Genomic DNA, 144,179 nt, shown 5'->3' on the forward strand with positions numbered 1-144,179 from the left:
GGTGGATGCAATGAATAAATTTTATTTGTGAGGGGAGTGATAAATCATGTATCTTCTGTTTTTCACCCACAATCTCTCCTCTTAGGTGCTAAAATGTTTTCATTGTGGCTAAGAATTGTTAAGAAACCAAACTGATTAACCCCTTAGCACATCAAGTAGCTTCATTTGTCTGGTAAAAGGCGTCAAAAATCGTGGCACAATATGACTGAGAAAGTGGAACTGCAGTTTTAGCAGATTTAATTATTTACATTCTTGAATTATTCTTGTTTCAGAATCACAGTCAGAGTTGTAGTAGAGACCAATTTTCTCCTACTGATGTTGAGAAGTCCCTTAGTCTGCAGTTATAGGGGGCTTATCTTTGGAGTTAAATACTATTCAAAGACAATTGTAACCAGAACTTCAGCAAAAACTGTTTCACATGGCTTTATTAGTATTAAGTAACTGGTTGGTTACCAGCCAAAAACAGTAATTGCTAAAACCCCAATTCTACACCAGCCTCTGAGTTTCCAGAATACAAACTGACTCTGACTTTCCCTGCAAAAACAAGTCTGCTTCTAAATTCCCAAAGGATAAATTTTGACCTTGGTCTCACCAAGAGTCCACCTAGAGTAACTTTTCTGGTAGTGAGAACAGCTTTTTACCTGAGGGTTATTCTCAGACAATTCATAGTGTAAATGTATGACAACTGCACTCACTTGTGGAGTGTAGATAAAAAAAGAATAAACTCCCAACTTATCTTGGGATCCAGACAGCTGCAAGCCTGGAAGGTGATTAACAAGTCTTGTGTCGCAGGGCTCTCTAGCCCTGTCCACACTTGTTGGTTGGTTGGTTGGTTTTTTGAACCAGACCCCTAAACTCAGACATTTGCTCTTACTCAGAAGAACATAGTCTAAACAGACTCATTCCTATGTCCTGCCTAGGCACTGCTGTAATTTAGTAAGATGGTACAAGGGCTGCCATGGGTTCCTCTCCCTTGGGCAAACAGACCACACCTGACACAGACAGGCAGCAGCATGGGTTCATCTCTGAACACATCAGCCCTGGGCATATACACTGAAAAAATGCTGGAGTAAGTAGTGTCAATACCAGTCACCTTAGGCATGGTTAAAGTGTTTGCTTGAATAGTAAAAGATTTGTGTTTTAAGTCATTTTCCAGTCTACAGTGCTCAAATCATGGCTGCTGTCAGCCCAAGGGAATTCCCTATCCTTCAGGCTGCTAACTAGTCTTCACCTTTTTCTTTTGAATCAGCTCCTCTGAAGGACATATATGCACATACAAATTTCAAATCAAAACATGTTTTTGCCAATACTAGAGTAGATTATTTCCTCTTACATTCTGCAGTGAAGCTAACTAAAGTTGTGGTGACACTTTTTGGCCTGAGATAAAAAATTCTTTCCTTAAGGATGGACTTCACAAATTTTTGTAAATACAGGTAATGGAATCAGCAAAAAAAGGGGAAATTATTTTTTTCTCCTTCTTATGTAGGTCAAATCATGTCAGCAACAAATAACCTACTTCTACCTTGACAATCCAACCGTAGGTAGTTTGAAGATTATTGTGTACTGAACTGGAATCTGAAAGAGGAATTGTGAATGAGCTTCACACTTCATCAGCATAATTGGCAAGAAGTTATTTGTAGTTCAAATAAAAACATACAATTGCTAAAAGAAGAAGCTCAAATGGTACTACAGAAAATAAGCAAGATTATCAGTCAATCACAATTTCCAAGAAATAATGTTTGTGAGGAAGTGCTGGCTGAAAATGTATTTATGTCTAATATCCTTTTGTCTTATTAAATTGTGTTCTATTTACAGCACATCATAGTGGGAAAACTGGGGATTTCTGGAGACTCCAAAATCCAGAGATTTGAATCTTTATTCCTTCATTCCTTTTCATGACACAAAGACAGAACAAAGAAGGAGGAGGCAACTTTCATCACGACCTTGCCACTCTGGTCCAGTAGTGGCCCTGAAAGATATTGCTGTTCTTATGGGTGTCGAGGGACCTATGAGAAATGAGCTAAATTTCATCAAAGTTCCCAGTGGAAAGCATCTGTATTACAGATACTGCTAGGAACTAATTGGTTTCCATGACTAATGAAATTCATATGGAAATATTGATCAAAATACTCCCCTTAGGTTTGAAAGTGTGTAAAATAAAGTTATTTAATATAAATATATCTAATATTTTTATATTGATTCCTAATAAGTTTAAAACATAAAAATCGAAGGGATAGATGTATATGAGCAACCTGGTCTAGTTGAACAGGTCCTTGCTCATTGCTGGGATGTTGGACCAAGTGACCTTTAAAGGTCTCTTCCAACCCAGATTATACTGTGGTTCTTGGTAAACCAAAAAACTTTTCAAAACTGGTTTTCTCTTCTCTTATTAGTTTACTTAATCACTGTATCTGCCGAGACACATGGAAAATCTCTTATTCACAAAAACAGCAAGGTAATAAAACTCCTGATGTTGAAAAGGGCTATTCACATGCCAGAAGATATGAATGTTTATAGATGCTTTATTAGGCTGTGACCTGAATTATTATTGTCACTTTTAAGATTGCAACTGGCCAGCATAAAAGCTATGTGTGCACAAAGGGTTCAGAATGAGCCATCAGAGGGAGCAAAAAATAAACATGGCTTGCCTAGTTTTCTGTAGCTTCCCATTTCACATCCTCCACACACTTTAACTAATGGAATGATCAGCCAGAAATTTTAGAAAGGCAGAAATCAATTCTGCAATCAGAAAGCTCCCCAAATCAAGCCTAAAGGGGAATTCTCAACGTCCCTGCAGATCCTGGTAATTGTGCTGAAAACAGATAAAAGTTGCAGAACTGCCATGGGAAAAGCCCCTGGTACTGACATACTCCCAGAAATCCCAGGAGTGCATTCAGCTCCAAATGCCCTCTCTTTAGTTACCCTGTCATTCTTGGTCCACAGCACCCCTCCCCGCTCCTCCTCCCCCCAAAAAATAAATGGCAGTAGCCTTGCATGTTCTAAGCTTCAAAAGATCATTTGTGTCTAAACAGCATTAAAAGAATTATTTGCACATTTCAAGGAATGCCAAAACAGAAGGGTTTTTTTCCCTCACACTTTGGGCAAAAGGCATATGTACTCTGTTATTCCCTCCAGGACCCTCTCAACGATTCCAGCACCTCTCTGTGAGACTAATTAGAAGAGAAACAGAGAGGAAGCTAGTGTAAGATCAGAAATTCAAGCCTGACTCAGAGAGCTCATTTTTTTCATTCCCATTCCTAATGCAAAGGTGGGACAAAGCAGGCAGTAAAGCTCTGCTCATACTCCCAACACTGTGTTTGTGTCTCCTTTGGTGCCAAAGCACACAGCAGTGCTCGCAGAGGCCACGTGCTGAACTTCCCACCATGGAGAGCCAGCTGTCGAGCTCCTGGCTGAGCCCCCCTTGGCCAGGGTGGTCAAGCAGCACCTCAGACCCCACAGCCCCATGCTCAGTTCCCAACACTGGACAGTGAGTCCAGGCTGCAGAAGAAAGAGAGGAGTGTGCAATAGTAATATAGTTCCTCAGACCAATTGCATTTCTTTATAGTCTTCCTCCACCCCAGCATCCTCGTGGGCTGTTAGAGTCTCCCTGGAGAATGAATTTTAATTTTAAAAAAGCCTCCAGTGGATAATATGAGTATAACTCTTCCCAGAGGAGCTGCTGCACTTGCAGCGATAATATCCATCCTGAAGGCTGAAATCACTGACAAGTTGAGCTAGGTGCTCTCTTTTGGCATGAGCTGCCCATCAACCCAACGCCACTGTCTCCTGTCCAGTGTGATCAGTATCTGTGGAGCTGCCCTCGGGACTGCAAAGGTAGTTGAGAAGTTTAGAAGTCACTTAGCTGAGATAAGCTGCTAATTTAATTGACTCATTCCAAGTAAACTAAGCCTATTGTGGGAAAGAGATTTTAAAGAGCAACCAGGAATTTCTGGGTTCCCACCAAAATGGTGCTGCATGAGTGCACTGAAAGACCCACTGAGGGGAAGACAGGTTGAAGGGAAAACTCTCCTTGCTTTTCCTAGGTTTTGAATCCAGTCTTTTCTAGGGCTTGAGTGCAATAATTCTCCTGTAAGTCTCCAGTACAGGATGCATTTCTGTGAAATAATGTTTTAACAGCAAATTTTATGGCAAAGAAATTGGAACACACTAGTTCATCTACAGAAAAACTTTTCATGGAGTTTATCTGAGCATCAGCAAACTTCTGCCAGAAAATGTTTTCCAGCAGCAGGATAAAATTTCTGGTCAAACTGGAAAAAAGATGTTGGCTCTGCACTTGTAGTGAGGACACCAAGAATTGTGCAAAACTCCAGGTTCCAGACCTGCTCTGTCTGACTCAGGAAAAACACGAGCACTTAAAAGAGCCTTAGAGTTGAATTTTTCACAAGTGTCTCCAGGAATTGAGAGCCTCTGCTTGCCTCTCTGAAAATGCTTCAATCTCTATAAAAAAAGCTGACTATTGAGAAATGTGAAATACTCCTTGAACTGGCACAGGAGCCACAGTCATGTGGCTCTCAGCCAGTAACCTGGGACCACACACGGATGAAGGTGAGCTTCTCCCAGGCAGTTACAGTGCCCAAAACATCTTTCACAGAAGAAAAAGTGTTTCTTTTTCCCAGAAGAAAAAAAACTTGAAAAGTTTTTGTTGCTTCCAGAACAGAACAGCAAGCTCCTTTGATCTGCAGAGGTCTTTTAGGCCAAGGAAGAAAACCAAGGAGTGAGAAGGTTTCCCTTCTCACCTCCTGCTCCACCAGGAGGTTCTTCTTCTTGGCATGCTTGCATCTTCTTTCCATGCTCTTTTCACTTCTGTGCTTCTCCTTCTTGCTGTTTGATGTTTTCATCAGCTCTAACGCACAGTAGGTGAAGGATGAGCATCACCACTTCCCCTGGGCTACCACTGGCCAGGCCTGATGGAGAAAGGAGCCCTCTGGCATCCTGACCCTCTGCCACAGCTCTGTCCATCTCCAGGGGACCAGAGCTGAGCAGCACCCTCATCCACCCTGCCCCAGGTCTTCCCCTCAGCCTCGGTTCACACTGTTCTCTCAGGCACAGTGTATCTCCTGTTTATCACACAGGTACAAGGAATCTGAAGGAAAAGTGATGTTAAAATGTTGCTGCAATGTAGAAATCACTGGTGTTAAACTAGAACTATTGCCTGAAGAGGTACCAGCATGTAGGATTGACCTTGTTCTCACTGCTAAGGCAGGCAAATGTTAAGTCAGTACTCCTTTAGTTGAACAGTAGTCAGGTTCATTGTTCACCACATACAGGCTGGTGAACTTTTGTAAATAGGCAAAATTGAAACACTAAAAAAGTCATTTTAAATGGAGAAAAGGGTGAAAATTAATAATGCTTGTCTGTCTATGCTCAAGTTTTTAAAGCACACTTCTTCCTCTATCACAAATTCTGAATTCTCAAAACGCTCATTTTGCCTCTGCCTATTTTTTTTCTTCCAAATCATTGCCAGTTTTCTCTCCCACCCCCTCACCACAGGGGCTCTGCATGTGAGGACACTGTGCCATCAGGCCAGTTTATTTGACTGTCCTTAGTGCTATGTCAATTCTGAGAGCAGGCAGAAGTTTTCAGATAGAAAGTGTCACCATCAGAAAATGTAGAAAAACAGTTCATGTAGATGACAGAACTCAAGTCTTTCAAAACCGCCTTCTTATCTGTTAGGAGACACCAAGCCTTTGTACTCAACTATGATTTCTGCAAGATTTCCATTTCTTTAAATGAAATATTTCTATTCTTACTCAAACTCTTCATAATTTCCAAAAAGTGGGAAACACTCAGAGTCCCTCTTTCTATGCTCCAAACCAACTTAGTTATTTTTCCAGATCATGGAATTTCTTGAGGATGGCAAACAGTCAGAGCAAATCTGAACAGCTAATTACCCCTTCCCTGCTTCATCATCAGTCACAGTCAAAAGTCATGTCTCTGTCCAGGGAATTGAATCTCTCAATGCTGCATTAAATCCATGGAGACAGTCTGGAGAATCATAAGCTCTTAAAACTCTAAAAAAACCCATTTAAATTCAGACAGATACAGCTTTAGGATGGGGATTCTCAGATGTGGAGCTCCCTGTAGTTTCACATACTCATTGGAACAATGCCAACCTATGAGCCAGCAGAAAACCTATTTTGTAGTTACTGCATCTCTAGATGATTATCTGAAGGAAGGCCAATTAGCAAAATAAAGTTTAATTCTTAATTCAAACGCAGAAAGGTCTGCACTTTGAGAAGAGCTGGGTTGTTCTTAGCAAGAGTCTGGAAATATAGTTTTTATTTTAGATGTTCCTCATATCACTTCACTAGTTGCAAAACGATATTAGTAAGAATCAGTTCTAGAATGAGAACACTTCATTTTTATTAGTCAGTATAAATGATCTTCTTAGTACCCTGCTTCTGACAGATCCTGCCTTTTCAGCTAACAAGCACCAAAACCTGTCTCACTGGCAATGAGCAATAATGTCCTGAATAATTGCAGGAACTCATTTATCATTAAAATGTCATATCTCAAAATCAGCTGCCATATCTCTTGGCATGAAGAAATAATTGTATTATATTTAACCCCTCAACAACTCAGCTATCGAAGTCATTCCCAAATTATATGTTCCCTTCTCCTAGGTTTTCATTAGACTGACAAATATCTGTGTCACTGTGGGAGCTACAGGTTCCTCGGAACAAGCAGTCTTCCTTGCAATGTTATTGCCAGCTGATGGCAGAAGCAGGATGAGTGATTTGTTTGCTTTGTGAGGCTGGCTTTCATTGTCCTGAATTCAACACTAACATCCTGCTAATCCTGCATTTTAATCTGCAGACACTAATGCACCCCTTTCTAGATCTCCTCACTGAAGTAGCAAAGGCTTAGAAGGGCTAACAATAATTTCTCCATCTGTAGGGTTCAAAAAAACCCTACAAGGATTAAAATCTTTGCTGTGGATAGGTTCTAAATTATGTATTTCTCTGGACATTACTAGGAGTTCTGCTTTACTTGAAGTGCTATGATCCAAAGTCAGAAAAAGATTAAAGGAATAATTTCCTTCTTGATCCATTATTGCATGTTTTGTTCCTTTTTTTCTTATGTTTCTACTCTGTTTATGTACTAAAAATGTTTTATTCATGGATCCTTGCATAATTTTCCATGACCATGGCATAAGACATTCAAATGCCTTGACGTTTTAAATATACATCTCATTTTATAGTTTAGGATTATACAGGCCATAACTGCCCTGTGTTCTTTTATTCTGATGGTATGACACCAAAACAATTACAAGTACAAATTCAAATTTTGAAGCATAATACTAACTTTCCTGTGACAAAATATCCAGATGGAAGACTGGGCTGGTTACTCTATGGGGCTCTTTTTGGGAATGACTTTTGCTCAGAGTTTTTCACTTTTCTATCTTCCATATCCACAAAGTTAAAAGACAGAAGTGAGAGGGGAGGAGGAGAAAATACTGGAAACTCATACCAAAATTTTCAAGGGATTGTAATACTTCTCATTGACAGCTTTTTCATCACAATGCTAATTTTGATCAATATAAAAGTTAATTGTGCCTGGATAAGAATTTCCAGTGCAGTTGGAATGGCACAGGATTCTTCTAAAGCACTCCTGCAAATGTACAGTCATAGCATGCAATAAACCCTCTAATTAGTTCTGGTACAACATTGCTCTTTATTCCAGTTTACTGGTAAAGTTAAGGGATGGTGTGTGCTTGTGTTGAATACATTAAACACTTTTTTCTGATCAGATTCTATGCACATTTCACAGAGGAAAATACATCTGCTTCATCAGTGGTATAAAATGGGTATTTCCTCAGGGGTGTGTAAAGTGTATATAAATCTCTGCATCTGCCTGAGATTTGCATAGATGCTGGAACATAGGTCACTTGTGCACTTAGTTTTCTTTGTGATCTGGGACTAATGCTGGTTAGCTCTCAATGCTGCAGTGAGATCACAGACATTTTTTTGCTTACATGTGTAGAGCTTTATTATGTTATGCATAAGGCTCTGTGCTGCATTCCTGCTTTTTAGATATTTAGAATAAAAAGCTTCCTTTATATGGTTTTGGTGTTCATGCACCCAATTAGTTTAATGTTTTATGTTAAATTAATAATTCACATATTTTGTCCATCAATTACTCATAAATATTTGCCACACAAAAGCACCCTTTTGTATAGCCTATTGTCTCACATTAATTCACTTTTTTCTCAAGGAATTCCCCTGCAGCAATCCCCACTGTAAGCCATTAGCTGTGCACATCTGCCCACTCTAATGACCACTCCAGTGTACACATACCTGACTGCCATCTAATTTAGACATCACCCATAGGACACTAACACTAATGTCTCCTGGGCCAGCTAAGTCCTGGATTATTGACTAGCTACAGTTATCACTTCATTTGGTCTTTGGAGGTGAACCAAGTGCACCTGAGGTCATAAATAGGTCAAATGATTATACAGCTTGTGAAGGATTCAAGTACTTTTGTTACCCTAACAAGAACAAAAATATAGTTTCTAATTTGTTTTGACAGGGGATCCAATTGCTTTGCCTTTATGCAATGTCCCCTTTGTGTAGCTATGAAAATGCAGCCAATTAGGCATAAAATTCTTTTTTCCGTATGAGCAGCAAGTTAAACAAATTGATGCCATTTAAAATTAACATGGAAAAAAAAGAAAGAAAATTGGTAGCATCAAATATCCAATAATCAATCTTTTATTTTATAAAGAAAAGAAAAAGGAAGAAATTAGGGCTGCTATTTCTAATTACAGTAGCGAATAGAGATGTGATAAACAATGAAGGTTATGATTGCTGCCTATAAATATGTTGTGGGGAGGTAAACACACGGAGAAGAAAGAGCTATTTAAGCTAAAGGAAAATGGTGGCATGAGAACAGATGGGTATAAATTGTTCCTGAACACGTAAAATTGGATTTAGAAGAACATTTTGAGCCATTAGAAGAAAGGGTTCCTAATATTAGAGTGGGGGGGGGGGGAATTGCATAATTGGGGTAAATTGAAGCTTATTAAATACATTCTATAACCTGTTTTCATCTGAAAGCAAGGAATTGCATACAGTAATCAAGGATTTCCTGTTCAATCTAAGACTGTGTTTGCACACTAGGCCAAATTCAGATCTGTTGCAAGAAGCACAGCTCAAGCAATATTTGTACCACTGCACATTTTTACATTGAAAGCAAATCCACTTCTCTCTAGAAAAGGAAGAAACCACCTTCTTCCCAAACCCAATAGACAAACTGGAGTTAACACTGGTTCTCAGTTTGGCCCAGTGTGGAACAGATTCAAATGTTCATGTTTGTAATCAAAGCTGTCCAGTACAGAACCTTTTGGGGTAAATACTCAGTTGTAGAAAGTAAATGTGGGAGAGCAGAAAATTCTGGGGTTTCTCCTTCTGTGCATACTTATGTGCATGTTAACCCACAGGAAAGACTGATATAGTGAGGACCACATTAGAGTTCAGCCTGGATTTTGACAGCTATAGATTTATGAAAGAAGATAAAATATGTGCTTAAGAATAAATTTATTTTTGTTCGAAAATGCAGTGGTTGGACACACAAACAAATGTGAGTTCTCATACAAATCAGCAAATCTACTCAAGAGCTGAGTGTGCTTGATCCTAGACATCTCAAAGCCCATTGCCTTCAATGTGAGCTTGGCATTTACAAACAATGTTTATAAATGGATCCATGCCAAGATGCCTGCATTAAAAAATGTGAGTGCATGCTGCATTATAACATTTTGATAGCAAAGTATAAAGGTAAAAGAAAAGTAATGTACCAACTCTTCTGTCCATTTTTGCTTCAGGGTAAGAGGCAGATAAATGGTTTTCTTCAACCAACTTTCTACAAAATCCTGTACTACAGCAGAAAAGGTCAATGCAACAAAACCAGGTGCTTTCCTTTCAAATTATGCTACTTTCACCTAATGTTATCAACTATTGTATGGAGCATTGTGTAAAGTCCTGGGAAAGAATAGTCATTTATCCACATTTCTTTCTTAGGTGTTTTTCATTGCATAAAAAATCATCAGTGATCTGCCCCTCACCTGCCTTTGATGCCAGGTGAAAGTTGGTGACTGCTGAATTATCAGCACAAGAGGGGATGGAGGAGGCAGCTGTTCCTTGGGAGAGCTGGCTGAGTTGTGGTAAGACATTCAGGAGCCACTCCAAAGGGGAACCTCCCTTGTTCTCATCACACACAAGTATCACAATAAATGGGGAGTGATGCAACTTAAAAAAAGAGTCATAATGTTGTTACAAACAGCAGCAGGATCCCCAGAGTACCACTGCAGCTCAGAGAACTGTTCTGGGAATTGCTTTGCTATTAGTACTAAAAGTTAAGCAGTCTCACTAGATGTGGCTAACAGTTTTTAAACTGTCAAAGTGTTTCATATACAGTATCTCTGTTTCCCAATTCCATTTTCTCATTAACAAAGCCAGAAAAAAATACTATATTAATTTGTTCTCCTTCATCTTTTTTTTTTCTTCTAATTACACTTTCTCCCCTCCCCTTGCCTGTATACATCAAAAAATGTCACCACCTGCAGGGGAGAGATCTGTGCAAGCCTTGGCTGAAGGATCAGGAGCAGTGTTGGAGCAAGCACTGACTCATTCTTTTTCCTACACAACGAAGCACAAGAGATTGAAACCTGTCCCTTGAACACAGAAACACTGGTTTGGCCCAATGCAATGGTTCCACATCCCTAACAATTTGCACTGGTTTTGGCTGGAGGCTGGTGTGGGGCAGTGTTTTGGATAGGGGATGAAAAGCGTTGACAACACAGGGATGTTTTAGCTATGGCAGAGTGGGGCTTACACAGAGGCTGGGCCCTTCCTGCTTCTCACCCTACCTCACCAGTGAGGAGCATGGGGATGCACAAGGGGCAGGGAGGGGATACAGCTGGGAGAGCTGTCCCCAGCTGACCAGAGAAAATTCCAAACCATATAGAATCATGGTCAGCAATAAAACTGGGCAGAGGTGGAGGTTGGTGGAGACTGATGTTGCTCTGGGCACCAACCAGTTTGTGGTGAGAAATTGTTTGCTTTTGCATAATTTGTGTTTCTTTTGGGGAGAGAGGGGGAGGGTCCTTTCCTCTTTGTTGTTTTTTACTTCCTTTGTTTTATTGTGGGGGCGGGGTGTTGTTATATATTATTTAACTGCCTTTGTCTCAATCCACAAGTTTTCTCACTTTACCCTTCTGATTCTCCCCTACATCCCACGGAGTGGGGGAGTGATTAAGCAGCTGTGTGTTGTTTTGCTGTCTACTGGGGTTAAGCCACAGAACCATCCCAGGGCTTTGCTCCTTGCTGGTGCCCTGCTTTCTCCCCAGCCATGCTCTGCTACTGCTGAGTGCAACAGCCTCAGCAACGTGAACCATTACAGGGGAAACACTGGAACCTCCAGCAGCTCCTGCTTTCCCACCCAGCTGCAGCAGCAGATGTGCTTAGGCTGGTCACACACTTTTGCACATTTTTTGCACTCAGGCTCCAGGCTTGATAAGGCTTTTGTTAACACCAAGGTGAAATGAGGATAATGCCCCTACATCAGTGTTTTCTCTTATCTTCCTTTCTTCTCCTCAACCACAAAAATGACTGCTCTCCAGACACTACTTTGTCACTCAGCATTTTACAGGGGAAGAGAGGTGGAAGAAATTGTTACTATTTTACAATTATTTTTACAATATACTAAGCACGTGCAAGGTGAAAGGCTGAGCAATGACAACAGAACAGATGCAGCTGCCGCCTGCACCTCACATCCCTTTTTCAGCCTATCCTCACACAGCCTGTTGGTTTGACTTCCAAAAAAATCCCACTTAAATATCTATGAACTAAAAAACCTTTCATTTGCCCAGAAAAGAAAGCTCATGTGCACTACACAATGCTGAATGTAATTTGATTCCACCAACTTGAGAGGTTTGCTGCTCTGCACAGACACCTGTGCGATGAACCAGCCGCCTCTCCCTCGCTGAAATGTACACACAATGTGCACCTGCAAATCCCCATCTCTCCTTTCAGGAAGAAATGCGTAACATTAAAATGTAGGCATATTCCAGTTTTTTAGAAAGAACTCAAATCCAAAAACTGAACTAATGTCTTTGGTGCTATTTCACTGTTAGTCCGATTCTTAAGAGGGACAACATGAGCTCCAGTTTGCACTAACTGGGTAAATGATCTTAACAAGAGTGATGTCTGTGCATTCAAAACTGGATTTCATGCAAACTATAGTCACTGAGGGCAGCCAGGCACTGGATGGTTTGATGGCTGTTTCATTGATTCAGCCATTTTTTATCTGGTAAGTAAATCAGGAGTAGTTCCACATGACATTATTAGTTCTCTAAGCATCCTGTTAATTTCTCTGCTTTGCTGTCCTGTGAGTGCTCAGCCCTCCTCTCCACTCAAAAAATAAATGTCTGGAGAACAGATAAATTGTGTTGTTTGTGTGGACTGGCAGAGGATCCAGGGACCACAGCAGAAGTGCTCTCTGCCATCTTCATCTGCACAGGAGGGCATTTCTTTCCTCAGCATGCACAGGGGTGTGCCCTACAGCAGCCCCCCTTCAGGAGCAGATGCAAGCCAAGGCTTTTGCTCTGTCCCCCATAGCTGCTGGGGAAGCACAGACAGCCCTGTTTAAGCCCCTGCCTCCAGATCTGCCATCTTCCCCTCTTCTTGCTCCTGCCTGCTGGGGCCTCTCGCTGCAGGAAAAAGGAGAGAAAAGGAGAAGGGTCACAAAGGACATCTTCAGGGAATGAGACAACCCTGCTAGCGTGCCTCAGCCGGAGCTGAGCTCTCTTTCCCATCCCATGTCTGGGCAGTCAGTAGTCATTCACTTCCACTTACAGTCACTGTACACGACTTCTGCTGCCCTGCCTCTGGCTATGGTTAGCCAAGTTCTCGTTCTTTAGGCAAAATATGTGACAGAATGCATTAGATTTCAATAGAAAAGCCTCTTGATGGAGTTCATTGCGAAACTTCAAAAAGTTTTTGGACAAAGAGTCATGCAACCAAAAAAATGACCTCTTATAGCACAGAATATCCTCAATTTACCATTGGTTTTGGAAATACTTTTTAGATCTGGTATTTTCAGATCTTTCAAGAAAAATACATGGTTTATTTTATTTTCTGTTTATGTCCCAGTTTAATTTAAAGAGAGTATTACAACCATACTGCTGCTTTGATATGCTAAGTACTATCAGCTCAGCAGTGCAAAATTGTTTAAAGAAGCATTCTTATATACATAAGAGTACAATATTTTAATAGTATTTAGTTCAATTGACAGCAAAAACTAAATCTAAGATTGTAATACTATTAGATTCATAAATCTGCACGTGTCATGCTCTAAATTCCAACTCAGTGTGTTGAATTCTGCACATTCAGGATTTTATAAGACCTAAAACCAGAGCATTTTAATATTCGGATTTTGATATCATAAGGAAGGCAACTGATTTAATAAATGTCCTAGAGTTTATTCTTTCTTGCAAAAAGAAAAACCTGGAGTAACCTGAAATTAGTTTCATCATCCAGAACTTTCAGTGCAACCAAAAGCAGAATGTACCTAGTTCTGCATATTACCTTGTCTCATGATTTATGTTTTTTTAGCATTTTTGTACTGTTCTGTTTTGCAAACATTTGGGTTTTAATTTTTCTCTTTGGTAACACAATTGTTGAAAGAAATTTGAATAACACAACTGTTGAACTTTCTTTTTCCATTACTATTGCTGATATCTGCACTCCACCAAAAGGAACAACTTTAATCAAGGAGAAATAAGCAGAAAGTTAATTTTCCTTTTCCCCACAAAAGTAACAATAATATTTATGAACAGGAGAAGATTGCTGGGAACTAAAACCCTGACTTCCTTCCCTTGTGTGAGAACTACAAAACTCTTCAGCTGTGATTAATGAGAGGTCCAGGTCAGAGCTTGTAGTGATGACAACAGGTTAGGGAACAATAAGAGAATGTTCTTACGAAGTACAGAAGTATTTCTTACAGTGTATTTCCCAAGCTGCACACACCACATTTAATAAACAGCTTATCTAAGTAAGAATGCTTCAGGAAATGTTGCCTTTTTGAGGGCAAGAACACCAGGTATCTTCACACAACCTCACACTGTATTTGTTCAACATCATTACACCTTCGCCATGAAATTTAACTTTCCTCTGTCCCACCGAGCACTCTCCTGAAATTATCCACATTCTTCTCTTCACATCACTTGCCATTCTCAATAATCCAGTCCCCAAGGTCCAATTAGCTGCCTGTGGCTCAGGTCCTGTCCACAGGTGTTTCCCATCCAACATACTGTATCTTTCCTTAGACAAGACAGAGATGGAAGTTCAAGCAGCAAACACCATCCAAACAGTGAGAATTTTCTCTCTCTATGTTTCTTACTGGGTCATGTAATGTTTAGGAGGTAAAAGATTTCTCTGGTGTCTAGACTATCCTAAAGCACGGTGACAACCAAAGAGACTTGTGTACAGAACAGATACATACCCTGCTAATTCCCTTAATGGTTTTTGATATTGACAATTTGTCATACATTTAAGGTATTTTTAACAAAGAAATAAATATAAATAATGTTCCTGCACAACAAAGTTCTTGTTTTGTCTGCATTTAAGTTAGTTGTTACAGTTTTGTTCACCTTTGGACAAGGAAGTCACTAACACAAAAGTCTTTATTTGCTTGTCTATGAACAGTAGCTTAAAGAGATTAACTTCTGGTTTTGGCAACAAAATCCTGAAATAGGCCAGAATTACAAAGCAACCTATGGGTTGTTTTTTATTCTAGTTAAATAATACCCTAATGGAATTTCATTCAGACCTATGGGTGTAGAATAGCCACTCTTTTTTCCCCCCTTGTTTTGTCCTTCCACCTGCTAACCCTCAGCCATGATAACTCCCCTTTACAGCTCATGTATTATTAAAATACAACTCTGTCATTCCAAGTGTATTTCCCATTCCAAACAGATGCTTCTAGTTTTAGTGATTTGACTGATAAGACCAACTGGCTGTATTTCTTCTCCCCATTCTCCTTTTAGTCACAAGGAGTATTTGGAAAAGCTGGACAATTCTAAATAATTTTGATAGCCAAATCCCCCGCCTATATCACTGCTCGATCTCTTTAAGCTCTTATATACATCCTCTCTTATCTAGTTTGCACTTAAGCAAACTCAGCAATGCTTCCCAAAACGACACTATAATGATTCCCATTACCTTAATAAAAACCCTTCCTTTCTGTAATTTTGTGAGGTCTCTGAATCCCTTCAAAAATCCAGACTGAGATTTCATTTGCTTCATTTTCCAGTGCCAGAGCCACATTTTGAATTGTTCATGTTTTTTCCCCTTTAATTTTTCCTGTTCCTTTTTCACTTCTACCTCTGTTTCTGCTTTCAAAATCAAATCATACAAGACTGAGATTATGTGAGTAGTCAAGACAGATTGCACTTGTATCAGCATTATTTTATTAGAGAAAACAGGTAAGTACCCAGGTTCTTTCCCTCATCACATCTTTTAAGCATGACCTAATCAGGACTCATCAGATGCACCAGAGCTACTGTCTAAAGGCTGTACCAGCTGTACTAGCTAATAACAAATATCACTGCAGTCACAGTCACCTGTTTGGTGTTCAGGCTCAGGAGACAAGAAATGGGTGAATTCTACATTGCTCCAGTTAGAGCAAGGTGGGATCTGTTAATTAGCACTTGTTCTGATGGGCAGTGTTGACGTCTCCCAGGTTTAAATCTGGAATAGTGTCACTACCAGATTTTCCAAGCAGTCATACTGAGCTTAGCTTCATTCTTGAACTCTTAGTCACTGACAGCCTTCCAATTACCAGTCTCTCCTGCAGCTCTCTGCCACTCAGTAAGTTGTCCCTCCTCCCAGTTTTTCCCTTACTGACAATTTTCAGACCATCACCATCACATCTATCACTCTGAACAAATCTACTTCTCTCTTGAATCCATCTGTGAATTTTGCTAACAGTACTCACTGAAAAAAGTTATATAGCAATAAACTTTGTGATCTTAAATAGTTCTCGATATGTACAAAAACAATACATCAGTCCCATCTGGACTGTGCAGATGCCTAGACCACTCAACACTTACCTTCCAGCCAGACTATAACCTTTTTCATTCCTGGCATACTCATTTTATTTCCCACCTTTGTAACACTTCACTTCAGGTCTCCTGTGTATGATGTATTCTTTATAACTCTTGCAGATATAACCTTTGTGCAGCAGCTAAACTTGTTTCTTAAAATCACCCTGATCTGCAATTGAAACATGTTTATTTTCACAGCAAAACTTAGTCACTCCAAAATGGTTTCAAGTCTCCAGCTTCAGAACTACAATAAAAACCCCTTAATTATCTGTTTTCTTCCACACTGTTACCTGAAAGTCTGCAAGTTTAAAATTACATTGAATTCATTCATACTTAATGTCCTACAAATACCTGTAAGATTATTCCAGGTGCAGTCTGCAAAAAAAAGATCTGCAGAGTGGTACCATTTATTAACCTCTGTTTACTGATTCAGCAACAGCAGTAAGTGTTCAGATTCTTACTTCCTATATTGAAATAAATTAATAGATTTACTCTCATCTCCACCACTTTAACACAAATCACAAAGCCTGACCTGAGTATGTAGCATCTCAAGAGAATCAATAACACTGAAAAAAACAGAAGATGAGCTGGCTTTTCTCCAAGAGGAAAGTTAAGTGCCAAAAGAACAGGCAATAATACCAGTATTAACATGTTTATTGCTTTTTTTTTTTTTTTTTTTTTTTTTTTTTTTTTTTTTTTTTTTAATTCTCAACTCTGCCCAGGATCTGCTGGATGTAGCTAAGGAAAAGCTGCTGCACAGAATCAGGTTCGATTCCATGACTCTGGATCTACTTCTCCACTTCTAGTTCCAGTACTGTTAAAAAGACACTTTTGGGCCACTCAGATTTTATATTTGCTGGCCTAAAAATCTAAAGGAAAATCTGCTCTTAAAGGACAACCCCGCACAGAAAAGCCTCTTTAGGCATAGCAGACCCCCATAACTCTGCAGACACTGGAAACAAAGAGCATGGTAAAACTAATTAGAAGCCAGACTGGTCCAACTCCTCAGCAGAAGCGGTTGTATGTCTCTAGAGCACAATCTCTGCTGACTAACACAGCAAGCCATGCTACACTTACTTAAAATTATATTAACAAAACCATTCATTTTTTTAATTTGTTCTGTATCATCAAAAAATACTATTATACTTATATTCTCTTTTATTCAGAAACTGTGTTCACAGCTTCTGAAAATGTGCTGTTATTTCATCCTCGTACAGTTTTACTCATAATGTAATAAAGCAAGGAGAGACTTTTGAAGACTCTGTAATGGTTTGAAAAAGGAACCTTTGTATTTAAAATTCTAATTATGCCATTAGATTAGACCATTCCAGTAGACCTATTATTACCTACTGTGCACACAGCATAAAACTGTATTTCAGCTTAAAAACAAAACTATCAAATTCAGATAAAAAACAACTGCCTGTGAGATTGGGACTACTTTTAATCACAGACATTATGAAAGCAATAAGACTTGAGACAATAAACCAGTCTGTCAGCCATCCAGCTCCTCTTTTCTCCTGGACATCCCAGCAGGAGTACTAGTTAGGCAACTCTGGTTAGCATAAGACTTTGCAGGCAATGATGTAAGATGATATAATGTTCAGGGGTATGTGACAACAATAAGTTTCAGTTATCCAGAATATGGATTTGAACATATCTGCAAACAAAGTCCTTTATAATCCTTTAATTCTCTAAGGTACCTACACCCTCAGCCACTTTTAACACAAGTGTGTACTTTCACCACCTAAAGTTAGTTTAGCACCATATATCCAGTGGAAAGAAACAAGCCCTTCAAGGGGGTGATTTCTAAAGAGCAACATATGAGTTATACAAGGTCACAAGAGGAAGTATTTAGACTTTAAATGCTGTACTCCAGGCCAAAGTTGCAACTATTCAACAAAAGCTCTTACAAAAGGTAGATTGCCTTTGGTGATTTGTACCCTGTGTTGTTGCTCAGTGAAGGCAGTGCGGAAATTTTGCATCCATTAAAGGCAATAAAATTTCCCTACAGCACCAACAGCCTTTTACTTGGTTAGCTCTGAAACAGCTCATGGTTAGAAAGTTATGCAGCCCTAAAATCTGAAAGCTAGGGCTCAAGACAGAAGCCATGTATCAATTACTACTGTGTACAATTCAATAAAACAGCAGGAGAACACATCTTTGTAAATATTTTTCCAGATAATAATAGAAAATCTTTACAAGTGATTCCAAACCTTTTCATGCTTAAATGGTATAAATCTGAAGTAACTCCACTGGAATTCATGTTGTTCCAGGGCTGTAAAATCTGTATCTGTGATCAGAGACTCAAATTTATTAATTTTTGGCATACGTACCAACTTTTCTTTATGTATCTGACTAATCTGCTAGGTGTAATTTAACCAAGAGAATAAGCATTATTTGAATTTATAGGCTAAATGATTGCGTGTACTGGGAAATACTTCTAGCAGGTGCACTTTCATCTGAAGCAGATTTAGTTGGAGCATCATTGCTAAGATTGTTGGCACCTGGCTCTTTATTGTAGAACAATCTAGTAAGAGTTATGGCAAAAGAACAAATTGGTGATGGAGCAGACAATGTGCATTAGACTCTGGGTATCTGTAAACCCAACACATCCAGCTGCATTCTAGGCATTAAAGAGTTATATATACCCACTGGAAGTGTACATGGTTCTGGCAGAAGTTCAAGAATCTCTGAACTTATATAATCCCCAGAAGATTTGTTTAATAACCAAAGTGGATGAAAATAGGGTTAGTATATCAGCCATTTTTTTATAACAAGGCTTCTTTAAGCAATGAAACTGAATTTTCACTCTGAAAACCTTAAATTATCTTCCAAAGACAAAGCTTGCAGAAAAGCCACACTGGAACAATCTCAGGGAAAAAAAATGGTTTAAAAGGCAAAACAAAAAGTTAATGAGTTAAACAAAGAGAATACATAGTCATGGATATAATATCAAAGGTATTTGAGAAGAGGCATAACCCCAAGAGTTATTCAGGGACTTTGAAACTGATAGCAGACAGAAGAGAATTAAATACAACACAATACAATAGGCAATTTTTGCATCCAATAATTAATAAGTAGTTTTTTGGTATAAACTGTCCCTTTGCAGTACATCAGTTGAAATGAACACATTCTGTGCTGAAAACTCATGACACCTTCAATATCTTTATTTCACAGAAGTTAGAAGAACTGAGCAGCACAGGTTCTGATATTAATTACAATCCTTTGTCTTTGTATTATTCCAGACACTTAAGTGGCTTTGAGAACAGAATCAGCCTTTGTTGTCAAAATGGTAAATCTGCATAGCAGGCACTACACACCTGATACAGAGACAGATTAATTTCACAAAATACCTCCATAACTCTAAGCACTGTTTTGTAGCAGATCTCACCAATCTCTTACTTAAACATCCTGGGAGGCTTGGGGGCATGGCAGTGGTCACCTGCAGGGATCTAAGTGGATTCAGCTCCTTTGAGTTCAAAGTGTTCACTGCTTCTTTCTTCTGGATCTTTTGACTTTGTTCCCATGTTTGTTTTTGAGGCTTGCTTTAGTGTTGCTTTTCCTCTCTCAGCTGTTACACTACTTTCTCTGTCTTTCTAGGGACATTTTCCCCCAGTTTCCTGTTCTGTTCCTTGTGTCACATATGCAGCACACAACAGCACCTATGCTTGACTTTGCAAGAGAAAAATTCTCAAGAAAAATGTTATTACACTAACTGCAACCCATGTCAGCTACCATCTGTTTGACCCACCTTCCTTGAAGACCCTCCTTTAATAAATGAGGCTATTATCAGCACCAAGGCCTGGCATGGCAGGTGTCTATGGCATTTCGGGCTCACTGGGAGGTGCCCAGTAATGCAGCCAATACTTCTTGGTGGCCCAGATGGAGGCATTCAAGACTCCAGCAACTGTGGGTGACCGACCAGCCAAAGAAAACCATACCATTGATATTCTTCATTCTTCTAATTCATTCCAGTATCTACCACTGGGGTACACTATCAAGGCCACTCTGGCTGCTTCCATGGCATTTCTGATAGTTATTGAAAATCTGTGTGTTTTAATATTTCCTTCACATCAGACAATTTCATATCAGTTGCATTTGGGATTATATTTTGATGCTGGGTACAGTATTTAATGACTAATCCACCAGAAAACACAGGTGGTTTATGCAAAAAAAGCATTCAATAACTGCTACATTTGAGTCAGTAAACACAGTTTGATTGGAGATGTCATTAATTAAAGTAGATTCACACGTTGTTCTGAAACATACACAACTTTTTCACACACATCCTTTTCATACATGCGCTAATGCTGTTTTCTTATACTTCTGCAGAGTGATCTTAAAATGACACACCAGGCAATCATTAAACTGAGAACTTGATCCTGGATAAAAGTGAATAGTTTCCATCAAGTCTGTGCTTGCCACTCTTTATCCATAGCTGAATCCAACACAATCCTTCTGATCTCAGTGGGAAGGACAATCTCCATCTCAGCGCATCTGCTGCAAGTGCTGTTTGCAACCAAGAACAAGAGACTTTAGTTTGTGTTTTTGTTTTTACTTTCTATCCTTTCAGTACTTTCAATAACATTAGATCTTTTCATTTGTGGGTTGATTTTTTTTTTCCAGACAGGCAACACATCTCCTATGAATCACTGTTCCAGTACTGTGGCTTGGCTTCTGTTCAGTTAGGAGAACTTAGAGATCTTGTACAACACTGTAGGGACCCCAGCATTCATGCTACTGATCTGCCTGAGTTCCCTGTTTCCTGCTCCTCTCAGTGCCATGGCCAACAAGTAGGATCAGCCAGACTTCATATATGAAGCAGCTGTGTTCAGGGTAGACAGAAAAGATGTGTCATGTAGCCTGAGTGTTAAATACTGGACAAGTTTAAGCACACTTTTAAAAAATTTATTTTCATATTTCCAGTATCTTTTCATGCAGCCTTTATACCTTGACCAATATGTGCTACTCTTTATCTGTTTTTCATTTAAATATGTCCTGAATTCCAACTCTTTTGTTAGACTGTCTTTTCAACTGGGAATGATTACCTTTCCTGCCAAACTTCTCATAGATATGTTAGTTTTGTCAGGTATACATGTACCAGGAACCAGGGGAAACCCTCAAATCACGAATTTGAAAGTACTTGCACTCAAACAAGGCCAGAGATGGTGCGATAGTTATCATTTTCTCTGTCCCAGTCAGGCTACATTTTGATTTTTCTGCAAAATGAAAGTCAAATCCTCAGCTTTATGATCTTTTCCATGCATTTGAATTTGAAAAATAGAACATGGCCTTTCTGGCCTTTCTTCCCCTTTTTAGATTTAGCTGGTGAGGCTGGCCTACTTGACACTTCTAAGAAGTCTCATTCCTGAAGTCTCATCCCCTGAAGTGTCAGCATGTGTTTTTTTTCCTTTGACTCTCTGTTACTCAGTCTCCAATATTTCATTCTGCCAGGTGCAACATGCATGCTACTTTATCCATCTTTTGAACATTTGCTTCTAATGTATGCTCGGCTACCTGGTGGTGTGTAGCTGACACTGTCTTTAACATGCCTTGAATCCATCTGTCTGTTGGACCATATGGTTGTAATTTATTTGGCAGCCACGTTCCTAATCACAAATGGAGCATCCTCAAGACTCTTCTATTCCAGGAGATGCAGTAGTTCCTCATTCCAGCATTAGGATTATTGGGAGATTCATTTCTCAGACATTTGCTGCTTTACGACCTCTTTCAGAGCCATCCTCAGCATTCAGCAGTTCTCCCTGGGGATGTCCAGCAATGCAAAGCCTTTGTGCAAACGCTAATGCCAGACATAATAATTTATAATTTTTCCTGTGACATACAGGCCCAAGTCATAGCCAGCTTCTGTCAGAGAAACATCTGTCCTTTCGTTGTCTGAGCAGCTGTGCTGGCTCTCTTCCTGTATGTTGGAAATACTTCAGTCAATTGGTGAAAATATTATAATTTTGGGATAAGAAGGGTCCATTTCACAACCTGCTCTATAGTCTAGACATCCTATTCTGAGTTTATTATTTTTGCATGTAACTGGTGGTCATGAATGTTATATCCCTAACAGACATCACTACATCTTCACTTATCTTAGACCATCAGGCACCACTTCATAATCTCCTCGAGGTTTTATTCATTCCTGAATTTCCCTGAGGGTTAGCACATGTTAACAACCTGATTTGTGTTGAGGCACTGTCAAGTTTCTATCTAAGTCGATATACTTGTGACACCATACCACTTTCCATCCCAAACTATCCCACTAAATCGGAGAGGGTTAGATCTGGTGTTTGCAGTACTATCTTGCCAAAACTCTCTCTGTCCTTCCTTGAGATGATAGAGCAGACCATCTCTTGAAGACTTACAGTCTCGAATGCTGGAGCTGAAGGAGATGTGCTATTTGCTGACTGCACACCCTTTTCCTGCAGAGCAAGAGCTGTTGCCTCACTGCACAATCTGAAACAGGATCCTAGCAGTGGCTGATCCACCGAGGTGTCTTTTAATGCTGCCATCTGTCAATCTGAACATAAATTAACAGCAACTTTTCCTGGATCATTTTGCTAATACTTACAGTCTCCATCACACACCCCACGTGAGGTGTTTCCCCTCTATTGTAATCTGGGCCACCTACAAACCAACCAAAATACCCAATTTCTTGGCTTTGTCACTTTTACAGTACCATCCAAAAGGAGTCGTTTCTGTGGTTTCAGTTTGGGCAGGAAGCCCTCATAGCCTTACATTGCTTTTTCTTCATCTATTAACAAACCAAAGATAGAGACAGTGATGGAGACAGATCCTGACCTCCTCCACTTTGTTTAGCTGAGGCAGTGGCCACCTAGTTATCCCAGGGTCTGATGTGACTCTTACAAGCCTTTCCTGACAGCAGATGTATCACCAGGTGTGTCACATGCCTCTTTGCATGCCATAACTCACTGGGTGGGAGGCATATAGATTTGAAGTGCAAATTGCTAACTTCCCATTATTTCCAATCTATTTTATAGTAATGTATGAGGAGATAAGTGCTCCTGTTTCAAAACAAAGTTATCTTGGCACTTTCACCTTCCTTGTGTTCAGAGAAGAAAACAGTGATCCTTCAAACCCCTAGTCCTCCTGAGAGCCTATCTTTCTCATTTCACTTAACTTTCAAGCCCACCCAAAAATGCCAAATCTGATGCCAGAGTGATAAATGTGGGTAGTGGGTAATCAAGAGCTGAGGAAAAAAAAGTCCATCCTCTAACAAGCTTTACTGGAACATATGCAACTATGCAGAGCTAAGCAGTGACATGTAGCCTCTGTTAATAAACTCTCACCAGTCTGTTGGCCAGATGTCCTGTGAGTCATGAGACTGGAGATGCTCTACAGCAGAGATCATGCAGATTCAACTCCTTAAAGTTCAAAGCATTCACAAGTTCAAAGCATCCACAACTCCACTGTTCTGTTCACCTTTTACAATTTTTTCCAGTTCTTTCTTTAAAGCTGGTAATTCCTCATCTTACCTCAGCAGTCACTTTTCCTCTCTGAGCTGTTGCATTCCTTTTTTTATCTTTCCAAGGAGGCTTTTTTCTTTGCTTTCCTTATCTCCTGTTTTGCTTATGGAGTCTTAGATAATGCAATGCCAACAGCTACTCTTGTTTCTGAGGAGAGAGGGAGAGGGAGGAGGGAGGGTTCAACCATAAAACGATTATGTCAGTTGTTACTTGTGCTGGCTACAGACTACCTGGCCTGCAGTCTACTGACTTAAAAGAAATTATAGATTATTTTAAATTTAGCTTTTAATTGTTTAAATCTAGCCGCACTAACTCATCACTAATAATTCTTTACTTCTTCAGTATTTCAACAGGTATCAATGCCTTTTAAAATCCAAGCAAATGGTGGCTATGAATTCTGCTTATCTGTTTTTATGTCCAAGTATTTAAAATATTCTTGCTCTACAGATGCAAGATTTTCCCTTATATAACTGTCATTCATGCTGTGTCATATCATGTCATCTGGATGCTTTATAACTATTTCTAGCTATTTCATCCAGTTTAACTACTATAAGTTTTATTGACTTTTCTAGGATCATCCCCAAATTTGCTACTATTCTCTTTCATAGTGTGGTGGTTTTAATCAGTTGCAGTTTGAATCCAGGTCATGTGTTATTGCAGGAAGCTTTAATTATATCCTCATTACCGGGTGTCTTGGCATTTCCTGGGTGCTCCCCCAGAGTCCTGGAGGTATTTTACCAGTGTCTTTAAAAAATTTTTCCTTGTCATCATTCCATCATCACCTGACACAAGTAAGATCAGTGTGGTGAACTCCCTGACACCTTCTGAAGAGGGAACCTATACAAAGAAATTATTCAGGTTTTTGGTGACCTGTGCATCTGTCATAATCATTTGTTATTCTTCAAAAGCTGGCAAAAACCATCACTTCCTTTATGGGTTTGCTGTTCTTGATATACTTAAAAGTTTCTTGTTGTTTGTGCTAATGTCTCCATAGAGTGATTCACAATATCCCATTTAATTAGGAGAAAAAAATGAGACTTTAATTTGTATGTACTCCAGACAACACAAGGAAACAATTCAGATATGTAAACTTATGTTAAAAAATATATGGGGGAAAAGGGAACATGATTAGAAACAGTTGGCATGGATTTACCAAAGGCAAATTCTGCCTAACATGATAGCTTTGTATGGTGAAATTATTGGCACAGTGGGCAAGAAGAAAGCAGTAGGATAATCTATACAACTTTACCAACATCTTCCTCTTAACAGTCATCTGTGGCCAAGTTGGTGAGATATTGGCTGGAAAAGCAGATGATGAAGAGAAAACAGTCTGGATCACCAGGCTAAAAGGGTTGTGATTGGTGGTACAAAGCCCAGTCAGCAGCTCATTACCAGTGCCATCACTCAGAGATTGATACTGGGACCAATACTCTCATGAAAGACCCAGTAGATGCTCAGTAATGTAGAGATGATCAAACTGAGCAGAGCAGTTAATATGCTGCAGGTAGAGCTGCTATGCAGAGACTTCAACATCTTTGAGAAATGGGCTGGCAGAAATCTTATAAAGCGCATAGAAGCAAAATGCCAAATCTTTCAATGTAGATGTAACAATACTAAGCAATAGTATAATCTGGGTAAATAAAGAAAGTGGTAAAAAAATTTAAGTTTTGCCAAAAAGGGCTTTGACGTTTTGGTAAGCAGTACAATGAACACAAACAACATGTTAGTCTGTTCTAACAGGAGTGTAGCCAGCAGATTGAATCAAGTGGTTCTTCCTCTGTTTGGCACTAATAAGTCTGGAGGACTATGTCCAGGAGGTGTAACCAGTCCAAGAAAAACACGGACATAGTGAGCAAGGCCAGTAAAGGGCAGTCAATATGGTCAGGGCTGGAGCACAAGAGATGTGAGAACAGGATGAGAAACCTGACTTCAATCTGCCTGGACAAAGGCAGACTGGAGCATTTTACTGCTATCTTCAGCTACCTGATGGGAGAGTACAAAGGAGATGCAGAAACTCTCTTCCCAGAGGTGAACAGAGAGGTAGAAGACACAAGTTGGAACATACAAAATTCCCATTAAATATTAGGATAACCTCTTCTACCTCTTCTACTACAAGGGCTGTCAAATACTGGACCCTGAGGGTTTATGGATTCTCCATCTTTGGAGCTGTTCAAAACTTTACTAGATAGACATTGCTAAATAAGTTGATCCATTTCAGCATCCTTCAAGACTTCTTTCCAACCTCCGCCTGTAAATATTATACATCCACCTTGGTAAGTCCCAGGCTGCTTCCACTTTCTCTGAGAATTTTCTTTGCAATCAAAAGTTCCTAAATGACTCCTATTCCTGCAACATGAATTTTTTTGCATTGACAGTTGTGCTAGAAATAAACTGGAAGGGCTGAGAGGGTGCACCCCATTAATAGGAATCAACAACTTCTGTGAATCAGATGATTTCTCTGAGTCAGAAGCTGGGCACTTAGCAGCAGCTGGTTGTTATACATAGCACCTATATATATATGGTACCTAAGGTAAAGATGGTTCAGGTATGTCTTCTCTAAAACAATCATATCTCATAGCTGATATTTAAGCTTAACCTGCATTCTCTCCCATTATTAGTAATCAGTAGAGGATTAGTAGAGATAATCCACTCTCAGGGGAGTGAGATAGTGACACAGTTTTTGGAGTCCTCCTTCCCACAGATCAGATCACATTCAGATCTCCTCTTGTCATTTGAAATTTTTCTCTCAGGCAGCCCAGCATGACTGCTGAGTGACTGAATTTCCACTTTTGTAACTGAGAACATTGACTGTTGTGTTCCATCCATTCTCCCTCTACTTTTATGAGAGGAGACAGCAACACTATGTAGCCCCTATTATTTACACAAGTTGGGCTGGGGGGTTTTTCTCCAGAATAAATTATATTAACACAACACCTTTTAATTCAGCTACACTTTTGAAGTGAAAGAAGTAGATTTGCCATTTATACTTAGACTTCTGCATTGTCCAAAATAAAACAACCAAAAAAAAAAAAAAAAATTCCTCAAGTCCCCTTTAAGTTAACATTACAATTAACTAAAAAATTGTCTCCTGACCTGAAGAAGGGACAGGAGTTATCCAAATAGAGTAAACAAGTAGCTTTCTCTGCAGTGGAGCCAACAACACCCAGTTGGTTTACATCTCAAGGGGGAAGCCTTCCACTGGGATTCTTTGATGTCTTTTAAAGACAGCAGACTTCCCTTTGGCAAAGTCCTTAAAAGGGTTTCTTTCCACTACACGGATTTCTATTTTTTCACAGAATGTTTAAGAACACAGTGACTGTAAGAATTCTATCCCTTCATTAAATTTTGTAGAAATTGGTAAGACAAACATTAAGGCACTAAGGTAGCTGTATTCATATGCCTTCACAAACATAATTCACACACATGTATAGTCCCATTACCACATTAAGTCTTATTTCCTTAAGCAAGCAAAATAAAGATATCTTCACAGAAAAATGCAAAAAAAAGCCCCAAGAATAACATTCATCCTCAGTACTTTCATTATAAAGGTTTTTTTCAAGCAATAATTTAAGAGCAATTATTAATATTTAATTAGAGCAGTCCACCCACCAACTAATATCAGAGATGGCTCACAACTATAGTATAAAACTCCAGGAAAAAAAAAAATAAAGAAGAAAAACAAGGCAAATAACCACCTTTTATTTATGTTATTCATACTCTTCCAATTATGAAAATCCATTTCAGGGATGATGATCCCAGCAGGATTACAAAGGGTCTGTGTCAACAATTCCAGCTGTACCAGCTCTCCCCAGCAAACACATAGAGTCTCAATTAAGGAATGTTCCTTACAATCACCCCCACTTGCAGCTCCCCACCTGGCTGAAGAGGACTTCAGGTAGTACTCTCCTCCTCTACCTCCATGGCAACAAAGGATAGGCCACGGCACCACCTGTGCCTGCTATCAAACTCATACTTCTATCTCTGCCCTCAAGGCAAGTATTAAAAATAGCTGGAAACATTGACAGCTCTAAGTCAAAAATTCATGGGAGCTTTCTTAAGATGGCTGTGTTTTCACTCAGTAATTTCCAGTCTTCTCTGTACCTGTGCAAATAAGCATCCCATCACACCCAGCCACCACCACATCTTCCCCACCCCCTGCTTGCTGCCCCGACCTTTTTCTGCTGGTACCGCGGGACCACCCACCTTAGTCAGTGGGGACTGTGGGTAGTGACATCCATGTGAACCAGACTTACTGCTGCTGAAAGGTCAGCTCCTTCTCTGTGTGAAATGCAAGAAGCTGAAGGTCCTGATGCCCATTCCAGTAGTAAAACTTAAACTGATGTACAAACCAATACAGGGGAATTACTGCAAATATGTACTGTGTCAGATCCACTTAAACCCAGGTTGCATCTCTTTGTTTGTGCTGATATCTATCAATCCAACCCAAGATTCAGTCAATGTGAAAGTATATTTGCAGGTAGATTTCCACAGTTAGACTTAAAACTGGCTTGGTTAAACTCAGGTAGGTTTTGAGCCTAGAACAGGCATAAATTACTAGTATGATCTTTTCAACTGCCAGAGTAAAAAAATTATATATTCTAAAGAGTACTAATCATCTGAAAGAATTCTAAAATTATTCTAAGTGAAAATTATCATCTCTATGGGAGATAAAAGTTATAGAGGCAAGCTTCATTAAAATGCATAATTAGGTACAGGAAATACAAAAGACTGATCATAAAGCAGCACAAACTAAAGCCCTGAACTACTGAAAGTATTCCTGAAGGATTATCCCAGAGTCTTAAAAAGGTGTTTTGGATTTGATCAAGAGATTTTAAACCCGTGAAGAAAATGAGTAAAATTTAGGCTGAAGTTATGCCAATAGGAGCTTGGTAACTTAAGTGTTGTGAGAAATGTTCCACATTTATAATATACAGGGAAATTAGCACCCTGGCATTCATGCTGAAAGAAGTATATATCAAATTTAACTTATATTTATCTGTTTTTCTATAATTTCACAGCATGAAGGTTTCTCTCCAACCTTCCTTCTATCCACCAGCTCCCTCCCCCTCAAGTCAATACCAAAATTTCACAAAATCACTGAATGATCAGACAGGAAAGGACCACAGTGGGTCATCTGGTCCAACCTCCCTGTTCAAGCAGGGCCAACCCAGAGCACATGGCACAGGATTGTGTCCGAATGGTTCTTGAGTATCTCTGGTGAGGGAGACTCCACAGCCTCTCTGGGTAACCTGTTCCAATCCTCAGTCACCTGCACAGTAAAGTTCTTCCTCATATTCAGGTGGAATTTCCAGTGCATCATTTTCTTCCCACTGACTCTTGTCCTAGTGCTCAGCACCACTGAGAAGAGCCTGGTCCATCCTCTTGACACCCTCCCTTCAGAGACTGACAGACATTGATGAGGTCCCCTCACAGTCATCTCTGAACAGGCCCAGCTCCCTCAGCCTTTCCTCATATGAGCAATGCTCCAGTCCCCTCATGATCTCTGTAGCCCTCCTCTGGACCCACTCCAGCAGCTCCATGTACTGTGGAGAACTGGGCACAGCACTCCAGATGTGGCCTCACTTGGGCTGAGTAGAGGGGCAGGGTCACCTCTGTGGACCTGCTGGCAATGGTCTTCCTAGTGCACCCCAGGATACCTTTGGCCTTATTGGCCACAAGGGCACTGCTGGCTTATGGATGCTTATTGTCCTCCAGGACCTTCTCTACAGAGCTGCTTCCAGCAGGTCAGCCCCTATCCTGTACTGGTGCAGGTTACTCCTCCCCAGGTGCAGGACCCTGCCTTCACCTTTGTTGAATTTCAGATGGTTCTCTGAACCATTCATTCTCCAGCCTGCCGAGGTCATTCTGAAGGGCTGCACAGCATCTGGGGTATCGGCCGCTCCTCCCAGCTTTGTGTTGTCAGGGAACTTGCTGAGGAGGCCTCTGCCCCTTCACCCAAGTTAGTGGTGAATAGGTAAGAACTACTTTTATAAAACTACTATTTGACTAGTTTGAATTTATTAATTTCATTTCCCAGATTAACTTCTGCAGGACATTTCCATAAGGAAAGGTTTCTTCTTAAGCAGCTAAACTCAATTCCTTACTGTTGTCTGTGTGTCACAGAAGCAAAAGTCACTGCATGACTCTTAAGAGTTCCCAGTAGTGCATGGAGAGCAATATGGGCCAACACCAAGTTACCCACAGGGTGCTCTTCTCTTGAGGCTGTGCCAGGATGCTCTGCACATATTTGCATCACCCCAGTGACACAGCAGCTTTTTACTTTCCCTGGACTACACATACATATTGTACTCCAAAGTAGACTTCACTGAGTGCCATTTTGCCATCAGCTTCTCATCCACATGCACCTCAACCAGGACCAAGGTTACCTCCAGGTAGGACTGCAACAGCAGCATTTGGTTGGTCAGTGGTCCTGGGACTCACAATATTCTCATAAAATGTTGCACTGTCTCTGTCACAGCCCGTAAATCCTTGCAAAGCACATGCACATGTGCACTGAGCTCTGAGAGTACACGCTTGGATGTTACAGGACTGCCTCTTCACAGTGTTACACTGCATAGAGAGATGCTGTATTTTTTTTCCTTATACTCAGCCAAGAGGTCTTCACTCTTCCAGTTGTTTAATATTCTGTCTTAATGAGAATATTTCTATTTTTCACTAAAAGTGAGCAATTTCAACCTGCTGCAGAGTTATCCTTTTCTATTACATACATATATTAGCTCTAATTTGCAAATATATATAAAAATTCTTTGGGGATGAAAATCGTGCTTATCTTAAACTACACCATACACTCCACATACAATATTTTTCTAAGAATTGGTGTGTACTTCCCTACCCATCATTTATTAATAGGCTTGCCATCTGTATTCATCTTTAAATTCCACCAATTAATATTCTCAAGCCTGGAAACACTGTGGGTACAGCTTTCATAATATGTAAAATCTGATATGCAATTCATTTTACACTGAGGAATTTAACCCAATACCAAAGAGATTGTAAAAACAGATTTGTTGCAAAGACTTAAAATAAATTGATTTAGTTGGATGAGACAACTTTCACAGGCATTCATTTAAACACTAAACTTCACTAGCTGCACAGAGTTAACAAATGTGCTACAAAGCTCTTCAACTCCCACACAAGCTGACTCACACATGATAACAAAACTATTAGTTCTTGAAAGAACTCTATATTTTTCTTTATTGTTCTAATGACTTCCCCAGTTCTGAGGGACACAATTTCAGAAGTGTACACTATAAAGAAAGTGATGTTTGGAGATGGATGGGTGACCAGGTTATAAATGAAAGAAAATAGCCATGAGGACAAGTACTTTATGTCACCACCTCAGCTGCAAAATTCATCCAAAACTCAGTAATTTATCCAGCTGTATCCATTATTCTTCCCACCAGCTAGCAGCCCATCCAAAGCAAGCTCAACCATTGCTGTTCAGTTCCTTCTTTTCACTGGATCCCTCTCATGTCATCCTTTTTTTGTTGCTGTCATTTCATAACTTGTGCCACATGTCTTCAGTTGATTTGCCCACACTACTCATTTGTGGGTCTAAGTGCCATTTCATGTGACTCACACGCTCTCTTATAATACTTTTTCATCTCTATTCCTCTAGAGTGAATGAGCTTTTTTTTCTGATGGATCCATACAGACTTGTCAAATGTGCATCTGAAGCAAATGGTTCATAAATGTCAAATTTCTATCAGATATGTCTTTGTTTTAATTTTAACTTGTTTCTATTTTTATTGATATTCTCAAAAACAGGCCTTACAGTTATTTCTAGGAACATTATTTCTTTGCTTTGTGTAATTCATCTGAATGTATTTTTACTAAAAGCAGTGACTTGTAAAGCAGGTAACACAAATGCGGGCTTGTGTTTTCTTTCTATTTTTGTCTGAATTGGGTCCAAATATAGATAAGTAATGAAAACAAAATAACAAAATCCCTGAGTGTTCTTGCCTTTTAGGCTGTGTCCAAGCTGGGGCACCTTGGAGCACTTCCAGTCTCCCTGGGCTGGAGATATGCACTCCAGAAATTTGGACTTGGGCAAAAGGCAGGCACACACACCAGCTCCTTCACCCTGACATCGCTTGTTTTCCCTGGAGTGAAAGCCAGAACACATGAGTCAGAGCTACCCATGACCTCAGCCTCCAGGGGACTGTGACTGCAGGGATGCTGCTCTACCACATACACCAATTCATTTACACTAGAAAATTTACATTAGAAAAATAAACAAAATTATTGGACCATATGAGATATTCCCCCTTGTCCTACCTCTACATGCTCTTGTTAAAAGTCCTTCTCTGTCTTTCTTGTAGGCTTCCTTCACGTACTAGAAGGCTGGGATTAAGTTAACTTAAAGCTGTCACTTATCCAGGCTGAAAAAAATCCCAATTCTCTCAGCCTTTCCTCACAGGAGAGGTGCTGCATCCCTCCAATCATCTTGGTGGCCTCCTCTGGACTTGCTCCAGCAGATTGATGTCTTTCCTGTGCTGGGACCCGGAGGTGGGTGCAGCACTCCAGGTGAGGTCTCACCAGCACAGAGTAGAGGGGCAGAATCCCCTTCCTCAATCTCATGCACACAGCTCTTCTGCTGCAGCCCAGGACACGTTTGCCTTTCTAGGCTGCAAAAGCACATTACCAGGTACATCCAACCTCTCACCCACCAGCAACCCCAAGTCCTTCTCAGCAGGCCTGCTCTCCATCTGTTCATCCCCAGAACCTTGCCCTTAGTCTTGTTAAACTTCATGAGATTCCCATAGGCCCACTTCTAGATCTTGTCCAGGTCCCTCTGGATGGCATCGCCTCCTTCAGGTGTGTCAACTGCACCACACAACTTGGTCATCTGCAAATTTGCTGAGGCTATACTCAGTCTCTTTGTCAATGTCATTAATAATGATATTAAATAACACTTTTCCTAATATGGTCTCCTGAGGGTCCCCACTGGTATCTACTGGAATTTGAGCTGTTGATCACTACCCCTTGTATGCATCTCTTCAATCACTTCCTCATTCACCAAATGGTCTACCCACCAAAACCATCCCTCTGCAATTTAGAGAGAAGGATGTTGTGGGGGCACTGTGTCAATGGTTTTACAGAAGTCCAGATAAATGACATCTGTAACCCTCCCCTTGACCACTGATGTACTCATCCCATCATAGAAGGCCAGTAGTTTGATCAGGCAGGACTTCCCTTGGTGAAGCTTTGCTGGATGTCTTGACTCACCTCCCTGTTCTCCATGTGCCTTAGAACAGCTTCTAGGAAGATCTGTTCCATGAAAATTTATTACTGTGAGTGTGGTAAGCCTGACCAGAGAAGCTGTGGATGTGCCATCCCTCAAAGTGTTGAAGGCCAGGTTTGGGGGCTCTGGGCAACCTGGTCTAGAGGAAGGTGTCCCTGCCCATGTCAGGGGAGGTTGCAACTAGATGATCTTTAAGGTCCCTTCTAACCCAAACCATTCCAGGATTCTTTGATTCTATGGATTAAGTCTTGTACAGGTATCTCAACCAGAAAGTCAGGAACATAAAAAGCAGAACAGAACAAAAATTATTATAATAAAAAGCCTGTTGTTTTCATGAAAGGAAGGACAAAGAAACTGCCCAAGTAAACGTTTGAGGGAAACTATAAGAGAGAGGAGTGGAAAGGGGGCTCCAGGAAAGAGCTGGGCGGAGGAAACCAAGTGCCAGTCACGTACAGAAAGAGCTGATGATGTGCCTGAAATGTGTAAAGATGGAAAGGATGGATGCAAGAGAAGATTGAGTGTCTAAATTTAGATTAAGATTAAATTTGAGTTTAGATAGTGATGTGAATTGCTCAAGTCTGGGTATGGGGAAATTACAGGAGGGGAAGGAGGGAATGCAGTAGGTTTTTTGATCCATCCTGCCATCAAGAATGGGAATTCCTGGCTCAGTCTTGAAGAGGATGAAGAGAAACAAACAAAAGTCTATGCTGATCTGTACATTGATATGTAGAAATAAGATTAACTGCAGCTACCACTTGATCTATTGATTAGATGCCACAAAATGATGAACTGCAAGCTAATGGCAAGCTATTACCCAATTCAGTCTAGGAGCAGTGGAGTAAATCAATACATAGCAGATATCTGACTTTTATTGCTGGTTTGCAGGGAGGAAAACCTGTAAGTTGCTACATTCTTTTAGGTATGTACAATGCAGGTATGCACTTTAGGAACTATATTTGGCTCTTAGATTTCATAGGACAATTAAATGCTTTTTTCTTCAGTGGGCTGACTGCACCATCATTAATTCTGTCTTAATGCCAGAATTATCACTCACTTCATTGTTCAAGCTACAAAATGGATTTCTACCTCAGAAGTAAAAGGAAGAAAGTCTCTACATGATGCAGATAATATCTGGAACTTTACCATTACTGGAAAAGCCAGCTTAAGTCAACTGGGGAATTCTCATAAAAATTCTGGAGAATGTGGCTTTCATCCTGTCCCTTATACAGAGATGAGACCTTCCTGCCCTTTAAACTTAATGAATTTTGACAATGTTTATGATATTATTTCTAGAAGGTGGAAGAAGAATATTTTGCAAATGTCACTTTGAATATTTGGAGGTTTATAGCACTCTCAAGTTGAAAACCCAAATTGTAGGATCAGCAATATCAGTGACCAGATGTCATATACTTCAATGCTGGGGATGAGTATGATATTAGTGTCTCTCCAGATTTAAAAACTCCTTGAGATGAGTTTTATAAAAGTTTTTAAAAGGAAGCTATCAGTTCAAAATGCTATTGCTTCAAATTAACACATTTCTTTGAAATAAACAATGGAAAAACATGGACACACTGCAGCAAGACCAATTAAGAGCCATCAGTATGGTTGGAAGCTGGTATAAAGACAGGATGAGAAACCTGAATTTGTTCCACCTGCAGGAAGAAGGCTCAGTGGAGCATCATACTGCTGTCTTCAGCTACCTGATGGAAGAGTACTGAGAAGATGGAGTCACTCTCTTCTCAGAGGTGCACAGTGATGCAAGCAAAGGCAACAGACACAAGCTGAAACATGCGAATTTTCCATTAAAGATTAGAAAAATCTCTTTCACTGCAAGGGTGGTCAAGCAGTGGACCAGGGAGCCCTGAGAAGTTATGGATCCTCTGTATTTGGAGCTGTTCACAATTTGTGTCTATGGCTCTAAGTCATTTGATCTAATTGGACCTGATGTCCACAAACTAATATATTTTGAGCCTGCTGACACTGTGTACACAGACTTCTGTAGCAGCTAAATCCAGCAATTCCCTGTCTTTGAAGTAAGAGTATTGTTTCATGTTTTAAACCAGTCCCCTACCGGCTTCACCAAGCTCCCTATATAACTTACATCAAGAAATTTCTTTAAAAGCCATGTTTGTTTAAAAGCTGTGTTCAGCTTATCCAATATCTCCACAATTTCCAAAAGCTAATCACACTGCAACCCCAACCTTCTTGTCTCCTGTTTTAAGTGTATCAGCCTTTATAGTTTCTCCTCACAAAGAAACTGCTCCATCCTCTTAATCATCTTATCTATCTTTGTACCTTCTCTGTCCTTGACATGCAGAGGCCAAAATGGCATTCAGAAACCCCCGCCTTATTCTGGATACCCTTTCTGATTATTTCCAACATTCTGTCAGCTATATTTGCTGCTTCACATCAATAAAAAATTCTATTTTGTTTAGTGATGAAATTAAAAATTATTATCCCATCATGCCATGCATTAGTCTTTCTGAGCTACTCAGTGAGCTCATTTATTTACCTCAGCCTCAGTCATAAATTCATAGGATGGTTTGGATTGGAAAGGACCTTAAAGATCACTTAGTTCCAACCCTTCTGCCATGTGCAGGGACACCTTCCACTAGATCAGGTTACTCAGAGCTCCATCCAGCCTGGCCTTGAACACCTCCAGGAATGGGGCAACCAGAACTTTTCTGGGCAACCTGTTTCAGTGCCTCACCACCCTCACAGTAAAGAATTTCTTCTTAATATCTAATGTAAAACTACCCTCTTTCAATTTTGATACCATCACATAGTGTCACATTTTGAATAAGTTTACAGGTTTCTCATGACAATGAGCATGTCTTCTATTTTATTATGATGTGCCCATAATACTCTTGAGCATCCTGCAGGCCTGATAGGCAGGAATAAGAATAGCAGGTATAGTATTAAATGTGAATCACTGCACTTTGGGGCTAATAACAAGAAAATTTGTTACCAGTTGGTTTACTAATACCCAGAGATTAAAAAAATAGGTTTTTTTAATTGATTACATGGTTGATCCTAAGCAAAGTGTCAACACTGGAGGTGATTTTGCCATGACAAGTCATGCAATTTAGGATTAACTGCGTAATGCAAAAAGAGGATTGTCATTACTGCCATTGGCAGTACTGTCAACAGTAAATTCTAACTGAATGCTGTTCATCAGCTTGGTGACCAATTTCCACAAAAAAAAAAAAAAAAGGGGAGGGGGGAAATGCTGGAATGATCTAAAGAATTGTTGGTGGGGGGGCGGTGGGGCTGGGGGGAGGAGGAAGAATCAAAGAGCTCAGGTTATTAATCCAGCAAAAGAAAGACTCACATGAGATACAATTTCTTTCTAGGAATATAAAAGGAGCAACATCAGACTGGAAAGAGCTATATAAATCAAAGCAAAACACCAACACAAATGGCCATGAATAAATTTACATTAGAAATTGAAGACCAGAACCAGAAGAAAGAGGGCACTGTGTTGCTAAAGGAGGATTTAATGTTCAGTCAGTTATTAAAAATTGCTCAGTCTCTCCTAGATTGTGCAGACTTACTTGAATGGTTCCCAAGAGCAGCCACCTTTTCCAGCTGGGGACAGCCTAGCACCTTGTCCCTCTATCATACCAACCAAAATTTTACACTGTTTAGCAGCCAAACAGGTTTCTGCTGGAGGTACTGGTCTCAAAAAGAGGCCTCAGCAAATAATAAACCTCTAAAATCCCAGAAACTAGATAGTGAGTGGGAAAGCACTCCAATAAAAGATTACACAAAGATACAAAAGATTCAAACCAAGATGGATAATTTTAGCTTTAGGGCAATAGATCTGTTCAATCTATTGCAATCATGCAAAGTTGCTGTTGTCTGTATCTGCCCTGAACTTGTTCCTTCCTTTCTGTCTGTGAAAGCAATGCTAAGGAATTCTATTCAGCAACAGATCTGTTTGGTCTCAGCTGGAGAACTTTGTTTAACTGCTTCTTAATAGCACTTGAGAGGGTTTAGAGAGAAGGCATGTGCGCACACATGCAGAAACACAGTGTCAGGAAGTATCCTCTTGTGAAAGGACAGGAGCAGTAAGCCTGCCCACCCCCGGGAGAGCCTCTGACATCTGCTCACAGATGCTGACAACCAGGAGGCCATGAAGAGAGAAGCTCTCACACGGCGATACGACTCAGGTTCTTCCTTCCGAGGAAATGAGACTGTGAACTGTAGACTATACCTTCTCAGGGAGTTGAGAGGCCATTTACACAGGAAGCATACAAGATCTGGTTCTGGCAGCTCACAAATTAAAATAAAAGGTAGAGTCCTGCCTTTCTGTTATTTATTTTCATATTGCCTGCAAAGTTCATTTTTCACTCAAATAGTTCACAGGTCAAATATGGAGAGGAGCATGAAGTATGAACTATCCCTTCACTCGGGCCAAAGTGCTTATTCTGGAAACCAAGGAGGGTCTTTAAATGTTACTTTTGTTCCTTAACAGTTCCTGATCATGTTAGAAGAAGTAACACTGGCATTTACTGGGGAAACCAGCAATTTATTTGATCCATTTTGCTCTTCTTGTTAACAATCATTGCAGCAAAATAATTTCCACTGCAAATACGGCCTCATAATTTTTTCAGCCCTTGGCCTGGTTTATTGCTACATACAGCAATCCTACAGAAATGTGGAGAAGCAAATATTAGCCTAGCATACCAATTAAAGTCTATGAAGTGTAAACATAAATAGATCAATCCAGATTCGATAGCCCTATCCTCAACTTTTTGTTTGTTCAGTATTGCTCCATTCATCCACTTCAACAAAAGATTCCAGACAGTATGACAAATCATGATTATAGACAGGCTAAGTGCTTCAATTGCCTCTTTCCCCATGGTCTGAGCAGGAAATGATGATCACTCTCCTACAAGAGTTCACAACAATTTTTCTTATTGAGAAATAAAATGGGTTTTTGGAGAACGTGCAAATGTTCCTGTGGATCAGATAATTCTGCCCCTTGGCAACTTTTCAAAAGTTACCAATATCAGGCAGAAAGTCAAAGAGTTATGAACTGGATGAGGGCAAGCCCTCCCAGGGAAGGAAGAGAAAAGCTTGAGGATGCATGTATGTGCCCTACAGGGAAGCTTTCAGATCAAGATCCTTTCTGATTCATTTCTGGTGTCAGCTCAGTGTAAGTTAATGATCACTTTGATTTTTCAAAAGAAGCCAAAATTTCTCTCAACTGATTACTAAAGCTGCACAGAGCATATTATTAACCACATAAAGGCCTGATTCTGTCACTAGTAGCAACCAGGCTTGCTGCTCTACCTGCATCTCATAAAAGCCGTGGGGGTTTCCTGCAAACTTAAAAGCCTGTTACAGACACCGCATCTCAGAGGACCTGTGTGCCTCAGTAGGATGCCCAGTCTCCAGGGAGACAAGCTAAGGTGTGGGGTCTCTGGTCGCACCTTCTCACTGCTGCAAAACTGTGACTGACACCGGTGATACGCCAGAAACTCAATGAAAAGCAAAATGTCAACTTTCAATTTCAAAGTTATCCTTCACCCTGTTGCCTTCAAAAGAGTTCCCGGGAGCTGGATGTATTTCCCTGAATGCTTTCTACTGTAATTTCAACCATCAGCCTTCTTTTGCTACCCAGCATGCCTGCCCTGTACTTCACTCAGGCGATGCAAAGCCAGCGGCTGCCCATGAGGTCTTGACTTCAATTTGTGCCAGCACAGGCAACTTGTAACTAGTGAGAACAACATTCACAGCTGTGCCTCTCCTCTGGAAGGTGCAACACTCTGAGGCCTAGCCAGGGACCTTGAAGGAACCAAGAGGACCCCCACAGGCTGCTGGACAAAGCTGGACACAGCTGGACAAAGCTCTCCTGCTGCATCCCTGGCCAGCTGGGGCTGCAGCCTTGTGCCTAACAGCTTAATGAACATCCTCACAAAGGTGGCGACTGATTGTGCATGGAGCAGAAGGAAAAAAGGAGTAACAGGTGACTCCTTGACTGAAAAGCAACTGGTGGCAGTTTCCCAGCCTTGCACAGTACATGGCTCACCAAGGACCAAGCTGCTTACTGGAACTCTCCAATTCCTCCAGACCTCTACATCCAGCCAAGACTTTAACCTCTCTTTCCTATTCAAGCCCCTTGCTCCATTACAGCCCAGCTCACAAGCACTTCATTGCATCTTCTCATTGAAGTCGCTTTCCATCCACAAAGAAAGATACCTGTAAATGGTCATAGAGCTGCAATTTCAAAATAAAATACACTGTGCCCCCACCAAACTAAGTGTGGTGATGAAACAAGCAGTAACTTTAATTCAATACCTGAGTAAAAATATCAAGCTCCTACTCAGAGAGCACAAGGTTGACAGAAGAGAAAATCCTGTTTAGTTCTGTTTGCATTTTCTCTAGCAGAAGTGTAGAACCAGTGCAACAAGTGTAATTAACTATAATTTAATTATTCAGGCAAGTGTACTCTCTACTTTTATGTGCTATTACCCTGAAATAAGTTATTGAATTTGTAGAAGGAAAAACAAGAACTTGTGAACAGAGATACTAAAAAAAGACACCCAACCAAATAAACCAGTTTTAGCTCTTTTAAAATATAAGGAATAATACTGTACCTTAAACAAATTATTATAAAAATATGGTTATTTTTAGCATATCATTCACTTTCCCATTAAGTATGCATTCCTGTTACTATGAAATAAAAGGTTAAATTAAAAATAAATGATAAAATGTAATTTTATGATTTAAATTATATTTAACATTTGTAATATCATTCACTCTCTTTTGGTTTTCTAATCATTTCTTAAACCTCCTTGCATATAAAACCAAAATAAATTTAATTGAAGTTCACCTTTAGCACAATCAGTCTTCAGCAAATTTCTGCAAATCGTCCAAGTATGCTTGCACCAGGAATGTATCCTTCTGCTGCCACACTAGAGATAAGAAGGGACTTTCTAACTTCCAAAAGAAAACCAAACACTCAACTGAATCCCTCAGACATGCTAGTCTTCCAACCATGCTTCTAATTTACTAAATTACCAGCATTTTTTTCACCATCACTTTCCATTTTTCTCCTCTTTTTCCATGAAGCATGCTTTATGTGCAAATGCCTATGGCCAAAAATTGTCACAAGCTTTTTGTGGCAATTCACCATTCAATTATCAAATTATGTTTTAAGCTTCAGCACACACAAACCCAAACTGTTTTAATTTTAAAAGTGTATCCATAGAAATCTTCTAGCACAGTGTAAACTGTCACTGGAAATATCTCAGTGTTTTCTATATTTTCATTTTCATGATAGAATATAAAATTGCAGTTGTGCAGTTCATACCTAACAGTAATTTATATGAGATAAAGAACATTTTAAGTTTCTTTCAAATGAACAATATATAATTAACCACCTTGTAGGGACATGCTTCATTATTTTCTCATCTTCAAGGCTGGCAACATTAAATCTCCCTTGTAATTTTTAAGCTCTTTGACAGACAGGATGCAGTGTCTACACACAACCTCAAGAAGAAATAATAAGGTAGCTATTACATTTATTCATGTATTATACAGCACAGGAACTATACAATTAGTTGAAAACAAATAACTTTTCCATTTTTCATTAAGTTGTATACACTCTCTTTCAGCATTATCTGTTACAAATGATACAATATCATGATGATGCATTATCAGAGTTCAAAGCTGGAGTCTCTTAGAGCTGGAGACACTAGTAATGGGGTATTATTAATGTCTTGAAAATAATCATGCATATGGTGGATGATTCTGCTTTAAACTGTGGAGCTAAAAACAGTTATGGGAAACATTTTGATATTTTCATTATTTGAGTCCAAAATAAACACATGCCCATTTCAAAAGTCTTCATTTTCTCAAATGAAAAAAGGTTATAATATATTGCTAACAAACACAGTATCTTCTGTCATTTTATCAAAGAGAACCTTAGAAAACAACACTAATTTGCCATTGTCATTAGTAAAGCTTTGGAGGTGAGCATAAATTCTATTGTGCATTTCTTGTTCATTCTTAAGGAATTTTATTTTTATAGATGTTAGAAAAAAACTTCTGTGTGTTTTATTTGAAGCCATGCTGAAACTTTTCAGACCTGCTTTTGCCTTGTATCTAGCAATCCACTATGATTAACTGCAAAATTTTGCATAAGCTACAGCAAGTCTGAAGAGGCACATTCCATTACTGTCTTCACTGAAGCAAGCATCCCATTTCTCCTCTCCACCTGGAACGTGTTAAGGGCTGAACATTCTGTATCACAGCAAGAAAGTGACTTGCCAAAGTGCTCCCTAGCTGGCAGCTATGCAGCCAGGATGACAAACTCCACGGGAAGAACATGACCTCAAGGTGGCCAGGCCCAGTCAAAACAGCCCTTGGTACTACATTTCCAAGCCTTGTGGCAAGCACTAACCGAACCTCTGCAGAGAACATCCCTACTCACAAAGCCATTTGCACACCTTTCAGGGGTATTCTTAAGTGCCAGTGTCTGATCTAAATTTAAAACTGCAGAGAGGCCAGGGTTAATTCAATTTTTAAAGGAGAAAAATGATCAATGATTTATCTTTTTTTCTGTGTGAACTTTACTGCAACCTTGGCTAGAGACACAAGGAAAATATTTTATGAAATTATTTTTAGGGTATGGCATTTTCTTCTTAGCTTTGAGTTTAGGTATTGCCAAAAGATTTAGTTTCCTTCGGCTGCCTTGATCTCTGAAAGAAAGTCTAAGCAACAGTTGCCCTACTTAGTGCTACTTTTCAAATCAACTTTTACCTTACTCATATAACAAACCAGAGACTGTTATACTGAGGAAGCTGTAGAAAAAATGTGGCATGAATTCTTCATCCAATATCACCATCTCTAGGAGAATTTGAAATGAAAACTGGCACACCATTTAAAATAAAGTTATTTTCAATATAATTAAGAAAAATAATCTCCATTTTCAATTGCCTTCTGATTAAGTTAAAGGGCTTACTTTTGTGTGTGTGTGTGTGTGTGTATGAAACTTCAGCATGTACTGGGATGAGTTTATTGCAGTTCTTGTTACTTTACAGACTGCCTTCACAGTGAGATATTGGATGGATTTTTAGGAAATTCAGAGCAGCAACAAAGGTTTATTTTGTTTATTTCATTGCTGTCAGTCTGATGTGGTTTGGAGTGTTTTATTGGCTTGTAAAGGTGGTCATGTTTATTAAAGTGAAAGGACCAAAATCCTGCTTCTTGTCAGCTTTGTGCAAAAAAAAAGGGAACTGTTCATAACCATTTCTCTGTAGGAAAAATAAGCCATCTCATGTGCAAAGAAGGGAGCCTGTTGCAGGGAACTCCAGGTGAGCTGCCCTGTGCACAGTGCACTGCTGTGCAGAGACACCAGCTCACATCCATCAGCCCACAGCCAGCAAACACTGTGCCTGCATGGCTCTCAGAGCCAGCATCAACCTCCCCATCCCTTACTGCACCTGCAGCTCCAAGGGCAGCACACAGCCCTGTTGTCTCTTGTGCCCACAGCATATTTATGCCCTCATATAAGTTAAGATGTATACTAAGAAGGTATTGACAGCTCTAAGCTAAGTCTCAACTTTTCTTTTGTTATCTCAGTCCTTAACTTCCTGACCACTTTGTGTTTGAGCTTGTGCCTGTCAAGCTGGCTTACTTGTCTTCTTCTGTATCAAAATGAAAGCATGGCTAGTTTAAAAGGGCTGACAACAAAATCCTCTAGTCTAAATGAAAGAAAGCAAAGCAAAACAAAAACCCTACCTCAGCACAATCATCTCTCTACAGCATGAGAAAGAAAAAAGTGACAGCAATCTGCAGATGTTTAAATTATTTTTATTGATTCTCATTGATGTCCTTGCTGAAATGTGAACAAAAGATTGAGTCATTTACTGAGGTCTATTCAAGACTTTTCTGATAGCTTAACCAATAATAACTGTATAAAAAACTCAGCTGGGTGGAGGCAGAGATCCTAAAGGGTATCTTTATAATAAGGGAAGAGCTCACAGAGCTGCCACAGGGCAGTATACTCACCCTTGAATGCACCAGCTGCATTTCTGCACAGAGGTTGAAGGGTAGAGTACCAGCATGGGCATCAACTCTGCTGGTTCTGCCCTGCTAACAGTGTATTGGGTTTGCAGGGAGCCAGAGACCTACAGAGGCACCTTCTATGAGAAGCTGCTAAAAGCTTCCTCTTTGTCCAGCAGAGCCAATCCCTGGTAGCTCCAAAGGTGCACATGCCACTGGCCAAGGCTGGGCCAATTAGAAATGGTGGTAACACCTCTGCAATAACATGTTGAAGAAGAAAAAAACCCCAAAATTATTGCATGGTTGTAATTGAGGCCAGAGAAGAGCGGGATGAAAACACGTGAGAGGAGCAACTCTGCAGACACCAAGGTTGCTGAAGATGGAAGGGGAGGAGATGCTCCAGGCACTGGGGGTCAGATTCCCCTGCAGACCATAGGGAAGACCACGGTGAAGCTGTGCCCCTGCAGCCCATGGAGGTCCAGGGAGGTGCAGACATCCACCTGCAACCCATGGAGAAGACCCACGCCAGAGAGTGTGGATGCCTGGAGGAGGCTGTGATGCTGTGGGAGCGTGGAGAGAGAAGCCTACACTGGAGCAGCCTGTCCTTGAAAGACTGCACCCCTTGGGATAGTGACCCACACTGCAGAAGTTTGAGGGGGACTGCTGCCCATGGGATGCAGCAGCTTGCAGAGAGCTGTTGTTCATTAGATGGAGCCACATAAGAGAAGTTCATGGAGAACTGTCTCCCATGGGAGGGACCCCACGGTGGAGCAGGGGGAGGGCTCCTCTCCCTCAGCAGCAGGAGAAAACACAGATGATGAAGTGACCAGAACCCCCATTCCCTGTCTCCCTGCACTGCTGTGGGGAGGAGACACAGCTGGTAAAGAGGGAGGAGATGAGTGGAAGGTGGTTTTAAGATCTTATTTTACTTCCCATTATCCTGCTCTGATTTTTTTAGTAGTAAATTCAATTAATATCTCTAATTCAAGCCTGTTTTGCCTGTGCTGGTATTTGGTGAGTGATCTCTTCCAGTCCTTATCTCAGCTCATGAATCCTTTGTTATATTTTCTCTCCCCTGTCCAGCTGTGGAGGGGAGCAGTAGAGAGGTTTTGGTGGGTGCCTGGAGTCTGGCCAGCATCAACCCACTACATAAGGGAAAGGCAGATATGGAAATTTATTGGGTTTAGTAGTAAGTTATGATTTGACTAGCACAAGGAACTTATTTGTTGAATTATCTTTAAATCATCACATTTCAGAATAGAACCACACTTTAAATATGGGAAATGTTATTTGCTGTATATGTATTATGTTATTAAGCATAATTAAAGTTGAAAGCCATGAACCACACTCAAAGCTACTGCAAGGCTATAGAGCATTTCTGTGGCTAACAAAATAAAGTACCATATGCTGGAGAAGTCAGCAGGCAAGAAATAATACACTTAGTTGCCTAAACTACAGTATGCTGTGGGCCAGTATCTGTGCAAATATTTCAGAAATGAGTAATGAATAACTATTCTATTCTAAGAAACAAGTATGTGACTGCTAACAACATCATTTCTAGATATACAAACTGCCAAAAGCTAAAACTAAACTTTGGAGAAAAAACCCTCTCTTTTTATGGGTGCAAAATTCTACAGTGCTCTGTTTGAGGCATCTCAAAGATATATCTAGCTAAAGTATTTCACCTCTTGACTTTTCTAGAAGCCTTGCTGTGATTTTTTCAGGCACTAAGTCACACAGAATATTCTATGTTTCCTTTGTACCCTCAGAAGTAGACAACAAAAGCTTTTTTTTCCTTTATGCTATGTTTTATTCATAACCATTGAAAAGAAAAATCGAAACTCTGGTGTGAGTCACTCTTTAGATTTTTCTATTAGAAAATTGAATCAGAACTGTAAATGGTTTCAGACACAGATACCCAAGACCAGCATTAGAAACAGAGCAAAAAGTAATGCAGACCTGGAAAAGGCAGTTCCAGTACAATGTTTTAAAAGGCAACTGAAAAAAGAGACCTGATTTGCACAAGGATTGCCACCGGAATCATTCACTAGTGAAAGAAGTAAGGGCTATCTCTGAGACAAAAAGTAATAGCTGCAGGTTTCACTGGACTCCAGAAGAGAAGTGGTTTACTACACACATCCTCCTGCCACAGCTCTGGACTCTGAGCACCCTCAAGGGAACCAACTCTCCCTAGAAAGGTCGCCACTAGCAAGAGTGGAGCAACCACAATCCATGGTGGCTCTCCCCCAACCAGAACCATCTGATTGAGTGCTCTGGGATGTTCCACAGCTGAAAGAAAGTTTCTCCATCTCTACTGGAACAATCCCCTTTCTTGACTTGCACAGCACTGAAATGATGACAGTCAGTCTGATTCTGTTGCACTGCCATTTCTGATATCTGATACTTGGTAAAAATGCCCTCTAGGCTAGAGGATATACAACCCATGATCCCAGCCAACAACACAGAGTTTGCATTAGCAGAATGTACTGAAGTGTAGCTGCCTTCAGTCTTCTACATTCATAGGTAGTCATGAGGAATAAATCACACCTTAGAGAAGCTCAACAATTTCATCATCTTATATCTGGAGCCAGGTTGTCCCCTAGGTATGGAGAGCACGAAACTTCAGCTCATTCTAAGCAAAGAGACAAAGAGATAGTCAAAACAGGCTCTCTAAAGAATTTGCTATCTGACCTGCTCCCATTCTTCTAGCTCTGCACAAATTCAACTAATGAAATTTTGAAAAGGAACGGTGTATTTTTTTCGGGGGGGATGGGGGGAGGGGAGGAAGAGGAAGGGATCCTGGGGGCTACAAAGTTAGAACAGCTTCTGTGGAGATAGATCACTGACTGAGAAAAATATAGTAGTCATGAGATGTTTAGCCAATTCATCACCATTTAGATTACACCACATTGGTATAAGCTTTTGTGAACATACCAGGGCTGTGATAAGGAGGGCTATAGGAAAACCCATGCTATGTAAACCTATGTAAATAAAAGTGAAATACATTTAAAATAAATCTTTTACTTACAATGCTTTTTCTTTCTTTTGATTGTATTAAGCAATACTTGTGAATTTACCAGTGGTGGGGTTCTTTCCCAAAAGAAGGGGCACTCCCCCACTGTTCTCTACCATGTGTGGATAGAGCAAAAAATTCATTCACATTCCTTTAAATACCACAGAACAAAACAGATAAAAAACCCCAATGAGCTCATATTTATATAAATACTATTACATTTGTGTCATGTACTTTTTATACCCAATGATCTGTAGCCTTAGAATATTAATAAAAACCATAATATTTGCATCCATAGTCTATAGTTTAAAAAACTAACAATTGATAACAGGGGTCCAATGCATTTTATGCACACTATTTATCCACTGAAAAAGTGGGGGTGGGAAGAAAGCAAGGAAAGCACCAGGGTCCTGATCCTGCTCCCATCAATGACAGTGGGAAGTTTTCCTATTGACTACAAGATGCTGGATTGTGCCTTTGGTTTTGCTGGCAGAACTGTGTGTGCCTTTATTTCTCTTGTGGCTAAAACACAGTCATTTGCTGCCCTCTAGAAGCAGACTGACACATACACTTTAGTTTACTTCAATACAGGCCTTCTCGTAATTTTAAAAAGGCACCTAACAACAATTATAAGCAATGTCAAGACTAGAGGGATCTGAGGAACTATGAACTATTGAGAATTTTGAAGTGTTCTCTAAATTTAGCTATTTGATAACATCATCAGTTATTCTGTTTGAAACATGGAACTGTGTCATGTATTGCTCCTGGGATTATCAGACTTTCAAGAAAAAATTAATTCAAATTATTGCTTTAGTCTGCTTAATAAAACTGAAAATTAACAGAATACAAACATGAGTGCTTTATTTAAAGCCCAAGCCTCACCACATTGATACAGGACACTGAGAGGAATGGGAGATTTATCAGGTTAGGATGAAAGAACCACAAAATAATTCAGTGAGTTTCAATTGATAGTTAAATCTTTTATTGCCTCCAAAAGTAGTAGCAATCTCATCTAGTAATAATGATTATTTATCAAGTGCTTAGAAATTTTTTTCAATTTTATTTTCATTTTATTAGTAGGGGATAAAAAAGGCTAAAAAACACTGGGAAGTGACTGATTTCCACAAACTCCCCAATGAATGAAAATCACAAATGAAATTTATTTTAAAGTAAAAAAAAAAAAAAAAAAAAAAAGAGATAACCCCCAAACCTTCTAACTTCACCTCCAGGAAGTTAAAGAACCTAAGCATGAAATCAATCAATGACTAGCACTCAAATGTGAAGATACCAGTCAATTATCATTGTGTAATGCAATTAGATTACAATTGTTTTCTTGGATTTTTATTTATCTTATTATTAACAGTTTTCTTGGATTTTTATTTATTTATTTATTTATTGCTTCACTTCCATCACAAGTGGATTTTTTGTGTGAAAAATGTAAAAGTAGAAATATTGTTCTATTTCCAGTTCACAATCAGCCAAATGCCATTAAGTTCTATCTCACACCATGCTCATTGCTATATTATATTCTCTGAAGTGACAAAGGACTTGCAGACCAAGTCTTGAACAGCTGAAAAGTTCTTGATTCTCCTTACACCTGACTATCAGAAAAATTGCCCACTTCAGGATATATGCACCAGCCAAAAATCAATTTATAATTAGCAGGCATTTAAAAAAATATGTCTTAGAATCACCAAACTGTTTACATTGGAAATGACTTTTCCAACCTGTCAAGTCCAACCACTTATCCTGTGTTTGCTTCTCTTCTCAGTACTCTGACAACAAATACAAGCAGGACAGGCTTGCGACTTTAAATCTGAAGTTAGGTACTCATAAGATTCAAACTGAATGTGACTGTTGTGCTATATGCCATTTCAGAGACAGACAAAGACCTTCAAATTAAGATTTTGGCAGGTGAAATATATTTCTGATGTCTCATTTAAATGTCAAAAGTTAGGTAAAGTGAATCTGTAGTTGCTTATATCTGCTAATAAACATTCTTTAGTAATGCCAATGTTTCATGCTTTCCAGAATGAGTCTGAATATTTTCCCTTTGAAGTGTAAATCAAAGATTCAAGAAGTCTTTCTAAGTACATCCTCCCCTTAACCTATGCTATTTTTGCTTCTAATTGACTTGTCTAAAATGAAACATTATTTTAAACTCAGGTAAGGTAAGCAGCAAGGTCAAGACCAAGGATCCAAGAGCTTAAACATGTTTTCTGTGAATAAAAAATAGTTGAACAGTCTTCCAAAGAAGGGCAGTGAGATACAGTTTAATCACTTTGATTATTTGAGTCAACTGCAAAGTCAATAAATGTGTATACTCCCACACTAAAATACAAACAGAGAGAAGGTCATGCATGTCAGGCCCTGACCAATCCAGGCCAGTGTAAGGATAACTATTTCAAACACCCTTAAGGAGTGAATGTCAAGCCAGGTACTCCCAAAGTTTTCTCATATTGCTGGCTGTGGAGTTTTCAGCTAAATAAAGTATGGTGTGGATGCCACCAAGTGGTAGCTGTTATCACATACCAGTGTCTTCAGCATGGCCTTGCTCTAGGCTAACACTTCAGCTGCAGAAAATATTCCTGGTACAGGCATTTGCCAGGAATAGAATATGACTACTGCAAAAAGAGGAAAAGAATTCTCTAAGGAAAAAAATTTGATTCCTACTGCTAATGACAGAACTGTCACGGACTTAAATGAAACCAACTTCCTTTTGAAATCTTGTAAAATATTTATAATCTTCTGAGAGCAAATTAAAGGTTGATCAAAAGACCAGATCTGCAGTTCAGATCTGCACAGAGATCCCAAGATCTACCTGGAAGAGATCCTGTGTGTTACTGATTCTTTGGGTATATGGTTCTTTGGTACTGTTAAATGTCATTAGGGCCATGAGACAAACCCATTTATTGCTTAATTGTCTAATCACTACCCTATTTTTGTCAGTTGCAAATTGTTCTCTCTCAGACAAAGTATAAGCATAGTGCTGGGAATAATTTCCTCCAGGGAATGATCACAAAAGCCAGTTGGCTGAAACTGCTCTGGGCTTGCCATGTCCATTTGCCCTGCAATTAGCTCCCTGCATTCTCTACCATCCTTCAACATTATTGCGGCAAGGCTTGCAAATATCTCATAAACCACATCTCAGGACATGTATAGCCTCAGTTCCATGCCATAAGAGCACTCACAAGGGCCATTTCATGCCTTTGCATTATTTCAGCCACAGTGGCTCGGCAAGAGGCCCACAGGATCCATCGAGGCACACAGCACAGAGGTGGGCAGCCTCTACCCCTGCTGAGCCAGGAATTGCAGAAAGGGTGTAAGACAACCCCTGCCACTTGTTGGGATTTCTAGGAAGAAGTTGCTTATGTAAGAAGCAATTTAGAAACACGCCCTGTCTGTGACCTCATTCTTGGAGAGCATTATAGACATCCTTCAGGAACTCTGCCACGACTACCAGCATAAGTCTGATGCAGAAGACATGAAGAACCTTCCATCAAAGGCACTGCACCTGGTACATGTTGGAGATTCCTGGTTCAAATACGTGAGCTCCATCCATATCATCACTCTTCCAAGCTCACTCAGTTCAGTTGTGAAGTACCTAGGAGAAATTCCCTGCCTGCTGAATGGGGCAATCAAATAACTCTCTGCTCTACTTTTCAAGCAGCCAAGTGACTTGCCACCAGTTTTATAGTTTAATAAATACCAAATTGAAAGTGAATAACTCTGACTTGCTTGTTCTTGTTGACTCACTCATTTCAATAATAAAGTATGTCTGGAAAAAAAACTATTTACTAATTAAAATTATGTACTATGTTAATAATAACAGTGTCTATTTAATTAATGTGTTTATTAACACAGTTATCTGAAAACAAAAGGCAGATTAGATTGCTTCTGGCACTAGCCTGAGGGGAATGGCAAAGCAGCCTGGCTCCACTGCCTACCTTCATCAATCAGAGCCCTGGAAAGCTGAACAGGCTGTGACAGTGCTACTGCCACTGAAAAAAGGGGAGACTACTGCAGAAAGAATAGCAGACCCGCTACCCAAAACTGCTTTTCCTTATCTAAGTTCAAATAAATACTTTGCTTTTTACTAAAGATCTCCATGGAGATGTGTAGTAATAGTCTCTTTCTGAAAGTCCCCTCTGCCCTGTCTTTCCAAGAACAGAAGCAGACTGGCACAGACCCTTTGTCTTCAGCAATGTTCACAATGTACCCACACAGCTCAGGAACCATGAGGAGGCTTCAGGTGAAGCATTCTGACAGCCTAATCTTGGATTTCTACAGTGCAACTAACAAAAACTGGAGCACCATTTGCTGATACTAATGAATAAGAACATTCAGAATCACGTAGACGGTGAATCCAAAAAACAGATGTTTTCCAATTCCTTCCCTGGAATACAAATCAGTACTCACCAAACATTACTGAGATCATGGTCTGCATCACAACAAATATGATTACCTGAAATAGAGTATCAAACATCATAAACCAGGGTCAAAAAAGAACATCTTCATCTGTCCATATTTGAGCAGTAGCTCTTAATGATAAACCAGAAACAACATGGATTAGTCAAGCTGGGGAAGCAAGCCAAGGACTCAGGGTCCTACTACATAAATAAGAGTTTGGGAGAAACAAGTCTGAAAGTTTGCATGGTAGAAAAAAGTGGCAGTAACACTGAACAAAACCTTACTGTCTGACAAATCACTGAAAGCGAGACACAAAAAAAAAACAACTTGTACAGCAGCATGTTCCAGACATATTTTGCATTTCACCTTTGAACTTAGTTTGCATAAAGAGAAGCACAGGAGCAGAAATATTTACACAGAGGTAAACAAGGAACTCAAGTAAACAAAAGAACTCCTCTTTGTTTATAAAAAAATAACACCTTAAAAAACATAAGTGCCTGTGCTGAACAAAGACCCTGCTGGCCCAGCATCCTGCCTCTGACAGTGGCTAAAGCTCTATTGCAGACGTAAGAAAACAACAGGCAAATGCATAAATCATCAAGAGGCTGCTATGCTTTCACCAACACTGACAAAATGGATGACAGAAGGTTATACCGGCCTGCGGGTATTAGCCTGAGGAAACAATGTTTTACTGCTTTTCTAATTATGTTGACAATTTTTTCTCTAACAAACTAACTGATTTTTAATTAAGATATCTGAAACTTGGTATTGGAAGCTTGTGCATCAGAGAAGGATGTTTCCCAAAAGCTGCCTCTTGTTCCTGAGAAAACACAGAGCTAGGAATAAGAGGTGGACTAGCTACCGCATTAAGTAAGGGAGCTGAAGTGAAATAGCACAAGAGAAAAATGGTTACAGAAGGAGAAAACACTTGAAATTATCAAATCTAAACAATGCCAAATCCACTAGGAGCTAAACCTCTCTGCTAAAATAATGTTGTTTTACATTCAAGGTCTACAATGATTGCCTTTTAATACATATAATAACACTTGATAGCATAGGCAAACAGGAAAATGGAACGTTATATAAAAAGTTTAAAGACTGCAAAAAAATATTCTAAAGTTATAAACACACTGTGAGAAAAGAAGTAGTAACATGAATATATAGGCAGGTCATCATCTACATACAGACTTAATCAACCACAGTGCACAGATGAACCTCTGGACCTGTATGGATCACTCTGTAATTACTATACCATATAAATTAACATCAGTTAGCAAGAACAAAAGTTGACTAAATATTCTGTTGATATTTTACATATATATAGAACATACTCATTGGTGAAATTCCAACAGAGAAATATGGTTTTACCTTACTAAAGGCTAAGGCATTCCCTAAATATGATGGAAGAAATTCTATCCCAATTAGTTTTTCTGAAGTTTCCATAGACTTATGCATACCCTGTTTATTCTATGCAGTAATGACAGGCAATTCTTCACTGCTGCTGAACACTGCTGGAGTTACTACTGTTGTTCAATAAACCAGTACAGAGAATTTACTCAAGCTGATTTAAGTCAGGAGGAGTCTGTTGCTTATCCTCTGGAGGAATATTGGAAAACACTGTCAACTGGATATTTCAGAGCTTTCTTATCTGCAGAATTTGTCATTTATAAGATGTCATCATCTTTAGTATGTTATTCTGGAAACTTACTTAGAGGTAATGAGCAGGAAATTTGGCATAACTTTCAACATAATTCTCCATAATTATTTCTAAATCATCGCACAAAAATATTTTTCCACTCCATGATTTATGCAGCTTGTGCTCTTGTACACTCTGATGACTCAAAATTTCAACAGGCCCTCATGACATTATTTTCAACTTTCTCTGTGCAGCTGGAGCTGGTGGGCCGTATATTCCAGGACTATCTACAGCATCATATTAAGAACTATTAAGTCAAACCATGTGTGAAATCAGCATATATAAATTAAGTTTTTTAATGTCTATGCCAAGTACCATACTTCAGGACTGAAGCAGAATTAGTTTGCAATAACTGAAGATGAGCTGTGATTCCTCTTTCATGTCTTACTCCAATGACAAGTACTTCTTGAACTTTAATCACAAGTAACTTTTCCTTATTTTCAGTCTTTTAGCCTTTCATTGAGTGGCAGTTTCTGTTTCTCATTGACCCATAATTTGAAGCAAATCAAATTAATCAAATCTTTTTACTGTTTGTACAGTACCTCATATAGCACCATTCTGCTGTTTATTTAGAATTTCTGGGTATTCTGGAACTTGCTTTGCTTGACCATTCCTGGGTGATTAAGTCCAAACATGCCCTAAGTAGTAGAATAGATGTTTTCAACTTTCAGAACTCTTAAAATTTGTGACTGGGAGGTTCTGTTGGAGTACAGGTCCTTGTGAAGAGACAAGAATACCTTAGGAGACCAGGAGATGGTCCAAAGAACTTTTCAAGGGCAATGACTTGTAATTAAGAGTAGGATGCTATGTGAGCACAAAAATTGTGAGAAAAAAAAATTAACAGGATAAGCCTTGCCCTGGTATGTCAGTTGTCTGCATATAGGATAAAGTGCTTAGATGTAAATGGAGTTAGGTGAAGGAAGGAATAAAATGGAATGGTATGTCTGAGAAAGTGTGCCACATAAACAATATGCAGGCAGCAGAAATTACATAACTGAAGGAGAATTTGGGGGAAAAAATCTCCCTCAAAAAATCCATCCAGAAATGGATTGTACTGCACCCTGATAACAAGCAGTGTGATACACTCAAGAGAGGGGTGATAGAGTTGTAATTCAGTGGTAGTTGTGTGTAATGAGTAAGATCCAAGAGTGATAAACTTGGACCTTGCTACAGTGCGGAGAACTACAGGATTACACAGTAATAATAGTGATGTCATTATTAGGCAGGTCATTAGATTATTAATTTCATTAATTTTAATCATTATTAGGCAGGTCATTAGATTATTAATTGTGGGAAGATTCAACAATAAACATTGAAGCCTCATTGATATGCAGTTGAGAATTTAAGACTTCTAAGTAACAGCTGCCCTCTCACCCTTGCATCCTGTGAAAGACATTTTCCATTTACATATATTAGTCTACCAAGTCCTTAAAGGCTGCAAACCTTTGGAGTGAGTTTTACCACTGGTTTCACAAACTTGCCTTAAAAAAAAATTGGCAACATTTTGTTTTAGCTTAAGTTGATCCAAACCACTAATTAAATCCTCATTATTGGAAGAATATTTTGCTTTGTGTGAATTAAAGTTTTCATTGAAGTGATCTGAATTATCTACTTTCAAGAGAAAAATCAAGAAGAAAAGTTAAAAAAACAAATTTTAACGAAATCAGTTTCTATTCACTTGCTCATGTAAGCCTATCAAGTTCTTTTCATACATATGTGGTAGTAGGACTCACCTTCTCCCTGGCTGACACATGGGGACAACCAACCTTTCACAACTCAAGGAGGGAATGGGAAGAGGCAGAAGCCCTCAGTCCACAGACAGGGTCCCCAGCCAACAGCGCAGTGACATTTCTACACCATGACCTCCATCCAAGGAGAATTCCCTGGTCTGAGTGCCCCTCACCACTCTCTCCCACAGCAGTCACTATTTTCAGACTGAATGTCCCTGAGTGATCCTTTGACCCTCAGATCTTCTAGGTACCCTTGCGTGAGAAGCCTCTTTGTTTGTGTTTGTGTATGTGTGTGTGTGTGTGTGTGCACGCACATGTACAGTTTTATGTAGTAACATAATCTCAATGGATACACCAAACCTGTTACCTGCTAAATGCCACGGGAGCATCACCGTTACCCACCTTGTTCATTACTTTTGGCCATTGGTTTTAGTTGGAAATTAAAGTTTGTTATCTGCATGAAGTTGTTGCTGTGTACCTCTGTGCCAGCATGCTGACAGTTGTCCGAGTCCTTAGCTCTCATGGACCACTGTAATACCAGAGGGGTTTGTGTTGGACACAGCATAATTCCCACTCTCCTCCTTTAGAGTCTTTTCTGCATTAGTCTCAATACAACATGTGCAGGGACTCTGACAGGATCATGGCCACACAGTCCTGAAGCCACATTCCCAATACATTACTACTACAGAGAGGGGGTTAGGGGGGTGTTTTATGTTTTCAGTTTTGTTTGGTTTTGTTTTCTTCTTCTTTTCTTTGAGATCTTTTCTGGTGCTCCATGGGATTTTTCCCAAGGCTGCCCAACCTCAACAGCTCTTCCTTAGGTGAAGACACATTAGCCTTTTTGGCCTTTTTGATTTTTTTTTTTTTTTTGGGGGGGGGGTAATGGAAGAGGCTTGAGCTTTCAGGCTTTCTGCTCCTGTACCAGCCCAGGCCTTGACACAACCCCTGCCCTTGGGTGGGCTCATGTGTGGAGAGCACCAGTCACTGCTTGTGTCCTCCAGGGATCAGTATTGGTCCTGGTCCTAGTCAGTATCTCTATTGATGATCTGGATGAGGGAATCAAATGCACCCTTAATAAATTTGCGGATGGCAGCAAGTTGGGCAGGAGTGTTGAAAGGATCTGCAGAGGGACCTGGACAGGCTGGATCAATAGGGCAAGTCTGACTGTATGAGGTTCAACAAGGCGAAATGCCAGGTCCTGCACTCGGGTCACAACAATGCCCTGCAGTGCTACAGGCTGGGGGAAGAGGGGCTGAAAAGCTGCACCGTGGGAATGGAGCTCGGGGGCTGGTTGCCAGTGGCTGAATATGAGCCAGCATGTGCCCAGCTGACCAAGAAAGCCAATGGATCCTGGCCTGTATCAGCAATAGTGTGGCCAGCAGGACCAGGGCAGTGATTTTCTCTCTGTACTCAGCCACACCTCGAGTGCTGTGTCCAGTTCTGGGCCCCATGCCACAGGAAGGACATTGAGGAGCTGGAGCGTATCCAGAGAAGGGCAACAGAACTGGGGAAGGGTCTGGAGCACAAGTCCTGTGAGGAGCGGCTGAGGGAGCCGGGGGTGTTTATCCCGGAGCGAAAAGGAGCTCACGGGGGCCTTGTCGCTCTGGACAGCTCCCTGAAAGGAGGCTGTAGCCAGGCAAGGGTCGGCCTCTCCTACCGGCTAACAAATGACAGGACAAGAAGACATAGTCTTAAGCTGCGCCAGAGGAGGTTTATGTTGGACATAAGGAGGAATTTTTTCACAGAAGGGGTGATTAGACACTGGAACGGGCTGCCCAGGGAAGTGGCGGAGTAACCGTCCCTGGAAGTGTTTAAGGACGGACCGGACGCAGCACTCAGTGCCATGTTCCGGCTGGCACGGTGGTGTTCGGTCAGAGGTTGGACTCGATGATCTCAGCGCTTCTTTCCAGCCGTACTGATTCTGCTTTTCTGGGATTGTGCGCTCGCCCCGCGGCGCCTCCAGTCCCGCGGCCCGTCCCGCAGGCCGAGGGGCGGGGCCGGGTGTCCATGGAAACCGAGCGCACGCGGAGCGCCGCCCTCCTTCCCTGCTTCCCGCCGGCCGCCGCCGCCATCGCCACCATGATGCTGCTGGGCCGCGGGCTGGACGCCAGGTACGGGGCCGCGGAGGGCCGGGGCAGCCCCGGGCTGCTGCGGGGGAGGAGGCCCTGCTTCCAGCAGCGTGCCCGGGGGTGGTGCGGGGCTCGGGGAGCGATGCGGGCCCGGTCCTTCTTAGCGCATCTGCCTCCCTAGGAGATGGGGCCGCCTCTGCTTTCCTCCGGTAAAGGCCGCAAAACTTTTCCAGGCCTAGTGTGCTATGCAGAGATGGGGTAAAGATGTGCTGCCGATATTTATTTGGACCTCTCGCGAGTAATTCTGTGGACAGTTCTAAGCGGTCGCGATAATGAGGGGGGAATAAAAACTTTTATACCCCCGCATAAGAAAACGTAGTATTTCGCGTCTCAAAATTAAATACTAGTTGCATGAGTGTACTGTAAGGTCTGAATTGTAAAGTGGGTGATTATGTCTTCCTCCTGGAGAGAAACACTTTCTGACATGAAGATCTTTCAAGGAAATAGGAAGTATATACCTTTTACTGAAGATTTTAACTGCTAATGCAATTTTGAAAAATAGCTTTATTAGTACTTAATGAAATTCTTAGTTGCCTACTCACCTGGTGAAACCGTCCCTATTCAAGTGGTTCTGTGCTCCATCATGTCCTGGAGGACTGAATAACTTCCATGGGGTTTTTTTTAGCCTTAATGGAATCTCTTTTGAACAGTCTTCCAGAGAGTTTGCCATGAAGCAACCCAACTGGATTTTTGCCTAAGGCAGAACTTTGGCATGAAATACTTTTCCTGAAGTAAAGATGTTCCTCATTTGACTTGATTGTATTGTTTAGTCTCAAAGTAGCACATTTTTTTGCTTATCATGTATCCTGATACAAAGTCAGTATTTAAATATTAATCAGCAGTATTGCGATAGCTTACAGATATGAAGGAAGTTTTTGTTTCTGTCCCTGCCAAAATAGTGGTAGGAGTGAATTCTCTTGCAGAGAATTCTGTCATTTCACATCAATAACTTTGTGTTAGACCATAGAGAGTTCTTAGGACCCAGTATCTGGCAGGCAGTGTTAGCTGAATTGTCTTACAGCTGATGCACTCTGATCAACTATGGGCATGAGTTCACATGACCATCAAATAATATGGGAATATGAAAGCAAAATACAAAGTGAAATTTGTGAGTTATTGGAATGACTTATCTAAATCATTAATAATGAAACATACAGGCATTGGATCAAATAAATTAATTAGATTTATGTAGTTTAAAAGAAAGTAATTTATTAGTGTGATGAATGTCCTTCCAGTGGTATTACAGTTTTCACCTCTGGTGTCCATTCACCTTTCTTCTTTAATTCTTGGTGGTATTTATCCTCTGTAGTGCAGTTTGCAATTTAAAGAACATTTAATATCTTTAGCTGTTTGTCCTCTACTGCCTAATTTCTCCAGCCATTGCCTTGCCTGTTTAGATTGCAGGCTGTTGTAGGAAGGGGTGGTCTTGCAGAAGTCTTGTTTGAGACTGCAGGTGTTATCACTGTGTTAGTAACTAATGCCATTAGTAATAGCAAGCTTTTGCTCAAATGCAGGAGGAAAACTTCCAAGCAGATTTGTGATTTGGGTTTTTGTCTACTGGATCTTTAAGTGTAAATCTGCTTTTTTGTTTCTTTGTTATGCATTCATAAATAAGCACGTATTACATCAGTTACAGCATTCTCTTTTTCAGAATAAATTTCTGCTTTGCACTAAAATGAGATATCCAAATTATTAGTAGTATAATTATATAGTTTTTCTTCTATATGTGTTGTAAACATTTCTGCCTGTCTTATTTTTCTTCGGTATCCAGGGACAATCAGACTAGACAAATGCAAGATGCTGTTTCAAATGTGGAAAAACATTTTGGTGAATTGTGCCAAATATTTGCTGGATATGTACGTAAAACTGCCAGACTACGAGACAAAGCAGATCTTCTAGTAAATGAAATATATGCATATGCAGCTACAGAGACACCAAACTTAAAAGTTGGACTGAAAAACTTTGCAGATGAATTCTCCAGACTTCAAGATTATCGCCAGGCAGAGGTACAAAATTAAAGCTGTACATGTTGTGTTTGCCATCTGAACTTTTCAGTTACTTATCTGTGATTAAAAGGGAAATCATATACTCTGCAATCAGAAGAGAAACAGGAGAAAACACGTCTAAATATATTAATGTCTGAGCAGGGTAGGCTGCCAAAGCAGTCATCATTTACACTCCTAATCACTTCAGGGAAAACTGCCTAAAATTAGTACTGTTGAAGTCAGGAAAACTATCCATATGAACACTTGAAGTATTTGAGAAAGAGCATATTTTTTTTAATTGGACTTACACTTTAGATTATGATTTATGGTTAATAAAGTGTTCTTTTTAGTTGTGTGACTTGAGTTGTCTAGCAGCAGCTGAGGCAAAATCAGTCATTTTCCTTTTGCTGAGCATTATCAGAAATAGTATTGAAGAGGTACTGTCAGGGAGCACTGTAGATTTCATAAGTTTGTACTTCAACATTAAAAGTACAAACTTGATTTGGACCATATGTGACTATATAATCACGTTTCTGTTAGATGAGTGAGAGTGTTAAGGTGTTTATGCCACTTACGCATTTATGTGTGGTGCCAGTAAAACTGTAACATACGATGCAGAATTCCAAATACTGAGGTTAAATAAAAATTCATTTACATGTACTCAAACTAGTTTTTGGAGTATATATCTATTCTTTTAGTAGAACATAGAAAATTCCCATTTATAGTTTTGAACAGCTAAGACCCACTGTAATTCTAAAAAGAGACTGAAGTAGACATTCTTTATGTCTTCAGATAGGACTTTTTTTATTTTGGAGAGCATTGCAAGTCATCTTTTCATAATAACAAAGTGGAAAAAGAAAACCTTTTAAAAGTAGTTAATATGGGAAGCGGAGAGTTTGAAATACAAGGAATATGTGTGGATCTTTAACAATCTATTTAGGGAGGGTTTTTTAAGAAGTAATAAGAAACCTTAGGGTGTGTGCAATTTTTATTTTTCCATAAGCTCTTATACATCTGTATAAGCCACATGTAGGTCCTTATTCAGTTGATTTAATAGCAGATTATCCTCTGCTATTACATTTATATTGTGGCCAAAGGTGAATGCGAACTCAGAATGCCTGATCTCTCTGTTTTCATCATTCAGCTCTGTTACACATGTAACAACTAGAGTTTTGCTTTTGTTGATTTTAAATGTGTTTTTAAAAACTGACATTTGGCTTCATCCTCCTGCCATGCCTGTTTGTAAACCAACATTGCCCCTGTGAAAGAAAAAAGGCAGAAGCAGCAAAGGAAAAGAGAAGCTTTTAGTCTTTAAATCAAGTTCTCCTTTGCTCCTCAAAATATATTATCTCAGCTTTGTTTCTTCTGGGCATCAAGTCACTTAACAGTTTTCCTGTATGCTGACAAAATGGGCAAGAGAAAATTATCTTATAAGGATTACCAATTTCTGGTCTTTAGCTGCAGTGCTAGATATATAAATACTAAGGTGTGAGGTACCACAGCATGTAAGTAAGTAAGATGGGCAGGTTATCTGGTACGTGTGTAACATGTGTGTTGTTTAGAGCCTTACTGACCTATTCCTTTCTATTCTATTGGCAGTTCAAGTGAAATTGTTTGACAGTGCACTGGTAGATGGTATCAAGGAGAAATGTTTGCTCAGCTGACATAGATTTTGGCTGACTGGTGACTACCAGTATCAGTATAGAGGGAACTGTCCCTTCCCAGAGGTATGCACCTTGTCCTAATCTGGATGTAGATGTCCTAATCTGGATGGGCCACAGGACTCACTCATGGTCCATAAGTCATTGGCAGATTACACTGGGGCCACTCAGACAGTTTTGTCAGATTTGACAAGCAGGTCTTATCCTATTGCCTGTCTGACCATATGTAGCTGTTTTTCTGACTAGGAGAACTGAAACAAAAATTCAGAACCCCTCATTTGTGAGAGCATTTATGCATATTACATACCCTGTTACTGGTATTTTTAGTGCAGTCAGTACCAGTGATGCTGTTTCCATTATTTTTAAGTGTTCCATTTTGTACAGTAAAGATTGCTTAGTCTGTAACCTTATCAGTAAGTATACAGCAAATACACTGATCTTTAGACAGAAAGCTACAGAACTCCAAGATGCAATGCTGGATGTATTTAGTACTCAGTTTGATGTATTCATAATTTTCCACGTTTCAGTTATCCTGATCTAAGTAATAAAAAAGGAATTCCACTAGAAATCAGCTTGAGCTCTTCAGAAAATAAATTCCTTCTTGGTTAATGTACTTGACTGTAGTTTTTACAAAATTTTTAAAAACCCTTATCCTAATATTTTTTCAGCATATATGGATTTAATTTGTAATAAGATGAGTCACTATTAAAATAATTGTTTCCTATTTCTACACACCATGGATATGGATGATTTTGGCAACCTTGTGATTTCTTTTTGTAGGTTGACAGGCTGGAAGCCAAGGTTGTTGAACCTCTGAAATCTTATGGGACCATAGTGAAACTTAAAAGGGTAGGTTAAACATGTGTTTTCTCACAAGGTGCATTTCTGTGTTCTGGCCACTCAGTTGAAAACTTCTTCTTTATGGGGAAAATGGTTCTGCTTTTTCGTATTTCAGTAATCAGTTTAGCTTAATTATGTAGTTAGACATCTGAACTGAAGCTATATATATGTTGGAGGAAAGAGCTTTGATATGAAGACAAGGCTCTTCAAGCACAAAAAAATGCTCAGAAAAGGCATTAGTATGAAATTTCCTGGATAATGTAAATTCAGGACTTTTTATTTATAGATAATGTAATTTATTATTGTGTGATTTTGATGATGATGGTGATATTATTACTGTTACTACTACTACTACTACTTTGGCTCTTAGTCATCAATATGCTGCCTTTAACAGATGTTCTAACTCAGAATTACGTTCTACATTAAAGTTCATAACTTAGAAAACACATTTGAACCCGATAAGTAGGTAGTGCCTAAATCCCTCTTCGTTAAGTCATCATATCCTACACTTGAGTAGGACTACCCATGGTAGTCCTTAGCAGAGCTGTAGACTGTAGAGCCTAAAACCTGGTATCTTAATGGTCCCCAGTTTGTGAGATCTAGAAATGGGTACTTTGTCGGGTATAAATGCTGAGGGTGGAAGACAAGTTTCATGTGTTTGTGGCAGTAGGGCTGCTGAGGAGACACAAAACATTACAGCAATGCCTGGGGCTTCCAAAGCATTGAAGAGACTTTCTTGAGGTGCTCTGCCACTGATACCCAGTAATGCTGTGGACAGAAGCAACTGAAACAGAGCCATTGCTTGCAACATTGAATTGAATTTCCTGTGGTCTTTGCCTTTCAGAATGTCTGAATGCTTCAGAAAGCATTGCATAATGTTTATTTTAGCTATAGTGAGGAATACAAGAACATTTTTAAACTGTAGATGAGATCAACTATTTTGCCAGTTTACCTTTGAACTAAGATAGAGTTCTCTAAAGATGTAGGCCATTAAATGGCTATTTTTTTCCCATGGCACGTTGACCACAAACCTTGGTTAAAACTTCAACTACCTGGTCTTCAGTTATCTTCTGTAATCACTGGGACATATTTAGTGACAAAGGAAATTTTGTCACTCATGTAAATCTAGCACAGGCTGCTAGTTCTAGGACTGCTTTAGCTGTAACTACATTAGCTGACTAAGTTAAATCAGGCAGAGTATGTCATTATAGCTACTTTCTATAAAGGGGATGTTCTCACTGCTGCTTACTCAGTTGATCTGTTCAAGGAAGTACACAGCAGTATCTCTGTGCTTTATCTAAAAACATCTGTTGCTTTTTGTGTGGTGTAAGACATCAATGTCCTGTGCTACTAAATGCTTTAAAGAGGCCCAGGTCAATCAGACTAGTGTCCTAGATCTGCTAATGCAGTAAAGTTGTTTCATTCACTTGTTCTGGTTTACAATGCTGAATAGCTTCAGTGGAAGCTAAAACAATATTCTTGTCCTGTAACACAGCTTAAATGTAGGATGAGGATTTCTTTCTGTTTCATTGTTCTATATATCAATCTGCACTTTTCTGCTTTTTGGCAACTCTGTTCCTGGTTCCTTTTCTTCATGTAAAACAGGACATCATAAAACCAAGGTGATCCACGTGCAGAAGAAAGGATTGATTTGCTTTAATAACTTCAGTGACTAAAGCAGGTAACAGTACAGTGATGAAGCTCTGCCAGCTCATTGTCTGGTGGATGAACTATAGCTGTACTTCTGTATGATTTGGAAATAGATGGGTGACCAGAGTTCTTAAGTGTGACTTGAATTCATAGTTAAAACCTAGAGGGACTATGAATAATTTTATATTCTTTGTACCTTTATCTCATTGCCTATTCCATTCCACTTTTAATAGAGTGTAACTAAAGCATATTTTCCAAAAACATGTCAAAGCTTGGTCTAAAGACACTGGAGGTGAATGTAGGACTGTTGGTAGTAGTTAGTGGTTAGTTGATGTTTGTGGTGTTTTGTTTTAAATTAAAGACTTCACCTAATCTTTAGTTCTTTTTATATGCTCCACTGAGATGTAAGAGCTCTGTAATGCCCTGGGGTTTTTTCTGGATGAAGGTATTTAGATGCTAGTAAAACAATTTTTTTTTTCTGTTAGGTAATGTACACCTTGATTCTTTCACCATAAATTGCATTTCCCCAGCTTTTTAATATTTTTATTGTTTTTTTTTTTCTGTGCCCTTTTCTTGGACAAAATATGTATGTAACTGTGCCTTACTTTTGTACATCCAAAACTTGTATACAGCTTTACCACTATGACCATAGTAGCACTAATTCTTTGTCACACTTCGTCTAGAAGATAAATATGTTTCATGGTGGCTGTTGCTACAGAAAACAGAGGTAGAGGAGGGAACAGTTCAGTCCCTGTAGTATTTCCAAAGTCACTACATGCTAGAAAGAAAACACTGAATTTAATAATGGTAACTCTAGAACTTTGCATCCTCAAGTACTCTTTGCATGAAAGTCAGCACCCTTTCAAGCCACAGTGTTAAATCTGATTGACTGTTTTAAATGGGCCTAGAAAATAAGTGCTATTAACAGGTCTCAGTCATCAAATAGCACTAAACATGTAGCTGTGACCATTAGATGGAAAACTTTGTTGTTTCAAAAAGAAATAAGTTCTTTTCTCTTTCTCTACCTTTAAAACTGGAAAAAAATTAAAATTTTGTATTATTGCTTTTCTTGTAGCCACATGGTTCTCATAAAAGCAAAAGGCCTTTTCAGTAGTCTTTGACTGTAGAGATTGTGTAAATTCCCTTCTGAAAGAACAGCAGTAAAATCAGCATTGATGGGCTGAACATTAAGTAGTTTTTATTATCAGAAGCCAGCTCTGTGTCCCTAGAGTTGAAGGAAAATGGCAGTTATATACAAGGACATACAGACACTAAGGATAGAAACAAGGAAGAAGCTGCATGTTTTGACCCTGACCTCATGTGCAGCCTCATTATTGAAGGAACACACAGCACTGTGAAACTTGTCAATCTTGTGCTTGTCACTGAGTAGTGATCTGGTCACAGGATCACAAAACTTATTCTTAGTTGCATATAAAGACATACATATTAGAAAGACATACTCTTAGTTGTATATCCTTCTGAGTCAAGGCAACATACAAGCATTAAAATTGTGAAATCCAAGGAAAGAGCACAGACAGCTTCCCAATATGATAGATTCTAATAGCTCTAATTCCATTCTGGAGTAGTAAATAAATGGGAAGTGGTATTTTAGAGTGAAAAGTCATTTGAAATGCATGCCCAATCCTGCCTCAGATTTTTGTTGGACTTTAGACTGTATTTCTGCTTGTTCTAAACTACTGCTCCTTTAAACTGGAACCATCAAAATTAATGACCTTTTCCATACCAGCATCAATGGAGTGATAAATACTTGACTGATAATCTTACATTCCATGAATACCAACCAGTTAGCAAAACAATTTTATATCTTGAACAAAAATTTGAGAAAACTTGTAGATGAACATTCTTAAATTGTCACAGATCTTCCTAGAAGTACATACTACTTCTCCTTTGGAAATGAGCAAAACCAGTTATCAACAGTTTCTGCCTTTTCTAGATCAGTTAAGTTTTGTCTTCTCCAGTTCCATCATTACTTGGATGGAACTGTTCAAATGGTTTTAAACACTTTACTAAATGCATATATATAAATATGCAGCTTAACCCTTTCAGCCATAGAATATGGTACCTTGTAGCACAGAATTGTTTAGGTTGAAAAAGACCTCTGTAATCATTGAGTGCAACCATTAGCCCAGCACCACCATGTTCACCAGTAAACTGTCCCCGAGTGCCATATCAACACCTTTTTGGAACACTTCCAGAATGGTGATTCCATCTGTTCCCTGGGCAGCCTATTCCAATGCCTGACCACTCCTCCCGTGGAAAAAAATTTTCCTAATATTTCATTTAAACCTCCCCTGGTGCAGCTTATATGTCCTCATGCTGTCACTGATTGCCTGGGAGAAGAGACTGATCCATACCTGGCTACAGCTCCTTTCAGGGAGCTGTAGAGAACTATTAGGTTCCCCCGAGCCTCCTCCTGGCTAAACACTCCCAGCTCCCTCAGCCACTCCTCATCAGACTTCTGCTCCAGCCCAGTCAGCAGCTCCACTGCCAGCAGTGACAGCAATTGACAGTGGACAGGTGACAGCAGTTACATTTTCTTCATAACTTCTCCTTGGTACTGGCTGCTGCTTGCTTTGGGTTTTTTGTAATGATGCCAGTTTTTCTGATGTTGCTTTTTATTTCTAAGTACCACATTTATTCTATTGCTAAGTCAGGAATGAGTCTGCCTTCTTAACACTTTTGGGATCTCAGCTTTGACCATCTGCTATATTTTTCATGTAAAGCTGTGAATATCTTTCTTTCCTTCTCCACATTTTCAATTATAACATGTGCTGTAGGGAGTTGCACAAGGTGCTAAACTCTCTCAGTCCCCACTGACTTCTCTTTCATAGGATCAATTTACAGATTACTAAAATCTGTTTTTTTATTTGAAGCAGAGCTGTTCATATTTTCTAGGCAATGCTTGTATGAAGAGAGCATATTTTGTATTATCCTAGATGTATTTCAAACGTGTCTAAAACATTTTATTTCCAGGATGATCTTAGAGCAACTTTAACAGCAAAGAACCGAGAAGCCAAGCAATTATCTCAACTGGAAAAGACGCGTCAGCGGAATCCATCAGATCTACACATTATTGTATCCTGCATTTCTAGTCACGATAAGAAATGTTTTTTAAATTTCTTGGGAATTAAACTGTTATGTTTAGGAAGTAGTAATAACAGTAGTGCTCCTTAGAGGGACTGTTTCCAATGTTGAATCTTTTCTTAAATTTAATGAAGAGTTACAGCTGCTACAGAGCAGTAGTTACTCACTTTTGACTTGAAAAGAAACTATGAATTATTTGATATGATTATGCAAGAGAGGTTGGCATAAATTTTACATCCAGGAATTTGGAACTTTTTAAAAGTAAGTGTAATCAGACAATTTATTTTTTATTTCTGTGGATTTATTGTTTTTCTCCCTGCCATTTTGGTCTTTGTACCTAGATGGGATATGAGTTTCCTCCAGCTTGCATGAAAGTTGTTATTCTGCTAGTAGAATACTCAACTAGACTACTCTTCCTTTCCAAAGACCAGTCACCCTCCCCAGTACACTATTCTGTATCGCGGTGGGAAAAATTAAGCATCCATCAAACTGAATTAGAATTTCCATTAAAATCTCATCAAAGTTTCAAATTTTGACGCAATCAGAATCTAAGGAATGCCAAAATAAATGGGATCAAGGTAATCCTACTTCAGTCCCTTTATGCTTGTGTACTATGATAGAGGATCTAGCTTCATGATCATAATTCAAGTGCTGTTTATTTTTTATTACATTTTAGTGTTGGACTTGAGAGTTAAGCAGTCGTATTCATTGTTGGATTTTATCAACTCTATTTCAGAATCTTCAGGATCTTTGTAGTGACTGGGGCATGAGACTGTAGAAAGAGTGAAAATGACTGTGTTGGTCAAACAGAACACAGGAGAATTTTTATTTGTTATTTTCATTTTCACCAGAGGATTTCCATTTAATATTAATCAAATCAGTTAAATCAAGTCATGACTAATTAGAATTCCTCATGTAATAAAGACAACATGTGTGTCAGCCACAGGGTTAGAACTTGAGCTGTGTTGCAAGTTGTCTTTTGTTGGAATTAAGGAAGTAAATTATAACAACAAGCTGTTTTTTCCCAAAGGGAGACTGGTCCCATTTTTCTCCCTCGAGCTAATTCCCATTTCATTTCATGGGTATGTCACTGGCACCTAGTTAATTTCTTTTTGTTTCTTTTCTAAGCTTCTCCCAAACACACTTCTGTGACTTAGCTTCTTGTAACACCTGTTTTCTACACTTAAGGCTTTGCCTGAAGAGTTACAAAATCTCAGTACAGTCTAATTCTGCGCATGGCAAAAGCACCAAATGCTGCCTATTAGCATTTTAAAGTGATTGACACTTAAAAAGGTTAGATTGACACTTAAAATGCATAAAAAGGTATTAGAAGCAGGAATGTGTTAATTTGCTTTTGAGGATGTATGCAGGTCAGCTTTCAGATCTGAGAGAGGCTTTACCACATTAGAGCTCATCAGCTGTGCTCCTGCAGGGGTTCTCTTATTCTTGAGCAACTGTGATGTTGCAGCAGTGAACAACTTTGGCCACAGATAGCAAAGAATCTGTACTCACTCCCATCTTACAAATGCTGTGTTAGCACAGCTTTGAAAGGAAAACATTACCAGATTTTTAAAAATACACTTCTGTAAATCAAAATAGATTTTTTTTCCTGAAGAAGTCTGCTAAACTGCTTTTTATTTTATTATTTTAAATATAAATAACCAAGCCCTCAGTCCAAAACAGACAGCTCTCCTGTTTTGGCCTGGATACTTGAATTCTAGCAAAACTCTAACAACCTTTACATCTTACACCCAGAGGCTTCAGACAACATAATAACAGCACTAAATATATTGATGTTTTGAAATAACTAAGGTAAATAATTCACAGTAAAAGTAGAAGTGAAAATGAACATGTTCATGAATACTGATTGTTACATTGCCATTTTTTCCTTTACTAATATTTCCAGTCACAGGTGAGTGTTCAGAAGAAAAAATACGAAACTGCTGTTGTCCAAATTATGCAGGCTCTGTGACTTTAGACACTTCACTGTAAAACAACCAGAATTCCTCTCCCAAACCATATGTGCACAAATTATGTCCAATTTAAGATGTATTGAGGAGGTGTATTTGATTATCATAGAAATAACATCGTGTATTTGTATATGTAAGGGTTGCATATGCATAATAGCTGCCATCACTTACAGAGTGACTGATTGAAGTAATTGAACATACACAAAATGTCTTTTCTTCCCGCCTGTGGTTTGGACAAAATCAAGAGAGAGATGAACATGTGACCTTATGTATTACTAAAGATCATTATCAATTTTGTTTGCCCTGTAATGGCAAAATTGTGTCTATGATTTTAGGCTGTTTTTGAAACGAGATTGTTTCAAATTGATAATCCTGTAAAATAAGATTAGCAGATTATAATCAAAGAAGTGAATAGAGCATGCCTTATGCCTTAGGTTTCTATATATGTAACACTAAAAGCTAGATTATAGGAACTGGACCTGTGGTGTCTTTTCCATTAAAAAAAATCCTCTCCAGTTGCAGTTTTGTAGAAATGGGAAGAACCTTACAACTTGATCATAGGATGCAGTACTTGATCCATATACTACTTCCAAATCTCATGACAAAACAGATTTGTGACGATACTTACTGACTGAGCCTGTAAGTATCACTAGTGTATGATGTTTGACCACTAATGTATGGAAAATAACAGAAGTTTAGACCCAAATCTTACAGATTTCAAGTGCAAGCTCTTACAGCTGTACATTGTTAATTTATAATAGTACACAGTTCTCAAGCTTGACTTAATCAGAATAGTTTCAATATCTTTCATTAAATGGTAGTGAACCTTCTATAAAGTTATAATTATATCTAATTAAAATAGCTATCTAAAATGCTTTTTGTAGTAACAAAATAATAAAAAAATGTGTATTTATGTGTTAGGAATTGGTTGATGTGTCCCCTTCCCAGTGCCCTGCTGAAGATGTTTTTTATAAGATATTTTAATAATACAAAAATATTAAGAACATAAAACACCTAAAATGCATTTGAATCTAAAAATTACAGTAACTCTAGCCTGAGATTGAGATATTTACAGGATAAGTGCATTAGTTCCAGCTGCTGCTATAATTGTCTATTTAAATAATTTGTCAAAACATACTGAGATGAGGTTCAGCACACTATACTGGAAAAGAATCTTTCTGGACCCAGCAGGTTAATCTGCAGTAGAAAACAAGGGGTTGTCTTTCCTGCTCACCCACCACTCTGGCCTGCGCTGGGTTAAGTACCTACACCCAGTTACTGTGTCGTCAATGGGATGTCAGGACTGGCTCAGTAAAACTATCCCATGATTATTACAGAAAATGAATCAGGGCAGAGGGACTTTCCTGACCGGCTGCAGCTGGTCATTTTTCATGTTTCACATCAAAGTCACAACAGTGTAGAAAGCATCTTTATATGTTCATTAAGCTACAGATTTAAAATACCGTAACACAGATATGCATTGTTTTGCAAACTTGGACTTAAATCATGGCAATTACAGCAAATAGCTTTGTATCAAATGCAAGACTAATTTCACCTTTGTGTTACTTTGCCAGGCTGAATGTGAACTGCAGAGAGCGACACTGGATGCTACTCGAACAACTCGGCACTTAGAGGAAACCATTGATAATTTTGAGAAACAGAAGATAAGGGATATCAAAGTATGTGGGCTCGTATTTCATGTCGCATAATAAAATTACTATAGTTAGTCAGGGGCAAGATTAGCAACATTCTAGTATTCACTGAAATGCAAATCTCATGGTATTCATTAATATTTCACAGATTTGTAAATTATAGATATAGAATCTACAGATAACTTATCCTCAGCCTATTATAAAAGATAGTCTTCAAAACAGCAAAACTTCTGATGGATGATCTCTTGGGAAGACATACTGGAGATTATGAAGTGACTTTTCAGTGACATGTTATTCCTAATACGTTTCCTCTTTAATTTTGAAGTACTTATTTGGAATTTATTATTAAATAATAACTGTGTGATAGCCCAGCCAGAATTTATGTTTAATGTCTAAAATTTAGGTCTGACTATTTAAAAGTACTAAGTATCATGCAGTTATTTATGTCATATAAATACCAAACACAGAATACAGTAATTTTTCGAAGTGCAAATATACTTTACTGCATTAAGAAAACAAATATTTTCACTTGTTTTCAGAACATATTTTCTGAATTTATAACTATTGAAATGTTGTTCCATGGGAAAGCTTTAGAGATATATACTGCTGCCTATCAAAATATCCAAAATATTGATGAAAATGAAGATTTGGAGGTAAGAGTGATTGAGACTTGCTTTTCTTACTTCCTATATAAAATGACTTCCTGTATAAAAACAGTTTTCACAGTTCGGCTACACATGTCCCACACAGAAAAATGCAACAAATACTTCAGGTTCCCAGAACAAACTCATGTATACCAAGCTTTTTTTTTTTTTTTGCACTTCTTCAGCAAACATGCAGGTTTGTAATCTCAGAGAACACAAACAGAGAGCAACTGCAGTGGCAATCTAATCTTTCCCACAAAACACAGAGACTCAAAAAATTACATGCCACTCCAAGCTCAGCTAAACATAAAACAGTTTTAAAGAACACTTCTGCAGTGAGTCTTGCTCTAAAGATGCACACAGAAAAAATCTTATACTACTGTGATAAGATGATGTAGAGATTAATTACTACATTAAAGATCTCCCTCTAACCTGAATTTTGTTTGCTTGTTTTCATCTTTTAATCATTTTCATTAGGCTGCTCTAGAATTAAGAGACAATTGTTGTTTACTACATTGGGTTTTACTTGTGGCAGTAACCAGCTTCAAGTCACCCTTTCTTTTCTTCTTGAATTATAGTCTCTCTTTCCCAAGATATGCTTTTCAGTCCTTTATTCATTCTTGCAGTTCTTCTGGATGTTGGGTCTTTAAACTTAGTATCATGAAAGTATGTGTTGTATATGTATGTTTGGTTTGTCAAAAAAGTTGGATAATTTTCAGACTTTTTTGTAAATCCTACCAGTCATAATTTTACTCTGCCTATGACATAGCTCAGAACCAAGTTAGCACAAGACTTAAAACCATGAGTCTTCAGTGACAGTCATATTTGAGACTACTTGGTAATTCTACTTCATTTAAACTATGCCATGGCAATTTTGTATTATTTTAGTTTCACAATTATAATGTCACATGGCACCAATTCAGAAATTTCCTTAAAGTCAGTACTTTGTCTTTCACAACCAAATTTTTAATCTCATTTTAAATTTCCTGTTAATTGGACAATTATTTACTTTTCATAAAAATACTGACCAGAATGTACCATCTCCCTGACTTAAAGTCTTGCACAAATAGCTGTATTGGTTATTGAAATAACTTGAAAATATAATGGATGTCATGGTCTCCCCTGTATTCTAAGAGGTTTCCCAAATTTTTCTTGAGTTGTACATCTCATGTACATTGCAAGTAACATTTTTCCGATGCAGTTGTGACGAACAGCAGGGATTTGCTTGTGAAGGGGTTGAGTTCATCTTTGCAAGAAATGGAAAGCCTGAAGGAGTTGCTGGGGTTCATAATTCTAGCTTAGCCTGAAACTTAGCTGCATATGTTGGTGGGAAATCATTGCAGTTTTCCCTGTGTAAATGCCCCCAAACCTCTGCAGAAATTTTGACCACATAAGAATGTTGATGTGTCTCAGGTTAAGCAAAGGCTTTGTTTCGGCTAAAAGTGATCAGTCCAAACTACAGTCGATGCACATCTTTAGATAAAGTTTTCTTCTCCAGTGCTGCATTTCTGCAAGTTTCAGTCTTGATGATTCTTAGCTTGCAAGCATCTAAGTCACAGCTTTCTCCATTTGATTAGGTTTTTCGGAGCTCACTTTATCCACCAGACTATCAGTCTCGCTTAGACATAGTTCGTGCAAATTCCAAGTCCCCCCTGCAAAGAACTGGCTCCTCAAAATCTTCACTGAGAACAGCACAGGTAAGAAAAAAATTACATACTAAATCACTATATTAAAGCTCTACTTAAGATATTGTTTTAGCTAATGCACATGGATCCACTCTCTTTACTCAGTTCAGGACCATCAGAAATGTAAGGAAACTTTCAATGGCATAAATATCATAATAAGCTCTTGATGATGCTGCTTTATCCTTGAAGAGAGAAAACCCTCAGCTCTTAAAGCTGTGTTGCTTACTTTTGACAAATGTTCTTTCCAGCAATACTTAGTCTTCCATCAACAAACTGTGGCAGCTTGCAGAGAAGAGATCTAGGAGCTTATCTGAAAGAGTAGTGACATTTTTTAAATACTTGCATATTTTTAGTATTCAGATTCTAAAGTGTGGCCTCTCTACCAGATCCTAATCCAGACTAGTGATACCTTCTAGCAGCAGAGCAAACCCATGACCAACAGACCTCTCCTTGTATACTCTGAAAATTCACAGCAAGTGAGGAAAAGGGTGATAAAAATGAGTGAAACAGCTGAAGACAGTGCCACTCTTCTTGGACCAGCTACCTTGCAAATATCTTTGCCACTTGTTTACAGCAGCAAACTTGCAGACATTGCAAAATGGCTAAATTATTTTTAACGCATTCCAACTGTAATCCTGTAACTACAATGATTCTTACCAGTGTTTGAGTTAAAGACAAAGCCATATTTAAAACGCATGTATCTTACCTTTCTTCTTTGAATATAATCACGCATTGATACTGTAGTAAGGAAAACTTTTGACTTCATACACACTTTACACCTTCTCTGCTCTCAACACAGATCAATTATTATAGTTGAGCTGTCTGTTGAAAGTATGAATTGTGTCATCTGAAGAGATACAACCTAGTGAGTCAGTGCATGAAGTACCACTTTGAATAACTTGCCAGTCCTCTCTATTACTCAAGCAAATTTCATATTCAAGCTACTTCAGAAAATGTAAGAGAGAAAAAAAAAGAAAATGAGAAAACTGAGAGTATGTACACTATGATTTCTCCCAGAGGTGGAGTGGAACTCCATTTTGACTAACTTGCAGGTTAACCTTTCTCATTTCCTAGACCGCTCTTAATTATAACTCTGGGTGTTAGTGTTCTCATAACCTCTAACTTACCTGAAAAGAACAGGAAGTCATCTAGACCTAGAGGGAAACTGCAATGCAATTCAAAATAAGGTCATCTTACTTGGCTGTGCAGTGTGTCTGCAGAGGAGGATCATATGGCAGAAAAGGTGTGGAACACCCTACTAATGAGTCACCATAGGGCAGTGAAGAAAGGGCAGCCCTTTCTGATTCTGTAAATATTATGGTGCTGAAATACACTAAGGGCTCTAATCTTTGGAACCACCAGACATCTCTTGAGAAAAAAAATGCTGTATTCAGAAAAACCTGCAGGTGACTTGTTTTTTCTGTGGATCTTTCAGTCTGAAATTTTTGACAATCTAGTTTCCTGCTGCACAGTAATCCTTTACTGTCTGTAATGTAGAACTTTGCAATTTCCAATGTAAAGCAGTATAAATGATGTGGGAAGCAGTTCACAGAATCACACAGCCCAAGTCTGTGGGGCAGGGGAGCACAGACACACACACACAGACACACTAACCTGTAGGTGGGGGACAGTGTGGGAAGTCACTGCATACTAGATGGAATAAAGCGTGCTAGTAACACAGTTCAGGTATTTTCAGAGGATTTAACACATACCATCTTTGAATTTGTTTCTAGCTCTGTAAACTAACTTTCTGTATTATCTGTATGTTAAAAATCTAAAGTATTCCTTGAACCTGATTGATTTTCTCACAAAGAGCTATGTCCTTCATTTGACAACACTTCACTTGGCAATTTATCCAAAACGTTGGTTTGCCAATTCAGGTCGATACGGCTTATATTTTAGAACTATAGCAAAACAGAATGATCTTTTCCAGATATTTAAAGTCAAATTTAACTACATAAGTTTTATCTAAATGCATTAAATATAACAAACTTTTGCACTGACACTCTGTAGGACAGCAAAGTATCATTTTAACCATTATTCAAAATGTCTACATCCACGTGTTCAGCACTAAGATGTGGAAAGAATTACCATGTTTCTGAAGTAGCATTTGCAGTGAAAGATGGAGCTGAACTACTTAAGCAAGGACTGTCATCACCTACATGCAACTCATAGAATCAATTTTTACGTAAAATTATTTATGGTCAAAAAATTATATTCTTCGTTTTTGCATTAAGTTATGAAAAATTAAATTTCAATAATGGTATGTTTTAGTTCTTTGGCACAATAACTTGGATTTAAACTGCTTAATTGCTTTTCCCATCTTCCTTCCCTGATCCTGTTTGGTTCTTAGGGATAGCCATCTTACCACCACCAGTGGTAATATTTAATATACTATTTAGTTAATTGCTGCATGGTCAGAGGTATTTGAGTAGTGACCAGAAAGAACCCATAAAGCCATAACAGTTCCTGTTTCAGGAAAGGGGAGAGCTTTTCTTCAGAAATATGATGCAAATTCTGCTGAAGAATTTCAGATGCTCTGAACTAGGAAAAAAACTTAAAAAAATTAGTCTATCCCAGTGAAATTCATTTCAGCTTAACAGGCTCAATCTGCAGCATTTCTTAAACTCCAATGACAAATCACTGCCATTGTCTTTTTCTTCTTTCACAGAAAGAGAGACTGCTGCTTTAGACATTTCAATTCAAGTTAACCCAGCTTCACCCAATGATTAACTCCATTTTCTGTTGTGTTCAGGAATTTGTAAGCAAATATTTGCTGTGAGCTAAATCATGTACTTTGTGAGCATGAACAAGATTAAGGATTTTTCTTCTTTCAGAAGTTCAATGACTACAGTTTGCTTTATGCACCCACAAAAAACTTACACTACATACATGGTTGTATGAATTATAACATGTCAGAAGTCAATTTAATAATGAGCATTTAAGGACCTTTAAAATAGGGGGCTGCTTAAAAAAAAGGCAAGCTCTGTCTTCAGTACAGAGATTTTTATTATATCACTCTATGTTAAAAGACACAGAAAATATAACCAAAATTAGAGCTGCAGATGCCCTTAAAGAACTACTGAACCTGAAATTTTTCAAAAGCATTCCAGATGACTTGGATAATTGTCTTCAATGTTCTCTTTCTTATGGGGAAAGGAAAAAAAAATGTATCCTTCTTTAAATTGTAAATGTTGCATTGTCTGTGAAGAATCTGTATTCAATAGGAATTAGATTGAACCCTCATTAAAAAAAGTACAGACTGCAGAATCTGTCAAATGAGATGAAAGCTCGGCAGCTGGCACTTGTTTTTAATGTTTGATGAACCAAAAAGAGGAGTCACTCTAAAGGCAAGCACTGTTGGGCAGGGAAAGAAGTTCATCTATGAATCAAGACTCTTAAGTTTGTCTAATTCATTCTTGAAAAAAAAAGGTAAAAAGCTTAGAGCAGCATAGTTTTGAGCTTTTAACTGACGAGGTCTGATGTCTACAAGGTAAGATTAGGCCCTAATACTCCTATTCAGCCTGCTGCTTCAGCAGCCAACCCAGGAAAAAACTGATTTGCATCTTGTTGATTTTTAGCATTAATTTGGTAAAAATACTATTTTCCCTATCCTATAATACTTCTGAAGGACTACATGGATTTTTTTTAGCTTTTAAAAATCATTATTGTATTTTTATTCCATGTCATGTATTCTTCCATTGGTGTGCATGTTATGAAGAGTTAATAAATAAACATCTTACCCCCTCCCCCAAATGAAAACCCTACAAACATTTAGGCTGAAAATGCCAATGGAGAATTATTTTTGTTTGCAGAAAACAAACAGTTTATATCCTTTTGTTGGATTTATGTTTTATCAGATTTCTCGCAGAATGCTAAGAAAAGATGAAGAAGAGGAAGAGGAGGAAGATGAAGATGACGAAGAGGAGGATGATGAGGACGAATTTGATGCTACTAAGGAAGTGAGATAACAAAACTATTCTAATAGGGGCTTTTTTATTAAGGGGGGGAAAAAAACCCCTTTACCAAAAGGCTTTTGTATATTGGATCTAAAATTTCACCAGGGCTATGTATTTAGAATTCCAGCAGGAGCAAGAATCAGCACTGATTTTAGAGTGCCAGACAACAAATGACCAGTTTCAAAGAATGGGAAAAAAATCCACTGAAAGTGGGCAATTTCAGTAGCTAGAAAATTAAATATTTAAATAGATGTCTGTATTATATTTGCGTAGATGTTATATTGTAATCACATTTGCTTAACCTTACGTGATGAACAGTGTCCAAAAACTGCACTAAGCTTTCAAGCAGTTATGAACATTGTTTGCTCATTATTTTGCCAATATATTACCTCTCTAGCTATACACCTCTTGAATTTTTTAAGTACTCTAGCTGTAACTGTTATAATTGGGTTTATACATCCTAAAGTAACTGTAGTAATTAAGAAACTGTTTGCAGCAACAACCTGCTGAGATTTCATTTTGCTATCCACCCTGGATGGCAGAAGGGATGGTGAGGTGTACTTTTTTTCTTATTTTCATTTTTCTCAGGCATTCATCAGGTTCAGATGACTTTTGATTCCTTTACACATACAGAATGAACAGTCACAAATAAGGACCTGGCCCAGTATCTTATGTTCAATGCTGCTTTGCTTTTAAATAAAAGTGCCTTCATGATAAAACTAGTGGATATTTTATGTAGTTGATGTTTGCTATATTAGTTGACATGCTATACATAGTTCAAGTTTCACATGTTTAGCTACATGATTCAGCTACTGGTTCCTTCAAACATACAAGAAATTACACATTTTGAGTGTAATTTCTTATCCTGTTTGGAGTTAGAGGTTAGATGTGTTCATTTTTTAACAGTGCATGGTTGTCTGCCATGGTTGCTATCACACTGTTCACCTCCAGCTTTAGTATCTGCTAAAGAAAAAATGCAGAAGAATTTATACTTGTGACTGGGAAAACAATTTTAAGTTATAACAAAATCTTCATTCAGTTACAGAAAAAAAAAAAAAAAAACAGGAAGTGCATTTATTATATTGATGCTACTTTTGTCTACTGATGCAAAGTATGTAATGCATATCTGTTTTGAAATGTGGAAAAACAGCTTTTGCCAAAAATTAATGAGATGAAAACAAGTGAAAAGTTCACAATATAGGGTTGTTTTAAACCCACAAAATAATTTTACACCAGCATTACATACCATTGACATTGAATAAGTGCTGGCAAGGAGTAAATACCAATAAGCAAAACTTTAAGAAGTATCTATGTAATTAATTCTCATTTATTTCAGCAACTAAGGCACTTCAATAAATAGTCCTATCACATCAGGATTCTGGTGATCACCACTTTACCATTTCACACACACAATGAAGTAGTCCATCTCCAAAACAGATGGCTAACTTCAAAACAGATGGCTAACTTCATAACAATTTCAGGTTTTCATATAATATACATAGATACAAATAGCAAATATTTATGTACTAAACGTTGAGAAAGCAATTCTGAAAAAAAGGGAGTTTTGTTTAGATAAATTGCCCTCTAAAAGATTATGCAGTTCACAAGCATAAAATTCATTCTCCCTACATCACAAAAAACTTCAACTTCAGGAATCACAGAAAAACTTCCAGAAAAGTACAGTGTTAGGCAACTTTGTCCTGCATGCGTGATGTCTTAAATTTGCGTGTTGCACAGAAATTGTGAACTCAAAACTACAGATTAAAAGTTCCTGACTAAAATACTTCACAGCCAGAATAACAATTTAGGATGTTAGTAAAGAATTAAATATGACCTGAAGATCCTTCTGCAAAGAATTTTCTCATGGTACAAGTGCTTACTGTAAGACTGGCTTGCACTCATTTTCACTCATTCACTCCTATTCACTCATTTGTGTTTTTAATTACTAGCACCTAGATGATGCAGACTTGTATCCATTCTTGCCTAGATTATTTTGCCTCTCTGTTGAACACACTGGCACATTCCTTTGGGATTAAGAGTGCTGATCAGACTGTCCTGTTAGACCTTCCCTAAATGCCTCAAGCTGCTTTTGTAGGTGATCACTATTTCTAGTGTTTGACAACAGAAACTGTTTTTTTTACATCATAATTTTTGGACAATGATAGCAAAAGCAACTTCAGAGAAGGTGTAACTAAGGAAACTTCCTATGTTCTGTATCAGCAGCACAAACTGTAGCATTTCATTTGTTACTCCTTACTATATGGATGGTACTTAAAAAGGGAGCACAGGATTTCAAGCTGTATAATTATAGGCAGTCTCTGATTTGTCCTTTGTACTGGAAATACAGTGCCTCCAAACCACTAAACATCTGATGTTATAAAATCCTGTTATCAGGAAATGCTGTCATCACACCATGCACCTGAACCATCTATTCAGGCAGAATCAGAATACAATGCCCAGTCTGGAGAGGCAGAGGGAACAGAAGCAGATGGACATGCACAGACCCAAAACACCAACTAGATAACAGCTATAAGCTAAGAACCAGCTGTCCTATTAACCTTACTATTTAACTGATGTACTGGCATCCTTTCCCGAGTTCCCTATGCTTCAGTGCATCTGTACGTACTCTGAGATACAGCTCTTTATAGACAGTGAAAAAAAAATTTTTTTGGTCTATCAATCAAACATTTCAGATTACCCTAAGGTAGTCATAAACTCTAATCTGGCTTTAAATTAAATACAAATCAGCTACAGGGCAAACAAAAGACCATTCTGTAATGCCTTAATTATGACCTCTGCCATTACAAGCTTTATGATACTTTTTATATGTTCACTGGGTGGAGGGAAAGTTTACCATCTGAAAAACTAATGGTATCTTGTCAGCAATTACTCTTAACCTTTTCTGAAAACAGGTAGTATTTTCTCTAAAACATAATCAATCTCACACTTTACTGGCAAAGCAACCTACTAAAGTCTCTTACCTTCTCAGCCTCCAAGTTTGAAATCTCCTATTGTGTAGTAACTAGAAGCGCTTTAAAATCAACAGATTGTATAAATTGATTAACTGGAGAATTTAGTTGTATTCACATTTTCAACACAACTTAGTAGTAAAGATGCTAGCTTACAAAAATAGTCACAATGAAGTTTTCAACATGATGGTCAGGGAAGTTAATTTTGAGAATTCTCATGTCTTTATTTTTCCTGCAACATCTTCTGGCTCGACCTCTTTTAAAGTAGCTATTAAATAAAGCACAAAATTGCTGAGTTTTAATTCCTTTTAAGTTCAGAGGAGGATTCAAAATTTTATGATTCTGAAGGGAATTCCTACCAGAAAGCAAAAAGCAGCATGTGTTCAGAATTTAAAAACCTGGCCATTGTGTTTCTTTGCTCAGAGGAATCTACATATACAGACCTTGCATTATCATTCAGAAAGCTTTTTTCTTGTTAAAACACAGAATAAATAATATGCAGAAGAAATAAACCTACGCTAACCTTTTAAATATTACAGAACAAAACGTTCCATTCTTTTTGTTTTCTTGTACCAAACAGCTGGCATGGAAGTTCTGTAATCACAATGATGACTTTGCATAAAGTAATAAAGGTCTGACCACCAGTGAGGGGGGATCATTCACTAGAAAGGCTGCCTTGACAGCTCTGTCCTTTAAGCTATTCAAGATGCAATAGACAAGGCCTTGAGTAGCCCATTTGAGCCAAAACTTGTTCTGAGGAGGGAATTGAAATAGAGACCTCCCTACTTCATGAATTTAGAAATTCTGGTTATTGAACAAGGAAAGGTTAGAAGTTTTCACTGCCAAGTTGCAACTTTGTTGTCTCAGTTTGAGGGGACTGAGACTTTTCCTTTAGTACTGCAGATACTATCTGGCACGGGTGTAATGTCAATGAAAGTCCTTGCCCACACAATCAAAGTTTCCTACTAAGCCTTAATTTTGAAGACACAGCTTTTCCAAGCTTTTATTTCTTCCTAAAATTTAAATATGCTGATAACAAACCAATGCAAACAACACGTTCTAAATGTGATATGCTGATATAAGCATTTCTTTTATTACGTAAGAAAGTAACAGTTGTCAGCTTGGTTGCCCGTGACAGATGTTACTTAATACTAATCACAGATTGACCTGGAATGCATCCAGACATCATTAGCCAGTTAGTATTCATATTATGCAGCATGTGAAGATAAAACAAAACCACTGAAGTCAGAACTCTTGATTTGATTCCAATTTTCATTTTCTGCCTCAAGGTACTACAGTGAGAAAAAAACTGATCAACACAGCCTCTGCAATCTCTGTCAACTACCCATCCTTTGCTGTGTTGACAAACTACCAGTTCACTCTTTCCAGACGAAGCAGCCAGCATCATTCTCACCATGACCCAGATCTGCTGAGCATAATAATTGGGATCATTAACTATACAAGGTTTAAATATAAGACACACATTTAAATGGCAATTTCCTTTTTATTTTAAAAAAGTTGCAAAGCTAGCTAATGAGAACAGCAAGCTCTTAAACAAGAATGCCTGCAAACATATGAAACCGAATAAAACCTGAAAAGTTTACACAAAAAGAAACAAAAAAAAAATCAGTCATTTTAAAATTTTATTAAGCTAACCTCAGTAAGAAGTGTCATTTACTAATGCAGGTAGCACTGAAAATCTTCTATTTGAACCATTTGTATGGTCAGTCAACCAGCACTTACGTTTTTATTTGATGCAAAGACATAAGACTGGAATTAATCTAAAAAAAAAAAAAAAAAAAAAACCCAAAGCATTACAACTCCATCCTTTTATACCTTGAAGTATGGCATTCAATGTCATACAGGTATTTTAACCAAGAGCTAAACAACTGAACTGGGTATTATTTACAACCGTTGATGGAAACTGTCTGTTTTGCATCTTCCAGCAATTAAAAGTTAAAATAACTGACAATACTGTCATACCTAGAACGTGTTATTAGAGCATCTTTTCCTCCTTTACAGCAAACTCAACTTAACTTTCCGTGGACCAATGGGCCTATCATTCAGTTCATTAATAGCAGCCATAGCTTCCTCATAGTTTGTCATAGCAACAATGGCCTCACCGGAAGGTAATCCTTGTTCATTGTACTGCACAGAAACTGACTCTGGTATCACTCTATAGCCATAGAAAAAATCCAGAATCTCATTAGGAGTAGCTTTAAAAGGTAAATTTTTCAACAGAATAGGCACAACACGTTCAGAACCACCACTGAAATTTGGATCTGGCATAAATCTTCCTTCAGGAAAATTTCCCATTTTATTATTCCCAAACTCCATTCTGCCAAAAGGTTCACTGTCACCACCAAAATCCATGAGGGGTGCTGGACCCCTAAAATCCTTAGGAGGGCACATGAACTCCTCAGGGGGATGTCTAAATTCAGAATGATGCCTGAAGTTCCCAGGGGGACCAAAAGAATGCATGGGTGGCCCTTGTGGTGGCCCAGATGGTGAACCAACTGGACGGGAGAGGTCACCTCTGTCATACGGATGTAAATGACCATGCATTTCATTTGGTGCCGATAATGATGCAGCAACACCAAACTTGTGCATCTGATCTTGAGATATAAGTCGTATTAACACTTCTGTTCCCAAAAATGTTTGACGGTTTAAATTTTCAGCTTTCATGGCCTGTTCTTCAGATTTAAACTTCACTAGTGCTTCTCCCAGTCCAACTCCTTTTTCATCATAGAGCAAGTAAATATCATCTTCATCAATATCAAATCTTGCAAAGAACTTTTGCACTTCAATTTTTGACACATCAAATGGAAAATTCCTTACATAAACACAATTCTTAGGGCTGGAATGACCTTCCCGATAATTTTTTTCTGATATGGCCTGTCCAAGATGATCTCTGTCCAGTGATCTTTTCCTCTCACAAGAGTCAATTATTTTCAACATTGACTTTCTTGAAATTGGAAAAATGTACACAGGACGATTGAGAAGAACCTTTCTATGACATTCCAAAGCAGCCTGATACTCTCTCTCACTCCTTAACACCACAAAGGCATCTCTAGTCCTTTTCTGATGCTTATCTGTTAGAATCTTGATCTGTTTGCTGTGTATATCCAGTTCAGGAAAAAAATCTCTCAAATCTCTCTTTTCTACATGAAAAGATAGATTTCTTAAGTGTATGTAATATTCCTGGCTAGGAGATGAACGAGAATGTGTTCTTTGTCTCCTTGGTGATCTTGAACGAGAACGTTTCCTTGAATGCATGTAGCCAGAACTTCTTGGAGAATGGTCTTCACACAAAAAGTGATCCATTTCATCTGGCATGTCTATCCGCCCACCACATTCAATCCACCGTTCCTCTGTAGTTGGACTAATTTCTATAAACCTCTGACCCATGTATTGTCTATGACGTTTAAGTCCTTCTAAGGCATCACCAGGTGTAGCACATTTTATCAAGCAATCACCATTGTTTAAACCATTGCGGTGCTTTATCAGAATCACTCCATCCACACGTATCCCCGAAAGGAAAGCACGTACTTCAACTTCTGTTGCAGAGTAAGGTATACCACGTAGAAATAAGTAACGATCATCTGGGTTAAATGGGTGAGAATCCTTTCTTAACTGATAGTTTGACTTAGGTATACCCGTATCACCGTATCTTGTGCCGTTGGTATGGAAAGCAGCCTCCACACGATTTGGTGGCCCATAACTAGGTTTTCTTACTCCTTTTGGAGAAGCTGTAACTAAATGTGGTATGTCTCCAACACTTGATGTACTAGAACCATTAGTACCTGTTCTTCTAGAGCCAGACATAGTTTCTCGTCCCCCACGGTCAAATCGTTTCCGGCTCATTTCTATGGTACTCTGCATCTCTGCCTTGCTGCTGAGAAAGAGCTCTATGCGCGAGTCCTTGATAAACCCTCCCGAACAGCTCATGGCACGCCGTGCATCTTCATCTGTTGCAAATATAATAAAAGCCTCCCCAATCTCTCCTCCAATAATATGCACACCTCCATCAGGAATATTCAATCCCAAGAAGAAACGACGAATATCTGGAGGACCCGCAACAACAGGAAGCCCCTGTAAACGGATGACTACAGCCATGCTGAGCTCAACCCACAGCAAAAATCACCTGCAGACAAAAAGGTACACATGATAGCACGTCTTTAGTACTCAGCTATTACAGTATCTTATCACTTAAGAAGCTAGAGCCTTTTTAATGAATGCCCTTGTCTCATCAAGAGAGAAGGATCAAAAAACCCACAAGTTCACAAGAACAAGATTAAAACAATTCACTGAATGTTGATTAATCAGAACAATTAGCTACTCCACCGGCACTCGTGCACAAATCTATCAATATTCCCTACCCTAAGGGCAACAAAATCCACCTAAATCACTCCTCACCATCCACAATACCTAAAGAACACCTCAAGTCTTTCACGGCATAGTTACTGTGTGCCAGAGATCTCTGCCCACTCCTAAGGAACAAAAAAAAATCCGGTTTACTTTTGAACAGGACACTAATTGATAAAAGGAGAAAGGAAAAAGAATAACTACGTCACTGGAAAATGAAGTAACTCACAAACAGTGATGCCTTTACTGCTTTGACCAGTTGCTCTACCCAGTGATCAGTTCTGTTCAATAATGTATCTTTTCTCAGCATTCAAAAATGTTGTCTCTTTGGTGTAGTCAGAGTATTAACAGCAGTGGCCACAAGCATATCCTAGTTGCCAGCCACAAGTCTGTGAGGAAAAAAGGCTGTGTATGATCTTGTCACAAAACTCAGTGAGAAGTGTTAAGCTTTTGACAGCTTACCTGTTTCTGCTTTGGAGACCTGATAAATTCTGTAAAATCAACTTAACTGTGGAAAGAAAATGAAACATAATTAATGGCTGATACCTGTACTTTGCTTTACACACTGTGCTACACTGCTGCAGCTCATCCATAGCAGTGGCTAATACTAAAGCCAAGCATGTTATGAACCCATGTGAAGAACTCCTTCCATGTTCCAAGATGCCATGCACCGCATCTTTGTTTCCATTTTAGAAGCAAAAGAAATTCAAAATTTAAGTTGACTTCTGGAAATGATGTAAATACGATGAGATTACTTGGTCATCAGTTGTGCCACACTGAAGTGTTGCAATGAAACAGACTGACAGTGTATCGAGGGAACAGTTCTCAACTGAGTTCTTGAAAGGTGCTTAGGTCCATCTCAGGATTACACGACACATCCATTCTTCTGAAATCCACCTGGTTTCAAACTTCACAACAAGAGTATGCTACTCACCAGTCCAGCACTGCACTTTACATACACAGTGAAGCCCATCAAATGAGAGCAAAAATATCCAACATGGAGAAACTTCAGGAAGTACTTGAATTTACAAAGCCAACTTCAGTATTTTCCCTAAATCCTTACTCTACTGCCTTTCAAACATAAGAACAAGATATCCTGATTTTCAACATTTTCTAACATCACACAATAAATAGGACAATATTCTCAGAGCACAAGCCTCTGTAGCAAATGACTGCATCGCTTTAAAACAAACACAACAGCCCAGCACTCCAAGCATTTGAGAACACTCCTTCTACAAACCTTGCTCTATAAAGCACTAGATCCTGATGACGAGTTACTTATCAATAACCATTACTGTCACTCTACCTGAACACTGCAAAACAAGAGCAAAGCCCAAACTCTGTCACTAACAGACTCCATGTCACTTCTGGACCAGTACCCTGTGACCACAAGAAACTGAAAACAACTGCCCATTTAGAAACTTCACTAAAGACCATCTGTTCTCTGTACTTTTGTGGTGAGTCGACCCCAGTCAGCAGCCAAGCACCTACACAGCTGATTGTTCACTCCTCGTCCCCATCAGCAGGATGGGAAAGAACAAAGTCGACAAAACTTGTGGGTCAAGATAAAGACAGCTTCATCAGTGGAAAGAAAAACACCAAACAAAGGAAATCACTCACCACCTCCCACAGGCTGACTGATGTCCAGCCTTCCTCCAAATAACAACTGCCTTGGGAGCCAAGAAAAAGTCCTCCCAAAGAAACCAAAATCATTAAAATCCTTTTTCCTCCATCTCAGTTTTTGTTGCCCAGCATGATGTTACATGTCACAGACTGTCCCTCTGGTGAGTTTGGGTCAGCTGTCCCAGCCACGTTCCCTCCCAGCTTCTCACCTACTCTGAGCACACTCACTGCAGGAACAGAGTAGGGAAAATCGATAAAGCCTTGATACTGTGCAAGTGCTGTTCAGCCACAGCCAAAACACCGATGTGTTGTCAACATTCTTTTAGCCACAAATCCAAACTGAACTGTATGGGCTGCTGTGAAGAACGTTAACTCCATCCCAGCCAGACCCAGAACACTTTACAACGTGTCTTCTCAACAGATGCAATGACAGTGCCAAAAAAGCATGGAGAGAATTCAAGGGCAGAATTTTCATACAGCACCTTCATGTCTTGAAAAAGCAAATCCGCTGCCCTGCTACTTCATGATGTATTTAATCTGTAGTACTTCTGGATTCACAACTCCGCTTTCTTATCCCAATTTTTAAACATCATTTATAACAGCTCTCCTCCATAATTCTTCGGTGATAAACACCAAGTTCTCCACGATGGACCAGGGATACAATACACAACCTTCAGTGGTGAAAACCAGACACAGTGGTCCCAGATCATAATGGGATCGCTAAGAAGTCCATAAACAAATACAAATTCAAATAATAGCTCTTACTGACTGTATAGTAAAGCATCAGACACGGATAGAAAGCACAGACAAGCCATCCAAATTTAAAGTGCATAATCAAAAAGAGTTGACTTGTCATGAAAAGTAAGAGCAATTAATTAACTGAACAAGGACTTCAGAGAACAAGGATTTGGAGAATAAATAAACAACTTCATGCCACAGCTTAAAAACACAGAAGTGTACAGTTTTATGAAATTTTATATGTGAGAAAAATTGGCTAGAAAACAGTACAATACCTATTCTTCCACAGTCTCAGGAAATTCCAAACACTAAAGCCATTAAAATAATCCACAACTTGTAAACACGGTAGGAAACTAAATCTGCACTAGACTGGGATTTTTATCATAACACTGAAAGATTACACAGACTGTAAGCTAGAAAGAACACTCACAGAAACATCCCGTCTACGAAACTGGACCAATATAGAATAAACAGCGGAACAGGGGAACGTTTCTTGTTTTGTAGTTCAAAATAAGCCTTAATAGAGGAAGCAGTCTGCTGCGAATAGCAGTTTTCACAGTGCTGAAGGAAAACATGAGTGACCTCTGCAGCTGGGCCCGCTACACGGTCGAATGTAGCACGGAACCGCTTCCGAGCAAGTCGCCCCGCCGACACCAGCGCCGCTGGAGAGACCCGCGCGGGCGGCAGGGCCGGGAACGGCCGGGGGGGGACGGGGCGAGGGGAGCCACACGCGCTGCGCCCCACCAGAGCCGCCGGTGCTCCGCCCCCACGAAGAAGCCCGTCTGCTTCCCGACACCGGGACAGGGCTGAGGGAAGCAAGGCGAACGGGGAATTGGGGTGGGAAGCCCTGGGACACGAGAAGGCCGGGGCACCCGGAGCGGCCGCGCACCCGTCCCGCGAGGGTCGGGTAACCGAGAACCGGCAAACTCTGCGGCGCCCTCGGCCACACGCCGCACCCCGGGGAGGCGTGCTCTGTCCCTCACGCCATCCATCCACGCACCCACCGGACACGCCGCTCGGACGAGCCCCGCAGCTCCCGGGCCGGCTCCGCCAAGATGGCGCCGCCTCCACTGCCCCCCCCAACGCTGAGGGGAAGCTGCGCTGCGCGAGCGCGGACCTGCGCGCGCACCCTCTGGGCGGGCCGACTCCGCCCCCTCCGCTGCAGCGCGCGTGCGCAGACCGCGCGCCCCATAGGCGCGCGGGCGCGAGCCGCGCCGTAGGCAGTGCGCATGCGCCCTCTGGCCCGGAGGCGGGTGTGCGGTCCCCTCTAAGCCGGTGTGAGGGAGCTGTGCAGTAACAGATCGATATGATTGTAGATATGCACAGGGATAGACCTGTACGGCGATAGATCCCTGTTTGGAGATCGGTCACACGGTGACCGAGCGTCGCTGCCGCGCTGTGCTCAGGCTCGTTCCCGTCGGTGCCGGCGCGTGCCGAGCCTCAGGCACCGCTCACCGCTCTGTGGATACCGTGACACGACTTCTAACGCAGCCCGGGGCTGGCTCATGCCTGGGCTGGGAGAGGAAGGGAAGGCAGGGATGGAGGAATGGAGGAGAAGGGGGAAAGGTTCAAGATCAAGTAAAGGGAAGGGCAGAGGCAGAGTACTTTGGCTGTGCAAGCGAGGTATATTTATCCTAATGTTTATCCTACCTGCCTTCCCTGACTTTACGTTCTCCCTTGTCTTTTTATGCATATCCACTACTTGTCTGCTCCATTTTACGTAGGAAAAGAACCCCTGTACTATTTATGGTAGATTCACCTAGCAATGTTGCCGACTTCAGGAGGTCTTTTAACACAGATAGTCATGTTTGGAAAAAAGACATTGTTTATTCTGTGCAACGTTCAAGGTGGAGGTTTCCATATCAAGCACACCGGTAAAAAGTTACGTCTTTACACAGTCAAATTTACATGAACATGAGCCTGGAGACAGGTAATTTGATTTGAAAACATAAACTTAACCTTTTAACAGTTGTTGAGCCAACAAAATAAATCCAGTGAGAAATAAAACATGCTAATGTCGAAAATCATAAGTTAGGCAACTAGCACGCAGGAGAGGGACAATGAGAAATAACTAAAATCCAGGACATGGTGTCTTGCAAAGTTTTGGTAACATCTGAGGGAATGAGACAAAAGAGGCAGAAACATGCGCAGAAAGCATGAAGAACTTTACCGTGCGGGTGCACTGGAACAGGCTGCTCAGAGAGGTTGTGGCGTCTCCCTCACTGGAGATATTCAAGAACTCTCTGGTCACAGTGGTGCTGCCGTGTGCTCTGGGATGATCCTGCTTGAGCAGGGAGGTTGGACCAAGTGACCCACTGTGGCCCCTTCCAACCGGACTCATTCTGTGCTTCTGTGGGATGTGAACAAGACTGTGACAAAGGTGTAAAAGGTAAAGGGGAGTAACACTGGCTGAGTATCCATTGCTCTTGGCATTTTGTGTTTTCACCTTGTTACCACTTCCCTCTCTGGGGAGAAATTACAAACACGAGTTCTATTTGAATGATACACTGTGCATCAGTTCTAGAAACGAGGTACCGGAAAATGCAAACCGGGCCTCGGTGTCCTCTCCTTTCTCGCTCCCGGTCTCGCACAAGACGAACAAAACTCTCCGCCGCCCAAACACACAAACTCAAGCTAGTACCCTCCCTCGCCCCGCCCTGCGGACGCTTCGCTTGTTGAGGCGGCGGGCCCCCGGCGCTCGCCGTACCGCGCGGCTCTGGCCAATCGGCGCGCGCGGGCGGGGCGCGGTGGCCATGGCGACGCGGGGCCGCGGGGCCGCCGCCGCCGCGCTGCTCATGGCGGTGTCGGCGGCGCTGCCCCCCGCCCGCGGCTTCTCCGTCCCGCTCCAGCGCCCCGCCGACTGTGGCGCCGACCACTACTTCGACAGCTCCCGCCTGGCCTGCGTGCCCTGCGGGGCCCACCAGCGGCAGAGCGCCGGCGGTGAGCGATGGGGGAAGCGAGGCTCGGGCGGCTCCGCGCTGAATCCGCCCCCAGCAGCGGGAGGTGCTCACTCGGGGCTCAGGCTGTGGCGGTAAAACATTCGCCCTCCAGGAAAGCCGCGAAAGGACCAGGATCCAGTAAAGACCTGAGAGGCCCCAGCACAGCCGTGATGTATCAGAGATACACCTCAGAAAAATGACTTTCAGCCTTTTTCTAATAACCTTTTTTCCTCTCAAGCATTGTATTGTATTTGCATTTTCATCTGCAAAATTCTACAGGACCCCGAATTTATGTTCTCGAACACTTCTGTAACGTGAAACTCCTTGTTAGACTTGAATGTCTGAGATACCAAGTGTCTGAGATCCTCAGGCTGTGCCTGTGCTAGTCCAAGTTCCACACGGGAACTTGGAGCAGACACAGCACAGCCTGACAGTGCTAAATGGAAAATACAGATAGTTGGCTGCTTTCTTTAGGGCATAAGGAGGTATTAAGGGGTCCATCTTTCATAAAATACACCGTCCAACAAGAGTGGGAGTTCCCTGTTGTGTGTACAAATTTGAGACTAAGACCCAGCAGCATCTCCCTCCAGAGCTGGTGGTTCGGTTGGAAGCAGTGATGTGGAGGGCTGTGTTCACAGCTGCTGCGTGAAAGCTGCTCACCTTCTCCACCACCACCATGAATCCCACAGTTCACTTACTGGAAAAAAATACACTATTTGTTTTCAGATCCTGTGATAACATGGCTGTCTAGATCCATAACTCCTTTTTAGGCTGAATCTTCCTTTAAATAAAGGGCTTCAAGGAGAGGAAAATTCCAAGGGGAGCTCAAGGGTTAATTTTTACCTGCAGATCTAACGGGAGCAGTGTAGGTAGGTGCTGCTCAGTGCTCTTTGCATCTTGACTGAATTCCACTTCTGATTGCCCATACACTCCTTGGCTAGCTCATCAGTCTGGATTCTGCTTTCAGGTGACATGCCTAAAAATCTAGGTATTGTCACTGTGAGTGTCACAACTCAAACTTTTCATTGATCTGATCCAGTTGGGCTTTTTCTTCTTTAGAATTAAGTAGAAGTGTTTGATCACTTTGACAAATGTTTCTCTACAGCTGGTCTCATTAGAATGTACTTTAAAGTTATAAAACTTTCCACAGAATTTGACATTATTTTTGCCTGCACAGTTCAGTAAGCTTCAACGATTAAAAAAGGTTTATTAGTACATATAATTAATTTTGGTTTCTGGTATGTGTTTAAAAATACGGAGAGAAATTCATTACACTGAGACAGGAAAAGTTTCTAAAAAAAAAAAACGTTGTTTAGCACTAGCAGATGGGCATTATACTGTGCCATGAAAATCATGTTTAATTTCATACAAAATGTTAAGTATGTTTAGTTCACTCACTGAAAACCATTCAATATAAACCCTGATCCCCATGCACAATTTTAAAAGTCTTGGGTTTAAAACAGCTTTTCATACAACAGTTATATTTTGAAAAACTTTTTCATAGGAACACATTTTGTTTCTAGGACTGACTTCAAATTGAAAAAATAAAACCTGCATACAAACATATAATGCTGGTGGTGTAGAGAGGAAAGGCTGTGGCAAGATTTAGATGGAGAGATTATATCTATTACAGACCAGATGGTAAAATTTGGTTTAATTAAAAAAAACCCACAAAATACAAGCTCTGGGTCCCTGTTCCACCCTGGTAGATCAGAGGCCTTGTAACATTCTCCTAAAACATCTGTGTGCAAACTGTAACATCAGCATTTTTTAAAAAGCAAGATGATTTTCATTCACATCTTACTCAAGTGTTTTATGTGTCTATCTAATAATCCATCTTGATCTCTTTAGAACAATAGTAGTTGTTCTTAGTATTCTGTTACAACCAGTCGGTTCTATGTAGACTAAAAGTGCATTTTTTTTTTTCTTCAGGTAGTTCCTGTGAATGTGAGCCAGGATACAGGCTGGTTTCTAGTAATGGTGGGTTCTCTGTTACTTGTGAAAAATGCCCCGAAAATATGGTAAGTATTGAATGTTTCATGTTTGATAGAATACAAATGGTAACCATTTTATCCTGACTGCAAGTTATTTTTCATTAATTTAAAATATTTTTGCATAATAGTCTTTGATTGGGAATTTTTAAGACCATGCTAATATGTAGTATTTTTTTTCAATTTGGAGTTGTCCATTTCTATTATTTTGTAGGCTTATTTTCATTACAAATTTGACCCCACAAACAGAATAAGAATTTTTTTAAGTGTTTAAGTTTTTTCCACTGCTTTTCTTCTCTGCTTTGTTGTTGTCCAGAGAGCACAACTCTATACTGTGTTAAAGATGCTTTTCAGCTCATAGGTATCTTAACTGATTATTTATCTAAATACCATTGTAATATTTAGGCTGTATCTTCATAATACACAATATTTCATCTTCTTACTTTGAAATGAGCTGCTCCTACTATGTTATTTTAATTATAATTACAGTTTGATCAGTTCTTCTGACATTCCTTGACAAATTAAGTTATAATTTTGTGTCATAATCTCAGCATTGATCCAGAGACAACAGGCTAAACTAGATTCTTCCCACTATAGTAAGCAAATAAATGTATTTTTCCATCAAATCAACTTTTGAGGGTGAAGCCTTCCTGAATACTTTTTTCTCTTCAATAGCTATAGAAGAACTCTCAGGAGAAGAGCTTACTTGTCTGAGTTAGGTGTTCAGTGGCTAATGGGCTATGTAGGTAACCTCCCTTTTCTTTCCATCTTCTTGCTGTGTTAGACAAAGACTTCAGCACATATCCTTTTGTGTTGTGATCTTTTGCTGTTTTTTCCTCTTCCCAATGAGGCATGGTGGCATTTGCCTTTGATCTGCTGCCAAGGCTTTTGCAAAGATAAAATGATCATAGTGGAGAAGGGAGTAACATCAGTAGCACTTGAGGATGAGCAGTTGTCTTCATTTTCCTCAGTGTTTTTTATCTGTAATGCAGATACTTCATGGTATAAAATCAGTATGGATGTGAACTGTCTGGGTAGGTACAAAACTCCAAACAATTATATAAGCTGTTTCACTTAGAACTCTTCCATTTCCATTACTTCTGTATATTTATATGCAATTGCAGTATGCAATTTATATGCAAAATGTCTATGTATGCATTATTATGTTTATTCAATGTATCTCTTTTTAAACATTCTACTTTTAATTTTCCCTGAAGGATGTAAGCTAACAGGTTCGGAAGAGCTTAACTTTTTTTTGTGTGTCTGCTAGAAATTGCTTCTGCCAGATTGTTTAGCCTTTTTTTATCTTTAAAAGCTTTATGAATGTTTTATCTGAATACATTTTCTAGTAACTAAAGGCTGGATAAGGCATTCTTCACAGATATTGGGTGAACTTCATATGTTTTTTTAAAATTCTAATAGTTTTCTATTTTATTTTAGAGTGGAGTTACTCAAGATGGATGGAATTGTATTACTTGCCCCAAAGGCCTGACTTCAAAAGGAAATTGTAAATGCCCCAATAATGAAATACTAGGTAAAAAATGTATGCCAATTATGAGATGATAGCAGTTGTTTTAGATACTTGAGTTTACTAAGATATACTCTTCTGTTCAATAAGAAAGAAAATTTTACATGTTTTCATATCTAATGTAAAAATTCAACATTGCTCTTGATCTCAATTGTCGTGAAAGACAACAGATAAATCTGTACCACTGCTCATTGCAATAAAAACTATTAGGCAAACATTCCATAAATGAATACTGCTGTATCACTTCCTTCAAGGTCTTTGGCAATGGATGGAGTCATTAAAGTTGGAATAAAAACAATGTCAATATAGACTATAAAAACATTACAGTGTTTTGAAGTATAAAGAGCAGAAAGGGAATTATACCTACATGAGTAGGTGGAAGAGAACAGGCTGAGCAAATCAAGCAAATGGCTGTGCATTAGTGTCAGTGGATTTCATGCCTCCCTGAGACACTTGTACCTGTGACTTTTTGAGATGTGCTTCCCTATACCCATGCTTCTTACTTGATGCTCTCTAGTAGTTGCAGATGATTTTCAGTAGACAGAAAAATAATGTTAAATTTAGTGTTTGTGTTAAATGGATTTTTTCATATTTTGCATAGTAGAAACATAAGAGCAAAGTAGAGTTTTCATCAGTGGTGTAAAACATAAAAACTCTTGGAACCTCTAATTTTCCTTATTTTCAAAGACATGAGGCCTTTGTTTGAATCTTATTCAGAATAAATAACAGGAACATTTCTCATTTAAAACTAAACTGCATGTGCACAGCTATAAACAGTGTACACATACATGAATGTGCATTTGTAGTGGATATTATTTGCATGTTGTGCTCTTGATTTTTTCAAAATAAACTCTGAATTTATTTTAGATTTGCACAGATGCTGAATTTTTTCACATTTATCTTGAACTGTGTGACACTTTGCATCAGGCAGTTTTAGCACAGTTGCTTTTCTTTTCTGCTTAGTGGAAAGAAGCGTTGATGGCGTTTTGCTTAGTGAAGCATTGTGCGTACGTTGTAATGGAAGTGAGCAGTCCTTCTCTGCCTCAGATGCATCAGGAAGCAGGTGGGTGCTCTTTGCCTTTTGTGATGATAAATTTGAACATGTCATGCTATTTTAAATGGAATATTCCTGAGGAACAGACTGTATCTTTGGGATGACAGTTTTCAAGGCAGGCAATTGTAAATCCTCAACCCTGTATCAAACCCATCATGTTTTGTGCTCACTGAAGTCCTTATATAGACAGCAGCTTGTTTTTTTTGTCTTGCTTTAGTGTGACTAAAAAGCAGGCTTTGGATTGGAGACAGAAGAGAATTCCTATTCTGATAAACTATTATTTGATTTATTTTCTACTTCACTGATAGTAGAAACAAATCAGTAATAACTTTTGAATTTCAGTTCAAACTAGTGAAGTTCCTGATGCTGTTCCCTGGCAAGCTATGTAATCAACTTTCTCTGAGGACTAAATATCATACTTAACTATATTTTAAGTGCATTCTTCATCTTTGTGATCTATAGGTGTGTAAGATGTCAAAAGACATTCATCCAAGTAAGCAAGTCTTGTGACTGCAACAGCCCAAACATTCTAGTAAGTAGAAAAATGGTTATTGTATTGAAGTTCAGAAAAAGAAGAGTTATTTTGACAAGTGCATTAATATCTTATTAATATTTTTTTATTCTTTTATTTCTTTCAGACTGGGGGGTTGTGTTTCTTGGCTCGTGAAGGCTTACCCCCAAAGGGAGTTGCAGCTGTTCGTTTTGCACAGCTAGTAAGTGTATTTATTCTAAAACACTTTCAAGCTTTCTCATTGTTTACTCTCAGTAAGTATTTCAAATCCCAATTTTTTTGTCTGATCCCAGTGATTGTAAGGTCATTTGCATCAAGATAGAGTGCAGGTATGGACATCAAGTAAGCATTGTTATAATGGAGTAAGCTTTTAAAAATTCATGCTGTTTTGGAAACTGAAAAAGGGCAGTCGTTTACATGACTTTAGTATCAAAACAAGTAGAATGCAACCTTTTGTATTAATTGTGTGCATTTAAAGCACACTCTTGTATCACAAAAACATGCTGAAGAATCCATGAGTGCTTCTGGGCTTTTTTACTACATAAAATTTGTATTTGTGTAAAACATTTTAAAAAAATATAAGGCTTGAGTTTACTGCTTGATCTTAGAGCTTGTAGAAGAAGATGGGCGCCTATAAAGTTTGAGATTGTGTATGAAATTGCTGAAATCCTTGAATTGGCTAATGAATGAAAGTATGTTCTATTGAGAAGATTGAAGGGGATTGCATTGTTTTAGCTAGTGAACTTTCATGAATTGTGAAATCTGCTCAAAGTTATTAGGACCATTTTCCTAGTAGTTTTGAATTCAGGAAATGCTGTGTGGCTAAGAAATGTATTTTGCTCCTAAATGAACTGATGTTATAAGCTGCCACTTAAAAGAAAGTGAAAAGCAGTCTTCAGTTTTTCTGATATGAAACATTCATTTGCTCCCTGAAAATTCTGTCTTCCGAGTAATATTTTTTTGAAAATATGACTTTTCAGTTTCTTACAGTATATATGAATGCAGTGTGTAGTTCAAATGTGAGTAGTTATAAAAAAGGGGTTGTGAAGTAATTAATTTGGCAAATTTAGTCCTGAGTTAGATTTTCCATCAAGTCAACATCTTACTCTTGAAATTGTTACTACTTCCGTTGTGTAGTAAAGAAACTTCTGCATCACAGAATACATATTCAAATCTTAAATATTTCAGCTCTTGTCCTGTATACTTTGTCTAATTTAGTGAAGTGAAAGAAATTATTGCTTTATGGTTGTGTTTTGAACTGATATTGTTAGACTGAGATATTTACAAAGGACAGAAAGCTCTTAGAAAAAAAATAAGTAGCATCTTCTAGTTGACATAATTTTCCAGATTGTTACATTATGAATGAGTTGTTGTGAGCAAAGACAATGAAAAAGTTCCTTATTTACAGGGTATAACACTGGCATCAGCATGGTTTCTGAAAAACCTTCAGTCCTCAGCCTTTGCCTGTTGGGTGAGTTTCATTAATATTTGCAGTTTGCTTTTTTAAACAGAATGGTACTCTATAAAAGCATGTCACTTTTATATTTGGAAGTTACCTTGCTTATTTTTAAATAATTTTATTTTGAGCTAAGAATAGAAAAGAAATAACTATATATACAGAATGCTTAGAAATACTGAGGGCTAGTCAATGTTAATGCAAGTCTATAGCATTGGAATTTTCACAAGATGAATAGTGTTAAAGAAAAAAATCCTTCAATATTCAGTAGTATGTGACTTACTGTCCATATATTTGAATATAGATGAGAATATCCAGTAAGGGATCACTCAGAAAATTAACTTCTTACATATCCAGTATTTACTGGCACCTGTTCTTTACCTCTTAGTTGATTTTCAATTATTCATAACCATGAAACCACCTTTTTTAGCTTTGCTTTGCTTTCTGTATGCAAGTGTTATTTACCATTATGTTGCTCTGGGTGACAGTAACCTTGGGTGAAAGAGTGGCTACAGCAACAGAGTCACGGACACTTGTGAAGGACATGTGCCTCTGCCTCTCTTTTACCAGCTCTGTTATCACACATTCTCATTTTCCTTCTGTATTGTTCTCCTGAAGATCAGATTTTAACTTCTCAGGTTCTACTTTTTGTCCCTCTCTGTCACAACTCAAAGGATTACCTGGTCTAAAGTCTCTAACGATCACAATAAGGATTTGCAGGATTCCATAATACACGAGCACATGGAGTCTTTATTTCCTACATTTTTTTATTAGACATTACTGCAAGTTATTACTGGTAAAGTAAGTATAGTTAGGATTGGTAAAGCAAGTGTATATGTGTACTGCAGTTGGTAGCAGCAGTCAATAGTAGCAGCAGGCATACATTTCAATATTACAAGTTGCTACAAAATGGTCACTAGGAAAGCAGCAAAGGCACTTACGATGAATTACCCATATTTGTGTGTATTATTCCAAATAGTACCAGTACAGTACTCAAGAAACCACTCCCAGGAGTGAGGCCTCAAAACTGATGACAGATGAAGTTTCACCTCAAAGATTATCAACATTGCAGAATCTGGAGGCAGTTAGGCATCCCTAGTCTGCTAACTTGCCTAGGAGAGCTCATAGAAAAGTTTGTGTAGGGGACCTCCTCTGTGTGTAGAGATTGAGAGAGAGAGATGAGAGGCAGGGACAGATTCACTCTCCATTTTGGGTAAAAAGTAATTTTTATATCAGAGACAAATAAGGTGGTGTAGGGCAGCACCACCTGAAGCAGCCAATAGATTACAACATTTTATATCTCAGGCCAGTCTTTGTTTTTTTCAGATTGTATTTCTACTTTTTCATGTACAACCATCAATAGCAGTTGCCTATTCCTACTCTTTTGGAATGTTTTCCCTCTTCTAAACCCTCACTCTCGTCTAGACTCTTTTCATCATCCCAGATGGTAGGTTACTGTTACAATTCCTTGGGTTTGTGCTTATTGATGGTATCTCAGCGAGCTCTGAAGTTCAGGTACTCAGCTGCAACGATGTTTCAGACTCCCAGGCCATGTTCCCAGGTTGGCAGGTGGTGTTTTATCAGTCAGTATTTCAGCAGACTTTTGTTCAGAATTTTCCCAGATCACCTTTGCAGCTGTTCCTATCACCATCTCATACACACAGCTTTGAGATGTATTCTCCCACTGGTCCCATTCTTTATCACTGACAACAGTTTATCCTGTTTGTCTGCCTCAGCCTGCTCAGCCATTCAGAGGTGCTGCCAGCCTGTGATGAGCAGCTGCTGGTCTGATGCACACAAATGGGGGTAAGGAGGTGGCAAGTTAATACCAGTGCAATGACCCCTGCACACAGATACCAGGTGTCACCTCTGCTTACCGCTTGGCACTGGTGTGTTTACCAAAATTGAACAAGGTACATGAAACTGAAGAGAAAATACTACATGCATCTATAGTTGTCAGTTTTAGGTCTTTGAAGGAGTAATCTTTGCCATACAGTCTAAGCGGTATTATATATTTTGATTCTTACTTTGTTTTCTAAGTGCAGATTTTGACATTTCTGTCACTTTTTACCATCTAGCAGATGCAACTAAAATAAGCTGAAAAAGTGAGAGTATTGATTTCATGCTGCCATCTGCAGATCTATAAAAATATGGTACCTGAATATGTGGAAGAAAATAGTAGGTGTTGACAAAATGAAATTACTTTCAAGTGAACACAAAGGTTTAGGAATGGCTTCTTAAAAATAACATTAATTTTATGACTACCTCACGAAAGGGAGGGAAATTAAATACTTCTTTTCTGCTTTCTTGTGTTTCTCCACTGCAGTTGTACTCTAATCTAACAGCATGCCAAGCTCTTGGAAATATGTGTGTGATGAATATGAACTCATTGAGTACTTCAAGTACTGATGCCTGTGGTTTGTTTCAGTATATTTTTGTCAGTACAGCAAGGGTAGGCATCATTCATTCAATACCCTACTGGTAAGTTGCCTTTTCCATAACTTTTGGTCTTTAATAGCTTTGTATGGAAATTGTTATTCTAAATGTTCTTCGATGAAAAATATTATGTTTCTTTATAGAAAACATTGTAATTCTTTTCAGGAGGCATAATCTTCCATGGCTGTATTATAGTGACCAACCAGGATTAGCATCCCAAGTGCTTGAGAAAAATCATTTTCCTACAACCTTCACTTTTAAGGGAACAGATAAGGTAGGTATTGGGTAGGAGACATAGGGAAGCATCCATTAGGAAGAGGACATAATCACCTAAAATGTTTAGATTTATTATAGATGTGACTCTACTAAAGGTAAATTTTAGTAAAGGTAAATTTTAGGCAGTTAGTATAACAAAACTCAGTGTGAGATCTTAGGGAAGAAGAAAGTGATATTTATCTAAAATGATATCTAGTCTCTTCCTTTGCTTACACTTTTATACCCACATTCTCATAAGGCCAAGATGTGCTTGCCTGTGTGGTCTGACCAGCGCACAGGGAACAAAGGATGCCAGCTTTTAAGTGTTCATTGTGTCCCCAAGGATCTGGATTGGCAGTGGTAAACTAGTAATTAGGCAAATGTTTTAGACATCTTAAGAGTTCATAGTTGTTTTGACACTGTCTTTTGCTTCAGAGTCTTGTTTACTTCCATCTTCATAAATCTGAGGCAAAGTTGATCTTTGTCTTTTTTTTAAATATGTACATCCTTTTGTCAGATTTCTTGGTGAACTGATGTGAAAAAGAGGGGTAAATGTGATATGCTGTATCTTTACTGCCACCCTCCCAGTGTGCCAGAGTGCTGGGTCTTTTGCTGACAAGTTGTCTGTGCCAGGTTTTATCACAACCCATTTATCAGCTCTGTAGCTGAGAACAGTGTACTCCATCCGTTATGTGGTGGCAACACTTGCTGTTGCTTACACACACATTTCTCCCCTACTCAATTATTTTGTAATATTTCTGTTACAAATCTCTACAAGCTGATTGTATCAGAGATGGATTCAGTGTATTACTCCAGCCTTTTCCTCTTACTGCAGTGAATTATGGAAAAAAAAAGAGGTGAGAAAAAAATGTTAACAAAGCCAGATATCCATCCCTGGGAGGGATGAACTGCTTAAGTAGTTTGTTAATTGGCACATTTTTATGAAGAAATCAGATAGTAAATCAAACAGTGACTTATTTTTCCAAATTAATTGTAAAATAGCATAACTGAAATAGGTTATTCAAGTTCAGCTAATCACAGTAAATAGTACTAGTGATAACCTGTTTGTCAATTTATCTAGAGTTTTCTTATTGACTCAAAAATAAAATTATTATGCCTTTTTCAGCCATATTCTACAAGGCTATGTTTTAAATTTAACAATGTTGCAATGTAGCAGTTGTTTTAGTAACTAAAATACTTGTTGTTCCTCCTAACACTGAAGCTCCTGGAAGCCCTCTAGATTCCAGCATTGTATACATTAGAAATCTGCATAGATTCCTGGTTAAGTTAGGGCGTGTCTATGTATGTAGAAGTTCCTTTGGAATTTTTATCATGTCACCAGTGAAGCTGTAGAAGAATGGTATCTTTTTGTAAAAAAAGTAAACTACCAAACCCAAAATTAAAAACAAAATCATAAGGGCAAAAAAATTAAGGATTGTGCTGAAAGTTTTAGGAAACATAAACAATTAGACAGCAGTCTCTAAAATGTGTATGTCCACTTCAGGGCAGTTTCAGTGGTCTTATCTTTTTTTCATCAACAGGATGTAAAGCTGAAATTTATTGCAGCCTCGTTTGATGCAGCAGGAAACTTTCTTAAGTGGCAAAGTTTGGAAGGAGGTCTCTTACAGGTATGTTTGATTATAGTTATCTTCTCTTGATAAGCAAAATGTTCTGAGTGCCTTTAGCCAAATGAAGACAAAAGCCAAGAGTTTGGTTATTACACTAATGACGGTTCATAACTGTAGAGCTAGGTTAGGGAAAATAGCCCTTTATTCTTGCTCACAATGATCTCTACAAAATCAGAAGTATAAATTCATCAACACTGCCTTCATCCTTTGGACCAGTATAAATTTGGCATATTGGAAAGCTCTGCAAAATAGTGTTAATCACTTAGAACCAGTTATCCCTGTCTTCCATTCAGCATAGTTGCTCATGTGTAGTTTCTTATTAAACCTCTTTTTCTTGTTGAGAAAAGTGTATTCTTTGGCTCTGTGTCCACATGTGTTTATAGATGATGCTATCCCTATTAGATGCTGTCAACTATTTGCACACATCATGGGGGTGATAATCAAATCAGTGGTTATGTCACTGGCAAGGGAGGTAGGAAAGCTGATCTACACCATTTTCTTTGCATTGTCTTGGGATTTTTTTGCTTGCTTATTTATTTTTGTTTTAAATATAAAATGCACACTATGACCAGCATGTGCCTTTTTCATAACAGAAAGTTACAAATACATGGTGGGAGACTTTACATAGAAAGGGGGAATACTGGCTGGAAGTACCCTTGGACACTACACCCTCAGATTTCAGGGACACAGACATTCTACTTCAGCAGTACCACACTGTGTAGTTAGGCTGTGAAAAATGCAAGTAAGCAGCAGTTAGAAAATGCAATAGTAATTAGTCTATCAGAGAGAACAGTGGGCAGCTGCAACATGTTACACAATAGAATTTGTTTAGCAGTCCAGTGATGATCTAGGCACTCTCAGTATTTCCCTAGACAAACAATAAGAACACTAGCAAGGACAATTGGGAATTGTTGGTTCCTTTTCTGTTGGAGCACATCACTTCAAACATTTCTGTGTCTACAGAAGAGCAGCTGACATTCAGTATTTACTTTGTTATTGCCTCAGGATGAGCCATCTTGTGTCTGTGTCTCCAGTTTTAAGGAAAACTAGTGTTTAAGAGAACAGGTTACCTAAGACAGTCACTATGCATAGAAAATTATATATTCTGACATATAAGTTTAGGTTTATGGGACACATTTATTTTCTAGGGTGAACCTTTTAACAGCTATCAAGAGCCAATGGGAAAGGAATAGCTTTTCAATTCAAAGCCTCCTTTAATGCAATAGATTGTGCATGATGATAAGACATCACAATGCTAAAGTGGTCTTAATGCATAATTGTAGCAACTCCCAGAATTTCAGTTTCACACTAATAGAATTGTGTTTTATGCAAATTTAGACTTCATTCTCATTTGGGAAAATGGCTCTGGCCTCCATGTTAGACTTTGGACCATTTTTTTCTGGATTCAGCTGAATCTGCTGTTCTTTGCTGAAAATTATAAGTGTTGTATTAAAAAAAGAAAAAAAATATTACTTGCTATGACTATGATTCTCTAAGAATGCCAGCTTAAGAGAAACCAGGCTTTATGAATGTGGACTTCTTTTCTTATGGGATACTTGAATTTAGCAGAAGCCTCTGATTGAGCTTGAGGCAGTACAGTGCATTGAACATTCAGTCCATAGAAAGATTATTCTTGCCAGTTTGGATGCTGCTGTCCACAGATTTCAGTGATGGAATTGAAAAATACTATGCAAGTATGAATAAGCTAAACTATAATTTTAAGCACATCAGTGTTAGTGAAACAAATAATTGTGTTTACCCCAAAATAAATCCTTCTCTTATTAAAAAATAGAAAAATATATTTTGTGAGAACTCTTATTACATAAGTGCTTGCATTTTTCACATGAGAAGACAATACCTTTGAATTAACCAAATTATAATTATGTTTTATTCAGCTTTGTCCTGATACCCAAACTAAATTGAATGCAGCTTATGTTTTTGGAACAACTTATCAACAAAATGTAAGTAAGATATAAAATGCTATTTTCAAATTTGAATTAAGCTGCCTTATATGTCATTAGTTATTCAGTGCATATTGAAGAACCTCTGGAGTTTAGGCATAGGCTGCAACATGGAGTTCTTTCTTGGGAAATTGAATGAAATAAGTGTAGGGTTTTTTAAATTATTTAACTACATCACAAAACTTTTTTACTACATAGCATAATCTCAATAAATTAAACTGGCATTTGTATTTGTGAGGTTGCTGACTTAGCAGTGGAAGAACACAGTGCCTGAATTATGACAGCCATATGTTTTGTATCATATCTCCTAAGTTTCCTACCACCATCTTTGGCCAGTTTTCATATGGAAAGAAGGCAAATCCAGTTATGCTATGCCTGAATATTGTTCCCATTTACTCTTTATAGTATGCCCTGATTTTAGTGAATTCAGTGAAGATATTGAAAATTAATTTTAATTGAGCAGATTACTTATCAGAGGAAAGAGAATCTTTACCTGTCTTAACTATGAAAAAACACTGTTGGGGTTTTCACACTTTACTAAACACCAGGAAAGGAAGAGGGAATAGAAGATTAAATTATGTCAGCTGCAGAAATGGTTCTGCCAGTGATAAAACATCATTAATTTTTGTCACTTAATATGTTAGATGGGTAGCTGGTAGTCTCTTTGGCAATGGAGTGGAGAAAGAAACATCTTTATAATCACAGCATCTCATACCTATATATTGGTATTGTTTATTAATTCATTGAACACTGAAAACCATTCCCCACATCATGTGTTGAAGTGTAAAAATACAAAACTATGGCTGCTATTTAAAGGTGGTGTGAAAGTCTTGGAAAGTCATAGCTGTCAAAGCTTACTCTGGGAAATTTAAAGTGTTTACCAAATAACATTGGCAAATATTTTTAAAATATTTTTATTTATCAAGATATTTAACAATATCTTTCATATTGTTTAGTGTTGTTTAATCCATATTTCAGTATTTCAGACAGAATGAAAACATGTTGTATTTAGGATTATTGAACTAGTTGAGTATGGGGCTCTTTTTCTTTTTAAAATCTTGAGTATTTGATACTCATTCTGTATTACCTGTATTAATAACAGTTAATATTGTTGGGTTTTGAATAGATACATCAGTAACTTACTGAGTATTTTTAATATAATTTTTGTCCACTGTATGCATTACTGTTTTTTCCCCTTTGGAAAGGGCTTTGGAGGCTTCAGAGAAAACAGAGTTGACAAATTATATGAGTATTTTAAATGAATGGTTGTTCACATTTGCAAAAAGTTACCTGCTTTCACATCTTACCTTCTTTGCACAATCACAGAGTGGTTGAGGTAGTCAGGGACCTCAGGAGGCTGTCTTGTCCACAAGACAGGCAGGGCCATGTAGAGCAGGTTGCCTAGGGCCATATCCACATGGGTTTTGATCTCCAGGGAGTGAGACTCCAGCCTCCCTGGGTAACCTGTGTCAGTGAAAACCTGTCTTCTGATGCTCAGAGGGAACCTCCTATTTCAGTTTATGCCCATTGCCTCTGGTCTTATCACTGGGCACTGCTGAAAAGAGCCTGGCTCTGTCTCGTACACCCTCCCCTGACAATATTTGTACACATTGATAAGATCCCCCTGAGCCTTCTTAACCTCCAGGCACAAGAGTCTCAGCTCTTCTCTGTAGCAGAGATGCTTCAATCTCTTCCTCACCATACTGGCCTGTGCTGGACTGTATCAAGTAGCCTAATTTCTCTCTTATACTGGTGGGCCCAGAACCAGATTTCATGACTTCAGCATTTATGTTTCCTGACTTTAATATTTATGCTGTTTCAGATTTTATGTCTGTGAGGTTTGCTAGGATATTTTTTCCAAATCTGTTGAAAAATTTTAAGAGCTTCATTCTCCACATTAGACATTCCAGTTAATTGCAATCATTTCCAAGAAGTTTACATAAAATCATTAGTACTTTGTAATTGCTTGCAGATAGCTGGAATGCCTTGTCTATCAGTACTTCATTAAAGCATTTGACACAATTTCTCACAGCATTCTCAAGAAACTCTCTGCTCGTGGTTTGGACAGGTGTCCTCTTAATGGGATAAAAAAGTGGCTGTAGGGAAGGAATCCACAGCTTGACAAACTAACTAAATGGTTAAAGTGATCTTTTAATATTCACTTTTTTTCTTGTAGTGCAAAATTCCAGTTTCTAAGATTTTATTGGACTTTGCTAATCCAGTCTTTTATGACCTGTTCCTTGAATATAATGGTGGCAATGGACAGCAACATCTTTGGGCTGTGCCAGTTTTAAATTTGAATCTTCAATACAATGAAAAGTTTGTTAATCAAGGTAAGATGGTGATAGTAAGATCTCTATGAATTTAAACCATCTGAAAACTTCAAATAGAAATAATCTATGTTAACTACTGTGACTGTGTTGTGTTTAAAGATACCACAACATATCATAACTTGTTTCCATTTTAAAAATGTAGTATTTGTGGGCAAGTTCTGATAGTTTAAGTGCAAGCTTTGGTTGCATACACCATTCCAGTCAGTAATATGCACAAATAAAATAATCTCATTTCATTATATGTTTGTATAAGTTGAAAATAAATAATTTGAAATCCTCATTAGTTACTATGTGTTATGCAGTTATATATGTTGTTTCTAATACATTCTTTTTGTGTGTTGAATAATGTGTGTGTGAAACTGTCATGTTTTCTAGGCAGTAATATGAACAACTGGCTTTTGACTCGTCGATTTTTTTTGGTGGATGCACTTAGCGGAAAAGAGGACGACTTGGGAAAACCACCAAGGGTAATTCGGATTGCTAGCAAAATAACAATAAGGTGATTAACTCATATAATATATAGAACATAGAAAATAAAGTCAATGTTGTACAGTCTGCATTTTATTGTCTTAAAGTTTGTTTGTTATGTATGTTTTAATATGTAATATGTGCTGCTTTTTCTGTTGCATATTTGGGAATGGAATGAAACTCCATAGGTTGTTCTGATGAGTTAAATAAAACAACATTGACTTGTGAGAATTAAAATCACCATGATTCCCTTCCAGGTACAAGGATCAGACCATGTTGGCATAATGCAAGTTAGCAGGTATTCAGTCACCTCTTAGAAGCAAGTGTTGTCTGGAAAGGCCTAAAAACTCCTCTGTTAATTCTTTTTCAGTATGTGTGTTGCTGACTATACAATGATCTTATTTCATACTCCATATTCTTTTTTACAGTATTTTTTCTAACCCATTGCCTATTCTGTTATACGATCCAGAATAGGCTTGTAGTCATTTAACTAAAATTGTGAGACTGCCTGTTAGGGCCATTACTGATTGCTCATCTCAGCTGGAATATATATTGGAAGAAACTTTTTTTCTCCTTCTTTATGTGATGTCCTCCTGTAAGATGCAGACAGGTAAAGATTGATTCAGATATTTTCAGTAAACATTCCTTCCCATGATTTTTTAAATATATTTCTGTACCTGCCTTTGTACACTCCAGTTGTATTTTTAAAATGTGAAGTGCCATGTCATTGGGTTAGAACTTCACATTTTATTGCTCAGGTTGTTCTGTTCATTTAGTATTTGCTTGTAAGTTTCAATGATTGCTTCCCAAGCACTCCTCCAGTTTAAAATTCATACTCTCTATTTCTGCAGTATCCATCTGGTATCCCATACACAAAGAGGAACCATCTACCCTCCTCTAATTACTGTTGCTTATACAGATGTGCTTATCCAAAACCCTGAAACCCAGAGTGTGATGGTGAGATCTTTGTGCTACCTTAATTATACTTTCAGTTCTGTTGGAATTCCAGTTTTTGATAGAGAGTTATAAAAATATAATAAGCAGTTTCTAGTTCTGATGAGTTTTGAATTTACAAGTTTTCACTAAAACCTTTTAAAACAAATCAGTTGAAAGTATTCTCTTTTCAGTTTATCTTCAGTCTTTTTTAACTCAAAACACTTGGAATTTGAAATTGGTTTTATAATGCTAAATAAGGCTACAGTTCAAATAAAATTTGACACACATAAAATAACAGATAAAGGACTCTATGCAGCACTGCAAGCAATTTATGCAAGGAATTAGTATTTTTATTTAAAACAACACATTAAAAGGAGGTTGTTACGACACAAACATTTCAGGTTATGTGTAGTTTAAGTTAAAATATTGGTAATATATTTAAAACATCCTTTAGTGTTTCATCTTTCTGCACTGAAAACCACCAAATTCTACTGTAGCAGGTGCAAAAGGGATCTTTCCTACTTGCCCTTTTGCTTGCCTTCATGGGCAGCAGCATAGATGTCCCATTCTTCTGTCTTGTTGGTGTGTTAGGTCACACTGCTTTAAAAAGTAAAAATACTGATCTTAGAGTGGTAGAACAAAAAAGATTAATATTAGCTTTTTCTCCTTGTCAACCTTCAACTGTTCAGACTTCCAGTACAAATAGACATCTGGATAGAAGAAATTTGTGGTGCTAGCAGCATTCCTTGAGCTCCATATTAGTTGCATGAAAGCAAGAGAATTAGAAAGACAGAAAAATTAAGAGACTTTTTTTTTCCTGGCTAAGTGATGTCTTTATTTAACTGCTGAGACAGCACTGTATCCAGAAAGTAATTAATTCAAATTGTGATGGTAGGAACAATTGTTTTCAGTTCCTCAGTTTTCTGTCATATTATTTCATCCTTATATCTATGTGGGATCTATTTGGGTATTGCCAATTTTGGATGTCTTGTTGCATTTAACAAATTTTATGCAACTAAAAAATACATTGAATTTTGTTTCCAGTTTTTGTAAACACTGAGCTTGTAGTAACTGAGGATATTTAGATTTAAGCCCAAGTTCAGTGATACATGGCTACCTGACCAGAATAAATGTTTGGGGAAGACAAGATGTCAGGAAGGAGGGATTGGGTTTGGGGAGGAGTGATACTTCTTTTAAACTTAATTATAAAAACCATTTATTATCATGCTTGTGTTAATTTTAGCTGTGCAGTGACAAAGATTCTGACCAGAGTATTTTCAAACCAAGGCAAACATTTTCTCTTCCATGTACAAATTTTTTAGACCAAAGTCAAAAGAGGTCTTAGGTTAAATTTAAACTAGAGGGAACAATTTTGATGTTGCATGACAATTTTTATTTCATTCAAGCGGAAAAAAACCCTAGTATCTGAGCTGTGCAAGCTTACCATGATTTTCCATGTTGGTCTAATTGCATCAAGGTTACTTTTAATCAGTGATAAAAGGGAAAGTATCAAACATTCAGTGTCTCCTTTCTGGAGGAAAAAATCATACACATTTGAAAGAATTACAAATAGCTATAGCTGGTATCTTGCAGACGGCAGGCATCCCCAGCATTACTGCTGGTAAAATCTGCAGTAAGAGTTGCATAGTACATGCTGGTACTGAGCCTGGCAACAGAGCACACCAGGTCATATGCAGTAAAAAAAGATGTTTGTGGTACTTGTATAGTAGCCCTAGATGGGAATTCCCACCAACTAAAACTGAAAGCTACCACTGTCTGTCATGGTTGTAGCACTTCAGAATTTCTGTGTATATTTACTTTTTGTATTTTAATATTCAGGTTTCTTTCTCAGTCAGCTATGAGATGAACCAGAGAGAGGCTCAGATTCAGACTGATGTGAGTTGTAATTCCCTTTAATTTGTTGATATAATTATTTACTTCTATATTTTGTGCAAAAATTATCTGCAAATAATTTTTTGTTATTTTCAGATTGCACTGGGTGTGTTGGGTGGACTGGCAGTGTTATGGTCTCTTCTCAAGACTGCAGGCTGGAAGAGGCGGACAGGAAGCTCTATAATTGACTTGCAGGTATGAACAGCTGCCAGACTGAAATGGGACATCTCTTCCTCTCTTTAAGGGCACCTTTGTTGTCATTCCCTGTATTATAATGATTTGTTTTCTTAAGGTAACTGAAATAATTTCTAGCCTAGCTGCATAGAACTGTGCCCCAGAGGTAGGTTCACTTGAGGAAGCAGGTGTTTTGCATTCTTTTTGATTCTGATATTGTCATTCAGGAAATGCTGCTCTAAAAAATATAGGTATTTACAGGGCTATTCTGATCAGTTGAGTGGACTTGGTTTTCAGATTAATTCTTCCTTGAACAACAACCATCATGTAAGAGTTTCAGCTGGTGAAAATAGCATAAATATATAACCACAGTGGAAAGCTTTTTGTTCAGGGCTTTTCAGTACTAGAGTTTCCTATGTGAGCTACATAACATTTTATATGAATGCATTAGGAATATATGCGTTACTTAATAGTTTTACAGATGTCTACAGCATGTTTTTATAATTGCAGACAGTTTTCAAGTTCTTACTGTTCTATGCTGGAGACCTTGCCAACGTTTTCTTTATCATCACAGTGGGCACAGGGATTTATTGGCTTGTATTCTTCAAAGTAAGTGTTCTTCCAGATTTGGATGTATAAAAACTAGTAATATTAAAAATATTTTTATATGGACATTAATTTTCTTTTTTCTTTTTTTTTTCCTTTTCTTGTCAGACTGTTGAGGCAAGTTCTATGTAACATTCTGGTTTGTGTGCTTAAATTTTGTGTTCACCTGGTTTTTTTCCTTAGGATTTGTTGTACTTGCAGTCTGTTTAATAGTTACTTAAATATTTTACACATTCATTGATCTTTTTCTGGAAAAGCCTACTCACACTTAAGTATTTATTATGTTGTCATGTATGCAGGTGTACTGTTTCAATGTAACTTCTCAATTATAGGCTCAGCAGTTTGTATCTGTCCTTTTACCTCTTCCATCTCAAGAAGAAGATTTTGTTACATACCTAGCATGTGCGTTTAGTTTAAAGGTAAATAATTTTTTCTTCACCATAAAATACATGTCATCATGCTTCTATGTATGTATCCTATTTTCCTAAAAACAAGTAGGCTTGTTTTTAAATATCTTGTACAGTTATTAGTTATTAGTGTGTGGATGTTATGTCCTAATAGTTGTGTTCTTCTGAGAAATAAGTAATTTTTCCATAGAAATTTATTTTGTGGAGTCTTTATAGGAAAATAAATGTTTCAAGAAGGTCACAAAAGAAAGACTGAAAAATCATTCTTTCAAGGATAAAGATATAAAGAAACCCAAATAATTAGCATCATATCAAGAAAGCAAGTACTTCCATTTAAAGCAGAATGTAAGTGCTGTGAGTTCCTGATTAGAAAGAAGACAGAACCAAATAATTACATTCAATTATGTAGAACTCTGAGATCACTGTTCTGTCTTCGTGGTACATACAAATATTGTATAATTTGGAATTCGTAGTCCAGGTTAGTATGTTATGGGGAAAAAGTCAATTTTTAAAATTTGCTACGTTGCTGTATTTTCTTCATAATTTTGGACATCATCACACAACTTACCATTACTCCAAGCTTTTAAACAAACAAAAGATTATCAAAAGTTGGTAATAAAGTTGCAGTCTCATGTATAATCAAGATATTGCTTGTTATGTTTCATGAATAATCCATGCAATGACTATTCCTCCATCTTTGTGTATATGCTGTTTCTGTCCTTACTTTTCTCCCTTAGGCTCTACAGTTTTTACACTTGCTGGTTTCACAACTTGCTGTTGATATTTTCTTTATTGACTGGGAAAGACCTAAGGGCAAAGTTCTTAAAGCAGTTGAAGGTAATTCAAGCTACGCTTCTTTGTATAAGAAGCTTTGGTGAAATTCAGATATTACTCTCAGATATTAAATTTTAGAGCTTTACTGTACATATTCTTTTTAGGTGAAGGTGTTACTAAAAGTGCTGCTGCACCTGTGAGCATATGGAGGACATACTTTATAGCAAATGAATGGAATGAAATTCAGACAGTGAGGAAAATAAATCCTCTCTTCCAAGTGCTTGCAGTTCTTTTTTTCCTGGAGGTAATATTACTATTATTATTATCATTTATAATTCACAACCAGAGTGTAACATAAAGGTCTGATGTTTAATTCTTGCATTCTGTGTGGTAATAGTGAATCACCTTTAAATTCACTTGAAATAATGTAACCTAGTAAAAGAATTATTTTAATGTGTTTTAAAATTTATATGTATGTATAGGTCATTGCAATATTTCATTAAGGAAGACTTAAAAAATTATCCAACCTTTAATTACCTTAGAGATCTTTGTTTGATTTGTTTGGGGTGGTTTTTTTTAAGTAAAGAGTTACCTTAAAGGGCTTAAGAGACTGATAAATCTGTGTACACACTCAATTCTTTATTTGCCTACTAGCACCCTCCTGCCACAGTCTGCAGTTTTATTTCTGATTTCATATTTGTCTGAACTGAGCTTCCTTCCTGCTAATTTGCTGCAGCACCCTTTTATTATACAGGAAATAAAATGTGCCAGTGCTGTTCCTGATGGCAGTATGCCTTCAGTTACAGCTTCAGGATAAGTGAGAAACTGTGCTTTAGCTTTTAAAAAATGTTTGGGCTTGTTTCTTTTGTAGTTTAGTATTTTTTTCTGTTTTGGGAAGTATTCTTAAAGTATGTAGCATATAGTTGTTTTTGTGAGGCTCTTATACATATTTTAACCCTTTCATTCAATTTTACAGTCCTTTTAAAATTTTTCCTTTAAATTAAATAATGAATGTCCTGAAACTTTCTTGGTTGACTATGTGAGCATTTTTGCTGTTGGTAAATACAGGCCAGGACCAACTTAGGTGCAATGGTAATAGAGAGGGAGAAAAGAGAGCACCTATTCTTACTGCACTCTGCAGCTACCTGAAAGGAAGGTGTAGTGAGGTGTGTGCTACTTCTCCCAAGTGACAAGCACTAGGACATGAGGAAATTGTCAACCCACCACAACTATATTTTGGTGCAACTTCTGTTATGAAAGATTTTCACTAATTTTTCACCTCTTAAGTGTTTCAACACATAGTGTTCCTCTCATCTTTTTTATTTTGGAAATTTTTCTAGATTTTTTTGTTTAAAATAGATTCAACCATACAGAAGGTGGAGGAAAATATATTTCTATACAATAAATAAATAAAAAACCCCCAGTCTTTTAAGAAGTGCAAAGCACATGAAAATTTGCTTTAACACTGGAATATATAGTACCAAAGAGCTGAAATTTGGCAGAAGTTATATGTCTGTACAGTACAGCAGTAGAATCTTTTGGAGATTTTCAGTAGAACCCAGTATTGACTTTTGGATCACACAATTGAGCTCTGTCATAGTGAGCAGGCTACTATTTTTTCTTACTTCTTGTTATGATAGAAACAACAGGATCCTAATGAATACTATTCATTCTCACCTGTTGTTATATTGACCTTCTTATCTCTTCAGGTGGTGGGATTTTCAAACCTGGCCTTAATGGATGCTTCTTCCAGTCTTACAAGAAGCAGTGAGAGCTATGTAGCTCCTTGGAGCCGCATTTTAAGATTTGGTGTGTCTGCTGCACTCTGGGTAGCCATTGCCATCCTACAAGTATGTGAAACATGTGACATCCTGAATTACCATTTTCAGGCTGGTTCTTGGAAGCTAGAATAAATCTCTAGACTGTCCAAACTGCTTATCATAGCATGGGGTATGTTCTTAACTGTTATGTTTAGTTGTTTTAGCATAGTACACCTTTGGGACTCAAAATGAATCTTCTGAGATATGAGATATCTGACTTTGGATCAGAATTTTAATCCTCTCAAAGATGTGAATTTTTTCACATACTTTGTTTTATTTTAAACAACTTTGAAGCATCTGACAAGTTCAAAATACAAAGCAGGTTCTTACTAACACTTTACTTCTTATAGGAAGTAGGATGTCAATCCCTTTTCATTAAGTCCAGTGCAATGGTGGCCACTACTAAAGTCTGCTGTTTGTGGGTGTGAAGTAGTAATTGCTTAATAACATCAATGAACTAATGAAAGAAAATTTGGTTGATTTATTTCAGGTTATATTTTTTGCTGTGATTTATGAAAGATTTGTTGAAGATAAGATAAGCCAATTTGTTGATTTGTGTTGTGTCAGCAATGTAAGTATTTCTTTAATAGTACATAAGATAGTTCTAAGAATATTAAGTAATATTTATTAATTTAATTTAGATTACTAGCTAACAGCCAAAGATGATGTTTCCTTCAGCTCATTTTATTGGTGAACTCTGCAAGATTTCAGTTAAACTTCAGTTGGAAAATTATTTCAGAAGCATTGGTATCAATATGTTCTTTTAAACACTTGATTTTTAGGTTTTTTGTTGTTTTGTTTTTTTTTTTTTTTAGTTTAAATTGATTACATGTGCTGATACAGAATTCAAAAATAACAAGTTGTAACAGAAATTAGGGGTTTTGAAGCTTTGGACTGCAGGAATTCCCTTTTAACCAAAGAAGAGTGCAGTCAGAATAGATTGGATTTACCTCATTTGCCCAAAACTTCTTAAAAATACTGATTCACCTCTTTTATCAGTCTTTCCAGTTGTGGTTATTCCTCCTATGTGAAACACCCATGTAGTTCCTGGATTGTAGAAAAGAATTCATTTTGGAGTTTATGTGACATATAAGCATTGTATCATACTGAATGAAGTTCTGTTAAATACAGTCTTTTGGAGTTCAGCTGGAATCATGCATATGTATTATGTAGCACAGAATAACCTTTGAATAAAAAAAAATCTAACAGCTTTAACTTCTTGGCTCAATGGAATTAAGCAGCAGCAGATCCTTGCTGTTGATGATCTAAACTTGAAGCTGGTATGTGTTTCTAGTTACATATAGATAAAACTAACTAGTAAAAGAATTGCTAAATATTTTTCTCCCATATTTTTTTCAGTACCTGCCTACTTTGTATTTGTAGCAGGACTGGCTGGTTTGACTGATCTTCACTGTGAATTCAGACAGATCAAAAATAAAATTATAATTGTTGATTAAAGTGTTCTCTCTTCCCCCATCTCTTAGATTTCAGTGTTTCTCTTGTCACACAACTGCTTTGGTCATTATATCCATGGTCGCTCAGTGCATGGACATGCAGATACCAATATGGAAGAAATGAATATGAACCTGAAGAGAGAAGCAGTAAGTAAAAGTATTCAAGTTTATATCTGCTCAATTATTTACTTTATATAAAGACCACACACATTTGCATTATGGATTGCAATTGTGCACTACATTGAACCATGTTACTTAAAGATAGCAGCTGTTAGTGTGTAAATATATAACTCAGTAGTTCTTTCAACTAGCTCTTCATCTTTCTTTTTCTTCACTATTTCACTATTTCATCTTGTTACTTCTTCACATTTAAAGGATATAAAACTCCTGTTTTTCTAAAAAGCTTTCTTCATGTAGTTAAGAACCTTCTTTTCAATATTTAAGCTTTTCATAAGGTCACAACCACATTCAAAAAGGTGCATACCAAAAGGCTTTTGTAAAGAGACAGATCTGAAACACTAATACAGAAACTTGTAATCTGCCAATCAATTCCTTTATTCCATCTCTTCTACTATGGTGATACAACCCATTCTTTATAGAAATTAATTTGCATAAGTATTTTTTCTAGTTTGTCATATGTTATATCTTTGCCGCAAGATCAGGCAAATATAAAATGTCTAATACAAGATCAGAGACTGCATTAAATTTCATGACATCTTGTATTTTTTTAGGGACGACTAAGAAAGTGCTTAAATAAAGATATTCCTATTTCAATGTTAAATGGACAGAAAAAAACATAACCATGTGAAAATTAAATCTCAAACACTGAAATACAGAGAAATCTTATTAAAAATGTTTTTGACTTATGTGTTCCTGCAATTTTTTTCTAATTGCTTATTTTAATATAATTTTGGGAAAAACGGGGTTTTCCCCATGAAGATGTCGAATTTTTTATTTTCTTGCGGTTTCTGAGATTTATTAAATGTGACCTGAAAAACACCTGAAAAACACATGGGAACAGTCAGGAATCAAAAACAAAGAAACAAAAAAAGCGAGACAAGTACAGAAGAAATGATAGATCTAAAAGAAAGGTCTTCAGAATAAATATCAGAATATGTATTATTAGAAGGTAATGAACTGAACACAGGTGAAATGAGAAATATGACTTCGTGACAGCAGGGGTCAGGATTTCATGTCCTAAGGAAATCTTGCTGCAGTAGAACAAGAGTGCAGTGATTTCAAATATTTAGACATATTAAGTATTATCTATACATGAAAGAGAGGAAATGAAAAGCTTTTGACTATTTTTGGGCCTATGAATGACATTAATAATGTTAATTTACACTTGCTTTAATTGTATAGGAAAATCTGTGTAGTCAGAGAGGTTTGTTACCAAACACAGATGGCCAGACATTTCAGATTTCCATTTCAAGAAAAATGCGACTAAACTATGACTGGATTCATGAAACCTTAACAAGAGTAAGTAAGATATTGGTATTCTTTAAATGTTATTTAAAATACAAATTTTTTCTGTAAAAGTCTTGGTCTTGTTTTATTTCAGAAACATGGTCCTGCCAGGCTTTTGGACTCATCTGCAAATACTTTCGAACAAAGGACAAGGGCCTACAACGCCATGAACAAATTTCTCAGTTCTTTTATTGATCATGTATGTATATTGACATTACTATATTAAGGAAAATATACTTACTCTAAGTTCAGACTAAAAATTGTAAATCTAAAGGACTGTAGTTCCTCTTTAAGCTTATGTGCTTTAAGATTTATTCTTAAAGATTTTATGGCATCCAGAACAGTGCTTCATTCAAAAAAAAAACCAAAAAAAAAAAACAACAATTGGAGTGCTCTCTAGCAGTGCAGACTGCACTTAAAGATGACAAATCCTTTTTTGTTATGTACTTATTTCTGTCTTGGAATAGACCAGTGGGTTTTGTTTCATTCATAAAGGTCTAAGTAGCTGTACTTCACTTTGTAGCAGGTTTGAAATCATAAAACAAGAAGTGTTGTTTTTCTTTTTCTTACAGGTTCATAAAGAAATTGATTATATTGTCAAAGATAAGTTGCTGCTTGAACGAATTCTTGGCATGGAGTTCATGGAACCAATAGAGAAAAGTATTTTTTATAATGGTAAAAAGATGTGTGGTATTTGTACTATTTTAAGTATCCTGGTTTCTATGTAGATTTCTTTCCCAGGATTTACAATCTAAAACGGACTTCACAGCAGGAGAGATCATTGAGTGACTACTTGTGAGGGAGGTATTTAAGAGAAGTTCTTCAGGTTATAGAAACCCTGTTTATAATTTGTCATTTGACTGTGATGTTTTTTATTTAAGGTAGATGAAAGTGACAGATGTGCCCGTTTATGAAATTCATAATCATAAGCATTGATAGAAATACATTGTTTGATAGTTTAGACTGCTATGGTTTCCAGAAGTTTAGATATTAATCTGGATTTTATGGCACTGAAATACACAATTTATAATGAAAAAACACTGTTTCCAATCAAACTTGTATTGGACATATTTTGAAAAAGTAGGAAAAGGGAAAAGAATATGTTTTTTGTAATTGTTTACATATTCTTTTCTCTTACAGAAGTGGTGCTTTTTGATAAAATAAAGAGGTAGATAAATGATGTAGAGTACTTTGGCTGTGAAAAAGGTATTTTCACCTTAAAAGACACGTTTTCTGGGGGACTATTAAACAAAAATAATGCAAAGCTCTGAACCTCCTCCTAAATAAGGCATTAAGCATATGTTTTTATGATTTTGTTGAGTTGGGGCCAGAGCTAAGAGGTACTAAAAATTTCAGTGACAAGGAATCTGCATCTGCTTCTTGGTTTAAAACAACTTTTTAAAATAATCTCATTGAGATTTCAGGAGTAAATAGAGCTCTGTGTGACACATGGGTTTTACCTATTGTGTTCATCAGTATGATGCCATTTTGTAAGTGAAAAGTTTGTATTAATTTTCAAAAGAATGACAGGACTATCTGTGTGTTGCCATAGAATGTCATAAATTGCTCTATCTCTGATCTTCCTTTTTCTTATCAGCTTCCTCAGCACGGACTGATGAACTCCACAAACTTGCAACTCACAGAAATACTAATTCTTAAAAAATATTCTCTTTCCATAGATGAAGGACACTCTTTCACTGATGTTCTCTATTATGGCAATGAAACAACACTGCTCATCTTTGATATCCTGTTTTTCTCGGTTGTGGATTTAGCTTCCCAAAGTTTTGTTTTAGCAGCTATTCTAACATATTTGCAACAAGAGGTAAATTTCAATTTAAGAGCAAAGTAATATTTTTTAAATGGGAGTCAGTATGGCAGTCTAAATAGTTAACTAGATAATAAATGCAGTGAGTTAGCAGTGTGCAGTGAGAGAAGATTATACTGAGACTTTATGAAATAGTTTTTTTATTTATTTTGTCAAATAGACTTGTGAGAAATTAATTTTGTTCACATGGTGATCCTGAATGAAGAGGTTACAAATAATTTTCAGTAGAAAATGGGAATATCTGTTAAAATTAATCTCACATAATTCTATCATAATTTAGGATAGAAAGGTAGTGGAAAATGTTTTAAAAATACTGAAGGAAATTAAGCACCTAATTCATATTATTTACAATTTAAAGATAATCTGAAGTTACTCTTTTATGTTAGATACTGAAACATACTAGTGTAAGTATTTCTTCATTAATACATGTTTTCCAAAATGTTCTTAGATATTTAGGTTTATTCGTAATACACTTGGGCAGAAGAATTTGGCTTCCAAAACCTTGGTGGATCAAAGATTTCTCATTTAATTGAGAAGATGAAAACTTTTAAGGATTTAATAATGGAAAATATGAACATGATCAAAGCGTCTCTGACCTACAGATTAATTGTAGTGTACTTTTCCACAATAACAATGTGATGTGTTTGAAACTTGTAATTTTTTATATTGTGTGCTATTAAGCTTTATTTTTCTGTATTTATAGGTTTGTTTTTTTTTTTTTAATTTGTGAACACTAAGCCATAGGCTTTAAAAAGAAAGGTAATGCAGATAAGACAGAAGTAAACTTACTGTTCTTTTTACTAGAATACGATTAAAATAATTTTATGTCTTTTGATAAAATGCACCACTGACTTTGAGGCAACAATTTGAGCATCTTATTGACAGGAGAGGTTGCCAACTCTGAAATTCTCTGAAAATACCTTAAATTTTTGTTCCTTTTTTTAAGTTATTTTGATGTGTAATGTTTAGCAAATATATGTCAAATTCTATACAGCACAGGATTTGTTCTCAATTAAGTTAGTATTTCAGGAGGAATTTTTAAAGATCTCTTATTTGCAGAATTTTTAATGTTTCTGTCTTGTGTCATACAGTATTGTATAATTCTGTCTCTTCTCTTGGAGTTTATCATTGCTTTTCTTGGCTGTGGCCTACACATGACATCCCAAACATGTATTTAAGATACAGTTGTGTTACAGTGATGCAGAGAAAGAGGCTATGATAGAGCAGAGGAGATGGTCATCAGCATTTGGGATTTGTTCTTGATCTTCTGTCTTGTGATGCAAGAGGTTCAGAGAAACAACAGTAATTATTCTGTTCAGTTTCTCCACACAAGTGAAATGGAAGCAATTTTTAAAAATCTTTTTAGATTGTTTTCACAGGTGCTCATGGTCTCTTAATTTTCTGATTTTTTAATCTTTAGGTATAACAGAGACATAATCATTTTACTGTCATCATATATTTGGAATTTAGACAAGTTAGTATTTACTCAAGTGCCAAGGGAGATTGTGAATGGCCTTAAAATCACCTTAAACTGAGGTGTCTACCTCCCATTTTTATTACTGAAAAGTCTCCCTATCTTTTTATACTTAATGTTTTTTCAGTAAATGTTTAAACATAAATAGTGTTTGCTGGGTTTATAGCTGTTACTTGTCTTTAGATAATTCAGCAAGGGACTTAGAGGAGCAAAAATACCAGTCAACATCATCTCATGTTTATTCTGAAACAGACTGAGGACATGACTAGTTGAACTTAGCAGATTTCCAGTGCAGATATGCTTATCTGATTTGAAGCAGCATTGCATTTCAGATGGTTTTTGGCTTCATAAAGTGGAACATGTTCTCATGTTGGTACCATGTCATATCATACTAAACTGAGAGTAACATGGACGTAAATCTCACAGTTGCTGTTGCTCCACTGCATTTGCTTTTGGTGTTGCAAAGCCTGTGTCACTTGCTTGTCGAATGCAGTTGTACTGAGTGATAGAGCATGCCTGCCAGTAAGGCTGTGACCGGAGGGATAACTGAAAAGTTGATTTGCAGTGGTACATCCATTTATTAATGTGCAATTTAGCATGGGCATTTCCATTTCATGCTTTTCTTGCTTCTGTCTGCTTATGGACACAATTCTTAGTTTGCTGGTGCATACTATGCCTTGAAAAGGTGTGCATACAAATTTTCTGATGAAGTGTTCAGGATAAATAAAATTAAGGTTGTTGCATTTATGGTGAATGTAGTAATTAAAGTGTCCATTAGGTTCTGAATCTGTTTAAACAGCCAAAAATCATATTTCCACTGGGAACCATGACTGTATGACCTCATTAGTTGTGAGGTTTCTTGTCAGTGATCTACTGAGAGCCGTAACTGTAAATTAAGCTAAGGACCCATATGAAAAAGAGGCTGCAGCAGGACATTCACAAGGCAAAGTTAGCCTCACCTGGTGTCCATGTATTTCTTTGGTGGTTATCTTTGCATAACTTAACTGAAGTCCTTACAAGTCCCTGCAAAGTCAGTGTATGAGAGGAAATAAAATCTTTGGCATGTGACCATGTTTACTCAAGCTAACAGATGTGACTATAGGGGTGTAGGGATTTGCTGTGGTCCATTAATGAGCGAGGGTGACCCTGGTGCAGTGCCCTAACTCTGGTCTTTAGGCCAGTAGAACTGTGACTAGAACTATACATCACTGTCAGTGGTCACAGGCATAGGCTTCTTCTCTCTGAATTCTGGTGATGTGTTCATGATCATGAAGTGTTTCTAGTACCACGCCTCAACCATACCTTCTGGTCAGATTTATGATCAACTCCAGTCAGAATAACTAAACTAACTAGAGTTGGGTGAATCAGAGAATGTCTGAAAGCAGAATGAAGATGTGGTTGTGCCATCTGTAGATTTGTGGTTTTAATTAGTTCGGTTTTCATCAGTTCAGTACCTGCAGAAATGGAGACATTTAAGCATGGGGGCTCTCACTCTGTACCCTGTTCTCAATGCTTGTGCTAACCAGGTACACCTCTCCATACAAAACTCCTGCTCTGAGTTTGCTTTAGCTGCGCCTTTAATTATCTGCTGCACAGTAGGGCACGTGAAAGCTGTAATGACAGCTTACATTTTGCAAGAACCACTGCTAAAAGCAACTCTTCTTAACAGATAAATGATAAATTAATCTAAAAACATCCTGTCAAAACAGTTCAGTCACTTGGCCCTCTCTTTCTCCTCAGTGTACACACTACTTTGTTTTGTTTTAGTTTTCCAGATCATTTGTCTAAAATGTTAATATTGCTAACATAGGCACTATACATGATTTAGGAAATAATTACAGGAGTCAAAAGCTCCAGGAATTCAAAGAAGCTTTTCTTCACTCTTGCTGTCCAGTGAACACTTGGAACAGGTTGGCTGAGCTTTCTTCCCCTATTCCTTGATATTAGTTCAGGAAATATGAAGCTTGATATTTGTTCAAGAAATATCCCTTGTGGTTGTATTTCCAGCTTAATGTGGTTTTTTGGGTTTTTTTTGGGTTTTTTTTTTTTTTAATTAGTATGCATCTACAATGTGTTGTTCATGTGATGAGTGTCTTTTAGGTTTCAAAATGTTCTGTTTTCCCACATGGCATTTCAGTCTCTCCTGTCTGTTTCTCTGAGCAATAAAAAAATGTTAAAGATTTGATACAGGTTTTTTTCCACTCATTAATTAAGTTGACCCGAACCTACAAGTTTCTTCTTCCATGCAAATGAGAGTAGGAGCTGCTGCTGGTTCTGCAGTCCAGAGAAGCTCTGTCAGAACAAGTGTGAGAAAGGGGTTTTGCAGTCCACGCAATAATGGAGGGTATGGTTTTGGATGGTCAAAACTAATGGAATGAGGTGGTTGTTTTTTGCCAAGTTAGATACCAAACAAATAATTTCTACCAATAATTAAAATTTGTATGTACAGACAAAGTACAGTAACTTCAAAAATATATTAACATTTATAGGTTTCATTTACTGGTAAGGACTTGCCATTTTACTACAACATTTATTTGAATGGTAGGGGTGGGCGTGTGACTGAGGTAAACCCTGCCAGAGGTGAGAAGTGGAGCTGGCAGGGTACTCAGCTTCCACCCTTCCATCAGCTGATGACAGCCAAGCCCAGCTCAAGGGGTGTTGGTTTGTTTTCAGGCTCAACCAGGAGTGTTTGAGCAGTGGGTGAAGGGGACAGTGACATTGTGACACACTCCTAAGAAAATCACAAGTAAATGGATGGTGGAAAGAGGTAACTCCCCAACCTCTCAAAACTGGTCTCCCTCAATACTACCTACTTTGCCCTAACTTTTTTTCTCTACCCAGTATCATGCCCATTTCTCCTGTACCTTTTCACTAACTAAAAGTACTGTTCAACTCTCCTCTGCCCCAAGCCACTGACTTCAGGCAGTGCCTGACACCTCCTCCATCATCTCATCAATGTCAACTGAGAGGCAGATCCTGCCCCTCTCTTCCTGCAGGTCTGGCAGCCAGGCTCTGCCAGGGCAGATGCTGCCTGCCTTTCTCCACTTCACTGGGCAAATGAGGAGAGATGTGACGTCAGAGGAGAATGCTGCTGAGCTGAGCAGCACTGTGTGCCAAGGTGTGCCTCAGGGTTGCAGTACAGGTTCTTTGGTGAGAAGAATGAAAATCCAAACATAGCCTTAAAAGTGTGAAGTCCCAACTTCTATGTATGTCTAAAAGAAGGAATGAAACCAAGATGCCTCAAAAAAAAAAAAAAACAGTGCTCTTTGAGCACTGTCTTCCTCCTGCTTTGCCTCTTCTATTGCCTACATACCATCTCCATCCCAGAACAACACCTTCCTGCCTTCCTTCCCGCCTTCCTTCCCAGCCTCTTACCATGACACAGCAGACAGACGACCCCTGTGTGAAAGTCACAGTCCTTGCTGGCCCACCACTGCCTGCCAAAGGGAGCACGGCTGTGGATGGTGTCCTGCAGGCAGGGTGGCCGAGCTGTGCCAGCCTCCATGGGTGCAAGTGCACAGGCAGGTCTGGGCTCTAGTGCCCATGGGGAGCACCTGGATCCACAGGTTGGGCTAGGGATCCTGGAGCCTGTGGGACAAACCCTAGGGAACTCCATGGGACACGCATTTGCCTCTCTGCAAGCCAAGTTACATTTTACCCTGGTAGAGCTTCAATAAGCTGTGATGGTCCAAGGCCTGACTAGCTGTATCCCTCTCTGTTCCAGCTGCTTTACCAACCTACTGATGCTACTCGGGACTTGTCACTCCTTTAGTTTTCCCCTGTGATTTCAGTCACAGCAGGAGTAGCTCCAAGCTTGGGAGCTGGGGAGAGGTGAGGCAGCCCTTGGGGCTAATGAGGAAATATTTGATGTTCAAAGCTGATCTCTGGAATAGCTCTGCAGAGGTTAGGAGGCAGCACTGGATTAACTGACACTGAGAATTTCCTTTTGAATGTTCAGGATTGTTCTTTGGTTAATTTGTGAAAGTTGAGCCCACACCTGTCAATCTCCTTACAACCTGTGGTGTTCATGGAATCAAACCAGAGACTGAATCTGAGCAGAGAGAAGGAAATGTACTTGCCATAGCATTAAAGTAGTTATTCCTAGAAAACATGCAGCAATTTAGAGACAGCTCTAGAGGATTTATTTCAGTGGCTTTTACATAAGTGCATTTTATTATGGAACTATCAAATTTCCATTTTACAGGTCTGTGTGTCAGGGTAGCAGAAAGGCTCATGCAGTATGCAGGAATCGGAAATTGATAAAATTACCTATAACCCCATGGTCGCCATAATCTTCTCACCCTGGTTTACAGCTGAAAGAAAATAATCCCCTTCAAATCATACAAGAAATAAGTCTCAGTTCTTCCTGCAAATGCTGAATGGGGTTATTTGCTTTTGGCTTTGCCTGATCTCTGGGACAAGGAGAGTTGCACAAGTGACCTCCCAAGCAAACAGCTCAGTACCTCCCAGAGCCTGATTCCCCTTCCCATCCATGCCCTGCCACTGGCAGCCAACCTGGGATGAATAAATTTTGCACTTTCATGTGCTACAGTTCCCCCTGAATTCTCTACACACTCCATGGAGCTGTTGGGGCAGCATCGCCCCTCTGCAGCCTCTTGGAGGATGGATCTGGGCACTGGCTTTGGGGCACATCCCTAAGCTGCTGCCCCACCTGCACCAGCCCTTCTCCTTTTCAGGCTCCTCCTTTTCAGGCTCACCTGGGCCTGCAGGGAGCAAACCCCAGAAACATTGTCAAGGGGATTGCAGGAGTTAAGCTGAAATCTTTATATTTAATAACAACTGTGCTGAAAGCTCAGTATTTATTGCACTATCCTGGAAGGTCAGAGCAGCAGTGACACCAGGAGAGGGACCCCTCAGGTGTTCATTTCTCCTAAAAGCATACAGTCAGAAACTAGTTTCTGTTTTTTTGACAGTTTGAGACAAAGGAGAGGAGAGAGGAGAGGAGAGGAGAGGAGAGGAGAGGAGAGGAGAGGAGAGGAGAGGAGAGGAGAGGAGAGGAGAGGAGAGAGGAGAGGAGAGGAGAGGAGAGGAGAGGAGAGGAGAGGAGAGGAGAGGAGAGGAGAGGAGAGGAGAGGAGAGGAGAGGAGAGGAGAGGAGAGGAGAGGAGAGGAGAGGAGAGGAGAGGAGAGGAGAGGAGAGGAGAGGAGAGGAGAGGAGAGGAGAGGAGAGGAGAGGAGAGGAGAGGAGAGGAGAGGAGAGGAGAGGAGAGAGGAGAGGAGAGGAGAGGAGAGGAGAGGAGAGGAGAGGAGAGGAGAGGAGAGGAGAGGAGAGGAGAGGGGCTGCATTTCGCATTTGCAACGTTTTTTTTTTTTACAATTACAATGCAGTCAGTGAGTGTTGTGACATGAGGCACCCAAAAGCTCAGTGCAGAACTTGATGAGACACTGGGTTCTCTCCACATCATCCTAAATCCACAGGGACAGGGAGGTACATCTTTTCATAAGGGTGGAGACAAAGCCTGACAAATTCATCTGTGTAGACATGGTTACAGTTCTCTGAAAAAAAAAAAAAAAAAAAAAGAATATGGCTGCCTTGCTTGCACAGGCAGCTGCAGCTTACTGGTGGCTAACACTGATCTTACTGCATATTATTTCTCTTAGATGACAGACAGCCTGTTTCTGCATCTGCAGAAACCCCAGCACTGTGCCCCTTGGAAAGCAACACAATTGAATTCCTCTGAAGGTTGCAGATGCTGTGATGACTCTCAGGGATTTGTGAGCATGGTGATGGGAAGGTGCTGGGTCTGAGACCTGTGGATCAGGACCATCTGGTCTGTCAACAGGAAGGGCAGGATCCTAAAGTAAAGCTGTTTTGCGGCTGCAGCTGTGCAGCTGTGACAATCCTGTTATACAGGTTGTAAGGAAAGGTTGGCTGCTGTCAGTGTTTTGCTTCCTCACCCCAAATACTGTGAGCAAACCACAATTTCCCCAATCTCTCTAGCTGTTTAGAGCGAGTATTGCTCTCCAGTAGTTTATTTCTGACAGCCTGAATAAATGCAGAGAAATGCTTTGATGACACACTTCTTTGTAATAATAATATTCATTGCCCATGCTGAACAGACATGAAGCCAGAAGAGACCATGAGGTAATGGAACCTCCCCTGGTGGCCATTCAGGGCTCTTAGCTCCTCTGGCACAGTCACACTGATTCCCCATCCCTTGTCATCAAGGAAACCACTGCCTTCTCAGCAACCATTGCCAGGGCAGGGCTAGGATTTTTTATGATGCAATTAAGTAGCAGACATTTAAATGGATCTAGATGGGAGAACAGAGAGTTTATCTGCTCTGGGGAATGACTTCTGTCTCCTGCTTTACCTGAGAGAGCTTGAAATCAATGCAGTAAGTAAGGGCAAAAGTTAGAGAATTCAAACAGTTTCACCTCCCACCAATGATTGCCATGCCATCCATAGTTATAAAAGCTGTACTGGAAACCACAGTGTATAATTAGAGGAGGTGGATGTTTTCACATTCTCTGCCTGTGTGTATGCAGGAGAGTAAAAGCCTGGCTGCTCTTCACACCCCTTGTCAGTCTCTCAGCTCAAGGACGGCGTACTAGACATCTGCAAGGAGCACAAGCCAGCTCTGCAGATGCTTGTGCTTGGAAATAAATGCCTCTATAACCCAGCTCACAGCTGGGAACCAGCCTCAGCCCCTGATATTATCTGTGCAGTGGCACTGAAATGGATCTAGCTGGGCAAGTGGCTCAGAGGGTTGTTGGTGCAAATGGAACCCTGTCAGGGTCTGCTGTCCTGCAGGGCCAGGATGATGCTGGTGGCACCAGGTGAGGGGAGGAAAAAGGGGAGGAGCCAGGCCTGCACAAAAGTGCCCAGGGCAGGCCTCGGTTTTGCCCAGAGACACTAGAGCAAAGCACAGCACCAGCCCAGGATCACGAGCTCTTTCAGCTGTTTTTTGGCACTGCACAGGAAATAAGGCAACCCATTCTTGTGTGCTCATCCTCCCCTTTGACTCAAGGAGGGTGTGCAGTAAACATGAATGCTGAACGCACGGTACCGCCCCATCTGTGGCTGTCAGCAAGCCACACATCCAACCACCCAACGGGGGCAAGCTGGGACTACAGTGAGGGTCCTGAGCCAATGCAGCAGAGACAATCACCCAGTGATGACACCTTCTTGTATGGTTTTGTATTCAGACCTTAGCCAAGAATTACCAGATTCCCTTGTTCCAGCAAATACATGAAAAAGGCATTTCTTGAGAAAAGTGCCTACAGTGCAGGAAGTTGCCATCTTCCAGCTTTTCCATATGACAAATCACAGGAGATCCATGGTACAGAAGGCTATATGCACCAAATTAAGCTCTGTGGGAGGACTGGAGCCATCAGCAAGGTGGGAAGTAGAGAGCAACATCTTGTGGGGCTCCCAGCAGTGGGTCTGGGTAACCCCATAGTGCACTTTTGTCCTGCAAACCACCTCTGCAAACAAACCCGATGGTTCCCAGCAGGGCGGCCACGCTGGCAGGTTAAAGGTACCTGCCCCCAAGGTGTTTGTAACCATTAGCCCAAGAGTAGGTAGGGACCAGTGACCTTCCTGGCCCCAAGTCATTGCTTTAGAGTTTAAAGGAGGGCTGTAAGCAATGATAAAATGCTCCAAAGGTCATATCCCTGTCCAAAATCTGGGGATGCTGCAGGTCTGTGTCTCCTTTGTTGTCAAGGAGTGATTTAGCTAAAGGAAAGGGGAAATCGCCCTATTTGCTTTATCTAGAAAATGTTTTTCTCAAAGAAACCCACCAAGCACATGCTGAAACTCCACTGGTGGCCTGATCCCCCTTGCTGTGTCATAGCATAGGCTCTTGCACAGTTTGCTCCCAAGATAATTATTTTTAGGGTTAATTTCTGAGCAGGAGAAGGTATTCATGCTCCCAACGAACTACACTATTAAATACAATTTTCCTCTGGGTTTACACACACATAAAAAAGTTGTACTCAAGTGAAACCTGGAATAGAAATGTTTCTAACAACCTCCTTATTTGCTCAGTCCCAGAGCAGTGTTGATTTAAGAATATTCTCTTGATGGTAACCTGTTGAAAAAGTTTAAATTCCTTTCACAACCTGGAGAGAAAAGGGGGCCACTCAGTGAATGTTCTTTATGGCAGTGGCAGGGGTTGGCACTCCCCAGGCAGCCATCTGTGCTCATTAATTCTGCTGGAAGGCTGCACTGGCCCATCATAGGAAAAAAGAGGGCTCTGGAAAAGCACCAATTAAAGTAGCTGGTAAGTCCCCTTTTGCCTATACCTGAGCATGCAGGTTTAAATGAGGTACAGCTTCACAGTGATTTTGGAAGGCTGTGCCAGTGCTGGAGCCTTGCCGGGGTTGGGCTGGCTCCTGCGTTAGGGGTCTGCACTCCGAAAACTCGGAAGAGTGCTGAAAAGGGTGATGTATGCAGGGGCACCTTTGGGAGCGTGTAAAGCTGTGGGACAGAAGGCACGCTTGTGTAAGCCGTGGAGGCTGAAGGAGGAAGGGCGTTTTCTGGCACCCCTTCCCCTCTCCAGCTGCTGCTCCTAGCGCAGCCGCAGCAGCACTCGCACGCCCCTGCGCCACCCAGCCGCCGCCGAAAGGGCCTTTTTGGCAGGGAAGCGTCGCGTTAGGATCGAAGCCATTGCGCAGCAGCAGCTCTGTTGTCAGACCGAGCTCTGCTCAGCAGGAAACTCCTCGCAGCTGCAGAACGGGGAGCCGCAGAGGCTCTGGGCAACTGGCCCGGTGCCCGAGGGACAAGTTGTCGCGCTGGTCCTGGACATGTTGCTGGGAGTTCTTGGCTGTCGCCCCAAACTCCCCTTCGCTTCTAAGCTCACAAGTCCACTCGTTCATCCTCTCTAAGGACACTTCCTCACCTTATGCATCTGCCTATTCCAAACACTACGTCTCTGACTACCACCATGCTGCAACACTCCACAGGTGTCTCCCTGCCCTTGTGTCCCACAGCAGGCAGTGCCACCGCCCTGCAGTCTCTTCATGGGGCCAGGGCTGACCACCGGGCAGCTCTGCTACCACCGTCCTGTCCAGTTACTCTCAATTGCTGACAGAAGTCAGGCCAGACAAAGCCAAGCTTTTTCTTGGACAAAAAGGAACTACAGGACCACACTTGGTCCAGGGAAATTCTCCATCCAGGACTAATACAGAACATTATTTTGTTTCCTGGGATAGAGAGGACTGAGCTGAAGAGGGCATAAACATCTGGGGACATAGGAGAAAAGCCTTTTGATAAAATTAGCTGTTGTTTTCAAAAAATACCTGGGTTGAATGCTGAAAGTTTTGGTGTGGCAATTTAATTTATGAGATGCAACTGCAGCACACCACAGCAAATGGTGGTTGAACACTCCAGAATACTCCCAAATACTTTGCAAAATGTTGTATCACCTCTTTGCCACCAAATATCTGCCAAGCATTTGGATATCCCTGGCCCAAGCCCACTATGTGCAGCCTGCTCTTGCACAAGGACAAATTCTAGCCTAAACACTGCTTTTCCAACAGCAATCCCAGTGCTGCCAGCAGGGTTTCAATGCTGAGGCTTCTTCAAAGTGAACAAAACTGACCACCCCTGACCACCCATCCATTAGGTGTGTGTCAGACTCCCTTTCTGCTGGCTACTGAGGGACCAAAGCCAAAGGAACAGCTTTCCACTTCTGCTTGTGACAATCTCCCCACTGAATTCCAGTCCAGTTATTTTAAGTGCCCAGCAAAAGCATAAAATCTATCAAAACAGCATAGGAATAGGATCTCAGTGAGGGAGAGGCATAAATGTGAAAGTATAATCTTAATTAAAGCAATCTCCCTGTAATTATCTCAAGTTAATGGTCTTCTTGTAATGTTGTGCCTACAATAATCTGAGTTAATGTTATTTTATGTATATGTTATATATTGTTATGTGGAACAACATGCAGATCACTTCAGGGTTATCAGCTTGTTGTTATCCCCATCTCTATCTTATGACTTATTCAGAAAGTATTAATTGAGGCAAAATAGCTAGACCTTACCAAAGCCCCAGTTGTTTTAGATCAGATATGATCAGAAATACACTTCCATGAAACTATGGGCCACCTGCATACATGTACATTCCTTGGTTACAAACTCAGTCAATTCAGGGGTTAAAACCACATTTTTTTTTCTCACCCCCAGCACAGCAAAATGTAAATAGGCCACTTGTTTTGCTGCTCTGCTCCATGTATCAGCCAGAGGGTCCAGAAGTTAGTGCTTAGCTGGCAGTTTGCTGATAATGAGGGAGGCAGAGCAGCCTGTTCATTTACAGCCACATCACCTCTGCTGACAGAACTAAAAATGGGCTTTTGTCAACATCAATAAACAAATTAGAAACTGCTCTGGAGAGACAGAGCTCTGGTAGCCCCATTGCGTCAACAGAGAAAGGAGGGGAGGGCCAGGCCCTTGCAGCCACCGACTGCAGGGGATGTGAGGGACCTGGCTGCCTGTAACACTGCTCCTCTCCGCTGTTGGCCTGGTGTGAAGGCAGCTCGGGGACCCTGGCCAGGTGCAGAACAAGCAGGGCTACTCTCCCTGGAGAGGGTGGCTCAGAGTGTGCTGGCCTGGCTCCCACTGGTCACTGCTGCTCCACCAGGCAATCATGGATGTCCTACTGGACAGACTGGCAGGAATTTTTGTCAAAACAATGGGGTTTTTATCAGAAAATGCCAGTTCATCAAATTCAGCAAGCTTTGAGCTAGCAGAGCAGTTTCTAATGAACTTCTTAAAAAAAAAAAAAAAAAAAATTATTTTCAGGACCTGCCTCACTCCTTTCTGATTTCTTGAGCTGCACACTTGCCAAGGACTCACACAACCACAGCTTCACAAGGCTGCTAATATTTCAGACTTTTTATTTTCCAGGGATGAAAAGACTGGAAAGGCCTAGCATGAATAGGGCTTATCGGTTCCTGGAGAACAGGACAGAGCCTGACATCCTGCACACACCAAGGGCATAAAGGTTCCAATGCCCAGGGAACAAGGAGCTTGGACACATTGACAAAGACTTGGATAACACAGAATGAAATTCTTGGACTAAAGGAAGTTTGTAGGAACACCAAACCCTAAATCAATTAAAGTCTCAGGATCTCCATTCAGGTTTCAAAAAATCAAAACTTCATTTTGAAATTTAACATCTCCTTTGTTGTCTGTGAGGAACAGGCCCACTACCTGTCCTCCCACCTCTGAGAAAGGAGAATACTTGTGCTTTCTAAGTCTCCATCCTTTCCTCTCACTTCTTGCAGTATCTGCAGGTTTTCCTGAATATTTCTTATGGGAAAATACATTTCCCTCAGTACTGCCTTCATGGTATTGAGGGCACACAATTTGTTGTTTTATCCAACTGCTTATCTCTCCTGTGTTTGATGTTTATAAAGGCTATTTACCAATGATTTCCAAAGTGTTTTAATAACAGGTGTTGCTTCCTTTATGTATGACAGAGTGAAATTGCCTGTATGAGATCCAGAGACAGGGCAAATAAGGGATGCACTGCTCTGGCTATGATAGTCTCTTCTTCTGGATAAATGTTTCCTTCCACCACCAGGGTGAGACTGGATGTCCAATTGGATGGGTCATTTGATGCTGCTGGAGGGAGCAAAGGCTACTCTGTGCAGTCCAAGGGCTTTCCATGCAAGGTGACAAGTCCACAGCCCTCGTTGTCTTAGCTGTGCAGACCTGTCTGGATGCCTTTCCAATCCTCGACTCAGAGAAAACCGGTCCCCAGGGCTCACACTAAAGGTGACATTCAGGGCATTTTGTAAACATGCAGGTGCCTAGCTTTGACAGAGACACTTCCCAGACCCCAAAGGCACAAGGCCTCCCTCACAACTTGAAGTGCTTCCATTGCTGTTTCTGAATTATTACCTGTGGCTAACCGTCTGCTTAGTTATAGGACCAGCTTGAACTCCTCATTAACAACCAATCAGATATCCACACATTCCTCCAGAGCTCTGGTTCAGCTTCACATGGTCCTGGTGGGCATAAAGAAGCACCAGCTGCAAAGGGTGTCGGACCCAAGCTGAGAGCAGAGAAGGTGTCCCCTAGTTCCACAAGGTTTTGAGGAAAGGCACTAAATACATCCCGTTTCTTTTGTCTGAGGGAAGTAAAAGCAGCGAGTCACATAGGGAACAACAAGAGAAGAGAACATGAGGAAAGATGATGAGGAGAGAAAAGGTTTCCCCATTGTCACCACCAAGGCTTTGTGCCTACAGCAGGGATTATGAGATGATGTCAAATATTCTGATGTCAAATAAATCATGTGCTCATGCATCACCCTATTTTTCTTATAATTACTTGATTACCAGATCACCCTGTGTATTAAAAGCACCTGCTCAAGGTTGTAGAATTGTATCTTCAGCAGAAACAAGCAGAAATCCTCACCATGCTCAGCATGGTGCTTTTTTTGGTAAAAAAAAACCATCAGAACCCACAGGCAGCTCAAATGACAGTGCTGTCCTCTGAAACTAGGTGGCCACCCCCTTAGAAACAGAACAAATGCAAAAAATCAAATATTAAGGAAAGGTTAGGATTCAATAAATAGAGAGACAGACACTTTGATTTGGGCACTGGCCTTTCCTTTTCCCATCCTTATGGCATTGGTTTACTGAACTCAGAGACAAAAGACTGCTCAGTCCGTCACCACTTTCTCTTTGGTTGTCTGCTTTTGCTGTGTTTGCTGCTGGCAGAGCAAGTCCTGCACTCAGTCACTCACATCCAGCTGTCATGAGAGCTGATCAACACCTTGCACAGACATCTGTGCACAGAACATGCCTTTACTGACTGACCTCCATCTCCAGCGGTACTTCACTCTGGGCCTCATCAGATTTCCACCATAGGAAAATTTGGGCACTCCTTCCAGTGCTTTGATTATGATTAAAACCATAACTTTAATTCTACTAATAATTTTGAAGAACTAGGATAATTTTAACAGAGATTTAAAAAAAATACGATTTTTCATCTTCTAATTACTGCATCAAAGTTTGAAAAATTATAGTTTTGCTACAGACCATGTTTCAGATGAGGGCTCAATGCCAATTTGCCACTGGGGACTAAAAGCAAAGATGAAAAGAGTAAATGCTGCCCTGTGTGTTCAACTCAGAAACCAACCATGCTGTTTCAAGGCATGTTTCAGACACAGCCACATAAATGTTTTGGAAAGGAAAACTCAGCTACAGTTTGAGAGAATTCAGTGCTGACTGGAGCAATGATCACTTGCTCTCTTAATGGAACTTTATCAGAAAAACAAAAACATCCTTAATATTTCTAGCACAAACCAGGCATGGATCCAAAAATATTTTACCTCTGAGTAACTGGGGAAATGAGCATTTTCCACCATGCATTCTACTGCAGTGACTCACCAAGGAACTCAGCCCCCAGTGTAAGTCATCCTTGCACAGTGATGCATCAAGAGCAATGCTCAGCCAAGCATATGGCATCACAATCATAGGTAGCAAGCAGACTGAAGATTTATTTCATTATGGGTATGAAGTGCATATTTCATTATGTCCACTGTGCAGATGAGCTGGGCATATAACTTCAGAGAGCTCAATTACAATAGGAAAGCATGGTGAATGCTGGTTTTCCTTAAAGTTCTACCAGTATCGTATCAAATATTCAAAACAAAGCCCTGTTCACATCAGTTAGTGGTGGTTTGTCCCAAATGACATGGGGATCCCTACTGTAAGGCACATACATGCATAATCATGTCTGGGAAAAATTTACAGGAAAATATTCACAGGACAAAGGTTGGCCCTACCCCATCTCGTGCTGTGAGTGTTCCTTCCCACCCACCCTCTCAGGAGAATAAAACATATTTATTCTCACTACTGTATTAAAGAGGAGATGCAGATTCTTTAACAAATCCTATGGTAACACATACCTTTAAGCTCAAAAGGTACAGCTGGATGACGGGAGAGAGCCAAGAGGACAAGCAGACCTGCTTTCCTTGCTCCCCTTTGCTTCTCCCCAGGTCAATGGCTCCCCCCGCCCGAGCACAGCCACCCCCTGCCCCCTCTACGCAGAATCAATTCACTGAACCAGCAGTATACAACGCAGGGAAAAAAAAAAAAAAAAAAAAAAAGGAAAAAAAGAATAGTCATCCATTTCCAGCTTTGGAAGTTGTATTGTCCTGGCAAAGAGTCTGTGAAGCATGACAGCCGGCACAAGGAAGGGGGCTGGGCTGAAGGTGTGGAATGCGGGGACGCGGTGAGGATGCATTGTCACTGCTGTATCATTGAGCCGCTGCCCCGCTCGGCCCGTGAGCAGGGGAGGCGTCGCTTTCTCCCAGTGAGCACTGGGCAGACACAGATATGCCAAGTCCTCACCTGCAGGGCGGTACGACCCAGCTGCCAGTCTGCTTTGTAATGACTCGGGAGCCTGACAAAACGCCCGAATCATTGCCAATTATTCATGTGTCATTTTTGATGTGTTGGAAAGCAGCTCATGGAGACAAGTTGTTCTGACAGTAAGACATACCCTGTTGTTCCTCAGCTAGGGGAGAAGGCATTTGCTTTTCAGAGGGCATTACAAGAAGACCTTGACGATTCCTGCTTACCACCCACCATCCTGAGACCTATCCAAACCACACAGAAGTCAGTGTTAAGACCTGCCACCGGCAGTCATGTTGGGACCTCTGTTTTTTGTCAAAATAAATGACAACATAATGCAGGTCTTTACATGCAATACATCTTTTATAAAAGGAAGCCATTGGTGTACCTTTTTACTTGGTGGTGTATATTTTTGCAATGAATTAAAATGCCAAACTGAATTTCAAGGACTAGGCTGAAGATATGCACAGCAGGCATGCAGGAAGTACCATGTCGCTCACTGGTTTTGGGGAAAACAAGACAATGGAAAATGTCCCTTATTTCACATTTTCTCAAGCATTTTCAAATGGATGTGCAAGATCTTTCACACCACAGTTAATTAGAGATGGAAATGTGTCTCTCACTGTACCAGAGCAAGAGAGGCAATGTAAGAAACCAGAATTACAATACAATAGTGCCAGTTTCTGAACTCAGCTGTAACTATGGCAATCTTCATTCACAGTATTTAACTGAGACTGTAGAAAAATAGTGCACTTAGCAAGCTTGAATAAATTGCTACCTCACCAGCTTACAAACATTTCAAAGACATGAACTTTTGCAAAAAAAAAAAAAAAAAACAACCAACCAAACAAAAAAAAAACTTTAGAAGAAATTTGTATTTGAAGAAATCATTTGACATTACCTTTCATTGCCTGTTCATGTGGACTACAGGGACTTGGTTTTTCAGAGTAGCCAAGCATTAAGGGAGACACATTTCAAGAGGACAGGCAAAAAAAAAAAAAAAAAAAAAAAAAAAAAACCCACAAAAAACAAACAAACCAACAAAATTAAGTATTAAAATAAATTCCAATACAATGTCCTGTTACTGTGCAATTACTGTCAAAAGCTGGTACTGTCAGCAACAGACTTTTCCTGGGTTGTGTAAAGTCAAAAGGGGACACTGGGCCAAATTCTTCTCTCACATATGTGTGTTTTCCCCTCCCACCTTCACTGGCATCAGCAGCCTTAGCTTGCTGCATTGTCACAGCTCCCAGTGCTCCCCATACGTAAGCTCAAATAAAGGAGTAGTGTGGTATTAACAAAAAACAAAACAAAATTGAAGAAATGGATCAATACAGCACATTTCCTCTCCACATCCAGCCCCCCTGATGTTCTGGGCTGTCAGGGAGTGCTTCACTCACCAGCTACTCCCTGGTATGTGGTACAAGCCTGTTCATCTCTGCTTCATACAGCATTTTCCTCTATTCTTCTGGTACAGAAAGTAACTGACAGAAGATAAAGCAAAAGGATGAAAAAATAATATTTTTCAAACAAACCTTTCTTAATAGAGGTGTTTGGTTTGAGACAGCCAGTGAACAATTCTTTGTTTGCTATTTATTGATGTCCAAGAGAAGCCAGAGAATGCTCTGTGTGCTGTATTTATTTCAACGTTCACTATACCAATGCCTCATGTAGAGCAACTGCACCATACATGTGTTTGACAAACACTTAAGCTAATCCATGGCCACACAAGTTTGGTCAGTGGTGCTTGGATGCAACAAAGAAGGCATTTCTAGTTCACAGGGATGGGCACATTTCTGGCAGGAGTCATCAGTGAATCCCAACAGAGTCAGGGACATCTGGCTTCCCAATATCACACTACATCTGGCGATTTGGCCTTGGTAGCAAGACCAAACAGGTTTGGCCACAGTTAACAAAACAAAAGGTACAGGTGGCAAGGCATTGACAGAATTATAATTGCTGCAGGCAAGGAATCATGAAAACATGATGGTCTGCACTGTGAGTGCTGTAAAGATGGCCTTAAGAAATAACCATGGAAAATGGTACAGTGTGGGAAGAGACTCAGTTATGCTATAGTCTCTTTTCCCTTAAGCTTTCTTTGAATTTTTTTTTTTTTTAAGAAAGACCTGCAAAGGTCTTTCTTAAGCAAAACAACATTTTAAAACTTGTCTTTACTGACATGATTGGAATGTTTGGCTGTGAGCCTTGCTGCAGTATGTGTTACAGGCTGAACACTGTGCAGCAAGTCCCATGCCTTCAAGCACAAGCTGGGCAAAGGGAGTGCATTTCTTGTGCACATAGGAGTCCTGATTTTCGCTGTCTGGAAACAGTCCAGAGTTGTCAACGACACAGATTTGCTAATCAAAACTCCACATGGCTGAAGGACATACACATACTGACCTTTACAACAGCCCTGGGAATGCTGCAGCAGCCTGAAATGACTTTCTAGAGTTGCTCCCACTGTTTGAGTTCTTTGCAAGTACTGGCAGGGATACTGTGCCTCCGAACAAAGCACCTTTTAAATACGTACTTTTCAGAGAGAAGGGAGGAATTATCTCTGTTTCAACAGGGCTTTCAGATACCCTTTCCAGATTACTACAGTGGTTTCATTCAGTTATGCAGACTTCAAATTAAAAGTTAATGAAAACTAACACACTTCTTATTTCTCCTGAGGTGCATTTGCTCTCTTATTCAGACAGCTGAGAAAAGTAAGTCAGAAGAAAATGCCTCCTTGTCTGACAAAGGGTGCAGGGATTCTGAGAACTGCCTGGCAGCAAATTCTTGCATCAACACCGTTGCTGTCATTTTGAATCAGTTGTGCTCATTTTCCAAGTGTGCTTTATAGCCACGTCACACATGGCAATGCACGAGCAAGTAAAGTATCATTAGCTCTGATGGGCACCCTTTGTCTTCCCAGGAAATGACTAAATGCTATCCTCAAAAAGCTGACCATTGGAGAGAAATTACAGACTCATGTTTGGCACAGAGTGTGGTGTTCGCAGCTGTACTGACTGCTCGCCAGGAGCTGTCTGCCTACAGAACATGCTGTCTTCCAGCTGCTCGACCCAAGATAGTCCAAGAGGTTAAGAGCAGTGTTAGACAAGTGAACAGCCTTTCTGTTTGCAATTTCTCTTGCTTGGTTTTATAGCTCTTTTCTGGGGAAAGTGAGCTTGTTTCCAGTCTTCACATGATGGCAGATTCAGGAAGTGTTTCCTGGATTAACCTAAGGCACTGCTTTTTGATTCAGGGCAAGGTGTCCATTATTAACATGCAAGAAAAAAACCCCACCCTGTGACTCATATACTTTACCCACTGATATATGCAAATACAAACTGGAATGACTTGAATACAGGAAAATAATTGGAATTTTTTTTTTTTTGCCAGCATCTTTAAACCCTTAAACTTCATAGATCCTGTCCTCCCTTATTCCAGCTCTTCTTTTAGCTGTTCCTAGCAATCACCTTGAGTCATGATGCTGGGTATAATGTAATAGACTCACATGTACAATTCCTGTATTTAAAAAGTTCTTGTTTTTCTGAACACAGCAAAAAGCAGGCAAACAGCAAGAGCTCACCTGTGTTTACACTCAAGCCCTTTCCAGGAAGTCCTTTACCCCAGTGTTCTCCTTCCTTTCAGTGTCATGTCCCTGAACTCAGTTTACTGTGCTCTTTGCATTTCCAGCCTTTTTTTTAATAGGGCTTTTTTCCCCTCTCCTACATGCACATGTATGACTCCACAATTTCTGGGTTAACCACTTTCTGTCTGTATCATTTACCAGTACACTGCATTGCAAGCCTATATGGGGACATGCTATTACTTAATTTTGCAATATTGGTGCAATATTTGGGGAGGTGAGTTGTACTGGTTTGGGTTTCAGTAATCAGGGTCATTTAACTGCTTCAATTTAATTTTTTCTCATCACATAGCTTTTTCTCACTATTTTCAACAAGAGCTGATGTGATCACAAGTTGATTACATTTTGCTGCATGAAAAGGGAAGTAAATTACAATTGCACACATGAATTTTGCAAATGGCCAAAATGGTGCTGGGATAGCTCTACAGAATGATGGAGAGAACAAAAATCACTCCCGGGGTGTGGGTTTGTATTTCCTCCTGCTCCCCTGGCCTGCTGCAATGCCCTTTCCTGCTGCCAGGGACTGCTGCCTGCCCTGCTCCGTGTGCTGAGCATGGAGTTGGTTCATGCCCTGAATTGCTCTGTGAAATTATCCAAGTTGAAAAGTGCTTTTGGGAGAGTTCAGAGCACTTCCACGTTAAAGTATGGCCGGATACACTTTTTTATGGGTGGTGACTTGGAGGGCCTCATAGGGGACATGAAATAGGAAGCAAGAAAGGTCTTTCTACAAATGAGATACAGTTGGATGGCTTAAACCGGACAGTAGACAGAGTGAACAGAAACACAGCCATCTGCCCTAGAGACTTCCAGGGTTATCTGTTCTTGTACCTTTAACCTGCATGGCATCAGTATGACTGAGCCAGCTTACACAAGGGCACAGTGACACATCACAACCGAGTTGTTCACTGGGTAGATCAAAGCCCTCTGTGCACTTTGAACATGAATCTTCCATTGGGATTAAATGGTAAGGGAGATTACTTGCTGTGAGCACTGAAAATGAATGAGTATGAAGATTGTGCCTGTGATGACAATATTTGTGAATGCATTTGTTTTCTAGTATTGAAAGTAAATATTTTATTCATTATCTCATGGGAATACATTATTATATCAGCAACACATTTAAAAGAAACAAAAATATTGTGTGCTACAGCAGTTTACTAAGGAAACTGAAATAGTGAGTTAGGTGAATCAGTCCTTGATAACCCAAACTGTAATTTAAAACGCAAATGCCTTTCTGAGCTCATCTATTCTAAGCTGGATAGAGCCCAGCATGTTTCAGTTTTTAAATAACTCATTCCCATGACCTTTGCAATTCACTACCTTACACAACAGTGCAAAAAAGAGCCTCATACATATGACTCAGGCTGCCTTAGGGTTCTTGAAATTTAAGAAGGCAGCCTACATAACATGATCACAAGGAAAAGGAAAATAAAAGACAGCTTATATAACATCCAGAGAAATTGAACAAATCTCTGCAGTTGCACAAGGCTGCAAGCTGCAGAGATGCATCCAAAGTTCAAAGAAGTTTCAAAGAAACAGCCTGATGTAGCTGGTGTTTAGCTCCAGTGTTTAAAGTCAACACTAATAGAATAAATAATCCTTCTTCTTAAAATACTACTCTAAAACACTTAGCTTGCAATCTGAACTTGCTCCAGGGCATTTGAAACACACTAAGTAAAATGATCATGGGGAAAGAATAAGGTGCCTGCACTGCTAACTTTTAAGCCCCAAAGGTTTGCAGAAAACATGTGTCCTGCGCTCCTGAGGAGCAGCAGGGTAGCAGACATCTTGTGCTTACTGAATGTCCTCCCAATGCTCCTAAATCTTCATGGAGGTTCCTCAGAGGCACAGCCCATCTGTGGGGGGAACATGTGATCTTCCCCACCTCCCTGGCCTCTGCCACAGGGACATCATTGAACTATGCAATTGAATTTGCAGGTTATTCAGACTTGCAAGCCAAATCCAGCCCTGGGCTGGAATCCAGATTCAAGGAAAGCACCCCAGTGCCAATGCAGGGCAAAATTAGAATGGGGATCTCTAAATGACCTTATAAAAATTCCCCAGGAGAAGAAAGGCACCCCTAAAGCAGGCCTGCTGGAAATGATCACTGTCAGGCCTTCTCTTTTGATTAAAAGCCTGGCACAGGACCACAGCTTTGCTCTGGTGAGATGGCCAGGATCTCTCAGAGGGAGTTGGCTGCCTACAGTTCTTGAATACCATAAACAAAGCTCCAGATCCACTTGTAACACAGTGTTGCTCCTTCTGCTTGTTCCTATCTTACCATATAACAGCCTAATGGCTAAAGCTTTTAACTGTAAAAGGCTGGTATAATTGTCACCTTCATTCCACACTGCCCTTTTTCCAGGTGAGTCCTGTTACTGTCTGGCTGCAGGTCAGCTGAGGTGAGGGCAATGCCTTACCATGCAGTGAAGACTGGTCACTCACACAGGAATCCACCACTCCTTGGCTCAGAGGCAGCAAATGAGACTCTGTAACCTTCTGCTTGAGACACCTGCCTGGAAGAACAGAATACTGGATCTAGTCAGGGAAGGGAAGAGGTTAGAACAAATACATGTTTGGTTTGTTGTTAAAAATATAAATGAAACATATAGTATAAAGCAAATGGTAAATATTTTTGTAGATGGGGTCACTTGAGATAATGAGTCCATTTATCAACCAAGGAAACCAGTAACCTAACTCATCTTTTTTTCTACAGGGAAAAAAAAAAAAAAAAAAAAAAAAAAAAAAAGCAGCTTATTTTTTTTGGTCAAATACAAACCCCAAAGGATACAGGGTCTTATTTTCCCAGCATTTAGGTAAGGCTAAACTGAGAAAGGCAAAGAGGAATGAGAAGAAGGTCATTTTGATATTAGTTCTAAACTTCCTTGTTACAAGTGGAAATGTGACCTGATCTAACCCTGGGCCTCAAGACACCTAAAAGATTGGTTCAGAGCCTACTCTTGGTTCTAAATTGAAATTTCTAATTATATCTTCCATAACTACTTTTCACTCCAAAGTACCACCTCTTGCTAAGACAATAAAACTGTCGTTGGCATTGGTTGCTCTTCCTAATTGCTGGAGAAATTATTAGTCTTCAACATTCACATTTGCATAGAAAGATCTCAACTCAAGCCAGCTGTTTCTACAGACCAACCATGGGCTTCCATCTCTTGACTCCAGTGACCTCAAGTAAAGACAAAAGGCTGTATTCAATTACCAGCATCTGAGCAATCTTTTATTTCAGGGCATTATATCTGATAAAATGAATCCAGGATATCATTGTTCCAGCAGCATTAGGGAAACAATATTTTATCTGTTGAAAAGTGTAAGCTATTCTCTGCATGGAAAAAAGCAAGCAGATTCCCCTCCCAATTTTATTCTCCACTATTTCCCCTGAAGTCTATTGAATCTTTTGCATGGCAGCCATTATAACTGCAAATGTAGTTACTTTTGAAAATGACTGTAACAAAGAAATATGAAAAATGTGCATAATGAACTACAGATGGAAAAGGGATCAGACCCTTAGAAGCTAAGTTATTGCTGGATCCAACTTCCTGATATCCTGAAACTACTTCCTCATAGTCAGACACTGATAATGTCCTAAGTATCATTCTTGAAGCTGGCCAAAAAAATATTTTTCTACAGAATTTCCTTCACTTCATCAAGCTGTCAGAATGCTGTATTCCCCAAACTGGACACCAGACCCTGAAAAACCAGCCCAGGTGAAGAGTGCAAACTAGTGCACAACTACTACAAAATGAAAAAAATGCATTTAATTCTCTGCTAATGAGATAGGAATCAATATGGTACAAAGAAGTCCTGAGGGGCAAGAGACAACAAATACAAGCTTAACATGGAAGATTCTGATTAACTAAAAATTAAAAATCTTCAAAATGTAAGTGGTGAAGTACTGGAACTGGGACCCAGGCAGACTGGAGAACTTCAGTCCTCAAACATGTCCAAAATAGGACTGACCAAGTCCCTGAACAACCTGACCTAGCTTTGAAGGTGGCCCTGCTTTCAGCAGGTCCTGTCTGACCTCAATTACTCTCTGAGTCTAGGAAGTTGGATCTGAACTGCTGAATGAGTCAGACCCATTGCTGCATTTCAGAAAGGAATTAAGAGTGAAGATACAAAGGGCCTCCAGGGGAGACAAAATAAATTAAACTAATGATGAATCCCACAGTGACAGCAAAATACCCACTGAAAGCAATTGTCTGTGATTCGCCATTGGACTTGCCTTTAGAAAGGGCAGGGGAGAGATGATCGTGGCTCAGTGCTGCTGGCTTACTCTAAAGTTGATATTCTTAAACGTTCTTTAAAAATCACCTTTTGCAGGGCTCATTGTAAAACGTTCACTGTACTCAGGAACCCAGCTGTGCTGAGGCAGGACAGATGCATCACCCACAGCAAACACTCCCTGAGAGGGCAGCAGAATACTTGAATGTACAACCAAACTCTCCCTTTCAAGCAGGCTGAAGAGCACAGGCCACCGCTGTTTGCAGGTACTCCGTCTGCTCTGAGCTCTACTAACACATTGATTTTTGCCACATAATGCTCCTGATTTCTGCTAAAAATAAATTGCTGCTCTGTGGAACAGCATACTTAGATTGCTGTCATTGCTTCTGTAATGCTTTCAGGAAAGAACACAGTTTAGTCCTGTCCAATCCTTTCTGTTTATTCCATACCTGGCTTTTTTGTCTCCCTTATTTTCTCCCTTGTTAGGCTTTTCTTTCTGCTCTCAAAACTTTTAAGATTCTTCTGCCCTTTTTTCCTGCTCCAGGTTGGTATGGCAGCCTGCCAAGTGGAAATGTTTGATCTGTGCACTCAGTTTTAAGACAGGTTTTATAAGCAACTGTTCTTTTCAACAGGAGCAACACAGCATTTTTGTAACACTGTGTGCAAGGATATAATAAGAATGTTAAGGAGTCATGGGATATAAAAACAAGTGAAATATTATCCTGTGGTCCTGAACTAGCTTTCAGTAAAAGTGAGTCAATAAAAATGAATCAATAAAATATTTATGCATCGGCACAAGAACCTATTTAAACTAGAAGGTTACTGCAAACACTTGATTTCAAATGAAAATGGATTTTGGTGGTCTCTAACAGTTTCCCTGGAAATGTGTTTCTCTGGAAATGTGTTTCTCTGGAAATGTGTGTTAGGGTAAGTACTGCAGCCCTTTAGCTGCAGTGATAATGCATAGCTGCCTGTTGGTTCTGCAGTGCAGAATTAGCCACTGCGGGCAACAGGCACATTAAGACAACTCATGTCTCTTGTTACACTCTGTTGATAATCCTTTCATCCAGGGAAACAGAGAGACTTTGCATACCTTGAAGTAGTTACAAGTAATTGCTTTTCCATCAATCTCTCGTATAAAATGTTAAATGTGGAACAATATGTTTTTATTCATTAGAACATTTTTTTATTCTTTAGTATCAGCAAAAATGGACTGTTGCTCAAAGTTGCACAAAAAGGTCTTGGCAGCAGCAAGATGAAGAGAAGGAAAATCTAACTTTCCAGTTAAATTGCAACATCCAACTTCTGGCAGCACACCAGCAAACTCACATAAGCTCAATGAGCAAACTGTCAGCCAAATTTTAGCATTTTGCCTCTGATTGGTGGGATTTATATGTGGCTGCTAAGACCACAATCTTTTCTCACTCAGTATTTTAAAATGCAAACTTTGTCTAATGTTCAGATATATTGATAGGATACTGTGAGACAGGGAACTACAAATTCCAAGACCAGCTCTAAAAGCAGCTCCTCTCCTGGCCTCAAATCAGGAATAAAAGTAAAATTAAATCAATAAACAGGGAGCGGTATCACTAACCTTTCAATTTCACAGCAAATTACAGAGAATTGAACTAATGGGCACAAGATGTTCTGAAGACCAGAACTGCTAAATGCTAACTATTTTGTGGAATTTTTTTTCTAGGTAGGTAACTTTAGACAGCAACATTCTCTGTGAAAGTCATACATGAAGCCACTCTCAAACTCCTCACTTAGAAGAATATTAGGTGATCAGTGGTGACCTCAGCCCAATCCATTTCTGTGTATCTACTCCTAGAACGATGACTCAAATTCACCCAGGCAGAGGTCTGTCTTCCCACAGCCTTCTTCCTTCTGACAAGGTAAGAAGGTGGTTTGACAGGGCACCTTTACAGTCTATAAGAAAATTTCTAAACTTGGGGGGCCTTACAGTCACTCTTGCTGAAAGGAGAAAATTATGTAAATGGTTGTTATTTCAGCACATGCTGGCAATCTATTTTTAACCATATGCTACCGTTAAAAAGGAATGCAAATAATTTGTTTTCCATGCTGTTTAATGAAGTTTTCAATGTATAATGGTGTCTGTCAGATGCTTTTTTTTTTTTTTTTTTTTTTACTTCTAAAATAGGCCTCAAAGAGAAGATGATGGCATACCATTCTGGATAAACAAATAAATGTCTCAAAACTCACCCAGAACACCAATAAATGAAAATTTTAATACTCTGTGTTTTCAACTACTACCATGAAAGACTTGCATTTGTAAGGATGGCATAATTTTATTGTTCTAGCTGATTTTCACACAGAGGATCACAGGGCAGTACTTTCCACACTCTTACATTTCAAGTAGAGCTCTTGAGTCTTCTGGGCACTAAGTGCAGATTTTTCTTTGTTTCTTCTCGTGGTTTTGGTACGCAGCTATACACATCCTACCAACTGAGTAAAGACCTAAGTATAGTAAAAAATCTGTGTTTTGTTACAGCTGCTGAGGGAATGCTAATTGCAAACCCCAATGCTTGCTAGCATCTGCTGCCAACAACACACAGCAAAGTGGGCATCCCAAACACCCTGAAAAATAGTAAGGCATAAGAGCACAGGAATCTATAAACAGAGAGATGATCAAAGAAAGCAAAATACTGTCGAACTTACATGCTTTCCATATTCAGAAATGTACATGAAGAGTAAGTCTGGATCAGAGTACCTCAGAAGCACATGCAAAATTGAGCGTTGCCCTAGAGATGTGGAAAAGGCACAGGACAGTGGCTAAGAAATGGAAGAGAAAGGAGGGAGGGGAGGCTACTGCTGCTGCAGCAGTGGCAGGAACAACACGTGTCACCCTTCCAAGGAAGGGCTGCTCGTTCTTCGTAGCCACTGCCCTCAAACCATTCCTTGCTGGTAGTGCGGGCAGCAGTTGGCGATGTCAGGGCAGAGAGGGCCCTGGTCTTCTTCACTGCACAGTAGCCTGCTCTGCCTCGAGGGATTCTGGAGAACACAAAGCATCACGGGGCAAACTAATTAAACAAATCACAAACCAAAAAAAAAAAAAAAAAAAAAAACCACAAAACAAAAAAAAAAAAAAAAAAAACAACAAAAAACCAAAACAAAAAAACCCCAAACCAAAAAAAAAAAAAAAAAAAAAAAAACCACCCACAAAACCAAACATAATCTCCCCGTATTTCAGTAGAAGCTTCAGTGGTCTCTTGCGGAGTTAATGAGCCTTGTGACTGCAAGTCAACTCTAACATTTCAAGGCGGAAAAAAACCAAAAAGCACCACTCTTCCAAAGGAATTCAGAATAAATGCCAATACACGCTACAGAATTTAGACACTTTCTCATATTGGGTCTCCGTAACAGTCAGAAGTTGTGCGACTGACTCCTGACTAAAGGAGTGTGGGGGGCTTTCTCAGGGCAGAGAGGGCCCTGTCTGTTGGGGACAGACTTTAGCGGTCCCTCGCGGAGTTAACGTGCCTCGTACCTGTTAAAGGCACTTCCCGAACATTCCGGGACAAACAGCCCCGCCGCCGTTTCCCGGCCGCAGAAGCCCCGCGGGCTCTCCCTGCCCTCACGGGCACCTCGGGGAGGGGATCGGGCACAGCGCGCGCCGCCGCCTTCGCGCCCTCCCGCCCCTGCGCGGTGCGCGCGCACGCACCGCCCTCTCCTCCTCCCCCGCCCCCCGCGCGCTCCCTCGGCCTCCGCGTCACGTGCCCGCCTTGCCCTCCTCAGCAGCCAATGGGCGGCGCGCCGCGCGCCGCAGGGCCCTTTATAAAGGCGCGGCGGCCGCGGGTGTGAGGCGGTGGCTGTCGGGGGGGTTTAGGAGTGGCGGGTGCGTTCGGGGCGGCGCGGTCCTGTCCTTCCACCCGTCTCCCTGAGCCGCCCGGGAAAGGCCCAGGTCTGTGCCCAGGACAGGAGGAGGAGGTGGTCGTGCCGGAGGCGGGCGGGCGGGCGGCTGGGGAGGGGCGGCCATGTCGGGGCCGCGCAGCGTCTGAGCGGGCAGCGGTATCCGCCGCGGCGGCGCGCAGCGACAGCGGGCCCTGCCTGTTGCCCTGCCGGAAGGGAGAGCGGGGCCGGCGGGGCTCGGTGCCCGGGCGGGCGGCGGATTCGGGCGGTCCCTGCGGAGCTGGCTCGGTCCCATCGCTGGGCGAGCGGCAGCAGCGGCGCCGTGCGCCCGCACAAGGGCTCTGTGTGCTTGTCTCCTCCTGTCTGCCGTCCCACCTCCGTGCCGGAGCTCTACGTCTTCTCTAACAAACTCTCTGCCTGCCTTCTCCCCCCGCCCCCCGGGCTTCTGCTTTGTGGATGTTGGCGGCTTCATGTTGTGACAGGAGAATGTGTGTATGTCCTGGGCCCAGGCGGATCGGTATGTATCTCCCTTCGTGGAGCGACGGGCTCGGGGGTCGGATGGGACCCGGGGAAGGGGCTGCGAGGCTGGGCTGTGTCTGAGGGCTGAGGCCGGACGGAAGGATTAACGGTGCTGCTTGTGTTGAATGCGTCTTGTTCCTCCTCCCCACCTCCCCGCCCTTTCCAGCTGGCTCATTCAGGTCTGTCAGGTGTAGGAAAGGCACCTGAGTGGTTTTACCTGAAGCCATGGGTGTCTTTAGTACAGTGTTTTGCAGGAACCTGTCTGTGCACTGTCAGTTAGCCCTAAGAGTATGGGTATAACGAGCCTTTATTAAAGAAAGGTGGAACATTTTTCTGTTTTTTTATGTAGTACTACAAAACCCCATAAGTTGACCATCTGATTCGTTATGGGTCATATTGTATTTATAGCTTGAAAATTAGTGCTTGTACCCTGCTCTGGGCTTGGAGAGGTATTTACACTGGATTGATTCTAATATCTTGATAAATCTTGATTGAACTGTAAAATTTCTACTTCCTTTTCTTCTCTGACATTTTTTGACTAACCGTAATGATCTTGGGATCTTAATTACTTAAAGGGCAGCTGGAGTGTCTGGTTGTATTTGGGGCAGCTGTGTTGTGGGGGTAAGTGGAAGAGACTTTAGTTTCAGTTGCGGTTTGGATACTTAGAATTAGGCATTTCCATTTTTTGGAATTATTGAAGCTGGTATGTGAAACAGACTGATCTCTTAAGCTGGCATAGATCTACTGTAAATGATATGAGCTGTGGAAAATGTGAGGCCAGCTTCTTACTACTTCCTCTTGGATTTCATTTGATAAACTAATGATTAAAAAACATAACAATATCTTCTGGTGGCACTGCAGAACTGTTACAGCAGCAATACATTTGTATTTTTGCTTCATCATGCACCAACAAAACTGTCAGAACATTTGAGGCACCACTGTGGGTCAGCACTGAACACAAATGCTGAGCAGTCAGGACAGCTTGATCCAGGTGGAGTCTAATGGGATACCAGTGCTGAAGCTGAGGTGCTGCTGTAGGCCAGGCACATCCATAGAACCTTAAGCAAAATTGTTGCTTTTAAATGTCATGTGAAGAAATGCACATAACTGTTACCAAAATAGCTTCTGTATAATTAGAAGGCAGTGAATAGAATTTAAAATCTATATTTGGAGTTGCAGTCTACTGCTGTCATGCTGTGTGCATGTGAAGCCTGGACTGGAGAAGCAAATGGCTAACATAAATTCAGTATTCATCTGGAAGCTTCAGCCAATTCACTGCTCCTGGGCACTGGACTATAGCCTGAGCTCTTCCTGATACCTGCACAACAGAAAACTTCAATCTTCAGCTGTCAGTGGGAGACTCAGAGTTTTTGTGAATGTACAACAGTCACTCATTAGTACTGGGGAGTCAGTGAAGTGACGGGAACATGAATTCTACTCTGCTTTCAGCACTTACATGTCATGTAACAGAGAAGT

At 39.5% G+C, this 144,179-nt stretch overlaps 4 protein-coding genes and 1 long non-coding RNA gene across 13 annotated transcripts in view; 3 read left to right on the forward strand and 2 right to left on the reverse strand.

Moving 5' to 3' along the window:
• Positions 1 to 55,415: 55,415 nt before the first annotated feature.
• On the forward strand, positions 55,416 to 79,971 carry CIBAR1 (CBY1 interacting BAR domain containing 1). 2 transcript variants are annotated; one of them, XM_053937230.1, is made up of 9 exons: positions 55,416 to 55,861; positions 57,651 to 57,885; positions 60,306 to 60,374; positions 65,010 to 65,111; positions 68,665 to 68,769; positions 69,282 to 69,395; positions 70,964 to 71,083; positions 74,932 to 75,033; positions 79,289 to 79,971. In XM_053937230.1, the coding sequence occupies exons 1-9, from the start codon at positions 55,638 to 55,640 to the stop codon at positions 79,298 to 79,300; spliced, it is 1,083 nt and encodes a 360-aa protein (XP_053793205.1). In that variant the 5' UTR covers positions 55,416 to 55,637; the 3' UTR covers positions 79,301 to 79,971. The 2 variants fall into 2 exon arrangements, with proteins under 2 accessions (XP_053793205.1, XP_053792459.1); XM_053936484.1 differs by lacking the exon at positions 79,289 to 79,971 and adding an exon at positions 75,619 to 75,752 and having other exon boundaries at positions 55,418 to 55,861.
• On the reverse strand, positions 79,630 to 85,833 carry RBM12B (RNA binding motif protein 12B). 7 transcript variants are annotated; one of them, XM_053961209.1, is made up of 3 exons: positions 85,730 to 85,833; positions 82,827 to 82,872; positions 79,630 to 82,143 (listed from the first exon to the last, which is right to left on the reverse strand). In XM_053961209.1, exon 3 carries the CDS (start codon positions 82,113 to 82,115, stop codon positions 80,016 to 80,018), a length of 2,100 nt encoding a protein of 699 aa, XP_053817184.1. In that variant the 5' UTR covers positions 82,116 to 82,143; positions 82,827 to 82,872; positions 85,730 to 85,833; the 3' UTR covers positions 79,630 to 80,015. The 7 variants fall into 7 exon arrangements, with proteins under 7 accessions (XP_053817184.1, XP_053790504.1, XP_053809161.1 ...); XM_053934529.1 differs by lacking the exon at positions 85,730 to 85,833 and adding an exon at positions 85,156 to 85,695; XM_053953186.1 differs by lacking the exon at positions 85,730 to 85,833 and adding an exon at positions 85,156 to 85,695 and having other exon boundaries at positions 82,827 to 84,658.
• Positions 85,834 to 87,478: 1,645 nt separating this feature from the next.
• Positions 87,479 to 118,300, forward strand: TMEM67 (transmembrane protein 67). Its single transcript, XM_053944768.1, has 28 exons — positions 87,479 to 87,665; positions 89,597 to 89,685; positions 91,096 to 91,189; positions 92,147 to 92,246; positions 92,700 to 92,769; positions 92,876 to 92,950; positions 94,157 to 94,219; positions 96,531 to 96,685; positions 96,806 to 96,914; positions 98,437 to 98,523; positions 100,419 to 100,484; positions 102,661 to 102,817; positions 103,193 to 103,316; positions 104,137 to 104,242; positions 106,061 to 106,117; positions 106,211 to 106,309; positions 106,799 to 106,897; positions 107,227 to 107,313; positions 108,039 to 108,138; positions 108,240 to 108,379; positions 109,785 to 109,925; positions 110,386 to 110,466; positions 111,380 to 111,496; positions 112,712 to 112,828; positions 112,911 to 113,015; positions 113,389 to 113,491; positions 114,496 to 114,638; positions 115,090 to 118,300. Exons 1-28 carry the CDS (start codon positions 87,479 to 87,481, stop codon positions 115,168 to 115,170), a joined length of 2,952 nt encoding a protein of 983 aa, XP_053800743.1. The 3' UTR covers positions 115,171 to 118,300.
• An 8,656-nt stretch (positions 118,301 to 126,956) lies between these two features.
• Positions 126,957 to 128,088, reverse strand: LOC128789184 (uncharacterized). Its single transcript, XR_008431343.1, has 2 exons — positions 127,983 to 128,088; positions 126,957 to 127,850 (listed from the first exon to the last, which is right to left on the reverse strand). It is a non-coding gene; the product is annotated as an uncharacterized LOC128789184 (long non-coding RNA).
• Positions 128,089 to 142,163: 14,075 nt separating this feature from the next.
• Positions 142,164 to 144,179, forward strand: part of PDP1 (pyruvate dehydrogenase phosphatase catalytic subunit 1) — an 8,739-nt gene continuing 6,723 nt past the window's right edge. Inside the window, exon 1 of one of the 2 annotated variants that reach the window (XM_053956276.1) lies at positions 142,164 to 142,236. Coding sequence is in view for 1 of the 2 variants with exons in the window: in XM_053956268.1 (XP_053812243.1) it covers positions 142,641 to 142,701 (61 nt within the window). In the remaining variant the exon portion in view is untranslated. Of the gene's footprint in view, positions 142,237 to 142,466; positions 142,702 to 144,179 lie in introns of those variants that run through there. The other variant, XM_053956268.1, reaches the window with a different exon arrangement.

This window comes from Vidua chalybeata, chromosome 1 (genome assembly GCF_026979565.1).
Source record: "Vidua chalybeata isolate OUT-0048 chromosome 1, bVidCha1 merged haplotype, whole genome shotgun sequence".
NCBI classification, from domain to species: Eukaryota; Metazoa; Chordata; class Aves; order Passeriformes; family Viduidae; genus Vidua; species Vidua chalybeata.

Excerpts from the sequence above, each read along its gene's own strand:
- CIBAR1 (XM_053936484.1), top strand. The coding sequence starts at position 55,638 with ATGATCTCAGCGCTTCTTTCCAGCCGTACTGATTCTGCTTTTCTGGGA. Across the intron at positions 71,084-74,931 it reads CTTCACTGAGAACAGCACAG|ATTTCTCGCAGAATGCTAAG; the intron begins GTAAGAAAAAAA and ends ATGTTTTATCAG. Across the intron at positions 75,034-75,618 it reads AATTTGATGCTACTAAGGAA|GCATTCATCAGGTTCAGATG; the intron begins GTGAGATAACAA and ends CATTTTTCTCAG.
- RBM12B (XM_053961209.1), bottom strand. The coding sequence starts at position 82,115 with ATGGCTGTAGTCATCCGTTTACAGGGGCTTCCTGTTGTTGCGGGTCCT.
- TMEM67 (XM_053944768.1), top strand. The coding sequence starts at position 87,479 with ATGGCGACGCGGGGCCGCGGGGCCGCCGCCGCCGCGCTGCTCATGGCG. Across the intron at positions 92,951-94,156 it reads CTGTTCGTTTTGCACAGCTA|GGTATAACACTGGCATCAGC; the intron begins GTAAGTGTATTT and ends CCTTATTTACAG. Across the intron at positions 100,485-102,660 it reads GAACAACTTATCAACAAAAT|TGCAAAATTCCAGTTTCTAA; the intron begins GTAAGTAAGATA and ends TTTTTCTTGTAG.